General features: G+C 38.6%; 10 protein-coding genes, 1 long non-coding RNA gene, 1 other non-coding gene and 1 pseudogene across 24 annotated transcripts in view; 7 read left to right on the top strand and 6 right to left on the bottom strand.

Annotated features, from left to right (window-relative positions):
• Window positions 1-3520: 3520 nt before the first annotated feature.
• Window positions 3521-4998, bottom strand: LOC126621013 (ornithine decarboxylase-like). Its single transcript, XM_050289371.1, has one exon. It carries the CDS (start codon window positions 4898-4900, stop codon window positions 3623-3625), a length of 1278 nt encoding a protein of 425 aa, XP_050145328.1. The 5' UTR covers window positions 4901-4998; the 3' UTR covers window positions 3521-3622.
• Window positions 4999-8260: 3262 nt separating this feature from the next.
• Window positions 8261-8881, bottom strand: LOC126621012 (uncharacterized). The gene is made up of 2 exons (XR_007622767.1): window positions 8836-8881; window positions 8261-8629 (listed from the first exon to the last, which is right to left on the bottom strand). It is a non-coding gene; the product is annotated as an uncharacterized LOC126621012 (long non-coding RNA).
• Window positions 8882-15425: 6544 nt separating this feature from the next.
• LOC126621011 (uncharacterized) lies at window positions 15426-17392 on the bottom strand. Of its 5 annotated transcripts, none has more exons than XR_007622764.1 (4): window positions 17164-17392; window positions 16624-17028; window positions 16458-16539; window positions 15426-15634 (listed from the first exon to the last, which is right to left on the bottom strand). XR_007622764.1 is itself a non-coding variant. In XM_050289370.1 (4 exons), the coding sequence occupies exons 1-4, from the start codon at window positions 17337-17339 to the stop codon at window positions 15516-15518; spliced, it is 483 nt and encodes a 160-aa protein (XP_050145327.1). In that variant the 5' UTR covers window positions 17340-17392; the 3' UTR covers window positions 15426-15515. The 5 variants fall into 5 exon arrangements, 1 of the variants encoding a protein (XP_050145327.1); XR_007622763.1 differs by having other exon boundaries at window positions 16458-16524; XR_007622765.1 differs by having other exon boundaries at window positions 16458-16524; window positions 16633-17028.
• Window positions 17393-17644: 252 nt separating this feature from the next.
• LOC126621010 (probable S-adenosylmethionine carrier 2, chloroplastic) lies at window positions 17645-23586 on the top strand. 2 transcript variants are annotated; one of them, XM_050289368.1, is made up of 12 exons: window positions 17645-17779; window positions 18182-18280; window positions 18733-18815; window positions 19383-19459; window positions 20374-20464; window positions 20576-20629; window positions 20710-20805; window positions 21057-21146; window positions 21574-21625; window positions 22219-22280; window positions 22369-22449; window positions 23071-23586. In XM_050289368.1, the coding sequence occupies exons 1-12, from the start codon at window positions 17746-17748 to the stop codon at window positions 23182-23184; spliced, it is 933 nt and encodes a 310-aa protein (XP_050145325.1). In that variant the 5' UTR covers window positions 17645-17745; the 3' UTR covers window positions 23185-23586. The 2 variants fall into 2 exon arrangements, with proteins under 2 accessions (XP_050145325.1, XP_050145326.1); XM_050289369.1 differs by lacking the exon at window positions 23071-23586 and adding an exon at window positions 22577-22926.
• Window positions 23587-24519: 933 nt separating this feature from the next.
• LOC126621009 (tryptophan aminotransferase-related protein 3-like) lies at window positions 24520-27525 on the top strand. The gene is made up of 5 exons (XM_050289366.1): window positions 24520-24945; window positions 25090-25384; window positions 25853-26142; window positions 26532-26812; window positions 27031-27525. The coding sequence occupies exons 1-5, from the start codon at window positions 24656-24658 to the stop codon at window positions 27303-27305; spliced, it is 1431 nt and encodes a 476-aa protein (XP_050145323.1). The 5' UTR covers window positions 24520-24655; the 3' UTR covers window positions 27306-27525.
• A 13321-nt stretch (window positions 27526-40846) lies between these two features.
• LOC126621008 (carboxypeptidase SOL1) lies at window positions 40847-49517 on the bottom strand. Its single transcript, XM_050289365.1, has 15 exons — window positions 49242-49517; window positions 48864-48930; window positions 48666-48761; window positions 48421-48451; window positions 48246-48302; window positions 47040-47135; window positions 46081-46203; window positions 45542-45646; window positions 44870-44916; window positions 44173-44298; window positions 43989-44091; window positions 42812-42874; window positions 42538-42621; window positions 42061-42124; window positions 40847-41466 (listed from the first exon to the last, which is right to left on the bottom strand). Exons 1-15 carry the CDS (start codon window positions 49339-49341, stop codon window positions 41171-41173), a joined length of 1458 nt encoding a protein of 485 aa, XP_050145322.1. The 5' UTR covers window positions 49342-49517; the 3' UTR covers window positions 40847-41170.
• A 9019-nt stretch (window positions 49518-58536) lies between these two features.
• Window positions 58537-70505, top strand: LOC126621006 (protein GIGANTEA-like). Its single transcript, XM_050289359.1, has 16 exons — window positions 58537-58756; window positions 59115-59209; window positions 59338-59528; window positions 61400-61471; window positions 61552-61606; window positions 61713-61855; window positions 62013-62284; window positions 63797-63852; window positions 64125-64365; window positions 64481-64631; window positions 66277-66486; window positions 66641-68182; window positions 68391-68459; window positions 68782-69000; window positions 69784-69876; window positions 69998-70505. The coding sequence occupies exons 3-16, from the start codon at window positions 59442-59444 to the stop codon at window positions 70295-70297; spliced, it is 3510 nt and encodes a 1169-aa protein (XP_050145316.1). The 5' UTR covers window positions 58537-58756; window positions 59115-59209; window positions 59338-59441; the 3' UTR covers window positions 70298-70505.
• A 589-nt stretch (window positions 70506-71094) lies between these two features.
• Window positions 71095-75331, bottom strand: LOC126621007 (UDP-rhamnose/UDP-galactose transporter 6-like). 5 transcript variants are annotated; one of them, XM_050289362.1, is made up of 7 exons: window positions 74909-75126; window positions 74669-74770; window positions 74119-74365; window positions 72964-73148; window positions 72675-72875; window positions 72418-72579; window positions 71095-71657 (listed from the first exon to the last, which is right to left on the bottom strand). In XM_050289362.1, the coding sequence occupies exons 3-7, from the start codon at window positions 74243-74245 to the stop codon at window positions 71328-71330; spliced, it is 1005 nt and encodes a 334-aa protein (XP_050145319.1). In that variant the 5' UTR covers window positions 74246-74365; window positions 74669-74770; window positions 74909-75126; the 3' UTR covers window positions 71095-71327. The 5 variants fall into 5 exon arrangements, with proteins under 5 accessions (XP_050145319.1, XP_050145320.1, XP_050145321.1 ...); XM_050289363.1 differs by lacking the exons at window positions 74669-74770; window positions 74909-75126 and adding an exon at window positions 75163-75331 and having other exon boundaries at window positions 74119-74344; XM_050289364.1 differs by lacking the exons at window positions 74669-74770; window positions 74909-75126 and adding an exon at window positions 75163-75331 and having other exon boundaries at window positions 74119-74314.
• A 1487-nt stretch (window positions 75332-76818) lies between these two features.
• LOC126622499 (cytochrome b-c1 complex subunit Rieske-4, mitochondrial-like) lies at window positions 76819-77710 on the top strand (annotated as a pseudogene).
• Window positions 77711-93079: 15369 nt separating this feature from the next.
• Window positions 93080-96665, top strand: LOC126621005 (uncharacterized). Its single transcript, XM_050289357.1, has 3 exons — window positions 93080-93482; window positions 94586-94666; window positions 95959-96665. The coding sequence occupies exons 1-3, from the start codon at window positions 93324-93326 to the stop codon at window positions 96364-96366; spliced, it is 648 nt and encodes a 215-aa protein (XP_050145314.1). The 5' UTR covers window positions 93080-93323; the 3' UTR covers window positions 96367-96665.
• A 4290-nt stretch (window positions 96666-100955) lies between these two features.
• LOC126621003 (uncharacterized) lies at window positions 100956-105550 on the top strand. 4 transcript variants are annotated; one of them, XM_050289354.1, is made up of 3 exons: window positions 100956-101141; window positions 102619-103241; window positions 105150-105550. In XM_050289354.1, exons 2-3 carry the CDS (start codon window positions 102691-102693, stop codon window positions 105217-105219), a joined length of 621 nt encoding a protein of 206 aa, XP_050145311.1. In that variant the 5' UTR covers window positions 100956-101141; window positions 102619-102690; the 3' UTR covers window positions 105220-105550. The 4 variants fall into 4 exon arrangements, with proteins under 4 accessions (XP_050145311.1, XP_050145312.1, XP_050145313.1 ...); XM_050289355.1 differs by having other exon boundaries at window positions 102602-103241; XM_050289356.1 differs by having other exon boundaries at window positions 100957-101141; window positions 102704-103241.
• Window positions 105551-109831: 4281 nt separating this feature from the next.
• The window catches only part of LOC126620996 (light-harvesting complex-like protein OHP2, chloroplastic), a 1485-nt gene continuing 722 nt past the window's right edge, over window positions 109832-110594 (top strand). Inside the window, exon 1 of the mRNA XM_050289350.1 lies at window positions 109832-110375. Within this exon, the coding sequence (XP_050145307.1) occupies window positions 109918-110375 (458 nt within the window). The 5' untranslated portion in view covers window positions 109832-109917. The remainder of the gene's footprint in view (window positions 110376-110594) is intronic.
• Window positions 110396-110495, bottom strand: LOC126624858 (U6 spliceosomal RNA). Its single transcript, XR_007624244.1, has one exon. It is a non-coding gene; the product is annotated as a U6 spliceosomal RNA (small nuclear RNA).

Below are 110594 nucleotides of genomic sequence, written 5' to 3'. Positions count from 1 at the left end.
TCGAGCTTTTCTCTCTTTGGCGTTGTCTTCCTGTTTCTAGAAGGCTTCTTAGTTTCTTCAAGTCTGTCCAAAGCCGACCGTTGCGGAGGAGATCTAGCTGTGCCGCTTTGTTTCTTGGGTTTTGATAACCTTTCAAAAACGGATCTTTGCGGTGTTGGCGTCTCAAGCCTTTTGAAGACGGAAGTTTGGTATCGACCACTGATGCGATCAAGTGCCGAAATTCTAGGTTTTGAATAATTCAGCCTTTCGAAGACTGAAGTTCGAGGGGCGGGTTTAGGCTTCTCTTTTGGCCTTGTGGCTTGTGGTCTTGGCTTTCTCGTTTTTTTGTAGGTCGCCGATGTCCACCCTTTCTTATCACCAGTAGATGCATCTTAGTTGCTTGCCCCCGGTGATGGTTGTGTAAGAGGTGTCATGTGACTTGAACATTGACGGGAATGGTCATGCATACTTCGGAGATGCACAGGATTGAGTGATCCAAACACGATAGTAGTAGTGTGTGCCGCAACCGTGTCTTCAAGGTCAAGCTCGATTTTCCCTTGTTGTGCTAGCTTAAGGATAAGATCTTTCAGTACGAAGCACTTTTCAGTTGGATGACTGATGAAACGATGGAATTTACAGTATCTTGGACTGTCGGTACGATTCATCTCTTCCGGCCATCTGCACTCAAGCAAACCGATCACCTTCTTTTCCAGCAAGTCTTCTAACATGGCAACCACATCAGAGTCAGGGAATGGATAAGTCTTCTCTTCAAGCTCCTTCAAAGTACGTCTACGCATCTCTTGATAACGAAAAGCTTTGGTTTGAATCGCCTTGCCTCGTGTAGGGATTTTGACGAGAGCTGTGTTGACCGTCATTGCTTCCTTGGTAGGTTTCCACGCAGTCTTCTCCAACTTTGGCCCAAGAACTTTGTCGTTCTTGTAGTCAGCGATCGGTTCTTTCTCCATAATGGGCGATGCTCAACTCCATGTCATAGGCGCGAGTGGCCAATTCCTCGAAGGTCCGTGGTTTAATACCTTGAAGGATGTATTGCAAACCCCATTGCATGCCTTGGATGCACATCTCGATTGAAGAGGTTTCCGAGAGCTTGTCTTTACAGTCGAGGCTTAGAGTGCCCCATCTGTTGATGTAGTCAATGACTGGCTCGTCCTTCCACTGCTTTGTGCTTGTTGGCTCTAGCATGCTCACAGTGTCGCGGGTGCTATAGAAGCGGTTGAGGAATTCCCGCTCTAATTGCTCCCAGCTGTTGATGGACTCAGGCTCTAGGTTCGTGTACCACTCAAAGGTGTTTCCTTTCAGCTAGCGCACAAACTACTTGGCAAGGTAGTCCCCTTCGGTCCCTGCGTTGTTGCAAGTTTCAACAAAGTGGGCAACGTGCTGTTTCGGGTTTCCTTTTCCATCAAACTGCATGAACTTTGGTGGTTGATAACCCCATGGAATCTTCAGGGCATCAATCTTATTGGAGTAGGGATTCGAGTAGAACAAGGAGGTATGTGAGCTCCCTTCGTACTGTGCCTTGATGGTGTTGGTGATCATCTCATGTAGCTGCTGGATAAAAAGATATCCCATGAATGCCGCTGCTTGGTCTGGCTCTGGCTTCACATCGTTTTTCTCCACCTAAGGCTTCTCTTCTTCGTCATCTCCTCTCTTTAGTGGATCATTCTCTGGGTCGGGGTTCTCGTCGTCCTGTGGCTCCAGTCAGCTGACGAGTGCAGCGATTTGCAAGTCTTTTTCTTCAACAATCTGTGTTAGCCTTGCGATCGCTTCATTCATTTAAGCCAGTTGTTCTACGATTGAGGTAACGCCGATGGTCATGACTTGTGCAACCAATAGACGTGACTTTCCTTTAGACATCCAGGATGCTGACGAAGAACGTCGTTGGCTGTTTTGGAATGTCATCTTGTGTGCCTCAGCAGCATGCTTCGATGCCCCCAACGAGGTCAGGTTGATGACAGACTCACACCTTTGATGCTCCCCTTGCTCTTTTAGCGGCACCAACTTTGAAGTGGCATGTTGAGGAGCGGTTGTGGCGCCAATGGATTGTCCGTTTGCGGGAAAAGTGCTTAGCATCCTTCCCTCAGTGGTTGCGAGAATGACTTGTCCCTTGCTTGATGCCATTGACTTTGAGGTGTGTTTGGATTCCTTGAACGGAGAAAGAGATGAGAGGTAGAGATTGTCCCACTGGGCGTGCCAATTTGTGAACACGGAATATTCCTGAAACGAAAGAGACAAGAACAACGTGCACAAACAAATATTTTGTATTTGATGATTTTGGGTTACAATCTCTCTCTATTTTGATCATCTGATTCGATCTCCGTACGGTGTTGATTTGTGGATGTTTCGTTGATCCAAGGGCCGTGTGCTTGATCTTTGAAGGTGGATTTGAGCAGATCTTCAAGGAGCCGTTTAGGGCTTGATCTTGAGAATGAGTGTTTCTTCAAGGGCCGTTAAGGCTTGATCTTGAATAACGGTGATGAATGGATCTTCAAGGGCTTTTGGGCTTGATCTTGAAGAACGGTGATGAACAGATCTTCAAGGGCTTTTGGGCTTGATCTTGAAGAACGGTTGGATGTGTGGATTTGTCGACGTTATTGATCCAAAGGGTCGTTGGGGCTTGATCTTAAGATGAACGGATGATGAACGATGGTGCTTTCTTCAAGGGTTGTCGGGGCTTGATCTTGATTTGGTGGATTGTTGATCCAAGGGCCGTCGGGGCTTGATCTTGGAAGAACGATGAACGAAGAACGAAGAACGCTTTCTTCAAGGGCCGTCGGGGCTTGATCTTGAATTGATGGATGATTGTTGATCCAAAGGGCCGATTGGGCTTGATCTTAGGATGAACGATGAACGAAGAACGAAGAACGAAGAGAGCTTTCTTGATTCTTCGGGAACCTGGATGATTGAAAGCTTCGGAGTTTCAGAGCTTCAGAGCTTCAAGAATTTTGCCTAATGATTTTGGTTCCTCAAATGAATGAAATTGGCTTCTATTTATAGAATTCCAAAACTTGATTTTTGGGATTAAATAATCAGATGAAATAAATCATTTCTGCCGGGCGTTGACACGCGTCCTGTTTGATGACTTTTCCAACTTATTTCGATTTTTTTGTTTAGACACACGCTACGTGTAAAATTTATGTAATACATGAGCGTTGAAACTTTGATTTATCGGTCAACATTTATTTACCGAAATTTCGATGTCTACGATATATACTACATATCTTAATATAAAGACAAACGACTCTATAATCCACTTCGATTATAACACATAGTATATCACCTTGTGTTCTGAGTAGACAAAAATTTCTCACAATAGAAATAGCTATACTATTGTATGTGAAACCCCTAAATTAGACATTGTCCCAGTTGTATATGTCCAAATACTATGGCTCTTTTAATATTTCGTTCCCGTTTGTATATGTTGCTGAACCATCGTATCCCACCGTTCCAACGAAGGCCAATATTCCAAGGAACGGGAATATCACCTGTTTATATTGCAAATTAATGAAATTTAAAGAAGATTCGGTCATGAAAGCCACTCTCAAGGTACATATATATAACAATAGACAAGAAGGGAAGATCGATCACATACTTTCGTATTTTTTTTGTTTTCGTTTTTCATTCCCTATTAATTATTAGCACTTGTAAATGTTAAGTACGTGGGAATAGCAGAAATGCAGAAGCCATTAAAGTTGGTTCCAACCGAATTTGTGTAAGCCCCCATGTTATGAAACACGAGATAATCATTTAACTTCAGTTCCGGCAGTTTGCAGTCAGCCACCACCGTGTCCAGCGAATCACAGGTTGGTCCGAACACCGTCGACGAATATATGGCTACTGAATGATGATCATGATCAGGAGTGTGAAGGAGGAGGGGTGAAACTGTCAAACAAGATTTATCAAATGCCGGAAGATTAAACGACCCATATATCCCATCGGTAATCCAATACTCTCTTTTCTCTCCTCTCACTCGCTTCCCCATCACATTTGCAACCATTGTGAAAGCCATTTCGGCAAAGAACCTTCCTGGCTCAGCCATCACCACCAGATCAGACTCCGATTGATGATCACCAAAGTGTTCTTTAATAGCGTCGTTTAGGGTTTCGGCTATTTCATCAAATAACGGGTTTGCCTTGAACCCACCACCAATATCAAGCACATGCATTTTGGGCAGTTGGAGCTCATCTGCCACGTCGAATGCAGCCTTAGCAGCTGCTATTGCTCCACGGTACACTTGAGATTCCGAAGCTTTCGAACCCACGTGAAATGAAACTCCCACCACTCTCAACCCTAGTTTGTGTGCATGTCTAAGGAGAGGCGCCACCTCCTCGGACAACGCACCGAATTTGGTCCCAAATGAACGCCAGGAGCTCGTGTCATTTGGGACTGCAATTCGGAGCAACAAGGAACATTTGGGATGGCATCTTTTTATCTTGTTAAGTTCGTCCATGGAGTCGAAGGTTGCAAGATTGACCCCGACTCCAGCTGCGTGCCTTAAATGGTTCTCACCCTTGCATGGATTGGCGTAGACTATCCTTGAGGGGCTTACACCATGAGAAAGGATGGCCTCGATCTCCACCTTGCTAGCGCAGTCAAAGCTCGCACCGAGCGTTGCCAATGCTGCAATGAATGCAGGCTCAGGGTTACACTTGACAGCAAAGAAGGGCTGAACGTTGGGAAGGCAACGGTTCCATTTTTGCATAAGGCTGACAAGAACTCCCAAATCGAGAACGTAAAAGGGTTGTGGTTCGTCTTGTTTGTTGATGATGGATCTGATGAGAGTGGTGAGTTGGTGTCTTGGTATGTCAGTTGGAACATGCTCACCCTTCACTTGGCTTGCTGCCAATTTGACTTGGAGGCTGCTAAAAGTAGTAAGGCTTGGAATACTTGGAAGGATGAATGCCATGGAAAAAAAATTAAATTAATGGGTTTATGTGAAAGCTAGCAAGGATAGTGTAGAGAAATTTCGTAACAAATTAAGTGGCTGATCTCTCTAAAATTTACTTTGTGGAGGGTTTGCGTAATGTATATCTTTAAATAGAGAATTTAAACGGTCCCCATCAGAATGGGCTTCACCAATCACGTCTCTCATAATGGTAAAAACCACCCAATTATTTCTCCAATAATCATATATAGCATCTCCATGCCATGCTATAAAATCATGTCATATGTATTGAAATTAAATATTTGCTAATACATGCAAAAGATAGGCATGGTCAAGTTGACTAGAGCATATGTGCTCCCAAGTTTGAATCTCTTTCTGCAGTTTTTATATATATATATATATATATATATATATATATATAGCGATAGCGTTAGTAAGTTAGAAGTAGAACATCACTTGAACCAAAAATTGAGGAAACAAGAATTCAAACTGGATGCATAGAAGAGCACATATCCTCTAGCCAATTTATCCACATCCAAGTTTTCGAATGATCTTTAATTTAACTTTTTCAACAACATTTTTTATTTTAGTGAAATTAAAAGGAGTTAATTGGATCCACTTATTTTAATTTTATCTTCCTCGTTTCAAATAACATGAGAAAGAATGGTAGAGAAACATGCATTGAGAAAGTTAATTTTAGATTAGGAAGTTTGAAGTTCCAAGTTGCTTTTGGTTTCTTGGGACGGTAGGTGAGGATTGCAAAATGGTCATGCAAGATAGATGATAGATGGAGGAGTGAGGATTTGCCAACCGCCAAGGGGACGTTCTTGCTTTCCCTACATAGAGGCATTTAACATCCTAAACAAAAGAACTGCACTCTTTTTCTTCACGACAAAATTGGGTTGATTGCCTTTTTCTTCTAGAATAATTCAAGAAGCAATTCACGTCCACGTTTGGTAAGGGATCATTTATTTTCTGCCTGATTAGTGGCATATATTGATTGTCATGTAATTATAATTATTACTAATTTTGTGCGATTTCATGATATGGATTAACATCATGTAATTGCCACTTAGTACTATGGTCTAGTAGTATTCCTTTTCACTTGTAATTGAGAGGTATTAAGTTCAATTCTCGCCAAAGGCGAATTTGGACCACATAATTGCTAGCCCATTGTGAGACTTATCCCACCCCTTTTCTTTTTTTGCACTCATGCCATTTTACATTTAGGAAATGCCTTATGCACACTCCTTTTCTTTTTTGCACTCATGTTTATTTATATCTTTATTTTCTATTGATTAATCATTCTAAAAGCCATAAATAAGCCGAGGTGTGTAAGGAGAAAATGATGAATACATAAATTATGAAATGTGAAGGTAAAAAGGTCTCACATCGGTGAAAGGAGAAACCGTGCAAGGGCTTAAGAGGTTAGACAATTCCCCATATTGCCAATTAGTTTTATAGTGGAATCTCAACTTTCTCACCATGTGTGCTCCACTTCACCAAATTCGTGTTGTCTTTGTGTTTAACTTGAAAATTCACCACATGTGAGGAAGCGTGTGAGTATGTGAAAATAAAAAAGTCCTAGATTGGTAAGAGAAGAAATCTTGCAATGGCTCATAAGAGGTTGAGTTACTCCCCATATTGCCTATTGGCTTTATGGTGAAACCCAAACTTATTTCATAATATTATAGTAGGTTTGTCCACTTGTTAAGTCCAACAACCACGCGTGATTCTCATCACCCAATTCTTGTTGTCAACATGTTTGGCTTGAAAATTCACTACATGTTAAAAGATGATATCTTCATGATCTCTTGAGATTGTTTCCTATTTCATCATGATTTCCAAATTTCCCTGTATTAATAAAATATTCCCTTATGTATTATTTGTATATTAATTATACTTGTAAATCAAATCATTGTACACTATTTAAATCAATGATAATGCACCCTCCAAGGTATCGAAGGATTGAGCCAAATTACCTTATATTACCTTTAATGTCTTTTCTGCAATTCCTGCTTTGGATTATCTTTTATGGTATCTCAGAGCCAATGACTAACGTCTTTTTTTTAATGATCCTCCCTACACTTTTCCATGGCTGCCCCAACCAATCTGACCACTCCTTCCCCTGATGTCTTCCCCTCCGTTTCTCATGCGATCAACATCAAGCTTGACTTTTCCAATTATTCTCGTTGGTTGGCTTAGTTGCTTTCTGTTCTTCGCAATCGTCAATTGATGGCTTTTGTTAATGGTTTTTCCACTTACCCTTTGGCGTTCCTTTCTGACACTACTGATAAAGTCTCTACCAAACCCAACCATGCGTATGCTGAATGGGTTCAAAAGGACCAACTTGTGCTTTCCTAGATCAATGGCTCTCTTGGTCATTAGGCCCTCACAGCGACTGCTCGTCATTCCACTGCCTGTGACATTTGGATTGCTCTCCAGCAGTGTTTTGCCTCTACGAACTAGAGTCACATCTTTCAACTTCGTACCGCTTTCTTCCAGACCAAGCAAGGTGATTCTTCAATTTTTGATTTTCTTGATAAGATCAATGGTATTACAAATCAATTGGCTCTTACTGGAGCACCTATTTCAACAGATAACATGGTGCCGGTTGTCATGTCTAATGTCGACCCCAAATTTGAGAATAATGTTACCGCTGCTCAAGCCCGTGACAAACCCATCTTCTTTCCTGATCTTAAGGCTCTTTTTCTCACTGCTAAACTCTATCTTGCTGATCCTTTTGCTCTGCCGAATTCTTGCATCTCAATCATAGTTGTTTCCCGTGACTCCTATGCCTTTCATGGCTGCTCCTGTTCTGATCGCGGCGGTGATCGTGGCTCTGGCCATTTCTCCCATGAGGGTGATCGTGGTGGTGGTCGATGGTTTTCACAATAATGGCGGTGATGGCTACCGTGGCTATTGATGTGCTGGCGGTTTTCGCAAACGTAATTTTCGCGATCGTGGGGATCGTCCTTCTAGATTCCACGACTCTAACAATGTCTCTAGGCTTCTTGGCACAGCCCCATCTCAAGGCTCCTCCAATCATCGTTGCCATATTTGCAACACTTTTGGCCATGGCGCCCTTGATTGTGCTTAACGCCTTAATTTGGCTTATGAAGGTCGCCCTCCTTCTTCCTATCTCATTGCCTTGACGGCTCAACACTCGTAGCCTTGGCTCATTGATTCCAGGGCCAACTCACATATCACCAATGACCTCAATACCTTGTTTCAATCCCATGACTATCGTGATAGTGATTCCGTCGGTGGTGTTGTTGGCGGTACAGGTTTGCCTATTAACCATATTGGCTCATCAACTCTATCTCATAATAATGTTTCGTTCAAGCTTAATATTGTTCATCATTGTCCAGATGCTTCTACTTTTGTGTTGTCTGCTAATCGCTTTATATTGGATAACAATTGTTATATTACATTGTTTCCCACTTGTTTCTATATTCAGAAAATGGAGACGGGGTAAATTCTTTTTTCAGGCAAGAGTAGCAATGGTTTTTATCCATTTTCATCCTCATCACCGTTTGCTCATGGTCGTGCTGCTTTCCTTGGTGTTCGTGTTGGTCGTGATGTCTGGCACTCTCGTTTAGGCCATCCATCTTCTTCCATTTTGAATTTACTTTTCTCTAGACATCCAAATAAACTACTTGTTTCTGGCAACCGAACTCTAAATAATTTTAGATGAGATTATTAAGGACTTGCCCAACATGCGGTCTGCTTAATGACTTCCTTGCCTCGCTGCATCACAAATTCACAATTGGCATTAATTTAGGTCTGATACCACAAATTCACGTTACCTAGTTGATGACAACAAAATACTATTCTAGTGTAATTCCATACCTTGCTATCTTCTGGTAAATAACAAGTAAAGGGGGCATGCCATGCACAATCGAGTCTTAACAAATGCAATGCAATTGTAGTTCTAATCAAATCCAAGTATATACCTGATTAACAAATGTTCGTTGGAAATGACTTTTATCAGCATTTAACTGCAACAACATAAAAGAGAGGAAAAGAAATATGACAATCAGTAGATACCAAAATTAGAAAAAAAGGACTGTATTGCATATTCATTTGAAGAACTTATATGTATGTGCAGAGACTAGAAAATAAATAACTAATAATTTCAATGGTATCATAACATTGCTTATATCCAATACACAATCCAGGTGCTTCACCAATAAATAGTAAAAACAAAGCTACAAAACAAAAAAAACAAGCATTAAAACCCATTCGTTCAACAACATTTTCAGTCTTCCATGTCACCCCAGGATAATCAGGATGCAGTTTGAGCCTTTTAGGACCAAGGTTAAAGACTCTAGGTAAAAATACAGAATTTTCTACGAAATTTTGAATCATTCACGACATTAACTAGTACCTCCCTACAATATGCAAATATCATATATGCTTTCAATTGACATTCTAATGTTCTTGAACAAAGAAAAATCAAAGACTAACCAACGAAAAACCAAATCCCCTTTTGATTCAAAACCCAACCCTAAACCTAACCCTAAAATTAATCTCAAATATATAAGTAAATTTAACTAAAACAAGTTATAAATCATAGTTCTTACCATATTAGCACTCTGAAATTTAGAAGCTAGGAGATGGAAAGCCTGGAATGAAGAGGAAATGAGGCCGAAGGGAGAGACAGCGTTTGGAACTGGAAGAAGAGTGCAGGAGACTGGAGACAGATGAATAAACTTGAGAAAGAGAGCACAAAGTCTTAGTCCACCAGGAGACTGGAAACAGATGAATAAACTTGAGAAAGAGATCACAAAGTCTTAGTCCATGAACTACGGGACTAGAAGAAAGAAAATAAAAAGTTATGTTATGTGGCCATGTTAAGATGTGGTTGAGTCCATACTAAATGTATGGACTCAATGAAAATAACCAATTAAAATTTAACATTTAATAAAGGTATGCGGTTTCGGTTTCGGTTCGATTTCGGTTTCGGAGGGCCGAAACCGAAACCAAATCGTTTTTCCCCTATTCGGTTCGGTTTCAAACCGAAACCGTTTTGAAACTGCAAAACCAAACTGTTCGGTTTGGTTTGATTTGGTTAGTGTTTCGGTTGCGGTTTTTGGTTTCAAGTGTCCACCCCTAATGAACAAGCAAAAACTTGGGCCAAAGAAAAACAAACAAAAACATAACTCAAGCAACAATTTGAGCCCATAACAAAATATATAAAAAAATAAAAATAAAAAATAAAAAATAAACAGTCCAAGAAATCGACTACAGCCACCGCTGCAACATTCCAACACGATCCGTCCAATTTCACTCCTCCAACCTAACGTCAGCTCGCCGATCGTAACATCCAACTCCAAGCACCGCCAGGTACGCATCCTCATTCATCCTTACTCCTATCTACAGTTATACGTGTACTTTTAAAAGATTCCAAACTTTAAAAAATTGTATACCAAACGCATAAGACAAAAAAATTATCCTGTATATACGTACATAAAAAATCTCTTAAACATTACAATACAAAACAACTAAAGTAATATTTCTTTTCAAGCACATAGCGCTCCGTGAATAAAAATAAATTTGTGCATGAGAGGTTAGTACAACATCATTTAACTTTTTTGTTGTACAAATGTTGTAACGTTTCATTACTCAATTTCCCTTTCCCAAAAAGTTAATGCTAATGAACCAAATTTTATAAATCAAATGATGAGTACATATACTCCAGTGATCAAAACTTGAGACTTTTTGTTCCGTCTAATTTGTATTTGGATCATTATGTTTCATCTAACTTTTGATCTAGTAATATTTCTCTTTCGAAACGTGGAAATCCCACTTACAATTTAGAATAACGAAAGTGGGACGTCGAGACTTTCTGTGTCTTGCGTCGTCGACATAGAGTTGAATGCGCACCTAATTTGAGTCTTACGTTGCTTGGCCACCATGTGTGTATTTGATATAAAGGAAATGGAAAAGGAATGTGAAAGTACATGTACATGTGGAAGTTCTTTGCAAAATTCAAACGATTGAAATTTATCAGATTCATGTTCAGAATCTCAATATCTGTAATAATCTCGACTTTTGAAACAAAAAATTAAGTTGAGAAATCGTTCACATTCTATAGCTACTTTAGAATGTTTATTTTGTTAATTTATTGAAATTAATTAATTAATTAATTACTTGATATGTAAAGTGAAAGATGAGTGTGTATTGCCAACCGTCTGGTGTTGACTACTCAAGTAGTAGGCATCAGTAGAGATTAAAGTATAAGATTGATTAATAGATTTTGACACTAATCGTCTTCAGATTTTACCAATTAATTAAAAAGAATTCATCTCATACACCAATCTCATAAAGTCTTCTTTATATATATATAAGACGGATCCGTGACACTACTTTTTTACACATTTTTTTGTGGGACACACTTCGTAATGTATTTCAACAATATGCACTGTCTTTTTTTAGGTATTCCCTCAAAGATCATGCATGTATACCAAAAATCACCTAAATCTAAAACCATATGACCGTTTGATTAAGGGTTTAGGGTATTTTGTGTAGAACATTATTTGTTTGTTTTCTTCACTACAAGTCTACAAATTAATGTTATAATGGTTTTGGATTTGTTTAATTTTTTGTAGGGGTGATCTACGAATGCTACTCTAAAAGATAGACTGTTCGAATTGTTAAAATACATTACAAAATAGACCCCACAAAAACGTATTTCTCTCCAACTTTTTTATATTTACAATTTTCGGCGAGGATTGTCATTTGTATCTAAACTTGCTCATTTATTCATCAACTATTAAACAAAAATAGAATCATTCAGTGATTATACGTGTACTTTTAAAGATTCCAAGCTTTAAAAAATGAAAATTTTAACGAAAATGACATTTTTACTCTAAAAAGTCACTTCTGTTACTATTCACTTACAACATTTTTTTTGTCATTTTGATTAAAACTCAAAGTTTCAAGTTATTTTCATTAGTTTTCCTTTAAAAAAATTATACACCAAACGCATAAGACAAAAAAGTTCTCATGTATACAACAACAACAAAGCCTTTTCCCACTAAGTGGGGTTGGCTATATGAATCCTAGAACGCTATTGCACTCGGTTTTGTGTCATGTCCTCCGTTAGATTCAAGTACTATAAGTCTTTTCTTAGAGTCGCTTCCAAAGTTTTCCTAGGTCTTCCTCCACCCCTTCGGCTCTGGACCTTTGCTTCGTGGTCGCATCTTCTAACCGAAACATCAATAGGCCTTCTTTACACATGTCTAAACCACCGTAACGGATTTTCTCTCATCTTTCCTTCAAGTTCGGCTACTCCTAGTTTATCTCGGATATCCTCATTCCTAATCTTATCTTTTCTCATGTGCCCACACATCCAACGAAGCATCCTCATCTCTACTACACCTATTTTATGTACGTGATGATGCTTCACCGCCCAACATTCTGTGTCATACAACATCACCGACTTTATTGTCGTCCTATAAAAAATTTCCTTGAGCTTCAGTGGCATATGGCAGTCACACAACACGTCGAATGCACTCTTCCACTTCATCCATCCAACTTGTATCATATGGTTGAGATCTTCATCTAATTCTCCGTTCTTTTGCAAGATAGATCCTAGGTAGCCAAAGCGGTCGCTCTTTGATACTTCCTGATCTTCGATCCTCACCCCTAACTCATTTGGGCCTCCATTTGCACTAAACTTGCACTCCATATAGTCTGTCTTTGATTAGCTTAAGCGAAAACCTTTAGATTCCAACATTTCTCTCCAAATGTTAAGCTTCGCATTTACCCCATCCTGATTTCATCTGTCAACACTATATCATCTGTGAAAAGTATACACCAAGGAATATCATCTTGAATATGTCCCGTTAACTCATCCATTACCAATGCAAAAAGGTAAGGACTTAAGGATGAGTCTTGATGTAACCCTATAGTTATAAGGAAGCTTTCAGTTTGTCCTTCATGAGTTCATAAAACAGTCTTTGGTCCATCATACATATCCTTTATAGCTTGGATATATGTTACTCGTACTCCTCTAAAATCCTCCAAAGAATGTCTCTTGGGACCCTATCATACGCTTTTTCCAAATCTATAAAGACCATGTGTAAATCTTTTTTCCTATCTCTATATCTTTCCACCAATCTTCGTAAGAGATAGATTGACTCCATGAACCCGAATTGGTTGTTCGAAACCCGTGTCTCTTGCCTCAATCTATGTTCAATGACTCTTTCCCAGAGCTTCATTGTATGACTCATTAGCTTAATACCCTTATAGTTCATGCAATTTTATATGTCGCCCTTATTCTTGTAGATAGGCACCAAAGTGCTCTTTCACCACTCATTTGGCATCTTCTTCATTTCAAAATCCTATTGAAAAAGTCTGTTAGTCATGCTATACCTGTCTCTCCCAAGTCTTTCCACACTTCGATCGGTATATCATCTGGGCCCACTGTTTTTCTATACTTCATCTTTTTCAAAGCTACAACCACTTCTTCCTTCCTAGTTTGGCGGTAAAATGAGTAGTTTTTACACTCTTCTGAATTACTCAACTCCCCCAAAGAAGTACTCCTTTCATGTCCTTTATTGAAATGATTATGAAAAAAACCTCTCCATCTGTCTTTGACCATGTTCTCTATAGCAAGAACATTTCCATCCGCATCCTTGATGCACCTCACTTGGTTAAGTCCATTGTCTTTTTTTCCCTTGCTCTAGCTAGTTTTTAGTTATCCAACTCTCCTTCTTTGGTATCTAGTCGCTTATAGATATTGTCATAAGCATCTAGCTTAGCTTCTCTCACAGCTTTCTTCGCCTCCTGCTTCGTTATTATATACCTTTCACCATTTTCATCGGTCATATCCTTGTATAAGACTTTACAACATTCCTTCTTAGCCTTCACCATTGTTTGTACCTCCTCATTCCACCACCAAGATCCTTTTAGAGTGGAGCAAATCCCTTGGACTCTCCTAATACTTCTTTTGCTACCTTTCGGATACAACTAGCCATGGAATCCCACATTTGGCTAGCTTCCCCCTCTCTATCCCACATGCATTGGGTAATTACTTTCTCTTTGAAAATGACTTGTTTTTCTCTTGTTAGATTCCACCATCTAGTCCTTGGGCACTTCCAGGTCTTGTTCTTTTTTCCCTCTCTTTTGATATGCACATCTATCACCAACAAGCGATGTTGATTAGCCAAGCTCTCTTCCGGTATACCTTTGCAATCCTTACAAGTTATACGATCCCCTTTCCTCATTAGAAGAAAATTTATTTGTGTTTTTGACAACTCACTCTTGTAGGTGATCATATGTTCTTCTCTCTTCTTAAAGAAGGTATTGGCTAAGAAGAGATCATATGCTATTACAAAATCCAAGATGGCTTCCCCATCCTCATTTCTCTCCCTAAAACCATGGCCACCTGAAAACCTCCATAATTGCATGTCTCCTTACCCACGTGTCCATTTAAATCTTCTCATATAAATACCTTCTTCGTCTAAGCAATTCCTTGCACAAATTCTCCAAGATCTTCTCAAAATTTCTCCTTCAAACTCATACCCAACCCTACTTGAAGTGTGTACGCACTAATCATATTGATGAGTTATTGTTCTATTACAATCTTGATTGCCATAATTCTATCTCCTCCTCTCTTGACATCTACAACATCTTGTGTCAAGGTTTTGTCCACGATGATGCCAACATCGTTTCTCGTTCTATTTGTGCCCAAATACCAAAGTTTAAAACCTGAGTTTTCTAGATCCTTTGTCTTAAGACCAACCCACTTAGTTTCTTGTAAGCACATAATACTTATCCTTCTCCTCACCATAACTTCCACTACTTCCATGGATTTTCCCATTAAGGTTCCTATATTCCACGTTCCTAAACGCATTCTACTCTCTTGAACTCTACCCTTATGTCCTAACTTCTTCACCTTTCATCGTCTAATAAGATCAAAGTACTTCTTTTGTGTGTCCTGTGTAAAGTTGATAGGATAATATGCTTCCAAACAACTTTGAGTGGAGTTGTTCAAAAAGAAGTTTCTATGACCCCTTTGCTCATTTAACACTGCATCCGGATGCCGATGGAGATGATCCTTACTCACTTATCACTGTGCTTGGGCCATATAGCGCGCCACTTACAGGTGACGCCCTAGCTTTAGCGTGATTTCGTTTTGGATTCATTTTCATAAGGATTCGACGTAACCTAGGAGTGCCGACTGTCAACTACCTGACGCCCTCCCCCTCTTCCTTTATCGGGGCTTGGGACCGGCGATGTAAGATAAACTTATTAAACATTACAATACAAAACAACTAAAGTAATGTATCTTTTGAAACACATAGCGCCTTGTGAATTAAAAATAAATCAGCGTGTGAGAGATTAGTTTAACATCATTTAACTTTTTTGTTGTACAAATGTTGTAACATTTCATTACTCAATTTCCCTTTTCCAAAAGGATAATGCTAATGAAACTAAGTTGACACACCCCGATCCGGAGGATCCAGGTGTGCTGGCCGTCACGTGGTCGTGACGTAACCATAGGCGCGACACGGAAGCAAAATAACAACATAAATCAGCAGAAATTCAAACCAAACTCAACATAACCACCTACGAACATAACCTGACGAGTTATAAAGTAAACACATAAGTTCAGAGCATAGGTTTAAGTGCAGTCAAGTAGGACTAAATTAAAATACATCACCCTCAGGTGAGTCCTACATGTCGAAAGTCTGTTAGAAGGCCGAAAAAGACCTCGAGAGCCACCAACCGCTAAATTAGAACCTGGAGGGGCGCAAAACAACATGAGTGGGTCAGTAAAACCAAAGATTTTTCCAAAACATTTCATTTAAAACATTTCTAACCCCTCACCGTAAAACCTGTATACTTTCCCAGAAAAATATATATATATAAATACAACTATATGAAATCTCAAAACTTGAATCCCAAATCTTCAACATTGTTCAAGAAAAACATGCCATGCCATAAATCAAATATAAATCAGGTGAAATAAGGAATCAATCGGAGACCCTGCAGTTGGTCCTATACGATTAATTCAACAGCTCAATATCCCACTAAGCCGGAGTCACCACCGTGACCTGTACGACCCTACTCTGCACATCACTCGGAATTACGTAAGGTAGTCTATACGATGAAAGGTGTAAAAATACGTTCTAGTGCTTCTCTCATCATATCATCAGCGCGCATAACTAAGGTCACCCACTAGTCGGAATCACGCCTAGTGATCTGTACGACTAGCATGTCGGAACCCTCACATGGTCTGTACGACATCCACCTACTTGGATCCAAGACGAGCGTGCGGTGTGGTGAATAATATAAGCACTAACACCTAGGGTGCAGGTTATGAGCTCAAAACATCTCAACAACAACCAATTAAATGAATAAATGAACTCACCTGACTTACTTGTGCCTCCACTGTACCATGCAACATGTATGCATCATATATCAATCATATAACTCATATGAAGTTCACATTTTTCAAATAATTCTATGCATGGCATTTTCTAAAACATATTTTCACATAAAATCATTTTTTGGGAAAAATCGATAGTATAAAGGTAATACGAAAATAAAACTGCCCACTCACTGGTAAGTCGACGGGTCGTAACCCCCGTGGCGTCCTTGAATGCGGTCGTCCTCGGGATACGTCTCACCTATATGCGAAACAACTATAAAAACGTTAATTTTAAACACATCACCAATATTTCGAAATAACTTCTCATACGATGCTCAATTTAGGTATATGAATATACCACATCGACCTACTCGACGTCACGAGCGTCGGGAAATTTTTAGAAAAAAATTTGGAGGGCTCACGCGCCGCACGTGGCACGGGCCTACGCGCCCCCCACGCGCCCTTCTTCTTCCTTGGGTCGCCGGACTGGTTTTTCCGGCGACCGGATTCCGGCCAATTTTAAAACTTCTTGTTCTCCTTCGTTTTTCACCCATTTTCTTCGTATTTTATATCAAATTGAAGCCCCAAACATGTAGAATCACATTGGACTAGTTTTAGGGTCTAAAAATCAAGAAATCTCACTGAGCAAAATCCAAAGATTCGGCCAACTTCGAAACCCACGATCCCGAAGTCCAAATCCTTCAAACGAACGTCCCCGAGCTTCCTTAGGACCTCACTAAGCTTGCTATAAGCTTGAATTTCCCTGAAACACAACATTTTACGTTCGCATGAACAGTACCCAAAAATGGAGGTTTCGGATCCCACGTGAAATCGAAGGTTTCACTTCCTAAAACTAGCACCAATGAACTCAGGACGTCAAAAGGATGAAGATACATACCTTATTTGCCTCGATCCGTCAAGTTTTGAAGGGTTTTGGTTGTGGTCCGTACATATTTGGGTGTGTGTGTGTGCGAGGTCGAGAGGTAGAGAGACAAAGAGTGCTACGGGAGGGAGAGGGAGAGAGAGGTCCCTTTTCTGTGTGGTCCACCTTAATCCACACCAACCATAAATCATCCTAACCAATTTAACAAGAAAAATCAATCTTTTAAACCAACTTAATTATATAATTATCCCTTCCAAACTTAACCAATATTGAACCATAATAACGCCACGTACATACATACCTTAGTACTCATCAAGGGTAATATAGTCATTCCACATTCCCGTCAAAAGCACCTCCGGGACGGACTGTGACAAAGTTTTAAAACCAAATTTTATAAACCAAATAATGTATATATTGATGATTAAATTATTATTTAAGTATTAATTAACGGATTTATTTTTTAATAATAATATATCATTCAGTTTGTAAAATTAATTTAAAAGTTTAGCCACTAAAATTACCCTTTCCAAAATTTCTCTGCTCAGTCGGATTACAAACTGGAAGCCCCGCACAGCGAAAAATCTTCGAACGGCGACGATGCAAACCAAAACTTCTCAATCACATTCACCTGGTACTTCTCTTTTGATTTTCTTCTCTCTTGATCTCATTTTCTTTCCATCTCTTTTTCCCAGGTTCCCTGTTTGATCGCAGGCCCTTGAGAATGCTGTACCAAAATATACATTGATGATCTCTTTCCTTTCCTTTTTTTCCCAACTCTATTTTCTCGGCAGCCAAACAGGGGTTAACTTAGTTTTGTACTTCTGTTTAATTACCCAAAGCTATTGATAGTCTTGTTAAACATCGTAAATTAACTTTGTAATTTCACTTATGAGTGAGAAAAACTTTATGTTTTGGATTCTAATTTTCTAGGGCTTCTTTTAGCGGTAATATGCTTTCCAACCTTCTTCCAGTGTAATGTATGTCATATTAGTATGTATTTATTGCTTGTAATTGTACTTTTCAAATGTGGTAGCCATCAGCATGGGTAGCTCTGAGAAGGTGCCAAATGGCTGCTTGACAACAGCTAGTGATAGAGATGATACACCTTTCGATCTTTTACGCGATTTTTATGGTAAGCAATACGATTTATTGATTGCTCTTGTGCTAATTAGATGCGTGTAGTGAATTTTTTTTTTCAAACTTTCAGTCATATGTGTGAAATGTGGTTCCAATTATTAGCTAGTGGTCCTGAGAAGCGTTATATCAATCCATCATTTTCGAAAACAAGTGCCAAGTGGAATGAACTTTTATGAAATGCGAAAGTAGATGCCTTGCAATGTTGAACCTTGTAAAAAAAGCAACCTCCCTGAAGCTATTGATCAAGTGAAAATGGAAAAGGCGAGCATAAACTGTGGTCTCCTTCAATTTCATCTCATAGTGTTTCTTTATATATTTTTTAACTAATGCTGCACTGGAAAATGATTATTTCTTCCAATTGTGTACCATACTATTGTGAACAAGCATTCGTATGAATATTTACAAGGAGAGAAGTTGGTTTCTTTGGTTTTTTTATGAGCATTGCAGATGGTGTCATAGCTGGCGGTGCTGCTGGTGTTTTTGTAGAAGCAGCTTTATACCCTATTGACACAATAAAAACTCGATTACAGGCATGTAACCTATGCTGAATATCTTTCTTAATTATCTTCTGGGTTCTGTTTGGAATATCTCGTAGGCGAAAGGAAATATTCATTCATATGATAATGGAAGAATCATCGCCTTCATTTATATATTAATAGGGAGTCACTGTTAGGTGCTACCATGCTCATTTTGGCTAAATCGTCTGACATGTGAGTGACTAATTCCCACTACATGATGCCTTCATTTATATATTTATAGGGAGTCACTTCTAGGTGCTACTATGCTGATTTTTATTCGCTAAGTTATCTAACACGGGAGTGACTAATTCCCAACATATGTGGTTACAAAGTCTTGGTCCATGATCAATGACCTTCACGAGTATTACTTTGTATATGTTCTTAATTAACTGGTTCAGTATTTGTAGAATGAATAGTGATTTTCTAGAATTGCGTAGTTCATTATCAAAAAGTGAACTATTGTGGCTTTTCATTAATGTAACTATCTGTGTATTTTTGGTTATAGAATGGTCTTCATTCCTACATAATACTTGCCTATTCTCTAAATTGTTATTTTTCTTTCCTCGCATTCACTTTTAGGTTGCCCATGCTGGAGGGCAAATTATGTTGAAGGGTCTGTATTCAGGATTGGCTGGAAACCTTGCTGGTGTCTTGCCGTAAGTATATATTTTTCTTAAAAACAAGAAAAAAACTTGGGTAGGAAGTACAGTTCAATATCAGATAGATAGGCATTTGCTGAAAATTTACATGCTGATTGCTTACTTTGGTGTTTTTCCTGTTCCATATGCCTTTGTGATCATTTATGTCAAACCTGACTTTTGGGCCTAAGCTATCTGAAACGTTAACCAAGATATATTACGAAACCTTACATGCATTAGTATAGTGCATCCAATTTTCCCCATTTGAGGATGCATTTGAATTTGGAGACCTGCTGTTTTCGTTTTCTTTTGATACATAATTTATCTGACTTTAAAACCTATTGAAAAGTGTTTTTTTTTTTAACAAACGATATTATCACCTATGGAAAAGTGTTAAAACCATTCTTTCCTAACTTTAGTGAACTGTTGTGATATTGTTTCCCTCTTTGCAGGATACGTACTTCGCTTTTTTTATTTTTTTATTTTTTTTATTTTTTTTATTTTTTTTTTTATTTCTCATTTTCAAGCATTTCCCTTTGATAACTGTCTGTGTCCAGCAAATAGGTAATAAAGGTTTAGTCTAGTATACATGTTTATGTAGTCCTATACTATAGCATTGCGTTTGGAACACAACTTCTGTCAAGTTTTTCTCAATCGGCACTACATAGGAATAGCATTGTAAATGGAAAACTTCTGTCAAGATACATGATAATCATTCTCGTAGTTTGAACTAGATCTCGTAGTTTTATCTGCAAACAAACAAGTATATTCTCCTTATGGGGAAAAGTGCATATGATGAAAGTAAAAATATATAGCTGTCTCTTGTTCCTTTGGAGTAACATGCAGATATGGTCAATCTGTGATACGTTCTTAGTCTTCTCAGATTTGTTGAATTGCTTCAAATTTCTTACTAAGTGTGTGAATCTTCACAGGGCTTCTGCCATATTTGTTGGTGTTTATGAACCTACAAAGCAGAAACTTCTGAACGTATTGCCAGAAAACCTTAGTGCTTTAGCTCATTTGGTATGTTACCCAATTTTGAATGCACGTTAACTAACAATCCTTAATGCTAGGAAACATAAATTGCTTCACAAAGGCCATTGTTATTTAAATAGGTATTAAGACTTCAATCAGACTGCAGGTGCCATTGCAGGTGCTGCTTCTTCTGTTGTACGAGTTCCAACAGAGGTAGTTAAGTTCATTTGTTTCTGATTTCCATCAATTAGTTATTTGTTTCTTCCCCTTGTTACCATTTTAACTACTCCTAGGTTGTCAAGCAACGGATGCAAACCGCACAGTTTTCCTCAGCCCCAGATGCTGTCCGTCTTATTCTTGCTAAGGAGGGTTTCAAAGGTCTTTATGCGGTATGTCACCCATAGTGTTCTCCACTCTAAATTTCTCCGAGCCAAGTTTGAGTCTGAGGTTTCTCTTAGTTTAAACTCTAACCTATAACAAATGTCCCGTCTTAGTTAACAAAAAATCACTTATCTTGAAACAAAGGTCGTAAGTTGTGTATACAACTTTTACAATCAGTGGATTCGCTCGTTATAGTATTTGCTTTTAGCTTGTGAAAAGGCTTTGGTGCTTATGCCTTGATGTCTTTTTGTGATTGCAGGGGTATGGATCATTCCTACTGCGAGATTTACCATTTGATGCTGTTCAGTTTTGCATCTACGAGCAGCTTCGAATAGGATTTAAACTAGCGGTAGGATAAGAGTATATTTATAATTGTTAATGGAGATGTTCAAGGAATTCTTGAACCCAGTTCAAATATGCTATTAGTTAAAAGCTAAACTCATTTTCCATACAAAAAATAGTAAGCTTTAGCTATGTTAACTCACCACTAGAAATTATTTGATTGCTGCCCATAAAGTTTTTTGCAGCTTCATTTTTTTCCCTCAAACATTTTGGTAGCTGATCTGCATTGCAATACATGGGTTGTGCCTATGAGTGTGTGATCGAAAAACATGATTCAAGTCTAATTGCATTGTTTGGCCATGTAGTTCGATTCCATTCTCGTCCCTAAAGTTTCAGTCTTTGCCATTTTATTTATTTCTTCTGCATTGGAATATACATGGATCTGTCAGTGTGCGTCCTGGAAAAATGATTATATTCTGGTAGCTTCCCTGTAGGCACGAAGAGATCTGAAAGACCCTGAGGTTGCTTTAATTGGTGCTTTTGCTGGTAACGTAACATCTTACATTTTCTGACTTTAGATTGGGTTCTTTGGACTTTCTGCCCGCTATCTCTACTCTTGTCCATGTAATTCCTATGGGATTTATACTTCTGTGTGTATGCATGAATGTTTGTATGCATTACTTTATTCACATATCTATAAAGTAGCCCGCACTCACCTTATCTGTTTTCTAGGAAGTCAATTTTCACTACCAAACTGGCTACAAAATCAATATGGCTAGCTGTAGAGTCGACCTTCAACTTACATGACTATCTCACACAAACGCCTTCCCTGAATGCCATTGTAATGATATATTCTTCCTCTTATATTCTGATATATCATTTAATAAATGTAGTAATATAAACAAGCTTTTGAAAATAGAAAGAACAAGAAAATTCTTAGTTAAGATGATATTTTGCATGCCAACTTGGTACTTTGTAATAAGTGCACCATAACCAGTCCACTCATGCTTATTGGTACTTAAGTAACTTGCATGTGTTTTAACAAAAAGAAAAGGTAACTTGCATGTGCTAGGTTAATCATCCCATAATAATGCAGCGTTCAATGAAAAGCCTTTCAGTTTGCTCTCTCTAACTTGCAGGTGCAATAACTGGAGCTATAACTACTCCTCTTGACGTGATAAAAACGAGATTAATGGTTCAGGTATTAATGTGCATTTCTGTTTTTAGATTGAATTAACTCTGTTTTAACTTTCCTTTCCACCGTGCTCTTTGCTACTTAATTTTTGCAGGGATCAGGAAACCAGTACCAAGGAATTTGTGATTGTGTTGGGACCATAATGAGAGAAGAAGGAAGTCATGCTTTTTGGAAGGTATAACAACCGACCGTTCCTTGCTACTGAAATTTAACTTGATAATTGTCTTATGTTTCACTTTATTTTAAGGAGGACCTTCTCCAATTGAGATGTCAAAGTGAAATGTCTAGTTTTTGTTTTAAAGGCTTCCGTGGCAAATTGACATAGATGCCAAATCAAGCTAGGAATTGGTGTCATTGCTGGAATGCAAGAAACATCTTTTGTGTCCGTTGGGACTCTCTGCTGTAGAATTGGCTCCTCGGATTGAGAGGCTCTAAGAAATCTGATTTTCTAAGGGCTTTATATTGAAGACTTTTAACCAATGTCTCTCTTTTCAGTTCAGCATCCCCATAGACTTCCTATCTTTAATTCTAGGGTTATATTTGGAGTTTACTCTCCCTTCCCTCTTCTCATTATGCTTTCATTGCTTGTCGGATACATTATGTTTGTTTATTCGTTTCATAATAATTAGAAGACTAAGTGATTCCGGACTTAGTGATATTTTCTATGATCTTTGCGTGTTGAAAAGTAGACGGTTGGGATCATTGAACTGCGTTGATTGTTGGGCCCGCATGCAATTCCTTTCGATGAGAAACAAAAGGAACCCGTATTAAGCTTCTCTTGTGGTATTTGATGCAGGGTGTTGGACCACGAGTTTTGTGGATAGGTATTGGGGGTTCAATATTTTTCGGTGTTCTTGAAAGGACAAAGCAAATACTTGAGGAAAGGCGCCCCAGGCATCACAAGTCTTAACTCTTCCGAGCGGAACTGACTGTAGCAGATTCCATACGGAGTAGAGACTGAGTTGAAAAGTAAGTCGCAGTTTGATGCCAATATTGGTGCTTGATGAGGGTCCTCATATCAACCATTCCACCACTATCAACCATTCAACCACCACTATCAAGCGTATCTACCCTATCAACCATTCCACCACCACCATCACAGCTTTTTTATCTTCATTCATTTTTTATTGTTGTGTTAAGCCCTTTTTTTTTCAAGGATAGTTTGGTATTGTTGCGCTCTTTAAAAAAAAATGAACAACTGTAAAATAAAGTTGTTGAATGTTTGGTTAACTTCTTCTTGTAAAAGTGCATTTAACAAACAAAAATAATGTCTGAGTGTTTGGTAAATTATTATAAAAAATCATTATGAATATGCCAAATGGCTAAAAATAATATGATATTGAATGTGATATAATAATGGCCAAAGAAAATAATGCAAAGGCAAAGATTTGACTTTTGTAATATATGCGGGGTATATTTGTCATTTGAAAATTTCATTAAATGTGCACTATTCACTATGCTTTGAAAAAAACACTTTTTGGAGAAGCATGGTAGACTTTGCTTCTGCTTTTTACTATTATCAGCTGCAGTTTTAAAAAAAAAAACTTTTTTTACCAAACACATTTGATGTTCCAAAACTTTTTAGTAGCTGTTTTTTTTTAAAGCACATCCCCAAACTAACCCTCCATGATTACACTAAAGGCCGTTGGGTGAAAAAATTATTATCAATCTCACCATCTACGATATTTGAATGTGAAATTTTTTATTTATATATGAAGATAAATACTACTAAATTGTAATACTAAGTGACAAGAATAGTGGGTTAAATATAGAAGAAATGTACAAAAAAGATGCATAAAAAGAAAACAAAAAACTATTTTATGTTGTAGAAATACTTTTTTCATATCTCAAGCATAAAATATATAAAAATTAAAAATTAAAAACTGAAAACAAAGCCATAATTATTAGCAAAGAGGCTCAAAAAGTCTGATCAGGGAATTGAATCCTCGAACGAAGCTAAGAGCACGACTGATGGTTAAGAGTTTAGAATTTGACCCGGAAAATACGAGCTTCGGAGGTAGGTGTATAATTTGATGTGAGAATTAAGATTTGATTACAATATTTAATTGTCATTTGTCAGCAAGAGGGAAATACTTTATTCAACCAGATGCCATGGATGTTATTTTATTCTTGTTTTTATTATTTTCCGTGTCTGATTTAACAACTAAATGCGATGAATATTTGCGAAGACTTTTCTACTTGTAACTTTCGCTTAAGAAAAGTAGTTTGCGTATAAACAGAGGCATCAAAATTTTCTTGGTTCAAGTCAATTACCAGCACGTATCAGACTTTCCAAAATAGTAAAAATACTCAAACCTCAAACCAGTATACGTACGGTTGGTGCTATCCATATCATTAGAGAGCGAGGAGAGTAAGCATACATGGGTAAGGCACAATGCTCCTACGTTGTTATCCTAGCATGTTCTTTACTTGTTAATCTGTTGGTAGTTTTTAAATTACTCTATACGGATGGAGAGTGGGCGCTGAGTTGGACCAAAAGAGCAGCAGAACAAGCTGAGCAGGTGGCAGCCATCTCTTGCTCAGGCCATGGAAGAGCCTACTTGGACGGCCTGGTTCTTGATGGAAAGGAGCCTGTTTGTGAGTGCAATTCCTGCTACGGAGGCCCTGACTGCTCTGAGTTTACAACTGATTGTGCAGCAAATGCTGACAGGTTCTCTCTCTCTCTCTCTCTCTCTCTCCAAAAAATATGGAGCATGAACTTGAGCTCTGCAATTGTTTTTGTATAAAACATATATTTTCGGGTGTGGCTTTTCTGATTTACTATTATGTTTGATACGTAATGTTGTTTTTGCAGTGGGAATCCATATTTCTTGGAGCCATTTTGGATGCAGCATGCAGCTAAAAGTGCAATTCTAGTAGCTGGGTGGCATAGAATGGGGTATACCTATCCTGATGACTCTTTCATATCAACACAGCTCGAGGCGAGCATCCATAAATTACATGCCGTTGTTGGAAATGCGGTCACTGAAGGAAAATATTTTGTTTTCGGAGCTGGCTCCACCCAACTTCTCAACGCTGCAGTTTATGCACTCGCTCCTGAGAATTCCTCCTCGCCTGCAAGTGTTGTTGCTTCAATTCCTTACTACAAGGTTCGATCTTAATTGCTTCTGAATTTCATGCGAGTCTTTTAAATTTTTCATTTCTATGGTACAGATAGAGGAGAAATATATATATATATATATATATATATAAGAGAAATGAAGAAAACAGAATAGTGGGGAGGAAACATATCCTTTTATTAACGACAAGTTGGACTCGTAGTTTGATCTCGCTTTCGATCTGGTCGCTATAGCTTTAGTGGTTTCGATCAAACTCTCCTAGTTTCACGTTGGTTAAAACTTTTAAACTTCAGTTATGTTTAGTAACGGTGTAGTCATTGAAAATCATATGTACAGTATTACCGTCAAGAAAATTGAACGAACGGGTTGTAACTTTGAACTGAATTGAAGCTAATTGTAAACTACAAGACCGAACTGAAAGTCAAGGTAAGAGTACAAGAGGATGAAGTTATTGCTAATTTACTTGTATTGTGACAAGTTTGAATTTGATGCGTACAGCTTTACGAGACACAAACAGAACTTTTCAGATCACTGGACTATCGGTTTGAAGGAGATGTATCATCATTGAAGAACATTTCAGATGCCGATCACGTTATTGAGTTTGTAACCTCACCAAACAATCCTGATGGGAAGCTGAATAAGGCAGTTCTTCATGGCCCCAATTTCTCTGCAATCTATGATCGTGTCTATTACTGGCCGCATTTTACAGCGATTCCAACTTCAGCAGATTATGATCTTATGATATTTTCACTTTCCAAGCTCACTGGCCATGCTGGTTCTCGATTTGGGTACATACCTAAATTCATATGACATCGTAATATTACTAACAATTTTATTGACAACTAGGAAAAGGAATATAAAGCCAAATTATATGGAGACAAACTCAATGCTACGAGTGTTTTAAAAATTGCAAGAAGTTTGGGGACAAAGTGATACATTTTAAAACACAATCATCTTATCATTATATTTTTTTCTAGTAACACTATTTTCTCAAGGCTGAGAAATTTTCGTATTTCCTGTTTTTCGCTGATCGGAATTTTGACTTTGAAGCCAGATCCACACCAAAGAACCCGTTATTCAAATTTCAGGCTTAGTTAAAAGTTGATGAACCAATTAATTAAAGAAGCTCATTTCAGTAACGACATATTGCTTGGCATGTTTGCACTTGCGCATGCAGATGGGCGGTGATAAAGAATGAGTCTGTGTATCAAAGAATGGCGGAGTATATGAGTACAAGCAGCATGGGTGTTTCTCGGGATGCTCAGCTAAGAGCTCTGAAGCTTATCGATGTAGTTCTTGAAACTGGTGGCAGGGAAATCTTTGAATTCGGATACAACACCATGAAGGACCGCTGGGAAAAATTGACCAACACCCTGTCTGTTTCCAACCGATTTTCTCTACAGAAAATTGCACCCCAATATTGCACTTATTTTCAGAAAATTAGAGGACCCTCACCAGGTAACATCTTCACTATTTATACAGTTTTGTACATGATTTAATCACAAAGAGTAGAAACTGTCAAGAACTAATGACGCCGGGCAGAAATCTGCAAGCACTATAGAATTTTTGTTAGATATATATGTGATATGTTCTGTACAAATGGTGACAATAAGAGCACCCTAACAAATTGAAAAGGTAGGTTCAAAACTTATACGATTTTCATATTACATTGGCAGCTTATGCGTGGGTGAAGTGCGAGAGGGAAGAAGATGAAGATTGCTACAAAGTCATGGAAGAAGCAAAAGTTAATGGGCGTAGCGGTAGCGATTTTGCAGCTGAAACCCGCTATGTCCGTCTCAGCCTAATAAGGAGCCAAGATGACTTTGATGTATTAATTCAGCGACTAAGCGAGTTGGTCTTGGAAGAAAGACAACAACCGAGCTATGCAAACAACGTGTTAGACCTCAATAAGCCATTGGTGAACACCTTAAGGAGGGGTCTTCTCTATTGATCACCTTACATTCCTTCACATTCTCTATTGATCACTTTTACGCCTCACATTTCACTACTAATGACACTTAGGTCATTTATTTAAGACACTGATATTATTCGAACTTAACCACATATATACTCCAACATGTGTTAAATTTTAGGGTTAATCTCTGTTTACTACCCTAAAGTTTCGTGGTTTTCAACATTTGGTACATGAAGTTTTTTTTATCCCAGAGTCATACCTCAAGTCTTAAATTTGGGACAATTTCATACCTCTGTTAGTCAAACTGTTAAGTTTGCCATTAACTGATGACATGACGCCCATGTGGACAATGACTAAGCGTCACGTGTCATCCATGTGGAAATTAAAAATAAATTATTTATAAAATAAAATTAATTAATTATAAAAAATAAATAAATAAATAAACCCTTCTTCCCTAAATCCCACTCGTGCCCCTCTCACCCACCCCTTCGTCTTCCCCAAATCCCACCTGTGCCCACCCTTCCACCCTCCCATCACCCACCCCTTCTCCCACCCCCCCCCAACACTCTTTCTCTCGCACCACTCCTACCTTAACCCCCGATCCCCTCCATCCCTCCCTTTCTCTCCTCTGCACAACCACTCCACACACCCACCTTCAATTCCCTCTCCCTGTACATTCCACCAAAACCTTCAACACCTCCAGCCTATGATGCTTCACACACAAGTGCAACCCACCCTCGCCTCCCTAAGTCAAAATCCGAGTTGCCGCCGGTATGACTCAACCACAACCGCCGCTCGCTCCTTGATCACACCCAAATGCAAGGGAGTGAACCCATCGCGATCCAACACCAAACCCAGATCTGGGTTGACCTGCACCAGATTTTTCACCATCGGTTTTCAATTTTTGAATTTGATGATGTTGAATTTCGTGGGTTTCTAATTTTTGATGGTTTGGGATGTGGTTTTTTTTATAGTTTTGTGATGGTGAGAAGAGAGTGGAAGTGCAGGAGTCGAAGAGGGAGGGGAAGCACTAGGTGCGGATGAGGGAGGAGGAAAGGGGTGGATGTGCAAAGTCGAAGAGGGAGGGGGAGCACTGGGTGCGGAGGAAGAGAGACGATATTATTCGAACTTAACCACATATATACTCCAACATGTGTTAAATTTTAGGGTTAATCTCTGTTTACTACCCTAAAGTTTCGTGGTTTTCAACATTTGGTACATGAAATTTTTTTTATCCTAGAGTCATATCTCAAGTCTTAAATTTGGGACAATTTCATACCTCTGTTAGTCAAACTGTTAAGTCTGCCATTAACTGATGATATGGCGCTCATGTGGACAATGACTAAGCGTCACGTGTCAACCATGTGGAAATTAAAAATAAATTATTTATAAAATAAAATTAATTAATTAATTTAAAAATTAAAAAAAAAAAAAAAACCCTTCTTCCCTAAATCCTACTCGTGCCCCTCCCACCCACCCCTTCGTCTTCCCCAAATCCCACCTATGCCCACCCTTCCACCCTCCCATCACCCACCCCTTCTCCTACCCCCCAACACTCTTTCTCTCGCACCACTCCTACCTTAACCCCCGATCCCCTCCCTCCCTTTCTCTCATCTACACAACCACTCCACACACCCACCTTCAATTCCCTCTCCCTGTACATTCCACAAAAACCTTCAACACCTCCAGCCTATGATGCTTTACACACAAGTGCAACCCACCCTCACCTCCCTAAGTCAAAATCCTAGTCGCTGCCGGTATGACTCAACCACAACCGTAGCTCGCTCCTTGATCACACCCAAATGCAAGGGAGTGAACCCATTGCGATCCAACACCAAACCTAGATCTAGGTTGACCCGCACCAGATTTTTCACCATCAGTTTTCAATTTTTGAATTTGATGATGTTGAATTTCGTGGGTTTCTAATTTTTGATGGTTTGGGGTGTAGTGTTTTTTATAGTTTTGTGATGGTGAGAAGAGAGTGGAAGTGCAGGAGTCGAAGAGGGAGGGGAAGCACTGGATGCAGATGAGGGAGGAGGAAAAGGGTGGATGTGCAAAGTCGAAGAGGGAGGGGGAGCACTGGGTGCGGAGGAAGAGAGACGATGTGTAGGCTCTCTTCTCAACTGATCCACAAGCGCAACAGGGCGGCGCCGCGGAGTCGGTGTTGTGGCGGATAATGGGTCGTTGTTATTCATAATGTATTAAATCGAACTGTTGTGATTGAATATGAGTATATTTGATGGTAAAAAACAAAACAAAAAATTGATGACCTGAATTTAAATCTAAGGGCTAGAACAATTAAAAAATATTTAACTCAAATTTCACTTCAAAAACTCTATAATATCTATGTATTTATTTTCAAACATCCACACAAAATCTAACGGCTAAATGATCATGTTAGAGGACCCAATTGGTCAAGTGATGATAATATTGTTTTGTGTTTGGCATGAATTTTTATTAGCGAAGCATGCATCTTTTTGAAATTTAAATATTCTTAGATTAAAATGTTCATAAAATTAAATTATGATAGGTCAATTTTCTTTCATAATCCTTATGGTTAGATCTCACTTTTAATGTCTCACACAAATCATGCAGAAGATCTCCAGTACGATCGAGTAACAAAAAACACAAACCAAGATAAATTAGAAGAAGAAAGACAATCATGTTAATGGGATTTCAGTTATTCAATAACCGTGTCTACTGCATTGGGGCTGATGTATCCAACGTGGTAATCGGACATAGCCATGGCGGAATCGCCATTAAAACTAGAGTTTACAGCTTGAGAAGGTTTTGAAAACCCTAGCAATAATCAGTGACTTGAAATAAGTTTATTTTTCTTGAATACCCGACCATTCGTTATGCTTCTACAAGCAGAGGCCTATTCGTATAATTAGTTTGTGGTTTCTCATTCTCAATGTTGATAAATAAGCTTTGTTGCAGTCAAAGATTGAAGAATCAATTTATGGGTTCTCAGTTTCAAGTGTTCTTAAATTTTTGGGTTTGTTCTTAGTTGTAATGGATAACTCCGCCTATGTAATTTTACATGGCCGGTCCCAAGCCCGGATAAAGGAGGAGGGGGAGGGCGTCAGGTAGTCGACAGCCGGCACTCCAAGATCACGTCGAATCCTTATGAAAATGAATCCAGAACAAAATCGCGCTAAAGCTAGGGCGTCACCCGTAAGTGGCGCGCTGTGTGGCCCGAGCACAGTGATAAGTGAGCAAGGGTCGCTGTATCTCCATCGGCACCCGGATGCAGTGTTAAATGAGCAAGGGGGCCGTAGAAACTTCTTTTCGAACGACTCCACTCAAAGTTGTTTAGGAGCATATGCTCCTATCAACTTTACACGGGACACACAAAAGAAGTACTTTGATCCTATTAGACGGGGGAGGGTGAAGAAGCTAGGACAGAAGGGTAGAGTTCAAGAGAGCAAAATGCGTTTAGGAACGTGGAATATAGGAACCTTAACGGGAAAATCTATGGAAGTAGTGGAAGTTATGGTGAGGAGAAGGATAAATATTATGTGCCTACAAGAAACTAAGTGGGTTGGTAGTAAGGCAAAGGATCTAGAAAACTCAGGGTTTAAACTTTGGTATTTGGGCACAAATAGAACGAGAAACGGTGTTGGCATCATCGTGGACAAGACCTTGACATAAGATGTTGTAGATGTCAAGAGGGTAGGAGATAGAATCATGGCAATCAAGATTGTAATAGGACAAGAACTTATCAATGTGATTAGTGCGTACGCACCTCAAGTAGGGTTGGATACGAGTTCGAAGGAGAAATTTTGGGAAGACCTTGGAGACTTGGTGCAAGGAATTGCTCAGACAGAGAAGTTATTTATAGGAGGAGATTTAAATGGACACGTGGGCAGGGAGACAGGCAACTATGGAGGTTTTCATGGTGGCCATGGTTTTGGGGAGAGAAACGAGGATGGGGAAGCTATCTTGGATTTTGCAATGGCATATGATCTCTTCTTAGCCAACACCTTCTTTAAGAAGAGAGAAGAACATGTGATCACCTACAAGAGTGGGTCGTCAAAAACACAAATAGATTTTCTTCTAATGAGGAAAGGGGATCGTATAACTTGTAAGGATTGCAAAGTTATACCAGGAGAGAGCGTGGCTAATCAACATCGCTTGTTGGTGATGGATGTACATATCAAAAGAGTGAGACAAAAGAACAAGACTTGGAAGTGCCCAAGGACTAGATGGTGGAATCTAAAAGAAGAAAAACAAGCCATTTTCAAAGAGAAGGTAATCACCCAATGTGTGTGGGATAGAGAGGGGGAAGCTAGCCAAATGTGGGATTCCATGGCTAGTTGTATCCGAAAAGTAGCAAAAGAGGTATTAGGAGAGTCCAAGGGCTTTGCCCCACACCAAAAGGAATCTTGGTGGTGGAATGAGGAGGTACAAACAAAGGTGAAGGCTAAGAAGGAATGTTGTAAAGCCTTATACAAGGAGAGGACCGATGAAAATGGTGAAAGGTATAGAAAAGCGAAGCAAGAGGCGAAGAAAGCTGTCAGAGAAGCTAAGTTAGCGGCTTACGACGATATGTATAAACGACTAGATACCAAAGAAGGAGAGTTGGATATCTATAAACTAGCTAGAGCAAGGGAAAAGAAGACAAGGGACCTAAACCAAGTGAGGTGCATCAAGGATGAGGATGGAAAGGTTCTTGCTACAGAGAACGCGGTTAATGACAGATGGAGAGGTTATTTTCATAATCTTTTCAATGAAGGACCTGAAATGAGTGCTTCTTTAGGGGAGTTGAGTAACTCAGAAGAGTGTAGAAACTACTCTTTTTATCGTCGAATCCGGAAGGAAGAAGTGGTTGTAGCTTTGAAGAAGATGAAGCATAGAAAAGTAATAGGCCCAGACGATATACCAATCGAAGTGTGGAAAGTTTTGGGAGAGACAGGTATAACATGGCTCACTGACCTTTTCAATAGGATTTTGAAAACGAAGAAGATGCCAAATGAGTGGCGAACAAGCACTTTGGTGCCTATCTACAAGAATAAGGGCGACGTACAAAATTGCATGAACTATAGGGGTATTAAGTTAATGAGTCATACAATGAAGCTCTGGGAGAGAGTCATTGAGCATAGATTGAGGCAAGAGACACGGGTTTCGGACAACCAATTCGGGTTCATGCCAGGGCGCTCAACCATGGAGGCAATCTATCTCTTACGAAGATTGATGGAAAGATATAGAGATGGGAAAAAGGATTTACACATGGTCTTTATAGATTTGGAAAAAGCGTATGATAGGGTCCCAAGAGACATTCTTTGGAGGATTTTAGAGAAGAAAGGAGTACGAGTAGCATATATCCAAGCTATAAAGGATATGTATGAAGGAGCAAAGACTGCCGTAAGAACTCATGAAGGACAAACCGAAAGCTTTCCCATAACTGTAGGATTACATCAAGGCTCATCCTTAAGTCCTTACCTTTTTGCGTTGGTAATGGATGAGTTAACAGGACATATTCAAGATGATATTCCTTGGTGTATGCTTTTCGCAGACGATATAGTGTTGATAGATGAAACTCAGGAAGGGGTAAATGCAAAGCTTAACCTTTGGAGAGAAGTGTTGGAATCTAAAGGTCTTCGCCTAAGCCGATCAAAGACAGAATATATGGAGTGCAAGTTCAGTGCAAATGGAGGCCAAAACGAGGTAGGGGTGAGAATCGGAGATCAAGAAATACCAAAGAGCGACCGTTTTCGTTACCTAGGATCTATCTTGCAAAAGAACGGAAAATTAGATGGAGATCTCAACCATAGAATACAAGCTGGATGGATGAAGTGGAAGAGTGCATCTGGTGTGTTGTGTGACCGCCGTATGCCACTGAAGCTCAAGGGAAAATTTTATAGGACGGCAATAAGGCCGGCGATGCTGTATGGCACAGAATGTTGGGCGGTGAAGCATCAACACGTACACAAAATGGGTGTAGCGGAGATGAGGATGCTTCGTTGGATGTGTGGGCACACGAGAAAGGATAAGATTAGGAATGAGGATATCCGGGGTAAAGTAGGAGTAGCCGAAATTGAAGGAAAGATGAGAGAAAATCGGTTACGGTGGTTTGGACATGTGCAAAGAAGGCCTACTGACGCTCCGATTAGAAGATGCGACTATGGGACAGAGGTTCAGGGCCGAAGGGGTAGAGGAAGACCTAGGAAAACTTTGGAAGAGACTCTAAGAAAAGACTTAGAGTACTTGGATCTAACGAAAGACATGACACATGACCGAGCACAATGGCGTTCTAAGATTCATATAGCCGATCCTACTCAGTGACTTGGATTTTCCAAGTCTCCAACCGAGAAGTTTTCCTCACTCGGAAAATTAAGGGAACACTACCCCAACCTACATGCTCCACTCAGAAAGCTTCAACATACAAGCTTCAACAAAAAAAAAAATTCAAAGAACTTAGCGAAGAAGGCTTTGGTGTATTTAACACAATACGTTGAAATGAAGGAAAACTTATTTATTGATATCCCCGATAAGCTACAAATATGTACATATACATGAGTCAAAATAAACAAACAAGATGGAGCCTTCACAAAGGTTGCTTAGGAGAAGTCTCAGCAGTCGGTAGAGCCCCAGAAAGAGAAGGCATCGAAGGGGGATCATTCGGAGCCTCAGTATTGGACAGAACCCTAGAAGGAGGAGGCATCAGAGGTTGATCATTTGGAGCTTCATTACGCGGTACAGCCCCAGAAGACGAAGGCAATAAATGCCTTTGGAACAAACCCACAAATCTCTGATGATCAAGTAAAACCTGACCATCAGTTTCCTTCATCTGGTCAAGCTTCCTCTTCATGTTTGTAGCATAGTCATGTGCGAGTCGGTGCAACTGTTTATTCTCATGCTTGAGCCCTCTAATCTCCTGTTTGAGACTCATCACTTCGGCCGCCAATGATTCAACTTGGCGGGTTCGAGCAAATAGGCGTTGGGCCATATTAGACACAGAACCTGCACACTGAACACTGAGAGCCAGCGAATCCTTAACAGCTAACTCATCAGACCGTTTGGAAAGTAGTCTGTTATCTTTGGGAGTGAGAAGGTTCCTGGCCACCACCGCAGCGGTTATATCATTCTTCATCACGGAATCCCCAACGGTAAGAGGACCAGTAGAGGAGACGAAGGATGGGCGCCATATGTTGTCTGGAGAAGGCGGGGCTGCCTCTTCAACAAGGTTCAAGTCAAAACGACGGTCGGAGGGGCCAGACATTTTCAAAGGTGTTGAAGAGAGAAGAAGTCGGACAAATCAAGATCTTAGAAGTGCAAGAATGGAGCTTCTACTGGTGGAGATTCAAGTGTGCTTTGGAACTTAATGCTAGCCCCTATAAAAAGCTGCACTCGACGGAGCTTCAGACATCGAAGAGGCGCCTGCTCAGAAATCGAAGAGGCGTTTGCTTTCTCAAAAGCTGGGCTGCTTAGAGACCACGAGGGTGATCTCATAAATCGAATAGGTGTTTGCTTTCTCAAAAGTTGGGCTGCTCAAAGACCATGAAAGCCGATCTCAGAAATCGAAGAGGCGCTCACTTTCTCAAAAGCTGGGCTTCTCAGAGACCACGAGGGCCGATCTAAGAAATCGAAGAGGCACCTACTTTTCCAGCCTTGTCAGCACCTGTCACACGCACACTCAGCTTTGCGGAAATTATGGGTATTCTGTCGAAGACTTCTGGGGAAGTAGAAAACACATGAATCTTACTGTCCAATCACCCACTTCCCACACGCAACAATAGCTCATGGGTACCACAGATAACTTTGCCAAAGTTCTCTGCCAAAGTTGAGCACGTGAAGCTTGCAGCTCCCACTACATCGCTTTGACCAAGAAGGGTAAAATAATAGCAAAGAAACAGCACTAACAAAGTTTAGACCCATAAATTTTGAAGGTCTAGCTACCATATTATTACCCACAAGGGTAAAGGAACAGTACCACTGCTGGATAATTGGAAAGTCCCTGTGTGTCAACCTCTGTGCCTTGTGGCAAGGTAGACTAGCAAACATGCCCAACCTTTACTCACATTTTCGAGAAAACACTCCCAATAAGATTGCTTGCTCCAAAATCGAAGAGGCACCGTCCTCCGAATCTCGAGAGCCAGACTCCCAACATGACTACTTTCTCAAAAATCGAAGAGAGGGTAAATGAACAGTACCATTGCTGGATAATTGGAAAGTCCCTGTATGTCAACCTCTGTGCTTCGTGGCAAGGTAGACTAGCAAACATGCCTAACCTTTACTCACATTCGAGAAAACACTTCCAACAAGATTGCTTGCTCCAAAATCGAAGAGGCACTGCCCTCCGAATCTCGAGAGCCAGACTCCCAACATGATTACTTTCTCAAAAATCGAAGAGACACTGCTCCCCGAATCTCGAGAGTCAGACCCCCAGCATGATTGCTTTCTCAAAAATCGAAGAGGCATCGTTCTCCGAATCAATCGAAGAGGCGCTCGCTTTCTCAAAAGCTGGGCTGCTCAGAGATCACGAGGGCCGATCTCAGAAATCGAAGAGGCACCTACTTTTCTAGCCTTGTCAGCACCTGTCACACGCACACTCAGCTTTGCGGAAATTATGGGCATTCTGTCGAAGACTTCTGGTGAAGTCGAAAACACATGAATCTTACTGTTCAATCACCCACTTCCCACACGCAACAATAGCTCATGGGTACCACAGATAACTTTGCCAAAGTCTCTGCCAAAGTTGAGCACGTGAAGCTTGCAGCTCCCACTATATCGCTCTGACCAAGAAAGGTAAAAGAATAGCAAAGAAACAGCACTAACAAAGTTTAGACACATAAATTTTAAAGGTCTAGCTACCATATTATTACCCACAAGGGTAAAGGAACAGTACCACTGCTGGATAATTGGAAAGTCCCTGTGTGTCAACCTCCGTGCTTCGTGGCAAGGTAGACTAGCAAACATGCCGAACCTTTACTCACATCCGAGAAAACACTCCCAACAAGATTGCTTACTCCAAAATCGAAGAGGCACCGCCCTCCGAATCTCGAGAGCCAGACTCCCAACATGATTACTTTCTCAAAAATCGAAGAGACACTGCTCCCCGAATCTCGAGAGCCAGACCCCTAGCATGATTGCTTTCTCAAAAATCGAAGAAGCATCGTTCTCCGAATCTCGAGAGCCAGATACCACATGCCACTTTTTCAAAGTGCTCTGACAGAGTTAAAACATGTGAAGCTGGCAGCTCCCACTACCGTGCTATGACCAAGCAGGGTAAAGGAATAGCATTACTACTTGTTGTTAGGGAGACTCCTATATATGTCGACCTCCATCCCCAACGAACAGGCAGACCTGCAAAAATGCTTAACCCTTCCTCATATCTGAGAGGGCACTCCCAACGAAGCCTTTCGAAATATTCAGCTTTCTTTCCCCCTGATAATACCTCTGCAAACAAGCTATACTAGAGCAAGAATATCTCATATCATCAGGGTTAAAAGCAAGAGTATCCCATATCATGCTTTTTCCCTGTCTTTTCCTTTGGCCTTGTTTTTACCTGCAAGACAAGGAGAAAGAGAGCAATCAGTCAGCACTTGAAATCAAGCTCCCAATCAGGAACTGACTGCCTGGAACCCCTTACCTGATTACTTACCTGGCATTGCTCTCGAGTACTCATCTTCAACATCTTATGTTTCCAGGGAAGATACCGCATCTGCTTGAGGAACAGATAGGGCAAGTGCGAAGGATACAAGGAAGCATGTGGAGACAAGCGTAACAGCACACGTGCCTATACATCCATTACTCTGTCAAAAGCAAAAGTATCCCATATCAGCAGGGTCGAACGTACTCTAGATTTGATGGACTTGTTTTGACCCTCAAATTCTTCAGTCGGCCTTATACTCTGGAGGAAACCAGAAAACCCTCCAGCTCAGTTCAAGAATAAGCCTGTGGAAAGCTACTTCTTCAAAAGCAAAAGTATCTCATATCATCTCTTCTCATTTTTCTTCTCTTTATCCTTCATGCTGCTGCAAGATGGGGAGAAGGTGAACAATCAGCCGGAGCTCTGATTGCTTACCTTGTCTGTCACCTCTTTCAGCAGATCCCCTAGCTCGGCGACTTGGGGGACTCCTACTACATGGTTTGTATTGCGCTTGACCAAGCCTGAAACTACAAGTAAGCTTCAAGTGAAATTGATACATTACCTTGTGCATCTCCACCAATTAAAGATACCACCCCTGGATGGAGGAAGAGTACTTCCAGAGAAGCTGCCACATCTACCTATGAGACAGATAAGGCAAGTCAAGATGATACCACACTCCGATACTTAGAAGTTTCATGATTACGAGATCATTCTCCCACAATATTTCCTAATGTCATTTGTACTCTAATGTCATTTGTACTAAATCATTCACTTGTACTCACTAAAGGAGAGCTTAAACCTATGTACTTGTGTAAACCCTTCACAATTAATGAGAACTCTTCTATTCCGTGGACGTAGCCAATCTGGGTGAACCACGTACATCTTGTGTTTGCTTTCCTATCTCTATCCATTTATATACTTATCCACACTAATGACCGGAGCAATCTAGCGAAGATCACAAAAAGCGACCGTTTTCGTTACCTAGGATCTATCTTGCAAGAGAACGGAGAATTAGATGGATATCTCAACTATAGAATACGAGCTGGATGGATGAAGTGTAAGAGTGCATCCGGCGTGTTGTGTGACCGTCGTAGGCCACTGAAGCTCAAGGGAAAATTTTATAGGACGGCAATAAGGCCAGCGATGTTGTATGGCACAGAATGTTGGGCGGTGAAACATCAACACGTACACAAAATGGGTGTAGCGGAGATGAGGATGCTTCGTGGGATGTGTGGGCACACGAGAAAGGATAAGATTGAGAATGAGGATATCCGAGGTAAAGTAGGAGTAGCCGAAATTGAAGGAAAGATGAGAGAAAATCGGTTCCGGTGATTTGGACATGTGCAAAGAAGGCCGACTGACGCTCCGGTTCGAAGATGTGACTACGGGACAGAGGTTCAGGGCCGAAGGGGTAGAGGAAGACCTAGGAAAACTTTGGAAGAGACTCTAAGAAAAGGCTTAGAGTACTTGGATCTAACGGAGGACATGACACAAAACCGAGCGCAATGGCGTTCTAGGATTCATATAGCCGACCCCACTTAGTGGGAAAAGGCTTTGTTGTTGTTGTTGTTGTTGTTGTTCTTAGTTGTAATGGATGACGAAGATTAAAATATCTAGAGGGTGTATATTGCCTTATCTGTCAAATTATGATGATGTTCACACGCCGAAAGTGTGAAGGTAGCAACGGCTATATTCCTTCATGTTGGCAGTGTTCCTCATTGTTCACTGCAACTTCAGCTCACCGAGCTAATCAATGTCTTATTGATTTCATCTCAATCTCACTAAAATCATATACAAAGACTAACATGGCCTCAGAGCTTGGTTAGATTTGGATCAAGGGGTATGAATCTATGATTTCATTTTTTGGGTTTCAACGAAAAACTCAGTCGAGTTGAAGGAAAAAATGGATGGATATGAGCTGAGTTTCGAGCTCCAGTCTTTAATGGAGTCAACTATGATTTCTGGTGCATCAGGATGAAGACAATATTTTTTTAATCCCACAATTTGTGGAAAGTTGAGGAAGGCTGTGAACTTCCCTTATATTTAGACAATGAACTCTCTGAGAAGCAGCAAATAATTGCTCAAGATCTGATTGCTCGTGATGTTAAAGCTCTGGGATTGACTCAAGAGACTACTAAAGCTGCTAGAATGAGAAATAGTAAAGCATTGTCGGATTATTTGACTAAGTTGTTTGGATTCATTAATCAAATGAAAATGTATTGTGAAGATCTGTCTAACAAAAAGATTGTAGAGAAGTTATTAATCAATCTTACACCAGAGTTTGAGAATATTGTGTATGTGATAGAAGGAATCAAGAAGATTAGTGAAATTGATGCTATTGAGGTTGTTGTCACACTCAAGGGATTTGAATAAAGGCTAATTAGGCACTCAGAAGATAGTGATGTGAATAAGAGAGCTTTTAGTAACCTCAGTGTACAAGGGAGAAATAATTCTCAGGCTAGTGGCTATAAAGGCAAGAAGCCTTGGAAGAACAAGGAGAAGTAGCCCTTTGTGAGACCAAATGAGAAGACCAAAGTAGTTGTGAAGAACAATGGCAATAAGAAAAGTTGTTGAACCTATGAAAACTTGCATTTTGGTGAGTGTTGGTTCAAAGGGAGACCAAAATGTTGTAATTAAGCGTAACAAGTTAGGACATATTGCTAAAGAATGTAGAAGCAAAATTGTTCAATATGTTCACCATGCAAAGGAAGTTGGTGAAGAAACCTCTATGTTCTTTGCTTGTAATTATGCATCAGTGATTAAGGATGAACATGTTTGGTTCATAAACAGTGGTTGCAATAACCACATGACTTCTTATGAGTCATTACTTAGTAATGTTTACAGGAATGTGACTACTAGAATCAAAATGAAAAATTGGACATATTGTGCAAGCTGTTGCAAAGGTACATTGGTAACTAAGACTACGAGTGTTACTAGGCACATTAAAAAGGTGATGCTAGTGCCAGGACTAGATAAGCATTTAGTAAGTGTAGGACAAATAATGCAGCATAGTTATTTCCTACTATTCGGTGATGATGAGGTGGCTATCTTTGAGGACAAAAAGTTGGAGAATCATGTTAGTACAAATGACAGGAGATAGGTGTTTTCATTTGATAATGGAAGACATGAATTTGGGATTTGGATCCTCGCCGAATCCCCTTCCTGGGGATCCTAGGGATCAACGAACACAGACCGTTGATCAAAAACCGTGCGATCCCAATTAAATGCTTTTTATATTTTTAAAAGTAAAACGGCATCATTTTGCATGAAAAATATAAAAACAGAAAAAATTATGACCGCACGATTTTTTATCAACAGTCTGTGTTCATTGATCCCTAGGATCCCTAAGGAGGGGATCCGGCAAGGATCCAAATCCATGAATTTGAATGCACTAACAGCTGCAGTGGAAGACATTGCTTAGGAGTTGGGAGTGGCACAGAAAACTTGGTCACTCGAACTTCCGGAGTCTACAAATATTAGTGGACAAAGAAATGGTAATTGGATTACCAAAGCTGAAACAAGCACATAGAGTATGTGAAGGATGCGCGGTTGAAAACCATCACAGAAAAGCCTTCAGTAGAGAGATGATTCGGAAAGCAAGCCATCCATTGGAGTTGATACACTCAAATGTGTGGTCCTATGCAGGTCACAACACTAAGTGGAAATAGGCACTTCTTGACGTTATAAATGATTGTACAAGAATGTGTTAGTTGCATTTCTTGAAGCATAAGTCAGAGGTGTTTGCTGTCTTCAAAAGGTTTAAAGCAATAGTTGAGCTTCGGAGAGGGTACCGGATTAACAAGTTAAGTAGTGACAGAGTTATAGCCGGTGACCACAACGGCACTTTCTTGGGCGGTGCTTCCCAGTACTCACCCACCTTTGATGAGAAGCACAGCCGGTGCGAATGTGCCTGAAATTTGCTCGAGCCAAGAGCACTTCAACTGGACAATAAAAAACAAATTGAAGGGAAAAGATGCACAAATTTGAGAAATGAGATTAGTGAAGGTATCTAGTCTTTTTGCTACACGAGGAAATGGAAAATACATCCAAACAATACAAAGTTATCATCCACATATATCAGTTGATCTTGACCTTGATGTTGCTCGAGTGCTGTGCACAAGAGGTTTTCTGGAGCTGCCGTTTAACTCGGCAAATTTTCCGCATTTTGTTTCGCAGTACACGTATTCTTTTCCGTCTTCACTGTTGCATTGTTCGTTATCATCCCCGTTCCTTTCTTCGTAGGGAATGAGTCTTAATTTTGACTCTCACAGAAAGAAAAACTCCGTATGATTAGTTAAGTCGATCCTTACGCCACAATTGGCCTTTTTGGTCCTACTAACTGCCTTTGTTTTAATCGGCTAAATGTCCTCCTCTTGTATAAAAACAAAAGGAACCCTACAATAACAATCAAAAGCAGGTAGACTTCGAAAGGGGTTCCCCAAATGATGCTCATACTGCCCCAGCTGCAATCACAGGCACTTCGAACTTGAATTCCTCTGGTATTGACTTCAGGATCGAGAACAAAATCTACATTCGTCGCGCCTGCTTCTTCCAACCAGATACATGTCGTCTTTGATTTATACCCAGGCGCAGTAGCTGTGACTGCACGTAACCAGTAAATCCAACAAAATATTCAGGCATCAAAAGCAATCTAAAGATGAGAAATCGGTACCACAATAGAATTAGAACTATGAGCATACATCCATAAAGCATTCGTTTCCAAAATTCTTCAACAGATTTATTGTCAAGGACTCAAGATACAAATTGTATCTCATGTTCCCCCTTCATAAGAAACTAAGTTCAATTACCATAAAATCCGGTAGCTGCAATTACACCAGGAATAAGAAGAGCAGAAAAAGAGGACCTTCGCGTCACATTCTCTCATTTCATGCCCTCACTAAACAATCCACTACTCTCTAGATCTAGGCCAAGTTTGTTGGAAAGACAAAGTATTTCACGTTCAATGCCATGAATAGATATAACGATTTCCATATGACCAACAAAGTATTTCACGTTCAATGCCATGAATAGATATAACGATTTCCATATGACATACATGAAAAAGCGTACAACTATGGAAATGTGGTTTATATTCTATAAAATGATACCAGTAGTTTTAATTCTCAAATTGCTTCATAATTTCTCTTTTTAATTTTTAAAGCATCCAGCTCGGTATGAAAGGGGATGTAAGATTACCTTCATATCTTCCAGCGGGGGAAAGCAAGCGATGGTAATCCGCAATTGCTCTGCTAGCTTGAACCTGTCAGTCAAAATAGATGAGCCATTGGCTTACATGTAGTCCTCTTCAGCTTATCAAGTGATGTACAAAAGCTAACTGACCAAAAAAGTAAAACAAACTATGACGTAAACCAAAAGGTGTAGCAAAAATAAGCAACATTCCAATGCTTATCCAATTTCCTTTTATTTTGAAATGTACTGATCAAACAGATCGTTTGTCATTTATTTCTATCATTTACTCTACTAATCTTACGGCTAGAAAATATCCCAACAACACTTTAGGCTACTCAACAGCTGTTTTGATCTACTACTCAATTCGATTCTAAAACTTCAGTCCAATCTCACATCTCAAATTGAAGCCATATTGTACAATCATAATATGCAAAACAAAGTATCCCTCAATTTGAAGAATAAAATGAAAGTTCATCAATATACCGTGGAATTTATCCCTTTGATTGCAATAAATCCAGGCAACGGCCTCCCACCATCTGATGAAAAGATCCTTCCACGTACTCCTATCTAAAGAGTACAAGAGTGTAGTTAACGATATCACACCCATCTAAAATTAAAATTTTGAAAAATCTGAAATGGCTTCATGGGAGAATTTTCGCTCTTATTCTCAAATGTTCCGCATAGAGAAAAGCACCACGGATTCAAACAACAGACCACAAGCTAAAATAAGAAAAATTCTGTTCCTGTTGTAACATACCTTGACTACGGTTGCAATGAGATTAAGCATGCTCATTTTGTTGTATTCCCAAAGAGTGAGAAGCTGCATGTTTATATGCATAAAAGACAACACGTCAAATGGTTAAATGATAGTAAGTTAAAACGAAAGGGAAATAATTTTCCTAGGTGAATAAAAGTCACTTGTGCCAATTAATCATTAAAAAATGAACCCATCATAGGACAGGCTGGCAACAACATCCGTGAATCTTCCTAACTAAATAGATATAAACTACCAAAATTCCGATATAACAAATCAACTAAAACATGTAAACAAGCAAGAAGGCAACAAAACCTACTGTGGACAAGCTTATGTTAATAGGAAACAAGAAACGGATAAAGAATATAATGATTAACTGACATTGTGCCTCGTGCATATGTCAGGAACAAAGAACATAACATGATATTAGAATAGTATCAAAACTTGAAGCAAGGACAAAATCAAGATAATCAGCCATGTTAGGATACTGAGTAACCCAACGTTCTTAACCAAAAGAAAAAAGGGCACAACAATCAATTTGGAGATTAGCATGCTTGCAGTAGAGTATTTTTCCTAGGATATTCACAAAGGAGACACTGACACAGTTGATGAAGCTTCTCTTTAAACAGACATCAAAATATATCCCCTGCCTAAAACCCTTCAATGAGGTGAAATTTAGATTGTGAATAGACGCTCTCCTGTTTTGAAGGGAGTGATGTGAGGCTATTAACTCTGAAAATGTAAACCCACACTGATAAGATTGCAAGATCCCCTCCAATGATATTTTAAGTCACTTTGAAGTGTCCAGTTCATCAGATATCATGCCTAAGACAAATAAACCAAAAATAAAGGCTCCTGCTCAAGTAATCTGAGCTATGTTTGAGGACGAGCGTTTCTGTTAATGTATGCTTAATAGATTTGCATTCTATTTTTAATGGAGCATGAACAAGGTTAAAGCCTTTGTTCTTACTTATCTTCGACCTCTTGCCCCATGGAAACTTATCTTTTCAGTTCTTAACAAGAACAGCCAGTGCCATGCAAAGTTCCATCCCCGCTGCCCTAAGGTCCAATAAACCTATGGCTACACCAAGGGTGTAACCATATCCCCATACATGATAAACTTGGCTAAAATGGTATTTTATATCAAGGTTGCAAACACACACCCTAACTGATGACTGACCTCATTAGCAGTAGGCCATTTGTTATCACTAATCTCCAACGTTAATTCGAAACAGCCACCATTTATGTAGTTCCAGTCTTGCATGCCTCCATATATAGGGTACCTACAACACGTGGAAGAAACAATTGATGAATATCAAACAAAAAGAAAATACATAAAATTGTAATGTTTCAAGCCATCATACCAGAATGCTCCATTTGTAATCCCTCCCTCGAATTCCTTGCTCAATGACATATTGTAGTGAGAGCGACTATATACACTTGCTAAGAACCGGAATGTCTCGTCGTCCGGACATGCAAAATAATCTTTCCTGTAATTTAATTTAGATCAAAAGACAAGGGCATGTGCAAAATAAAAAGTTAAGGCGCTTTAGCATAAATTCTGGGAGAATGCTATTTTAAGTTGGACATATTGTTAGGCATCATTTGAAAATTCATAAATTATATTAGTAGTCGGCAATGTTCATAACATTATAGTAACACCTTAAGACCTAATATTCACATCACCATGCTTGTTTCACACTATAAAAGAAACTTTTAAAACACCTAATACATTTGGCATCATACGTAAAATTGAATAATAATCAAAACCTACACTCTAACAGCCAGAAGAAGCTTAATGGAAAGGAATACTTGAAGACATATGTTCGTGGGCAAATGTCCAACAAACAAATCATTTGCATTTTCCCTTGCTGTCAAAGATGTTCCAAGAGAGCTAAAGGTTGACAGGTTTTCCCATTAAGAGGACAAGATTTCAAGCTTTTAAAAGACAAAAGGAAAACAAAGAACAGGAAATACACAACTGCATATCAAGAAAGCAAGACCGTAGTATCAAGATAACAATCAGCAAATGCAGAACTTTTATGGTAGTAAAATGATCACCTTTTATCCTGAGTGCCATCCCATGGATAATTTGCAACAAGGGCACCCTGTGAACAACAAAAGAATTGGTAATGACTAATTGCTCCAAATCTGGATCAAAGAATCCATTAGCTAAGATAGAGAACCACCTGTTGGAATTAAACCCTATGAACATTATGTATTTTTTGAATTAACCGATTTGGATGAGCGAAAAAAAATGAATGTGGATGAAGGCTAAGGAGCTATATTAGATCTGTTATACAAATTTTGGATGGATCAATTTACAAATTCCTTTCTTCCTATAAGTCTTCAAATAACCAAATTTAAAACAAACACTTCATAGGTAGCATGCTCCAAAGTACAAGCTGACAAGCACTAATGCAGTGGCTTTGTGTTTGGTAAATACTATATGTCATATTGATTAAGCTAATGTCTTCCTTGTCTCAGAAGAGAGAAGTAGTTCAGGCATTCTCTGTATCCTTAAATATTCTCCATAAGTTTGACACCAAAGGTATTTACCAGCATGCAGGTCTCAATTATGGCAAAGAGTTATAACTGATTATTTTTGCAAGCTACTGACAGTAAGCAGGAAATTCTGGTTGGCTGCTCAAACAACCTCATGATAAGGGCACAGCTATACTTATGGAATAAACTAAAAGAATGGATCATAACAGGAAAAACACAATGTATTACCCCATGCAAGCTGGCAGATGCAGTAAATTGTATCTCTCTCAACCACTTCATTATTGCTCTTGTTTCAGGTTGTCTCCAATCCTCATCATTATTGACCGGAAAGAACTGTCATTCATGTCAATGTCTCTTATTGTTGAAAATTGGCCAATGACTTTACTGATCATTGTTAAGGCCATAATATAAACAAATACTAAACAAAAGATGTTTCAGACATCCCACTATATAGAGGTTGTAATTTGGAATCTACAGTGAATATCAATCGCGAGGTTTAAATCCTATTCAACTAACACGAAGTGGAATCTCATAATAATAATGATAGTACAGCCCATTTGCAAGTATGTATTCAACAAAGATATCCATCAAATTCATATGGCATAAAATTATACCCAAATTAATTATTTCTATTGGCATTTAAGATTTTAACCTTAGGTCTCTCTAACAATATTTTACTTCCATTGCATCTTATTTCTTTCCTTGGCCACAAGTCATTGACTCTTCCTATTGATGATGGAAACTAAATCTTGTCACTCGGAAAGTACCTGGTCTGGAAAATCTCGATTTAGGTCAACATTATTTGCATTACCCCGCCTCCTTAATGAAAACCCATCGGGATTCATAGACGGCAGTAAATGAAGATGCACATTGTCCACAATCGATGTTGCCTGTAGTGACCAATGGATGTTTGAGAGTACGTTAAATGTTGTACAACTACAACCATGCAGAACTAATATTTGTGACATGAATAACAAATAACTACTTTAAAATAGGTTTATATGATATTATGATGCGAAAACTGAGTTAACGCCAATCACTTTAGTTTTATGCTCAAATGAAACTTGGAGAATCAAAAGGGTTCAATAACAAGGACTAGGAAAATATGGAAAGAAAACAAACGGCATATATATGTTCAGCAGCATAAAAGATGCAACGTTAATCCAGATGATCAGAGGAAGAGATGGGTGCACATGTCTCGCAAAAAGGATTTCTTTCTTCCACCCGATTAAGATTTACTCTAATTTGGCATAATATCAATTATTTTTTCATAAGATACTTAGTTAAATGATGGTTCTTCTAAGGGGTTCAACAGATAAAAGTTTAAAACCCCAATGTTGTAAAGTCTAAAGCACAAAAGTGAAGGCAACGTTCATATTTCCATTTTCTACAGTCCACTAAAAAACACACATCACAATTGAAGTGTAAAAAATTCACAAATGCCTAGCAAATAGAGGAATATAGAAACTTCCAGAAGTTGTCTGAAAATATTTTTTTCTTTTTTTCTGTTAGCAAGTCTGAAAATACTTTATTCGCGAAGCAGATATGTCAAAACAGGAACATATAGATGAAAATAAGAGCAATGTGGGAAAACACTCAACACAGGAAAAGACAAAATGAAAGAATGAAGTAATTTGCCATAAATTACAGACATGCAGGGTATAACATGAAAGAGTTACAGAACAATAATTAGACAAACACTTGCAATAAAAGGAAAGAAAAGTACCAAGGGATCTTTCAAATAGTTGTCACATATCCAATTTGCAAGTAGAATTAGAAGCTCCCGGCCTACAGGTTCATCTCCATGCACATTTCCAATGTACTGCAGCACCCAGCATATTTATCATAAAAGTTCAAAAAGCACTTGAAATTGCATACATGAGTAACAAGCAATTTACATTAAAGAACAAACGAAAGCTTTCAAGTAGCACACCAAATACAAAAATACTACACAGTCACTGTACGAAAACACTCAAAAAACTGAAAACTGGGTAGTGAGTAAAACTTTTTCTACAAAAATTGAATTCAAGATTTCAGTTTTCAACAGTAAACGCATAATGTGGCAGGTGGAAAATGAAAGGGTAACAACAAAAAAATATTAACAATGTATTATTAGTTGCGGCAGAATTCAGAAACATTGAACTTTAAGGAAGAGAGGAGGGAAAACAAATTATCCAATTGCATGTGATCTTTTGGCATGTACTTATAAATTATAATCTTTGTCCTATTACCGCTTCTCAGATTCATTATAAGTTTCTTGTGGTCGTAAGTGGCTCATAACAGTTTCCTTCATTTGTTTCCATGCAAGATCAGAGAAAAAGTAACAAAAAGTGTGACTAAAACTGCCCTCAAAACACATTCAATTGACAGTCTCTCCTTCCTCGGGGACAAGTAACATAATTCAACGAGTGGAATGAATTTATAAAGAGCTCAGATGGATACCAGAATCAACTCAATTCGGTGGTAAACAGGTACCTAAACCTTCTGGATTCAAAGATGCAATACCAGAGAGGCAGAGACATAAATATATCGCACTATTTTAACTTCCACCGCTAAGCAATCAATTTAAACTTCCTATTACTGAAGTTTCTGACCCTTATTCAGCATTATTGTTGCAAAAAGATTTCAGGTACTGGTGTCTGCATCCTTATTACACAGCCTTATGGTTAAATTCAGTTCCAAACAGCTGCAAGGACTAATTTTTGCTAATCTTGACAGCATCACAACAAGTTCCTGTTCTTTTGAATGGTAACTTTTTCTGGATTATGGATAAACACAATATCAACATGCCATGTTCCAAAAAAAAAAATTGATTGTATTTAGGAAAGATTAAAACTTCAGGATTCAAAAGTTTTTACCAAATAGCACAGCTTGGATAATTTGGATAAATTAATATTCAAAAATAAAAAATTGAATGTAACAGAACATTCACCTTAAATGCGGGCTCAGGCTCTTCCTCCCCAGGCTTATCAGAAATTTCTATTACCCACTACAAGCAATAATAAATCAAACATTACAAACTTCATAAGATGTGAGTCAAGATGTTATTCTAATAAATAAAACTAAAGCGATCGAAAGCAAAGAGGAAACTTCAGTGAAACGATTACCAGAGGAACCCCATTCACACTCTTCCCAATACTGATAATCCATTCGAAAAATCCCTCAACAGGAGAATAGAAAGATAAATCAGCATAATCATCGTGAGCTGCCTAAACAAAAATTCTACAATAAAATCTAGCATTTATCCAACTAAAACTACTACTAACAAATATCATTGTTTTATTCATATACCAAGAAGTGGTAAAATTATAATCTGGTACATGTTAAAAAATGCACAAGTCCAAGTAATCACCTGTAAACCCTAGAAATGTTACTGCATCTTCGGCCGAACACCTTAATGGCCCGTTCCAGGTCAGAGTTAGTCATGTACCCTTGAGCTACGTCAACACTGTCGCAAATTTTTTCACATTTTCAATAAACACATACGTATATCAAATTAGATTACATAATTCATGTCAAGCTACTAAACTTCAACTTTAGAGATAAATACCGCTTCTGAGACTTCTTATCTTCAAACAATTGCCTTCCAGAACCACCGCGAGGATCAAATTCGATACCTATCAACATTTAACTTACAATTAGCTAAATTCTTAATGCTAAGCTAGTTTCCTTTTTTAGTAACGACAATCCACCAAAACAGAAGAAACAAAATGTATAAAAGCAATAGGCATGATAATCTGTCTTACATAATTAACTACCGTTTGGTTCCTGGGAAATCAAAGGAAAATTTTCCAATTTACTTCTTGTTCTTGTAATCTCAGTTTTTCAACTTCCAAAAAATTGAATGTACACAGATGCATATACACACACATAGACATGAAAATGCATACAAATATATATATAACACATATGAGGAGATGGGCGGGACCTGGAGGGTAGGAACTGTGCAGGCCGCCTCTAGCAGTGGCAGTACGAAGAAAAGAGGAGAAGCTGAGAGAGAGGAAGAGGATGGAAAGAGCAAGCTTCATTATGTGATCTTTGGGGTTGACGATGGTGGCGAAGGAGCTCCAGCATCGGATTCAGGAAGCGGTTGTTGGAACTCGGAAGGAGTTGAAGAAGAAGAAGAAGAAAATCGTAACGACGAAGATCGGAGATGCTGGATCTCGCGGGAAAATGGGCTACAAATTCCAATGGAAGCAAAGTAAGGGGAGACTTCTAGATATGGGTTGCAAATGGATCTCGGCCCATTTGTCAAACAACTTGTCTTTGGGCCTAAATTAGCCATACAAACCTAACCAGATGAATGGTTTAAACCAACCGAATCAAACCAAATTTAATAGTTTAATCTTGTTGATGTAGTCTGAGTTAAAATGTAGAGAAATGTCACTAAATTATATTACAAAATTACAAAGTTGATATTGGAAATAGTTGTCTATTACCTTGGGAATTTACTAGTTGTCGAATGTAATATCTAAATTTTCTCATATGTTCACTAAGACATAAGAAATCAGAAAAAGTGTTAGTTTTTTTCTTAAAATTTGTTCTCAAATACCTAAAAAACAAGAAGTATATCAATTAGGGGCTAGTTGATCCGATTTTCTTTCTTTATTTTCCATATTACTATGTTCTCTTAGTCCTTCATTTTTCTCATTCTTAATTCAAGTAAACATGAATTAAGAGTTATATGGATCCAATGTTACATATATGTTTGTGAATGAACCCTGGTAGGCGTCACCAGAGACAGATGTACATTGGAACCAAGGTGGTCCTAGGATCACCCAGTCCGAAACATATACATGTGAAGTACTTCCAATGACTCTTTGAATGCTTGGAATCCTAAATCCACCATTGAGAGTCGCAATCTAATCTTTAGCATAATCGACATGTGGATACTTTGCGATTTGAAAATCTTTAGGTTCAATTTCAACAATTGTAAAAGTTTTGACAAATGTTAAAGTGAATCTAAAGAGTCGATGTGATGAAATATTCAGACAATGAAACATTGTAGTCCTCCCGCAACCCCCCTTTTACCCCCAAGCAATTTATGTATCCATCAAATTTAGTTATTCAAACAATTGGCGTTGGTGGTATTGGTAAGGAATAAAGTTAATTCGTCAGCAACTGCATCATGCACCTACTTATCTTCAACCGTCCAAGCTTTTTAAAATCGCCTCGGATTGGCCGAGCTTGAGGTCATCAATATCATGGTCTCAACGCGGACCCCCAAGATGGCCGACCAAGAAATGTCAAAACTTTGGACACGTGTACGACTGTTGTATCAACACCTAATGCATTGCATATAATATCCATGATCTCGATCGATCACAACGGTTAATTATTTATTTAATTAATTCTTTTATTGCATTGTTAATCAAAGAATAATTAAACAAAATAATATTAAATTGTTAGTGATAAGGGGACATATTATATGTCGTAATTAATATATTCCTTACATTAATGGAGCCTCTTTCGTCTTTGTCCTATTGTTCTAAAGTGTTCTTACGAGTAAAGTTAATTTCTTTGTGATTTAGGATGTGTCTGTTGCACCTGATTATCTCTAATTTATTTAATTTTATTAACTAAATTAGATTAGCTTAACTTGAACTAAGCTAGATAAGCATTAAACGAAATAATTATCAAAATAGTTTTCCAATAAAATCAATAGTAATTATTTTGATAAAAGATATCTATCACGTATGAAAAATTATGTAAACATAGAAATATAGTAAGTTGGTACTATCGTGTGACATTTACATTGAACTATCATACTACCAATTACGACTTCCTTTTTTTTCTTTTTAGTTGAGAGAAAGGGGGTCATAGAAACTTCTTTTTGAACGACTCCACTCAAAGTTGTTTGGGAGCATATGCTCCTATCAACTTTATACAGGACACATAAAAGAAGTACTTTGATCCTATTAGACGGGGGAGGGTGAATAAGTTAGAACAAAATGGTAGAGTTCAAGAGAGTAGAATGCGTTTAGGTACGTGAAATATAGGAACTTTAACAGGAAAATCTATAGAAGTAGTGGAAGTTATGGTGAGGAGAAGGATAAATATTATGTGCCTACAAGAAACTAAGTGGGTTGGTCTCAAGGCAAATGATCTAGAAAACTCAGGTTTTAAACTTTAGTATTCGGGCACAAATAGAACGAGAAACGGTGTTGGCATCATCGTGGACAAGACCTTAACACAAGATGTTGTAGATGTCAAGAGGGTAGGAGATAGAATCATGGCAATCAAGATTGTAATAGAACAAGAACTCATCAATTTGCATTGGTAATGGATGAGTTAACATGACATATTCAAGATTATATTCCTTGGTGTATGTTTTTTGCAAACGATATAGTGTTGATAGATGAAACTCAGGAATGGGTAAATGCGAAGCTTAACCTTTGGAGATAAGTGTTGGAATCTAAAGGTCTTCGCCTAAGTCGATCATAGACAGAATATATGGAGTGCAAGTTCAGTGCAAATGGAGGCCAAAATGAGTTAGAGGTGAGGATCGGAGATCAGGAAATACAAAGAGCGACTGTTTTCGCTACCTAAGATCTATCTTGCAAAAGAACATAGAATTAGATGGATATCTTAACCATAGAATGCAAGCTGGATGGATGAAGTGGAAGAGTGCATCGGGCGTGTTGTGTGATCGCAGTATGCCACTGAAGCTAAAGGGAAAATTTTATAGAACAGCAATAATGCCGACGATGCTATATGGCACAGAATGTTGGGCGGTGAAGTATCAACACATACATAAAATGGGTGTAGCGAAGATGAGGATGCTTCGTTGGATGTGTGGGCACACAAGAAATGATAAAATTAGGAATGAGAATATCCGAGGTAAAGTAGGAGTAGTCGAAATTGAAGGAAATATGAGAGAAAATTGGTTACGGTGGTTTGGACATGTGCAAATAAGGCCTACTGACGTTCCGGTTAGAAGATGCGACTACGGGACAGAGGTTCAGGGCTGAAAGAGTAGAGGAAAACCAATGAAAACTTTAGAAGAGAGTCTAAGAAAAAACTTAGAGTACTTGAATCTAACAGAGGACATGACACAAGATTGAGCGCAATGACGTTCTAGGATTCATATAGCCGACCCCATTAAATAAGAAAAGACCTTGTTGTTGTTGTTGTTGTTGTTGTTGTTGTTGTAGTTGAGAGAATATTCATTAAGCCCCATATCTTGAACACGAATGACAAAAAAGCCCGTTTCTTGAAGTAAATATGGACAAAAGAAAATTGGGTAGAGACAAGTAGACCTCGTCATTTATTTATTGGAGGGCATTGGAAATGAATTGAGAGTTTCTGGAACGATGGTTTCTTCAATGGAAACGTTTTTAATAATTATCCTTTTTTTTTTGTACGCATGTATATTCATGAAGAAATGGATAATAAATTTCATATTTTGTACAATTAGAAGGATTTTTTTTGTCAAATGGTAACTTTTATTAAATTCTAAAAGAGACGTTTACATTTTTAGCAAGAATATTAAATAAAAATTCCGGACCGAGAGCATCTCAACGGAAAGCATATATTCAAGAAGAAAATATATTCATGCTAATCCCCACACAAACAATAGGATTAAAGACTATTTTTCTTCATGAATAACTTTTAACTTCTACATAAGGAAGTTATCATCCGTTTATTCATTCAAAATGCTTTCGATATAGTAAATAGTAATACTCAAGTCAATACTCTTTAACAAACGAGATCATAGCGAGTGTAGATATAATTACAATATCTCAGTGAATAAAATGTTGAGTTTCCATCCATGTGTCCCGGTTCGAAACTCTCAATTTCCTAAATTATTGTAATGTTTCGAATTCCTCCCTCTCTTTTTAATAATAATAATAATAAAATTTGAAAATCCAATTACAATATAATCATATTATTATTCATAAGAGAAATTTCCATGAAATGGGCATGCACCTAGGCCTGGAGTAAATGATATGCAGATGGAATTGGTGGCCTTGCCCTCACTACAAATTATAAACTTGGGTTATACATACTGCATTAACGTAACCAAAGTTAAAATACTATTTTTCTGGTTTATGTTATGGACACATAAAAAATACAGGTTTAGTCTGACAAGATATATCCGTTGTCGGTTACTCATTTGGGCATATTTATCACTGAAAAAACACAAAGGTAGTCTCTCATAAATGAAATTCTGTATAAATTCTCTGTTATTTTACATTTTAACGTTAATTATTATATTAATATCATAAAATATTGTGTCAATAATATATAGGAAAAGATATCCTCTTTGGATTCCTTCCACTAAAAGGGTGTATTCAATTGAGAATTTGAGAGATTTGAATGGATTTATAAATTCATGGATTTTTATGGAGTTTAATTGATTTATAGAGATTCCATGCAAAATTTTGATTCAATTCTCTCGAAATCTCATGAAGAGAGGTGAGATTTGTGAATGCTTAAAATATACTACGAAATCTCTAAAATTCCCTCTAATTCCTCAACTTTCTCAAATTCTTTAAAATTAATTTCTAATTGAATATACCTGGAATGTTATAAACTTCTTTAAAATCCTAATTTAATACACTTGGATTTATAAGGGTTTTAATAAAATATCTTAAAATTCTAATTGAATATACCTTGAATTTCAAAGAATCACTTAAAATCCTGATTGAATGCCCCTAGATTCATTAAAAGAATTAAAATCCTTCAAAATCTCAATTGAATACACTCCTAAATCCACTAAATCAATCAATTCAGACCTTTAAAATTTGATCAAACGGCTACAAACATGGAACTCTTTAAAAATTATAATAAATTGAATCGTTAGATCAAATTTCAAGTATCAAAATTAAGTGATTGGGTTGATTTGATGGAAAGAATCCGGACAGAATCCCTTTCCAATACATAGAGCAAATAATTCGTTGGGGGTCCCGTTTTAAGAGAGTCAGCATTTCTCTTGTCCAAACGGGAATTTCGGTCAACGTAGACGTCCACACGGCTCCTTTTAACACTGCCAATAGAAGGCCACCACGTATGATGGTACGATGGGATAGCATGCATCATCTACATTCACCATTATCATATGATTCATTCTTCGATCAGCAGCCCAAAGGAGTAAGGACAAATGGGCCCGGCGGTTGCAACCAATAGCAAGAGGCCGTGCATAAATTACATGTCAGATGGGACCCACACGGATCACGAGCCAAGTTGGGGGGAAGATGGATGGGCAGATCTCACCAGTCGAAGAAGGAAGATATATTGCTGGCACACCATTACGCCACGTCGCTTAAACACAATATTCGAGATCCTTGTACTATTAACTTATGTATAGTATCTAGGGCTGGTCGCTGATTGGCTGGCGGCACAAGAAAATATCTTAGAGCATGTCTAACGGCAAGAACATGATCTAAGGACAAAATATAGCCTTCCAAACTAACATCATTCATGAAATTTCATTTTTCTTTTTCAAATGATAAGAGAGGCTAAAGGTTAAAAAGCGTTAGACAACTTTATCTCATTGACTACCGGCATTGTTCTAAGTTGCTCTCATAAAAGTTCTTGGGCAAGGCCTAAGGCTAATTTGGGCTCACAAGGAGCCTTTAGCTCTAACCAGCTTTAGACTGATTAGGTACGTTAGAAAGCTTTTGTTTGCAATTTGGGACTAAATCTTCTTCTAGTCTGGGCTAAAAACCATTCGTCAGATATGCTCTTAGCGCGATGCTCAGCCACACCCACGACCATAAGGTATTTGTGTGCCTGATAGACCGTCATACCCCGCTGCCCGCTCGCTCCCACCCACAATCATCCCTGCATAAGGACTTGATTTTCTCGGCCACAACTCAGTTGCCGAGTTTTCTCATGAAATTAAATATTTTTAACTTCAATCAAACTATTTGAACTACATAAATTCTAACATGTTACTTAGTACTAAAATTTAGTGGTATAACTTTTTATTGTAAATCAGAAGTTTTAGGTTCGAATCTCATAAATAGTGAGTTGAATATTAATTTATTCTCTTCACCCCTAATATAAATATTTTGTTGTATTAAAAAACTATTTATTAAAAAAAAACTCTTGCATAATAATTATTTTTTCATTTAGTTATTAATATTTATTTAAGCCCCATGAAACACTTGGTGTCACATCCCTGCCCGGACCCCTCACCACATCCTGAGCTTGACTCCGCTCTAGCACAATATTGTTCGCTTTGGGCCTCGACCACGCCCTCACAGTTTTGTTTCTGGGAACTCACAGAAGAACTTCCTAGTGGGTCACCCATCATGGGATTGCTCTTTCGCGAACTTGCTTAACTTCAGAGTTCTGATGGAACTCGAAGCCAGTGAGCTCCCAAAAGGCCTCGTGCTAGGTAGAAATGAGAATATACATATAAGGCTTACATGATCTACTCCCCTGGGCAATGTGGGATGTTTAGGGGTTTGACGTCCTCGTCGGCACACTTCTGGCCAAGGATTGGCTCTGATACCAAATTGTCACATCCCGGCCCGGGCCCCTACCAGATTATGGGTTCAACTCCGCCGTAGCACGATATTGTCCGCTTTAGGCCCTGACCACACCCTCACGGTTTTGTTTCTGGAAACTCATACGAGAACTTCCCAATGATCACCTATCATGGGATTGCTCTCGCGCAAACTTACTTAACTTTGGAGTTATGATGGAACTCAAAGTTAGTAAGCTCCCAAAAGGCCTAGTGCTAGGTAGAGATGAGAATATACATATAAGGTTTATAGGATCCACTCCCCTGGACGATGTGAGATGTTATACTTGGTGAGCCAAATCTACGTAACAACATCATCAGTTAACAAAACACTTGTCAATTAATTAACAGAAGTATAAAAGTGACAGAAAAATAAAAATTTATAAGTTAAAAATAAAAAAATAAAAATTAGAAGTTAAAAATAAAATGGTTATCAAATCAACTTATAAAATTAAAACATACACACAAAAAAGGTAGAATTAATTGATTACTCTCTATTCTAGTCTTTTTTTAGGATTTACCAATTGCTTGCTTTAGTCACTTGAGATGCAAATTGCAAAGTCGTTTTCTCCTGTTTATGCTATTTAAATGACAGTTGCATGAGTAAAGGCTAAAAGGCAAACAACGAGCACCATTTGGGGAGCATTTTTGGTGTGTTGGGAACACAATCAGTACACGAAATGTAATAAAACAATTGATTAGAAACTTAAAAAAAATCCAACCAATTGTATTATGACACTTAGTAAGCAAAGCCCGATTATCAACACGCTGAAAAATCTCTCTACCATTTGATGAGGCATTACCATATAAATATGTAATGAATCGGGTATTGGTCCTATAGGAATGTAGGAACCAAAAAAATGTTGAAGTTGCGCACTAATTTGATAACTGGTTTGCACTTTTCATAAGTCAATCCAAATACTTAGAATCTTAAATGTTCTCTCTCACCCCACTACCAAATTTTATGCATTAATATTGACCAAAATTTTCTTTTATGCATACCTAATCAACTAAATAGTCATTTGATTTTATTTTACTAACACTCTCTAATCTTCATTGAGTAAAGTTGAAAGCATGCAACTTTAAATATGGTCAACCAAATATTTGTTAAAGGTAATAACAGTGTGAGAAAGAACAAATGAAAACAAGGTAATTAACATGAAACCATTATTTATTTTCTTGATAAACAAGTTGAACATGAAGTCATTCAATATTTCTTCCCACTACTATACTAGGGTATTCGACTATGCTAGGGTAATCGAAAGACTTGACCCTCTTTAGCGTTTTTTAGAATCTTGCTTTTTGGTGAATGACTCTTCATTGTATTCAGATTCTTAGGTTTCATAATATTTGGATGAATGATTTAGTTTTTTAGCAAGTGAGATTGGGAATGTTTGAGTTACTTTTTTTAGCACCAATATCATTTAAATGTGAACTCGTTTAAATGTCTTTGGAAATTTTCATTAGTAATAAGTGTCAAGCTAATCAACCTTTTTAAGTCACTTCCTAACCATTACTAAATATTTCCATCGCTAACTTGTTAAAAACTAAGGATCCACATATTTGTCCAGTGAAATAATTTAGAGATCTAATTTTTAGGCACATTACTCTATACTAAATGCACATAAAAATTTCTTGTAGCGTTTTGTATTGATACCAATTTCCTACTTCGTCTTGTCCCTTGTATTCGGGCCAACAAAAAATATTCTCCATGTTCATTCAAATAGCAGTAATTCTAATTCAAAAGGGTTGGTCTAGTGGAAAGCGAGCAAATGTTTGAAACCCTAAACCTGAGTACGAACTTCCATAGATACTCTTTAGGGCCACTGGCCAAGAGCAAAGTTAGAAATAATGTTTAGGGGGGGGGGGGAAGGGGCACAACTAAGTAATGATGGATACAGGTCCTTATGAATTCCCAAAAATAGTATGTGCATTGCCAAAATTTTATTCAATTTTAAGTGACCAATGTCTTCAAGGACTTGGCCAACCCATACCCATTTGTGCTTAGCTAACATCCACACCCTTTGTGCCATTTCGATTATATCTCTAGTGAATATTGTTTTCATGAACAAATGGATAATTATACGTGCATAGGACTAGAAGGTCAAATTTATTAGACGTACTGGAGGAGGGATCCTTCTTACAACTAAACTTTATGTTATGTCAATCCGTCTCATTGTGATTTGGATGAGGAGGGAGTGATAGAGTTAGTGGTGATGGTGAGTTGATTATTATTTGTCGTAGTCCGATTCAACATCCTATTGAGCAACTAAAGGTGGCTACAATTTAAGCGAGATCCTGATTCATGCTTAGGCCACTATTTTTTCAAGGCCAAAAACTTGAGGGGGCACGTGCCCCCTCTGACCATTCGTGAGAATTGTCCCTTCCAATGATCTCTATTGACTCACCATTTGATTTGGACATGAAAAATATATTATAGCCTCATGCAGTATCGAGACAATTATTTGTAGGTGAAATTTCTCGTATATTTAAAAAAATATTTCTATATTATTAACTTTGGAAGTATATTTCTATATTTATATTGACAATAAAGTAAAGTTGGCAAGCCTCAGTGCGTGTCCTAGTTTGAAGTTTCTCATATTACTTCTCTTTCCTCGTCATTTGACATATCTTTAATATGTATGTGTGTATATGTCATGTGTGCATGATGGGCATCCATGCATGTGACATGACGTGCCATTCGGCCCTAGGCGAGAGATAAATATCATTGCCACGTATGCACAAATCTCTGAGAACAAGCCTAAGGCCTTGTAAAGATCTCCTCTCTCTCTCTCCTCTCTCTCTCTCTCTCTAGCGCTCTACCAAAACTACATCCCCTTAAAATTATTCCAACTACAAAGAAAGATAAAAGGAAACTAAATAACGAAGCTGATTTTACAGTGAATATTTTCCAGCATAAAGATCCGAAGCCGAAACCTTTCAAGAGAATAGCTCTCAGAGAAACCCAGGTATTTATTTTATTTCAGTTTTTTTATGGGAAATTTCGGATTTTTGCAGTTATGGCATGTAATTAGTTTGATTTTCTGTATTTTAATTGGAAAAAGATATGATTTTGAAGCTAACCCAATTTCTAGAATTTGGTATTTTTCATTCATGTGCCAGATTTTGAGAAGGGAAATTAGTTCAGTTGAATTTTTAGGAGCTAGTTCATAACTACCCACATGGGTTTGTTTATTGATTTCCATTAATTTTTCTTTTTTTATATTTGATGTTCATGTGAATGATTGGACGGTTGGCAATCTTTTGGAATTTGTGTTTTTTTTCCTATAAGTTTCTGAATTTATATGCTGTATCCTGCTTTCACAGCAATCAGATTGCAGTAATGTGGCATTAAGTTACCAAGATTTGAAAGTTTTGAAGATTTTGTGAGAGGCAGAGACTTGGATTGTGAAGAACAGAGGGTTGGATTACCCACTTTTTCAGATTAATTATTTGGGTAGCACCAGCTTTATTGTTTAATTGTGGGAGATTGGTGAAGTAATTTTATGCTGGGATGTTAAACTACAAAATTTTGATTCTTGATTGGTAGCGGGTGGAAGGGAAAGCTTTGTGGGCTTTCTTGTGTGTTGTTTGTTTTCGTTGCAAAGTTGGCGTTGACGCTGGATTAAGGGTTATCTGGGAGATTAAGCTTCTATGGCTGCTACATCTGAAAGATGGTTTGATCGGCTCCAGTTCTCCTCATTGTTTGGGCCGCCCCCGCCGGACAACCTACGACGGAAGGTGAATGCAAATTTTATTCCTAATCTTTTGCATAATTATATTATATCTGTCAGTGTCTATATTTGTATTGCTAGCTTGACATGTCTCTTGAAATTTAAGGGTCATCCACTATGGTACTGGTTCCTAGAGGTCTTGGGTTTGAAACCTCTCATGCTCTGTTGCTATGCGAGTGTCCATGTTGACTACTACTCTGAATTGTCTTCTTAATATATATCCAGTTTGGTGGCTTTACTTTTGGAGCTAAGGAGGGATACGAAATGCACACATGAGCATTACAAAAGGCATGTGAGAGGGATTGCAAATGACTACTCTGAAGGAGTCTTTACAAATTCCTTTCACACCTTTGAAATGCTCACGTGGTGCATTTTCTGATTCCTCCTATGTCCTGTCTAACTTTTTGTGATCCATTTCTTCTTCATTTTGCCTAAATTCCCTCTCGAATTTGGAAGTCCATCACTCAAATGTACCCTAAAAGAATTTCAAGTTTAGTGTGATTTCATAGGTAACCTCTGATGTACTTATGATATATATTGCTCAGAACAGTTCTCAAATAGGGGTGAATATTTGAGCTAGGTGTTTTAGTTGAAGCCAGAGTTAGGACTACTAGTTTTTGAAGGCTCATATTTCAGTTGATTTAGATAGGAGACCTAGAATCTAAGACTACAAGCGAACCTTTATAATCAGCATCTATTGATTGTACTGCACCCAAAGAGACAATCTGTTTTCTCCCCCTGAAATAATGTTGCTAAGAGTTTAGTTTAGTAATTCATATACCATTGTCATGATGTATTATCTGGAGGGTATTGAGAATATCGCGTTTAAGAATGGGAAAAATAGAACAAACTCTGGAAATCGAAAAACAAATAACCAAGATAAATAACACCAAGAATTTACGTGGTTCGGCAATATGTGCCTATGTCCACGGGACAGCAACAACAATCTTTCATTATATCAATAATGAGTACAACCAATAATCTTGCCAAATCTCTAGAACTAGGACTTGACAAAAAACCTGAAAGAACAAGAACAAGAAATACACACTCTCTTTTCTTTTCTCTCGCACACACTTTACAATATTCTCTCACTCTAATCCCTTGAGTGGTTTGCTCCCTTAAATTTAGAACTAGTACAATAGCTCCTTTATATAGACATAATAAAGGTCTTCTTCAATAAGGATTATTAATCCTAATTGGAATCTAGTTATGGATCCTACTCCAATTGAAAAACTAACTCCAATTGGGTAAACAACTCCAATTGGGAAAACAATTTAATCCTCTAAGACTATAATTCCTTATAGACTTAGGAAAACTTATCATGGGAGGGTCTTAGCAATCCAACTCCATTATTTCTTTGATTTATTCTCTAGTAAAAGGTGAAAATATTGGGGATCCGACCCAAACTTGTCATGTGACCTCCTTTTCATGTTGATTCCTGTTGTCATGAGGTCAATACCACACAATTTGTGTAAAAAAAATACATTAGGAATGACAATTTATTTTTTTTTTAACGAAAATTTAAAGATAAGTGATGGTTGCCAAAATTTGTACTGTCTCATCCTTTGGGTGATGAACTTTCTGATGAGGTATTTATGTGGGGGAGGCATAATGCCACCAAGTTTGTTAAAGGATGACTTTGCCTCATAATTATGCGTAATCCCTTGGAGATGTTCTAACAGATATAGTCTATAACTTGCTACACAATATAAAAGTAATAAAGTCGGCCCTAGGTATAGACTATAGACTCATGACAACTAATCAGTGATTGGAAGATCAATTTCTTTCTTTTTCCGGAGATTTTTTTTTGCTATATTCTGCCTCTAAACCTCCGACAAGAACTGAAAAAATGCTTTCCTCGCTTCTTCCTTCCTGTAGGCAGAAATTACTGCATATGTGGACTACTTTGGTCAGTTTACATCAGAACAGTTTCCTGAGGATGTTGCCGAAGTAAGCTCTTTGTGTTTATGTCATGGTCATTGTCTTTGTGCAGTCTGCCTTGTATGTGCTAATATATTGTCTGCTGACAGCTGATCCGCAACCGTTATCCATCAGAGGTGAAGCGTCTCTTTGATGATGTTCTAGGTATTCATACTCTACCCTGTTAATTATTACATGATTGATTAGAACTTGCAGCTTATGCCATTTTGTGGTTGCATAATGACTGCTTTACTACTTGGACATATTCCAGCTATGTTTGTTCTTCATCACCCTGAGCATGGGCATGCTGTTATCCTTCCAATTATTTCATGCATCATTGATGGTACCCTGGCCTATAAGAGCAGTGGCCCTCCATTTGCTTCGTTCATATCATTGGTCTGCCCAAGCAGTGAGGTGATAACATATCAGATTAAGAGTTTTCATTTTTCAGTTCAATCGAATACCGTGACTTTCTTTCTTGATGGAACAGGAATGTTTTCTATGTAGCAGAAAATTCAGAAGTATTGTTAATTTAATTATTTCCTTATTTGTATCTTCCCATTTTTCACAGGAGTATTCTGAGCAGTGGGCTTTGGCATGTGGGGAGATTTTGCGAATTTTAACTCATTACAATCGCCCTATATACAAGGCGGAACAACAGAATAATGAAACAGAAAGAAGCAGCAGTGGAAGCCATGCCACAACAAGTGACAATGTTGATGGTGAATCCAGCCATTTACCTTTGGTACAACAAGAGAAGAAACCCATTAGGCCATTGTCTCCTTGGATTACTGATATATTGCTTGCTGCACCTCTAGGCATCAGAAGTGATTACTTCCGCTGGTGAGTGCGTAGTTTGATTGAGTATCTGTTATTTTTGTTGAAAGTCGTAATTTTGTGGTGTTGATTTCAAGTCATGTGTATATGCGCAAAGCAGAACCCACTCCAATCAAAGTAAAACAGTAAGCAGCAGAGGTTTGCTTGTACATATTGCCTATTAAGCAGCACTTCATCTAAAAATGTTTTTTATTGTTCAAATGGTACATTGACCAATGAGATAGTAAACACGTGAACTATTCAAAATCATTTTCTTGCCCCATGGGTTTGGTGGGTGTTTGTAGCAATTTTCATGGTAACAGGTTGTTCTCATCCCTCCAGGAATTTCTTAAATAGATAACTCCACTAAAGAAAAGCTAGGATTTTTAAGCTTCCAAAGTCTGTTAATTTAATTTTCTAACTTGGGTAGACAACACTTATGACGGCCTGACAGTTAGCAATCTTTTTTGTCAACAAAATGAAATAATATCTTGTAGCTTAAATTTGAATGTTTTAGGTTTAGTTGGAGGACTTTAATCTTCACACTGGTCTCATAAAGCTTTTTAGACGAGTGCATTTACAGAAAGGAAATGGGTTATTAGGGTTCGGTGCAATTATGAGATTTAATGTTTGTATTCAGTAAGTTCATCATGTGAACCTCTGTTATTATTGTCTTAGCATTGCATCTACTTTTTAACCCTGAACCATGCGCTTTTGTCACATTCACTATGGGTATATTTGGGTGAGGGACTTTTAAATTCCTAAGGGATTTAGGCAAAGTAAGGAAGACATGGATCACAAGAAGTTAGATGGGAGGGATTAGAAATGCACAACATGAGCATTACGAAGGTATGTAAGTAGGATTTCCAAATGACTATGTCCAAGTAGTCATCATTTGAAAATCCCTCTCACATGCTTTGGTAATAATACTCATGCACCACTCGTTTTAAATAATTAAGAGCAATAGTGTAGCAATGATGTCATAAGATAATGGTTAACTATTGGGCAACCATGCTTTTGCTACTATTGGTAAGCACGGCCAACTGTTGGTACTTTCTGCACTACTATATGTGATGAAAGGTAATTGTAACTGATGAACACGAACAAAATCATGTGATTCCAAAAATTTTGGTATAAAACAAATATCTCAAGTGATGAGTACATCCGAATTGATTTTTAAAATGAAGGGAAAAATATGAGAACAGGAAAGGAAAGTCTGTTTTGATACCCTATATTTCTGTATTCCATTCTTAATTATTGTATTTCTTAATTCTATGTCCGTGCATGTAAATGATAGAAGGGTAGACCTGTAGAAGATTAAGCTCTGAAGGAGGTTGGAACATTCCTTGTGGTCCACTATTTATGTTTTTATGTTAGAGATAAGTTCTTCATTAGTTCAATAGCAGTTTCGTGCTACTCATTGTTCGCAATTTCAAAAGAAAGTTTAAAAGCTATCAAATGTTAAGCAAATCATTTCATCTTGCTGCTACTTTTCTTATTCAATTTCATGTAATTTAAAAACCTATGTGTGCTTTACAGGTGCAGTGGGGTTATGGGAAAATATGCTGCTGGAGAACTCAAGCCACCATCAACTGGTTAGTTAAATCTTCCTTCACTAGTATAGAATGCAATGTTGCTGCTATATTTATTAGATTGTTTTTGAGCGCCATACATTAAATGAATTTTTTTCTGCAAGAATCAGTTAACATGTAACATAGAGTCTGACTGCATGCAGTGTATGCATAACATTCAGGTGGAATGTAAAGCAAAATAGCATTGAGATATCCTAAAAATCCTATATATTTTTATTATATAGTCCACTACGAATGACTTTCATTTTCTTTTTCTATTTTCTCCTCTTTCTTAGCTTCTTCTCGTGGATCTGGAAAACATCCACAGCTCATGCCATCAACTCCAAGGTGGGCTGTTGCAAACGGTGCTGGAGTTATATTAAGTGTTTGTGACGAGGAAGTTGCTCGCTACGAGACTGCTACTTTGACAGCAGTCGCTGTCCCTGCACTTCTTCTTCCTCCTCCAACTACAGCTTTGGATGAACACCTAGTGGCAGGGCTACCAGCTCTTGAGCCTTATGCACGTTTATTTCATAGGTAAATCTTCAAACTTCCATCTCTCGAGCCACTACAAAAGGAAAAGAATCTGAGTTGCTCTGTGTACCTGACCGAGTTTTGCTAATATTTATTCATTTCTTACACCATGCAATAGGTATTATGCCATTGCTACTCCAAGTGCCACCCAAAGACTTCTTCTTGGACTTCTAGAAGCACCACCATCCTGGGCTCCTGATGCACTTGATGCGGCTGTACAGCTTGTGGAACTACTTCGTGCTGCTGAGGATTATGCATCTGGCATAAGGGTAAGCTGTACACTAGTGATTGCAAATATTTAAATATTATCTGATGCTATGCTGGTGATCAATATCAAGCTTGATTTGAAGAGATACTATCATCATTTTTTCAGCAACAATTTTTTTGGCATCTCATGTATGGCATACTTTATGATGGACAAATTTCTCTCGATCGGAAATAGCAATCAATTAGTAAATGTGAAATTGTCATTGTTCTGCAAGAATATCTTTTAAAATGGTTTTCTCCTCTCAGTTATAACTAACTTCCGCTAGCATTAGCTGGTGAGGAACAGAATTATTGATACTTCTGTTATTTGAAAGATCTTTCACTGGTCTCTTCTTGAGTACATGCGATCAAGTAATCCCCATTCCAGTATACATATACAATAGTCTTGTTTCTTACCTGATTCTGAAAATTGGTGATTATTTAAACAGCCCACTTACAATTTATCCCTGATTTATCATAGTTTGGTTCAAAATCTAAAATCAATTGATGTGTCATTTTTACAATCATGTAAAAAGGATACATTTTTTAAGCTCTGATAAAGAAACAATCATTCAACCTTATTGACATTTAATATACCCAGAACATCACCTTCAGAAACATTATGTGAAGTCACGATGTGAAAGGCATCCTTCCTGTTAACTGGTAGGTGCTGCAGAAGCAGATCTAGTGAGTTCCCTCTGAGGTTTTTTGTTGACTGTTAAAAACCTAATTAAGTGGGAGTATATTATTTTGATTGACACCACATGCATAATGACAAAAAATAGGGGGAAGCCATTTACTACATTGTCTGATAGGACTCTTATCAATTTTCATATCGGTTTTGTAGTGTCATGGGCTTTGCTTCTTTCACTCTTTTTATCTGCTTCCTAGCTGGCATGGAAGTTTCAGAAACATATATTCTTTGCAAGTTTGTGGGGTGGCAACTTTGTGCTTGTTTTGGAGTATCTATTTGGAGTGGGCGAGTGGTCTTTTTACTGGTTTTAATCCATCCTTGAAATTGTCATAGTTATGCGTTCATTACATATGTTAAAGGCTGAAAGCTTCGTTTTTAAGTTTGGGTGGTGATTTTCACACACCCCATGATTCTTTACTAATGGCGGGACATGGCCATCACACTTGCAAGGGTGACATTGATCCTATGATTCACTTTCTTTCTGCTCTATTGCCCAGTTAGACAACTTTAGGATCTTATGCTTCCCTCATATAGGGTAATTAATGCACTCTGATGGAATTAGTGGTGAGATAGGGGCTTTTACTGCTTTGGTGATAACAGATGCATGACAAGGAAAAGTGCACCTTTGCATATCATTAGCCACTTCTAAACAGCTTAAGATTCTGGGACATGCCGTTTTCCAAATCTTGCACTTTCACATACTTCAAGAGATAGGTTGATGTACTTGTGTAACATGTACAGTTGAATAAAATAGAGTAATCAATTTTTAATCTTTTAATGCATGCCTTGTTGCGTAGATAAATGTAAATATATCCAAGCTTTTAGATCAGCAGTCCACTAATAAGCTGAAAATTCCATAAGCTGTCCCCCTCTCTCGTCCTCTTTTAGTGGAAAGTATTTGATTTGTAGCAGCTCTGAAAACTGATGGATGCAGCACTTTTGGCTAATTGCATTTTTTTCTTTTATTCATGCAGCTTCCTAGGAACTGGATGCATTTACATTTCTTGCGGGCAATTGGGACTGCAATGTCCATGCGAGCAGGTATAGCAGCTGATGCTGCAGCAGCTTTACTTTTCCGAATACTCTCACAGCCTGCATTGCTTTTCCCTCCACTAAGACAAGTTGATGGAGTTGAAGTTCAGCATGAACCTTTGGGTGGTTACATCTCAAGCTACAAGAAACAGGTACCAGTTAATAACTTTTTGTATTCAGGTTTTTATACTTCAGCTGCTAAAATGCACTTTGATCTAGTTTCTTTTTTGTTGGCGCTTTTATTTTTTGTTCAACGAATAAGTACTAATTGAACCTAAATACTACCTCAAAAATACTATTGATCAGATCGAACTTCCTGCTGCGGAAGCAACAATTGAAGCTACTGCCCAAGGGATTGCTTCTATGCTCTGTGCCCATGGGCCTGAGGTTGAATGGAGAATTTGTACCATATGGGAAGCTGCCTACGGCCTCATTCCTTTAAGTTCCTCTGCAGTTGACCTTCCTGAGATTATTGTTGCCACTCCATTACAACCTCCGATTTTATCATGGAATCTGTATATACCGCTCCTCAAGGTCTTGGAGTATCTTCCTCGTGGAAGTCCTTCTGAGGCATGTCTTATGAAGATATTTGTTGCCACTGTTGAAGCGATTCTTCAGAGAACATTTCCGTCCGAGTCCTCTAGAGAGCAAAACCGGAAAACAAGGTACCTTTTTGGTATGGGGCCAGCCTCAAAAAACCTGGCTGTTGCAGAGCTGCGTACAATGGTTCATTCACTATTCTTAGAATCATGTGCCTCAGTAGAGCTTGCTTCACGTCTACTTTTTGTTGTGTTAACTGTATGCGTCAGTCATGAAGCCCAGTCCAATGGTAGCAAGAAAGCAAGAGTTGATGAAAGCTTCCCACCAGATGAGAGCATTGAAGAATCAGAAAAGATGTCTGGTATGCAGAGAGACAGAACTAAAATGACCAAAAAACAAGGGCCAGTAGCAGCATTTGATTCTTATGTTCTGGCTGCTGTTTGTGCTCTTGCATGTGAGCTTCAGTTGTTCCCTTTGATTTCAAAGGGGATTAATCATAGTCACTCTAAAAATGCAAAAAATGTAGCGAAGCCTGCCAAAGTAAATGTATGCACTACTGAGTTTCGAAGTAGTGTAGACTCGGCAGTTTGTCACACACGCAGAATATTATCAATCTTGGAAGCACTTTTTTTGCTGAAGCCATCTACAATTGGCACTTCGTGGAGTTACAGTTCAAATGAGATAGTTGCAGCAGCTATGGTTGCTGCTCATGTTTCTGAGTTATTTAGATGGTCGAAAGCTTGCATGCATGCGCTGTCTGTCTTAATGCGCTGTAAGTGGGACACTGAAATTTGCTCCAGGGCATCATCACTGTACAACCTTATTGATTTCCACAGCAAGGCTGTTGCATCTATTGTTAACAAGGCTGAACCGTTGGAAGCACGCTTAATGCAAGTTCCAATTTGGAGGGATTCCCTTGTGTGTTTTGAAGGCAGAAAACTCACTCAAGGTGGAAACAGTAGATGCACTATTGTCGGGCAGCCATCTGCCTTGCATTGTGAGGATTTGTCACATTCAGAATCTAAACAGAAATCTGTTGGTGTGTCACGTTCAAATGAGGGGTCTGGAAATACCTTTGGTAAAGGTGTTGCAAGTTTCCCATTAGATGCTTCGGATTTGGCCAACTTTCTTACCATGGACAGGCATATAGGATTTAATTGCAGTGCACAGGTTCTTCTTAGATCAGTACTCGCAGAGAAACAAGAGCTCTGTTTCTCGGTTGTCTCACTGTTGTGGTACAAGTTAATTGCAGCTCCTGAAACTCAACCTTCTGCAGAAAGCACTTCTGCTCAACAAGGATGGCGGCAGGTAATATTATATTTCTTGTGTCACTTTGCATTACCATCATGATAATCTTCTCCAATATTATTAGCAGGTTCCGTGTTTCTATATTCTGCTCTGAATCAGTAATTTCATTAGATGCATTTGTACTACACTTTATTTGATATATTGTTGCCATTTTTCCGTTACATATAATGTTTGACATGTAATTTTTATTTCATTTTCCTAACTTTAGGTCGTTGATGCATTATGCAATGTTGTGTCAGCAACACCAAAAAAAGCAGCCACAGCAATCGTTCTTCAGGTCTGAACTTTGTCTCACTTGAACACTACATGATTTTCTATTTATTTTTTCAGGTGAGACCATGTACGAGTTCATTGATATATACTGAAAACTAGATCCTTTATTGCAAAGTAACGAAGCCCAAAAACATTGTTTTCTTGTTAATTTGTTTTCAATACCTGATTTTGGAAGAGTTGTTCTTGGCTGGTGTCAAAACAGTGGCTTTCTTATTTGGCATTATTTTCCTGGTATAGTCGTAATCAGTTGGATTACCATTCTCCATTATTAGTTCTGTGGTGGCTTCATTGGTTTAGTTGGTTTCATGACCTTGTACTCTTTTCAGGCGGAGAGGGAACTGCAGCCTTGGATTGCCAAAGATGATGATCAAGGTCAGAAGATGTGGCGAATCAACCAGCGGATTGTGAAATTGATTGTGGAGTTGATGAGAATTCATGATAGCCCAGAGTCATTGGTAATTTTGTCAAGTGCCTCAGATCTACTTTTGCGTGCCACCGATGGGATGCTTGTTGATGGAGAAGCTTGCACCTTACCTCAACTGGAGGTAAACACGCGACTACATTGATGTTTGTGGCCTATGACTTGTGTTAACTAATCTAAGACATGAATTTTAGTATCTTTTTATCTTTTCTTTTTGGAAACTGTATGAACACTGCACATCCGAACTGAAGGTGGATTTCAGCACCAGGCAGTCACGTGATCTCCCATCCTTACATTTCAAAACTTAAACCATCCTCAACTAGTGTCCTTATCTCATATAAGCTTTTTTGAGTTGTATATTCGTTATAAGTACACATAAGATTGCCGAAGGCTCAAAACATTAAAAGAGAAACAAATTGATAATCTGAACTTGGTGAAGCTAGACCCAAGATTCCAAAGAAATTGGGTTTGGCAAGTGAATTTCTTTCACCATTTTCTCCCATATAACCTCATTTTCTTCTTTGATAATCATATCTTCTGTCAGTTTCAACTCTGGGCTGCCCTCAAGTTTTTGGGCTTCGTAAACTTAGAATCAAATCTCTTTCTTGTAGCATGAAAAGCTGACATATTACTGGGTCATCTTGTGCAACGCTTCTACATTTTAGCTTCACTTGGGATAATTTGACTCTAGGTGTTCTCTAATACCAGTATCTTCATTGGTTATCCCCTAATATTGTTACTCATCCATTTTGGATCCTCATTTACAACTATATGTGTCTGATACTATCTTCATAGTTATCTCGTGCTCTTTACCTGTTTTCCACATAGCCTAGAGTGAGTCCATGTAAATTTTCAATTTCGTTAACCTTCAATGTCTTGATGCATCAATCTGTTTATAAATGGGCAGCTACTGGAAGCAACAGCTAGAGCAATTCAGCCTATGCTAGAGTGGGGAGAATCTGGGCTGGCGGTCTCTGATGGCCTTTCAAACCTGTTAAAGGTAAGTACCCACCCCTAGTCATACAATCACTGTTATGTTCCTAGGACATTTGAGAATTATTTCATTCTAATGTTTAAGAGAAACAATTAGTTATGTGATCCATCTGTTTCGATAAATGCAGTGTCGTCTGCCAGCTACCATCCGCTGCCTTTCTCATCCTAGTGCACATGTTCGTGCTCTGAGCACATCAGTTCTCCGCGATATCTTGCAAGCCAGTTCAATAAGACCCAACCCTAATCCGGTGGAGATAAATGGTATCCATGGTCCGTCGTATAAGTATTTTAACTTAGATGTCATTGACTGGCAAGCTGATATTGAAAAGTGCTTGACATGGGAAGCACATAGCAGACTCGCGACTGGAATGCATATTAAATTTCTGGATACTGCCGCAAAAGAACTGGGTTGTAGTATTTCCATATGATAACGATTAGCTTCTTCCAGTGTATAATTTTTTTCATGTGAGACATATACACAACAGATACTTGCATCTTTGTTCCTTTTAAAAAGATACGAGTTTGCAGGTAAGTAGATGTTCATTTTGTTCTTGTGGATATGAAGGTGTCTATATTGTCAAAATTTTCTTTTCCGACGAGACGTTACAGCCCCTAATGGAAAGGGATTTGTGTAAATGAGAGTTCAGACAAGCTGACTGAGCCCTATCTTGTGTTTAAACTGTTATCCAAGTCTTCATCTTAGAGCTTTTAACACGGAACCTCGGGTGCAAAGGCGAATGTTTTAACTTGAGTCTGAAAAAGCCTTTCGCTCGACACAACCATTTTCGTTGAGGGGTGTAGGGTAGGGGCAACTAAATTGAGGCAAAATACCATGTAAGTGCGTATTTCAATGTTAGTGTCCCTGAGATCATTGAAAAGAGCTTACTGGAAGTTGCTTTCCAATGGCCGTTAAGCTGCGACAGGGATTGCGGTGTGGAAGGTCGATGCTCATTTACTAGTTTAGGGTGTCTTAACAGCAGTTTTCAAAAGCAGCTGACAGGCTTGCTTTGCTGCTACGAGAAGCAGCCGGTGCTCAGCCCTTGACTATAGGCTACTTCCGGTAAGCTCTTAAGCATGTCCGCGAGGTCTCAACTCAAGGGAACCGCTGATAATCCGAAAAGTTACAGTTACAGTATCTTATACACGCTTACTGACATGGTTAAGAATGAACAATAATCCGATAAGCACTCAGGGTACCTTATGATTCAAAAGAAAGCTGAAAATATAGAGCCAGAAAAATAATTACTATGATTATGATGATGTAAACAAAAAAAATTGAAGTTTGGCAGAGTTTTCCCCCATCTTGATGTATCCATTCCATTCCCCCAATGGGGCTGAATAGGAGGGCAAGAAATAGAAATTACGAGGATAAATAATCAGAAGAAGTTTTGGTTTCTAGCCTCAAATCATTTAAGAATTTCCTGAAATCTTCCATTTCTACTTTTAAACAGAATGAATTTAAACTTTTCCATCATGTTCAGTAGATTCAGGAAAACCACCGTGTTTTTGTTGCCTGCTCGTAGGGAGAGAGTGGCTCCAACGCTCCTTTCCACCGGGCTTAGACGAGGCATTTCCATACCAAATCATCCCAACCACAGCTATGATCATTCCCAAAACAACATGCAGATTCAGACCCTCCTTCCCAAAGAAAAAGAACCCCATGATCAAAACAAGAATTGTCTTCATATGGCCCAGTACTTGGAAGGACACAGCGGTAAATCTTCCAATGCAGATGAACTGGCTGAGATTGGTGCCTACTGCGATTGTGCATGAGAGAATTATAAACATCTGCGGACACAATGATTCAGAAAAAACTGTGAACGACCTTTCTGTAAAATCGAAACATCTTAAAACTCAAAGACAAATGAATAAGTTAATCACTTTGAAATTGTACAGATTAAAGTAAGCAAAGCTCTATATTAACAATATCATATGCTAAAAGTTTTTCAAGCTTATGTTACTAATTCAAATATTCCCATCATGACTGAGGTGCAGAAGAAAACATGGAAATGCTACCAATGCCTGTGTAGCTCGATGCTGGATTTCAGCTGTAAAATGCATATTAATGCACTATCAATTATCAAATAATAAAAATCATTAACAAAAGAAGAGTTGAATCATTAGCATGGCGATGACAACCTCTCCTGTTCATACTGGTGCATATGATGTTCTTCTATAAGTAGGAATTAAGTTACAGGTGTTAACCAAAAACAAAAGAAATAATATTAGCGGTGTTTATACTGGTTAATCACAACATTAACATTGTAAGTGCATATGATGTTCTTCTATAAGTAGGAATTAAGTTACAGGTGTTAACCAAAAACAAAAGAAATAATATTAGCGGTGTTTATACTGGTTAATCACAACATTAACATTATTACAATGTAGATTTGTAATGATGCTTGTAATGCTAAGGTTAGCCGACCCCACTTAGTGGGAAAAGGTTTTGTTGTCGTTGTTGCTTGTAATGCTAAGGTTGAGTCTGGGTACAGTCAGCTTAAGATGATTATGGTAATCACAAAACAATAATAAATTGGATTACACTTACCAGAGATCCAAAGTTATAGTCATAGGCATCAACCCTCTTGTTTGTCAGCCAATAGTCAAGGAAGGGGCCAAGTAACAGAAGAGATCCAGCCTGGGCCGGAGCAGTATGTCCCAACAGACTGAAAGAACCGAGTGAATATTTCCGTTGAAGAAAGTGCACATACTGCAATTAAAAATTCATATAACTTTTAGATAAGCAAATATGAAAATTTAAGAGCTTGAAAAATTGCAGCTTGTGCCGAGGAATGGAGAACTTACATACTGTTGGAGCGAAGTGCTCCATACAGCTATGAAGGCAGCAATGAAGCCTTTGGCATTGACACTCACATCAGTGACGGTGCAAACACCAACTCCCAAGAGAACAATTCCTATGCTCAACTTTGTATCTCTTGAGTAACGGATCTTGTCGAGAACAACTTCCAGTAAACATGACACGGGGATCATACTCAGCTTTGCTATCTGTCAATTATATTAGAGAAATGTAACTCCCAAATATATTGCATTATTTAGTAGCTAAACCCAAAGTGCATCAAAACCCTAGCTATACCTGATAAAATCCCACTGAGTTCCACATTAGACTCACGTTCATTCCAACAATAGAGAAGTTAGCAAAGACCATAAATTTTAGAAGCTCAGAGACAGGTAGATGCGAGGGTTGAATGTATCCCAGCCACCTTAGAACAAGCGTCATCAAAGTTGTTGTAGCAAAATGCAAACCAGTTAATGTTGTAGCTGCAAATTGTTTCAATTTAGATTCATATAAATACAAGTTATAAATAGCATGCTTATGGCTATACAAGTTTTCTAGATTCATATCTCCTATAAACAAGTAAACAGAAAAACAACCAATTGATAAAGAAAGTTTAAGGTTATAGAAGATTTCTAAATGCGTATCAATGAAATAAAAAATGAATATATTAATGAATTCAAGGGTCAAAAATGCAAAAATGCCATTACTCCCTACTTTTCCCCACAACCATTACTGTCTCAAGGTTAGCTGAAAATTAAATCTAGCTACAACTTTTCTCCAGGTAAAATATTGGATATTGTGAGTGATACTTAGTATTCACTACACCTTATGTCATAACAGAACTGATCGGCTACTAACAAAAGACAATCAAATAGTAGGGTCATTATCTGCCTTGCACATGATATTTCCTATGCTCCCCTTGCCCTTTCTAGTCCTACCACTCAACCCGTAACGCTCCCCAATATTCTATCTACTTCCAACGCTCTGTTATCATGAGTGTTAACTGTTGACTTACAACTTCGGTCTCAAGAGATTAACTCATAATTAGTATGAAATCTTAAACAAAAAAAATATGAAAGCATTTATGACATGACACTCAGAAAACATACATCACAAGACTTTTGTACATGCAGTCAAATTTCCTGGAAATCTTGATGCACAAAATTACTTTGTAATCTGGCCACTTATTTGTGCAACAAGAAAAGCCATGGTAACATGTTTGTCACTTGGCTCTATAACCATCATAGTTTGAAGTCCAATAGGGAACAATGCCGGGTTCATTTTCTTACTAATTTTAATAAAGTTTGCAGAAGAAATGCAACAAAGGTTTTACTTTAACCTAAGCTATAGTTTTCAAACGATATAGCTGTCCAAAACCTGAACTCATATCAGAAACAACCCAAACCCGACTCAAATCAAATCAATCATTAAAAAGCAAGAAGAATAATTTACCAAAACTGAAGCCATATGTAGCCATCAGAGCTTTATTGACAATTATAATCCCAACAGAAGTTACAACATTGAACATCCATGCAGCTACATCTCCTGCCTTCTTATCAGCTTTGCTAGTGGGAGCCATTTGTTTATATACTCCGTTCAACCAGCCACTGTAGAGTCTTTACCCCTCAGCCTCCAAAAAGGCATCCATCTACATCCATATGAAGCCAGACGGTTTCACCTGCTTTAGGAACAAAATACTCTAAAAAGAAAAAACTGAAACAAATAAGAAAACTGAAATTCTGCAATAAATTAAAACTGTTTAATTTCAAGTATGATTCAACACATTGATGCCAAAAATAATAAATACTCATTTCCATTATACATATGTTTATAATATAAAACAACTCAACTTAAAAATCACAATCATGCTTGTATAAAAGCTCCAAACAAACTGATATAATAACATTGTCTGCCTTACAAAAAGACTAAACATCCGATCACAAAGATAAGGAGTCTGTAATTCAATCACATATCGCTTGCCTCTCCTCGAGTTCAAACTTACTGAGCAGTTAAGTCATTCAATGGAAACACAGAGATGGGTCCTGCTGCTTTTCGTGCCAGGATTCGAAAATACAATCAAATCATCTAGTGCATTCCCATTTCTCTATTCAGTGAGATAGAAACTGAAAACCATCAGGACTCACAATTCACTGAACTATGGAACTACCAAAACAGCAATGTATCAATTCTTTTGGGTAAAGCCCATTTTTTCAAAAACATAAATATACAAAAAAGTAGTCACCTTGATTCAAATCCACAACAAAATTGCAAATCAACTACATACAGACCCACAGACATTCCAGATCAACCACACAAAAAGCAATCAAATTCCAAGATAGATCTAATCTAACCCACAATCAGATCCCAGAATACCCAAGAAAAAAAAAAGGAGCCCAATTCAGCGGATCTGGTCGCAAGAGCCATCGATCACAGAGATGCAGTAGCAGAAAAAAGCAATGGAAAAGTAAGCGAGCGGTTCAGAAACAAGAAACGTACCGTGTGGAATTGCAATGGGATTGGTTTCTTTCTGTTTTAGTAAACCCAATGGAGCCCCTCAGATTTGGAGAGAGAGAGATAGTCTGTTAGGCAATGAAGAGCTCGTGGAGGCAATGTTGCCGCCAGCTAACCGGAACACGAATTTACGTTTATGCTTTTGCTTTTGCATTTGCAATTACTAATTCTGTGTTTATACACCAAATTTTATACATCAATTTCATTTTTTTGGCACTTTAAAAAGTACTCTTCACTTTTATGTGAGAAGTGTTAGGTTTAATTCTCACTAAATGTGAATTTGAACACATTATTGTTAGTTCATTGTGAGACTAAACTCATTTTCTTCCCTTAGTGTAGATGTTATCGTTTGTTAAGGAAAAAAATAATATATATATATATATATATATATATATTGTTGTAAGCTTTTCTAGTTTAAGTGTGATTGTGTAAATCCTAGATTATATTTTATTCTAGTTATCCTTCCCTATTACAACTTGTATTCCTTGGGATGAAGGAATTTCTTCTCTCATTTTACTACTATAAATAAAGGCACTATGTAGGAGGGATAACACACACATTCCCCTACAATGATACACACATCTCTCTCACTCTCTCTTCTCCTTGCCGCTGGCCCCTCACCTTTGTCAGATAAAATAGGCTACAACATATTATCAGCACGCTCCAACCGTTGCGCTTAGGAATCAGACGTTGAAGTTTTTTTTTGCATCAAACCAGTTCATCCATATCATCACGCAATCAGGTTCTTTCAAAACAACTGTTTTTATCTCGATATTTTTGCAACCCTGATAACATGAACATTCACCATAATGTATGACCTAACTTTACGTTTTTCGAATTTTAGATTCTACATAAATTGTGTATGCATTATATTCATAATTGTTGAATTATGTGTGTTTATACCATACTTAGGACCTCCGTATTTAGACCTCGTATAAATACTTGGGGGACTAAAATGTAATTATGTAATAAAAGAAGAGGCAAATATGTAATAAGTAAGGAGCCCTTATTCTATAAAATGAATCCTCACTCTCTTCATTGGGAGAGGGCAATTCTTAGGCCTGAGATCTCCAAACTCCCTCACATTCAGAGAGCCTGATTCTCACATTACAGAGGCTCTCTCCCTCATAATCTTCTTAGAGAAATACAATAATCAGTGTGGACGTAGCCCAAATATTGGGGTGAACCACGATACATCTTTTGTTATTTACTTTCTTGCAGATTCACAGTTGGATTTATGTTGTTCCAAGACCCCTCCGGTTTTGTGCATCAACATTTGGCGCCGTCTGTGGGAATCGACATGAAAAGCTATGTCGGTTCTCTTTCATTTTTTCATCTCACCACCGTGAATCTGCACAACCTAAAAACCTAAAAATCATGGGCTGCGTTTACTAATCCAAATCAAATGCACAGGGTGAATCCCCATTGTCCGATTCTCTACCAGATCCATCCTTATCCCGAAACATTTCATTCAGTCGCTTCAACGCCCAGGCCGCTGAGTTCGTCCCCAACCGCACCCCACTGCACCAGCATCTGCACTGGCAGCGCCTCCTGCGGCTGTAGGTAAAAGCCTCGGCTCCTCATCCTTGCGGGGCACTGTGATGTCGTGTTTGCTGGTGTTGAAGGAGGAAAAGAGCATTTGATTTGTTGATGGCTTCGAGACTGGAGAAGTTGAGGCCATTGCTACCTAGCGATTACAGAAGAAGAGGAAAATGCTGAGAGTCGCGGGAAGAAGGTTGTCATCTTTTGCTGCGGTGTGGCGGTCGTCGTTGTATACCACCCCCGCTTTCGTCTCCGGAGGATCTCATCCGCTTTTCATTACCAACAACAGTGACGACGACTATTCCTCCGATTTCGCTTCCAAATCCCCCGCTCACTTTTTCCTGAATTCCAAAATTCCATCTCTCGTCAGAGGATTTTCCTCTGAAGCCCTCGCTCCCGGAAATGATATTGGTATTTTCTCAGACATCCCACCTACTGTGGCAGCTGTGAAGAATCCTTCTTAAAAAATTATGTATGATGAGTATAACCATGAAAGGTATCCACCCGGTGACCCCAGCAAGCGTGCATTTGCTTATTTCGTCTTGACATGAGGTAGATTCATGTATGCCTCCTTGATCCGACTTCTCATCTTCACGTTTGTACTAAGCATGTCTGCTAGTAAAGATGTTCTTGCCCTTGCTTTCCTTGAGGTTGACCTGTCCAGCATTGAGCCTGATACTACTGTTACTGTGAAATGGAGAGGGAAACCTGTTTTCATTAAGCGTAGAACTGAAGATGACATCAAGTTGGCTAATAGTGTAGACGTTCAGTCCATTCGTGATCCCCAACAGGATGCAGATAGGGTTACAAATCCATAATGGCTTATAGTTGTCGGAGTCTGCACTCACTTAGGGTACATCCTCTTGTCGAATGCTGGTGATTTGGTGGTTGGTTCTGCCCATGCCATGGTTCGCACTACGACATTTCTGGCAGGATCCGCAAGGGGCATGCACCATTCAATCTAGAGTTTTTGTTCACCGTGTGGACTTGATTGATCAGACAATTTTAGGCCATCAATTTATTCTGAAAGAATTTGGTTAGGTTTCTTGAATCGGCTGGCAGATTGACCTTTTTGGTCACTCGGCTGTTCAAGCTTACCTGCTTGATGCTGAGTTAGGATTCTGTTCTGTGCATCAACTTTTGGGTCGGAGATAATTGCAGAAAGCAAAAAGATAAAAAGCAGAAAGCATGGCTACCCACTAATGCACAGCAGCCCAAGCTCCAAGTTGATTAAGGGAATCAACTTAGCACGATGACAGCGCAAAAGATGCCCATCAACTTTCATCATGCATGTTCCCACTCTTCACAGATGACACCATGATGTTAAAGAAAAAGAAAAAGGAGGAGGAAAAGAATAGAAAAAGAAAAAGACATAATTGTGGTGAGGATGGCATGCAAAAGAGGGAATTATAGGCGTGACCCATTGAACAGAGGATCAGATTTATTTTTGAATGATGTAATTTATTTTTCTTATCTTTCGGAGACATCTATGTAACCCCATCAGAGGGTAATAAAAAAAACGGCAAAACCCAAAATAAATGGGCTGGAATGTTGTGTGGAGGGCGAAGGCCCATAAGCCCAAAATAACACCAACCAGGTGACCAAAAGTACGCCCAGTATTACAAAAAAAATTATTTGGCACCCCGCCGCTATTATCACCAATTAGGTGATCAAAAGTACGCCCAGTACTCTAAAAATTTATTCGGCACCCTGCCGCTATTATCACCAACCAGGTGATCAAAAGTACGCCCAGTACTCCACAATTATTCGGCACCCTGCCGCTATTATCACCAACTAGGTGATCAAAAGTACGTCCAGTACTCCAAAATTATACATGAGCATCACTCATGTCAATCATATATAAACATTCATAAGCATCACTCATGTCAAATCATACATAAACATTCATGAGCATCATTCATGTCAACATTCATGAGCATCACTCATGTCAATTAACATAAACATTCATGAGCATCACTTATGTCAATCAGCTTCAAAAGCTTCATTTACAAAGCTCTAGCTTCAAAAACTTCATTTACAAAAGCTCTAGCTTCAAAAGCTTCATTTACAGAGCTCTAGCTTCAAAAGCTTCATTTACAAAAGCTCCAGCTTCGAAAGCTTCATTTACAGAGCTCTAGCTTCAAAGCTTCACTTGCAAAGCTTCACCTACAAAGCTTCAGTGCAGGGTATACAAATACCACATCCGAACAACCGCCACTTCGGCCCATACATGGATTCATTTTGAAGTCTCCAGCCAACAGACTCTATTGACTAAAGACTTGGGGGACTATACTATGTACCATATATTGGGCCTCATAAAAAAATACTTGGGGGACTTAGCCCATTATTTATGTATTAAGGAGTGAACCCTTATTCTATAAAATGGACTCTTTCACTTTCATTAGAGAGCACCCATTATTCATGTACTGAGTAATGAGCCCTTATTTTATAAAAGGGACTCCCTCACCTTCATTAGAGAGCATTGCCGCCAGCTGAGCAACCGCCTCGCCGCGAGCATCACTCTTAGCCCATCACTTATGTATTGAGGAGCAAGCCCTTATTCTATAAAAGGGACTCCCTCACCTTCAAACGCCACAAGCCGAGCCAACCAAGGCAATATAAGCCACAAGCAGAGTGGCCTCGCAACATGTGCTACTTCTAGTTGAGCATCACTTCAGATTGATCACCGCCTCATATCGAGCATCAGTTCAAGACAACATCTAATTATTTCGACCCACACATGGACTGAATTTCAAGTCTCTAGCCAAAAGACTCTCTTGACTGAAGACTTGGGGGATTACTATTTATACCATACTTAGGGCCTCCGTATTTAGACCTCGTATAAATACTCGAGGGACTAAAATGTAATTATTTAATAAAGGAATGGGCAAATATGTAATAAGTGAGGAGCCCTTATTCTATAAAAGGACTCTTCACTCTCTTCATTGGGAGAGGCAAATTCTTAGGCCTGAGATCCCCAAACTCCTTCACATTCAGAGAGCCTGATTCTCACATTACAGAGGCTCTCTCCCTCACAATACAATAATCAGTGTAGACGTAGCCCAAACATTGGGGTGAACCACGATACATCTTGTGTTATTTACTTTCTTGCAGATTCACGGTCGGATTTATGTTGTTCCAAGACCCCTCCGGCTTTGTACATCAACAATGTGAATTTGATATTTGTCATGAATTGCATCAAATATATGTACATGCATTAAAATATTGAATTGCATATGCATCAAATTGAATTATATATGAATTGAATTGAAAAAAAAAAAAATCAAAATCGCCACTTGGGTTCTTCGAACTCGTGACCCCGAGCAAGCATATGGAGCATCAAAGCTCATTTGAAACCCGACGCCCATAGCGTCCAAACCCAGAAAATCCACATCGCCTGAAGCGAGACCACGACTTTGCCGTGCAATTTTCTGACCAAATCTAACATGGTATTGTAATTTTGATTCGATAGCATTGAAACTCCTGAAGAAATTTCATCGAATTTGGGTGAAATTCCAATTTGAATTTCTTAGGTTTTTTTCCCCGATGTTGAGGTACTCTCTCCATTCCCCAGAACTTGCTCGACGTCGAACCTATGACCTTGCACTGAGAAAATTTTCCCAAAACATGGCCGCTTGTAGCGACGACATTGACCTTCGTCCTCAGTGATTGCACCCAGCTCCTGTTGGGGTGTTATTTATTTATTTATGGTTGAAACCCTAAGCCTCAAATCTTTGGGCTGACATTCTCGACCCACATAATTTTTTTTTTAAGAACAGGGTTCGCATGATGCGGCCTAATCCTTGGCTCGACCCAACACCGGCTCAAGGGGCCATGGTGTCCCGGTGTTTTGTGCTGCACCAAATCCCAACTCCGTTGGCGCATCTGTGTTCCCCCATATCGCATCACACATGATTCGACCCTCGTTTGGGGCCACCCTTTTGGGCCCAGCTCCTTTTATGCAGCCGGTCTACAATATTGGGCCTACAACCTACTATTAATATTAGGGCTTGATTAGCCCGTGAAAAAAAAAACAACACAAAATTCTAGGGCCCGCCTGCAGCGGGCCGTGTGGATTTTTTTGGGGGCTTGCCTGTTGCGGCCCGTTTAGTCCCTCTCATTCCCATAGGCTTGAAGCCTGCACTCGAGAAACCCTAACCTAATTTTTGGGCCTAGGCCACATGGACCAAAATTTGCTCAGCCCACCTGTGGGCTTTGGCCTATATTTTTGGGCCTTGAGCTTCGATTGTTTAATATTTTAAAACAATTTGGGTTTTATATTTTTTTCACCCACACTTTAAATTTGGCCCAAGTCCAAATAATTAATTCAATTACAATCGTAGACCTAAAGTTCTATTTGCATATTTTTGTGTATATATTAGTTGAATATCAGAGTGTGCAACTAATAAATGAACAAAGTAACTATAAACCAATATGATTTTATTAACTTAAAGAAAGATTGTCATGAGAGCTTTGTTAAAATTGAATAATGGGGCCGAATTCCACCTAGTGGCCGAACACCCCCTCCTTTGTTTTTTTTTTGGTTGATTTTTGAACAATTTTCCTTTATGTTTGGATTATTTGTTGGTGATTTGTTTTTGGATATTAAGTTGTCATTAATTACCATCCTTGAATAAATGAAATTATTTTGAATTGATATTTGTTTTAGAAATTTTATGCATGTGACCGATTCAAATTAATTTTTCATTCTATGTATGACTAGTGGAGAAGTTAGTTGTCTGGCAAACAGTGTAACCACGCACACTGTTTTGCGTGAACGCATCTATTTCACTAACTTCATACATAAGAATGCACCTCTGACAACCCTTTCAGGCTATCCAACCTGATAGAAAGATACGGTAAGACACGTATAATGTTGTTCAATGGTACAATCTTGACCATTGCTGAGGCACTCTATTCTCCACCTTATGGAAGAACGTTGTTAATATTCAAGGACATTAGAGATAACAATTACCACGCTGAAACCCACGTGAAAAATAAAGTTGAATTTCTGTGCATAACTTCCTACGAATATGGTCAGAAGCGTATTCTAGAGAAGATGAAGCGTATCTCTAGTGGTTTGTATACTACGACCATACACCCCATAGAATACCACTATGTGGCCAACCCTACTACTAGGACTGCGCATGAAATTACATTTTGGCATGATCGTTTGGGACATCCTGGACGAATAGTGATGCGTCGAATCCTTAAATCATCACACGGGCAACCACTAACCCAAAGTTTAGGTTTGATCCAAGGAATCGCATGTCAAACATGTTCCATGGGAAAGCTTATTACTAAGCCTTCTTATGACAAGATTCATTCGAATCCTCCCATTTTTCTACAACGGATTCAGGGGCACATTTGTGGATCGATTCACCCTCCCTGCGCACCATTTAGATGCTTTATGGTTTTGGTTGACGCTTCCACACGTTGGCCATACGTGTGCTTGTTGTCCACAATGAACGCTGCATTCTCCAAACTGTTAGATCAGGTTATCAAGCTCAAGGCTCACCACCCTAATTATCTGATCAAATCTATTCGATTGGATAATGCTGGAGAATTCACATCTAAAACTTTTGACGACTATTGCATGTTGGTTGGGGTTGAAGTTGAACATTATGTACCCTATGTTCACACCCAAAATGGCCTAGCAGAGGCTTTCATTAAGTGCTTACAAATGATTGCTCGATCGTTGGTTATACGTACCAAGCTCCCGATCGCTACTTGGGGCTATGCAATATTACACACATCAAAGTTGGTCCACTTGAGGCCTGTTGTGACACAACCATTTACTGCCCTTCAATTGGTTATAGGATACGAACCCGACATATCGCATTTACGCGTTTTTGGTTGTTCGGTATATGTGCCGATCTCGCTGCCTTTACGTACAAAAATGGGGCCTCAGCAAAGGATGAGAATCTATGCCGAGTATGATTCTTCTTCGATTATTCGTTACTTAGAACCTTTGACAGACGATCTGTTTACTGCTCGTTTCGCGGATTGTCACTTCTATGAGATAGTTTTCCTATCTTTAGGAGGAGATAAGAACGTCAATGTTCCTGAAGAACGACGCGAATTATCGTGGATGACCCCCACTTTGTCTGATTTAGATCCCCGCACCGCTCAATCCGAAACTAAAATGTAGCACATATTAGATCTCCAGAGCATAGTTCAGAGCATGCCAGATGCTTTCACCAATATAGCACGTGTGACAATATCATATATTCCAGCTGCGAATACGCCTGTAAAGATGGATGTACCAAATGTAAAATGAACTTCCCTCCTGGAGGCCCGGGACGCCAATCTTGGTGATCCACGTACATTAGCAACTTGCCAATCATTTGCCCCTACACAAAAGTGTGGCAGACCCCTTGGTTCAAAGGATTTACACCATTGGAAGAGGAAATCCACAGCACAAGGTCCCGAAGAGTCTACCGTGAATCCGACTATCTCTTACTCATTTTATCCAACTTATGAGGAAATTCTAGATTATGGAAGCATTCTTGAAGAGACGAATCCTGTTCCCGAGAATTGTGAAATTTCATTATATTATGTTAGCTTAGATGATGTGTGGTGTATAAATGAGATGATTGTCGACGATGCATTAGCATTTGTAGTAGCTACTGAGATCATGTTGAGCGATGACATTGAACCGCGTTCTGTTGATGAATGTCATCGTAGAACTGATTGGTCAAACTAGAAACAAGTAATCCAAGTCAAACTCGATTCGCTTGTGAAACGTAAAGTGTTTGGACCTGTAGCTCCTACTCCTCCACATATGAAGCCCGTTGGCTACAAATAGGTTTTCATTTGGAAACATAATGAGAAAAACAAAATTTTGCGTTACAAAGCTCGTCTTGTTACACAAGGCTTCTCATAACGCTTTGGGATTGACTATGACAAAACTTATCACCCGTTAAGGATGTGATTACTTTTTGCAACCTTATCAGTTTGGTAGTTTCAGCAAAACTAAGTATGCAGCACCTCTATGGGGATCTTGATACAAAAATTTACATGAAAGTTTCCGAAAGACTTACATTGACTGGTTCAAATATTTCCAAACCCCAGAACATGCTCTTAATTCGACTGAGGCGTTCACTCTACGGTTTGAAACAATCCGGAAGAATGTGGTATGTTGATGCATAAAACCGGAGGGGTCTTGGACAATGTAAATCCGACCGTGAATCTGCAAGAAAGTAAATAACACAAGAAGTATCGTGGTTCACCCCAAGGTTTGGGCTACGTCTACACTGATTATTGTATTTCTCTAAGATGTTGAAGAGGGAGAGAGAGAGTTTCTCTGTGAGGATGAGAGCTCTGAGAGGGTGAGGGTATGGCCTAAGAATTGGCCACTCCTAATGAGGAGAGTGAGAAGTCATTTTATAGAATAAGGGCTCATCATTTATTACATATTTGCCCCTTCCTTTATTACATAATTACATTTGAGTCCCCCGAGTATTTATACGAGATCTAAATACAGAGGTCTTAAGTATGGTACAAACAGTAGTCCCCCAAGTCTTCAATCAAGAGAGTCTTTTAGCTGGAGACTTGAAATTCAGTCCATGTGTGGGCTGGAGTAACTAGATGTCGTTTAGAATTGATGCTCGATATAAGGCGGTGCCCAATCTGAAATGATGCTCAACTAGAAGTAGCACATGTTGCGAGGTTGCTCTGCTTGTGTTGCCTTGGTTGGCTGGGCTTGTGGCGTTGAAGGTGAGGGAGTCATTTTTATAGAATAAGGGCTCGCTCCTCATTACAAAAATGATGGGTTGGAGTTAGTGCTCATGGCGAGGCGGTTGCTCAGCTGGCGGCGATGCTCTCTAATGAAGGTGAGGGAGTCCCTTTTATAAAATAAGGGCTCGCTCCTCAATACATAAATGATGGGTTAGAGTTGGTGCTCTATAATGATGATGAGGGAGTCTTTTTTATAGAATAAGGGCTCGCTCCTAGTACATAAATAATGGGCTAAGTCCCCCAAGTATTTTTCATGAGGCCCAATATATGGTACATAATGTAGTCCCCCAAGTCTTTAGTCAATAGAGTATGTTGGTTGGAGACTTCAAATTGAATCCATGTATGGGCTGAAGTGGCAGTTGTTCGGAGGCGGTATTTGTATACCCTGCACTGAAGCTTTGTAAGTGAAACTTTGCAAGTGAAGTTTTGAAGCTAAAGCTCTGTAAATGAAACTTTCGAAGCTGGAGCTTTTGTAAATGAAGCTTTTGAAGTTAGAGCTCTGTAAATGAAGTTTTTGAAGTTAGAGCTCTGTAAATGAAGCTTTTGAAGCTGATTGACATGAGTGATGCTTATGGATGTTGACATGAGTGATGCTCATGAATGTTTATGTATGATTGATATGAGTGATGCTCATGAATGTTTATGTATGATTGACATGAGTGATGCTCATGTATAATTTTGGAGTACTGGGCATACTTTTGATCACCTGGTTGTTGATAATAGCGGCAGGGTGCCGAATAATTTTTAGAGTACTGAGCATACTTTTGATCACCTGGTTGGTGATAATAGTGGCAGGGTGCCGAATAATTTTTTAGAGTACTGGGCGTACTTTTGATCACCTGGTTGGTGATAAGGGCGGCAGGTTGCCAGATAATTTTCGCGCCATAGGGCCTGGCTCTTTTGGGCATATGGGCCTTGGCCCTCCATATAACATTCCAGCCCATTATTTTAGGCTTGATGTTTTTTTTTAACCCTCTGATGGGGTTTGTATAGATGTCTCCGAAAGATAAGAAAAATAAATCACATCATTCAAAAACAAGAAAAGTAAATCACATCATTTTGGTAGGGTGTTTATTCCTTTCTTTTGCTTTTCTCTTTTCCACCGCACCTTTCTTTTGTGTTTTCTCTGCAACTTTGAAGCTTGCCTCGCTTGAAACGATGAATAAGGGTGACAGCTTGCACCTCCCTCTTTTGCTTTTGTCGTTCTCTTTTCACTTTCTCAAAAAATAATTTCACATGGCATTATCCTTTTGCTTTCTCACATCCATGAAACCGCGAGCACAACTTTCTCCTTTTGCTTTCTTTAATTTTTCAATTAACCATTTTTCCCTCACACAGTCCATTTCCAGATCTTTACTTTCATCATTGGTTTTTTTTTATTGATGTTCCTCTACAGATTTTGAGCTTGAGATCCACCGAGCACATGGAGGGCCATCACACGGTTACCAAGCTGACCCACCTTGACCAGAGCCCACGTCAGTAGCAGCGTGCGGGTCGGCGAGCGAGAGTGAGAAAAGCAAATCTGATTGCTCTCATAGAATGTACCGATCCTTTAGATTTGAGGTTTCATCTGCATCTAAGATGGAGGAAGTCAAGCTAGCAACTTTGTAGCAATTGCACAACCCTGTTGATGCTTCACTGCTGTTGTTGCTTTTGGCAACAGCCATACCAGTATCCCGCTCACCCAGAACACTAATCACAATTTCGGCCCACAAATCTCAATTTTCAAGCTTTTTGTGCAGAATATTTCAAAATACTTTTCCAACAAATGAGAAACCTATTGAGCTGACAGTGGCAGAGGTTGGAGAGGGAGGTGAAGCTGCATGGTTGGCTGCTAAATGTGCATGTAAGCTTGTGTAAAAGTGGAAGGGCTGGAATTGTAGTCTAGCAGGGTTTGCAGCGACGGCGGCTATGACTGGTAATTGTTGTGGTGGTGGTGATTGTAGTATTGTTGGTATTGTTGGTATTGTTGTTGTTGGTCTTGTCGGACTTTTGATGCAGTGTCGGGGAATGGCTTCCAAATTCCTCCCTTACCCTCCTCAAAACCCTAGACTCCGTAGCCATAAGCTTATCTGGCTTGGCAACGCAGGCCCGCCCGATCAAGTGATCAAGCTACTCTTCGTCATCTTCCACTCGGCTGATGCCATCGACAAGCATTGCCCGCGCCTTGAGAGTCACAGCGTAGAGAAGACTTTGGCGTCGGAGAATCGTAGCCGGATAACGGCTCGGTAGGCCGAGAGCTCGACTTTGGAGCCGTCAAAAAAGAGATTCTCTTGGCGGTGTGTGGCGACGAGGAATGACGCTAGGAGGGTGGTGACTTGGCGGTGAACGGCAGTGTCGAAGAGCAAGCTGCAGTACATGACGCGCTCAAAAGGTGTCTGGATCATCATGACGTAGTGCACGAAGAAGAGAAACTGGTGCATACCCTTCACAAAGTTCAGGCCGAACATGCTAGTGAGCGTTAAAAGCTCCATGGGTGATATCCCCAAAAAGCTCCAGCTGACAGAGAACCCTTAGGATCAATGGGTTTCTTATTGTAAAGCTTTTTCAATGTTTTTTTTAAGAATTCAAAGCAGAGAAGAGAAGATAGAAGCATTGAGGTGGTGTGTGGTTGAGACTCACCCATTATTATTATTATTTTCTCTCCTGGTCCTGACAGAAATCAGAAAATGAAAGCTGATGTAGATTCACGACGAAGGTGAAAAATGAAAGAGAACCGACACAGCTTTTTGTGTTGTTTCCTACAGACGACGCCAAATGTTGATGCACAAAACTGGAAGGGTCTTGGAACAACGTAAATCCGACCGTGAATTTGCAAGAAAGTAAATAACACAAGATGTATCGTGGTTCACCCCAAGGTTTGGGCTACGTTCACACTGATTATTGTATTTGTCTGAGATGTTGAAAAGGGAAAGAGAGAGAGCTTCTCTGTGAGAATGAGAGCTCTGAGAGGGTGAGGGTATGGCCTAAGAATTGGCCTCTCCCAATGAGGAGAGTGAGGAGTCCTTTTATAGAATAAGAGCTCATCACTTATTACATATTTGCCCATTCCTTTATTACATAACTACATTTGAGTCCCCCGAGTATTTATATGAGATCTAAATACGGAGGTCCTAAGTATGGTACAAACATGGTATAACCGTCAGAGTGAGTATTTGACTAGTTAGAGATATGTGAACAACGAACTATGCCTTTGTGTGTTCATTAAGAAGTCACATTCTGGATTTACGATTGTTGCAGTATATGTCAATGACATGAACCTCATCGGAACTCTTGAAGAGCTCGCAAGAACTGCCATGCACCTGAAGTCGAAATTTGTGATGAAAGATCTAGGTAAGACTCAATAATGTCTCGATTTCGAGATAAACCATTGTTCAGATGGAATCTTAGTACATCAATCGAACTACACCCAAAAGGTGTTGCACCACTTTAATGAGGATAAAGCGAAGCCTTCGAGTACTCCTATGGTCGTTCGATTGCTAGATGCAAAACGAGATTCATTCCGTCCGAATAAGGATGATAAAGAGATTTTGGAGCCTGAAGTTCCTTATCTAAGTGCGATAGGCGCTTTATTGTACTTAGCTCAATGCACTAGACCCGACATCTCATTCGTTATTAATCTTTTGGCAAGATACAGTAATGTACCTATATGCAAACATTGGACTAGCGTGAAAGACATCTTTCGTTACCTTAAGGGTACTACGGATTTGGGCTTGTTTTATCCCTATGGATCCACGAGTGATGCCGCACTCCTTGATTCTCGAATCGATTCTCACCTTGTTGGTTATGCCGATGTAGGATACTTATCTGATCCACACAAGGCGTGTTCTCAAACAGGTTATGTCTTTACCGTTGGAGGCACCGCAATCTCTTGGAGGTCAACTAAACAGACCCTAGTTGCCACTTCATCTAACCATGCTGAAATTCTAGCCTTACATGGAGCAACTTGGGAATGCTTTTGGTTGAGAGCATCAATGTTCTAAAAATCGGCTTAGGCACTCGGCGGTGTAGTCCCAATTCGATTTGGGCTAAATCGTTCAGGTAAGACGGGAAGGATTTAGGCGGCTGCCTAGGCATCTCTAGGCGCTCAAGGCGGCCTAGACAATGCTAGGCGACAGTCTAGGTTGCGGTCGATGCCTTGTAAATGTCCCCTCTCATCTACACGATCCACCACCCACAACCCAAATCTTCAAACCTGCGCTCTTACACCCAACATCAATTGATGAACCCAAGTAGATTGAGAATATACAGGGATGAGCAATACACATAATTCGTCCGTTGGGTTTTACTGCAGAAAGAGAATGGGATATATTGAAGAGATCCGTCCATTTTGTTGAAAAGAAAAGAAAGAGAGAGAGAGAGAGTCGAAAGAAAAACTAAAAATGGGAGGAAAAGAAAGGCATAACTAAAGAGAGAGAAGGGGTCTCTCTGCAGAGAGAAAGAATAGGAGATTTGTTGATAATAAATGCAAGCCTAGAGCCACTAAACAAGTGATGGTTGATTGGGACTAGCATTGGAGAAACCGAGAAAGGTTGTAGAAAAGATGTCGGTTTAATTGAAAAAAAGGGATTTTCTTTCAAGTTGGGTTCATTTTGTGGCCCACTATTTTGTTCAAAGAAAAAAACAAACTAGGCCCAATATTCTTTGTATAAAATTAGAAAAAAAGTCCTAAAATTATACACATATACTCATATTTTATAATATATAGTGTAAATTTATGTAAACCTGCCTAGGCCGCCTAGGCACTAGGCGCTAGTCCACCGTCCGACTAGCGCCTAGCATTTTTTAGAACCTTGGAGAGCAGTAATGGGCCATATTCAAAGCTCCTGTAATCTTTATCTCACCGTTGATGTCTCGACGACGATCTTTGAAGACAACGCAGTATACATCGAACAACTCAAAAGGGGTTACACCAAAGGAGACAACACCAAGCACATTGTGTCAGATTTCTTTTTTTTCACATCAACAACAAGAGCATCATAAGATTGAAGTCACGCAAATCCGTTCACAAGACAATCTGACCGACCTTTTCACCAAATCACTACCGAAGACGACGTTTCAGAAGCTTGTTCATGTAATTGGTATGCGTAAACTTTCTGAGTTGTAACATTACTATTTCTCTTTGGAATTATGTCTAACTTATGGGGAGTATCCTGAAGAACACTTGCTTGATCTTAGTGTATTCTTTTTCCCTACGATTAGGAGCATTTTCCCACTGGTTTTTGCTACCTAACTAGGTTTTAACGAGGCACCCACCTTGGGTTGGTTATATCCCTGATGACGTCCTGTAGACGTTCTTTTGACCTTGCATTTCTCACACATTTATCCTTAGACTATGGATTTTGTCCCTCCTCGGGTTTTTGCCATAGCCTTAGGGTTTTTAGTGAGACTCATTTACTTATGCAAGTTCTTACCTTATTGAGAATAAGCGTTGTTCCTTAAAATCATCCCGATGAGTCGACTTCCTCAACTTTTGCATGATGCTAAATCTACCTTGAGTATTTACACACTCAAGGGGGAGTGTTGTAAACTTTCCTAGTTTAAGTGTGATTGTGTAAACCTTAGATTATGTTTGATTATAGTTATCATTTCCTATTACAACTTGTATTCCTTGGGGATAAAGGAATTTCTTCTATCCTTTTACTACTATAAATAAAGGCACTATGTAGGAGGGATAACACATAAATTCCTCTATAATTCTACAAACAAATCTCTCTCACTCTCTCTTCTCCTTGCCGTCGGCCCCCTCACATTTGTCAAATAAAATAGGCTACAACATATATATATATATATATATATATATATATATATATTTAAGAGCATCACACATGACTTATTTTTGGGTGTTTCTGCAAAAAAGAATTAAATCCTATTTTGGTAAGGCTTATCATTCCTATATAATTTAGTTTGTTTGATTCAAATTTCATTATTTTCCTTAAAGATGTAACACTTCTCTGTGTTAGTTGTTGCATAATTAAGTGAGTGAATGAGGTTGTGTAAAGCTTGACAAAAAAAAAAAAAAAAAAAGAGGTGTGTAAAGAGTTGGGAGAATAGGGTCGAGGTTATGTTGCAGGTTTTAAAGCTATATAAAATAGAATAGTCCAAAGGTATGGTAATATTTACATAAATAAGGAACAAAATAGGTATTAAAGGGTGGGGTTATTGTCTAAAGCATATCTTTAGAGTATTCTTCTTCTTGTTGAATGTAATGATCACACTTGTCGCACACGCACATGCCTTTATGAATAAGTCCAAGACTCCAACAATGTGTGCAACAAACCATAGGATTATGATGCATCATTAAATGATAAAAAAAATGTATCCATAAGACAAATATGGTGCCTTAGGTCTAAGGACAATTGCATTATTATAACCTTAAAGTTTCTTATTTGTCTTGTAAGTAAAAATTTCCATATAAGCACTGGCGAAGCCAAGAACAAGGTTATAGTATAGGGAGAGAGTTTTGGTTATTTAAGCTTTAAAATATTAATCTTTTGAGTTTTTTTTTTTGAATAAATAATATTATCTACACTAAGGGCAAAGGTGTCACAGCCCGTCCCGAAATAAATTATCAATGACGTGAGTTGACTATTTTACCCTTGTATGTGAGTGTTGTGGTGTGTATTATGCATGTTAGTGGTGGTCTAAACTTATATTTTTTCCTTAATTTTTGGACCAAATTAGAACTTAGTTTTTGTAGTTTTGGTTGGTGACCCACGTGGACCACTCACACACACACACAAACTCTTCCTCTCTCTTTCTCTCTTTCCCGTGCATTCTCTTTCTCCTTCCTCTCGGATTTTTTAGAAAATCCATACAAAACGTACGGACGAACTTAAAAACCAACCTTTCACGCGCAGATCGAGGGTTCAGAGGACATCATGGTGTTCCTAAGGTTCACACGAGTTGAATGATACCATTTTTAGGTAAGAACTTCTTCGAAAACTCGTGAAAACCCTAACCCGATTTATGTCACTATTCATGCAATCGTAAAATCGTGTGTTTTTGGGGATTTCAAGCTTATAGGTAGCTTAAGGAGGTCCTCACGAGGCTAGGAGTGGTTCATTGGAAGATTTTGGATGTCGAACTATCGAGAACGACGAGTTTTAAGAATTGCCGGAATATCGAGGCTTTTTCCGGTGGGTTTCCGATGGTTTCAGGGCTCGACTCAGGTATGGTTTTGTTTGTCTTGGTGAGATCTTCAAAATGGTCCAAGTTTCATGAAGTTTGGTGTTACGTCGAGAGAGATATAAGGTTTTGAAATAAAACCCAGAAACCGGTGAAGTCACCGACGTCCGGCGACTCGTCAGAGAAGATGAGGGCATATTCCGTCAATTTTGACGGAATATGCTAACGGCGTTAGATGACGCCGTTAATAATTAACGGTATATACTTGTTTCTGTCACCCTCACATGACGGCCAGCATGCCTCGATCTTGGTCAGGGTGTGTCAAAAGGGATGAGCTTAGTCTCATAATGGGCTAGTTCAAATTCACATTTTGCAAGAATCGAACATAAGACCTCTCACTTATAATTGAAGAGGAATTCCACTAGACGTATTCCACTTAGTAAATGAAAATTTTGAATCTTAAAGGTGTTTTTGAGGAAAATAAGAGCTAATAAATATTAAATAGACTCATCACCTTAACCAATATTATAATTTATTATTAACAAATTAAAACTCCTATAGTACAAATATCTTGCTTCAAGTTATTACTTTAGTAATAATTTTAGCTTAGCCCACCCACCGATTAATTTATGACTACGCAATTGCATATAAGAACTCTCATTTGGTCGTGTTTAATGAATTCACCTGACATATTTGTGTTGGTCTCCTTCACACCAACGACTCAAAGACCAATCATTCTATCAAGCAAGAAAATATAATAGGCATTGATCTTCGATGATTGTCAATGCCTAGCTAGTTGAAAATCAGAGGACACGATGAACAAACAAAACATAAAACTTTATTAATTTAAACGAAAGAGAAGACTAATCCTAATAAGTAAGGAAACAAAAACCTAATTCTAATGGGTTGGGTCTAAAACCCAAACAATAAAATTAAACAACTAATATTCCAACATAGCTAGTATTGTGATCACGATTATGAACGTTTAGAATATCTGTATGAGAGAGAAAAAAAACTTGAGATTCTAACTTCTTGGGACTAGATTTTTTCTATTATATATTTCTTGGACTTATTATTCGAGGACATTACAAACTGACTAGTTCTTTGTGTAATATCAACAATGAGAAAAGATATCCTTACAATTCAGCTAAACCTTAGGAAACCTCTTATAAATCATTGATTTAGAAGAAGAAACAAGAGTCTAGTGTGAGACTCTTTTTTTTCTTTTTCTTTTTTTTTTTTTCAAAAAAAAAAAAATCTAGTGTGAAAGTTAGTCCACCCTCTCTTTCTAAGTATAAATAATATCGTTTGTTCAAAGAAAATAAATAAGAGTCATCAGAAACAAAATAAGATTAGAGTAACTGTTGGGATATGGAAGCAATGTTCACGTGGGGCGAATTGCCACGATAGTGAGCATGTGTCCTTCCCTCTTCTGAGACGGTGAAACCCCCCTCATGTCGACGTGATAATTGTTGCAAAAGGAAACCAAAAAAAAAACAAAGGCCCAAACCAAAAGACACCCACGCCCATTCGGATTTCCATCCAAGTCCCCCAAATCCCCAAAAATCCCAAATTTCCATATAAAATCGATTCACTCTTCTTGTTCCTCTCTCAATCGATCAATTTCGATTTCAGAGGACCAGTTTGGCCTCACACGCAAAACCCACAACCTGGTTTCTTCTGATAATATCATATCAGAAGAAGAAGGCGATTGTTGGGGACAGAAACTGCCTGCCATGGGGAAGAAGAGAAAGTCGGTGGCCACCAGCCTCGACGAGGTTGATCGAAGCATGTATACCTCCTTCTGCAGCGCCGCTAATTCCCTCTCTCAGCTCTACACTCAGGCCATGAACCACCAAAAACTCTCCTTTCAAGCCGGTGAACGCCACGCCCTTGTATGTCTCTTTCTCTCTCTACCTCCTTCATTTGTTGATTCTTATCTAATCGCTGATTCCCTCATTGGGTTTTTGGTTCTTCATCAGGATCAAATCAAAGTCACAATTTTTTTGTCTCCAATTATTGATAGAAATTGGGGTTTCATAGTTAATTGGTGTATTTCGTTTGGTTGTGAATTGGGTGAACGGTAGTTTTGAGTGAGCATGTCATGTCATTGCCAATAAGGTTGGATGAGAAAGACAGCAACTTTTTCTGTATCTGTAGGAATTGTAATGAATATTAATGTTAAACTTGTCGAAAGCGCTCAGATAATTGGTGGGGATTTCCAATTGGATATTATATTTACATCTTAACAAACCCTAAACACTAGATAACATGAATGATTTTTATCCCTGTGTTGACAAAATGATATTTCCTTTACTCTCCAAACACGGTAGTCGGACTTAAAGTAAGTAAATTTGCATGATTCTTGCTGCTGTTCTGATGTTGTTTGGCATAAAACTTCGAGTGGGATATGTTTTTGAAAAGTTGGTTTTGCCAAGGGTTTTGTATTCAACGTTCATTACACAAACATATGTACTATTTCCTTTCTCCAACTGATTGATTTGCCGTTCTCTTGCAAATGATGGTGCAAGTCTCTACTCTCTGATGAGTTGGGCTCCACTAGTTTTTGGAGTAAGAGGTTTTTGTGTTCCTTCTTCCTTATTCCTGTAGCCATCTTTTTTTGTACATTGTTTTGGCTTTTCACATTTTCTTCCTGAGATATACAGAGTTCTTGTGAACTGGCTAAACCAGCAGGATGGTGTGGGACTTTTTTATGAATTTAAAATTTTGTTAAATATATTGTTTCCTTTTAGTTGATTGAAGGGCGAGGTCTCAAATGCTGCTTTATGCTTCCATGTTCAAAATTCCATGCAATTTTTGTTGCTGGTAGCCAATAGTGCAATTGGTCTACAATGTTTCTTAATATATGTGCATATTCATTCTTGTATAAATTTTTTACACACATAATGCCCTATTAATGTGTAAAATTGCTTTAAAGATGGGCTGCATATCTGTTTTCTACATTTCATTGATGAAACTGTGCTGGCTGTTTTTTCAGGATAAAATTTATCAGTGGATCTGTAGACAACAAGAAGGAGGCTCACGAGTTACAACAGTCGATATAGTAAATTATCTTCAGGTTTGTTTACTATTGTCTATGTTTGTTTTCGTAAAGGATCTATTGTGCCATCTTGTTTGTCTCATAGTGTGATAACCTATCCAGAGGGCAAAAAACATATGGATGTTCGCATAGACATACACACGAAGTTGCTTCTTTGACATTCAAAATTTGTGTAAATCAAAACAGTTCTATCAAACTTAAGTGTGTCTTTCTTTCAGGGATGTTATACATTAGTGATGGGGCTAATTTTTTTAGCAGAGTCCATTAAGCACACACCCTTTGTATCAACTAACTTTTGACGGGTTTATTATATATTTTAAAAAATATTTGCAGTTTATTTGACTGATGCCACTTCCTCTCTTCTGTACATTCTATCCATCCCTCATGTAACATGTTACTAATGCATTTCTTGAATCTCATGTTGATTACTTGACATTTTCTCTTTCTAGACTTGATGTACATGCTAAGCATATATCTTGTATATGTTTATATTTGCCTTCTAGAGAGCATAGGGTTATGTGTTGCTAGATTAAGACCTTTTATAAGTGCAACATTGTGACCTATGGTTTCATTTCAGATTACCATTGATGTGGTTCAGCTGAACTTTTGTGAGGGTTTATTTCCATATTTTTCCCAGTTGAAGAATTCCAACCTTCTTTTTTTGCCCAACAGAAGGAATTAATTTCATGGTTGGCATATTCTGTGGAATTGGGCCTGAATCCAGAATTTAACTTTTAAACCTGTTTGAAGCTTTAAACATTGTGCAGCTTAATGATTCTCCTTTTTTCGAGGGAATACTTTTATTTTGTTAACTAGAAACTAAGGGCCTGTTTGGTAACCATTTTATTTTTAGTTTTTACATTTTGTGCTTGAGATATGGGGAAAGTATAAGGAGGAAGGAGGGGTGATGAAGGGTGGAGGAATGATGGTGGGATAGACGTAGAGAAATGTATAAGAAACAAAAGTATACATTCCTCTACTCTTCTTCATGTCTTCTTTCTTCTGTATACTTCCCTCATATCTCAAGCACATAAAATAAAAATTAAAATAAAAAACCAAAATTGTTATGAAATGGGCCCTGAGAGTGTGGTTTTCTTAGGTGGTTCTTACCAATCAACATCCATGGAGGAATGTTTCTAAACCTTGGTTTTATACTGATAAGTTTATTTCTTGTGTGTATAGATAATGCCTGTTCTTTAATAAAGAAATTCATGATATGTAACAACGGACGTGCTGTTACAATATGTAAAAATTTAATAATCTAAACCTCATTTGTACAGCTTACAAATATCTTTCTTATCTCCATGCAGAATGAGTTGGACTATTGTGGAGAGGAGCCATCAATGTCCCCTAGGTTGCCACTCCAACATCAGCATCTGCAGCCCACTGCGCATTTCTCAAACTCAGGTTTGCCAGTTACTTCTGGTTCATCTGGTCCAACAAATACTGGGCAGGGAATTCGTTCTGAGCAGTGCGATCATCAATCTAAGAATTCGGTCTTCTCAAATGCTTTGTCGAGCCCTGTTCGCCAGAGTCTTCAGCACTATCACATTTCTCAAGATGGATATTATCCAGGAGCAGTTCTGCCATCTGGAAATGGAGCCCGAAACAATGAACCTAGCTTTCTCCACCCAAACCGGGATGCTAATCCTCCAAGTTCCAATGATACCTCGATGGACATGCATGCAGATAGTCCTGGTCATGACTCTACCTACTGAAAGCGTTCAGTTGGTTCATCCAAGTATTTCCCATGGGACGGTGTCAAAAGTCTTTGGAAGAACCACGACAATACAAAGCTGCTCTCTGGTGCAATTCCATAAGGGAAGACGGCACAACATGGAAGCGGTAAATGCAATCAATTTAATTTACTTTTGCTGTCTTGTTTGAGAATAGCTTGGTCTTCTCCATCTTCTGTAAGCATCTTTTTTGTATTGCTTTTTGTTTCGTTTTGTTTTACCAAAAACCGTTGTGTTTCTATTAGGCATTGCTTTTAATGTTGAAATATTATCCCTGTAAATGTATTGATTCTGCTTTACATTACAATTGAAGATTTCAGTCATTAATTTATAAATTAAGAACACGAACGCATGAAAAATCCTTGTATTCGAACCCGATTCTTCGCTTGCCTCTGTCGAGTGTTCTGCAGTTGATCCCACCAAACAGCGACAATTGCTTTGTGATGGAAGGCAATCATCGTCAACATTTTTGTCTCGGGAACTTCCATGACGGCCAATAATCTATCTTCTTCCACCGGCCAATCTCAGAAAACTGACTTTCTGCTTTTATTCAGTACCCTTTGCAGAAACTCTATCGTTGTCGGCGAATAGTGAATAAGAGACATGTCTCTTATTGTAAAATGAACGGCATTCGAGAAGCTCTCACTCAAACAAGGACTTTGTCTGCTCAACCAATTATGGAATTCACCAGTATGATAGAAATCCCAAAAGGTTGTTGATTAAAGTTTGAACCACGGCATTGTTCCTTTTCCGAAAAGATATCATGGGTACAAATCGGAGCTCGAATGTCAAATTTGCAAATTCGCTGCATCCCTTTATCTTCTGCCGGTCTATTTTTTCTTCTATCCACTAAGCTATTTGTTCTACATAATGCCCGCTTTGAACACAGAAACCACATCCTTTGAGGCAACAATTAGAAAGTGCTTTTAAATTACTAAAATCGCTTTTAGAGAAAATGTTTTTAAAATCAATCTTTAGACCAATTCCAACCCTTGGAGTAAGTCCTGAATTTTCCCATTTACAATTCTTCCAATCTCTATCATGTGTTACATATTCTTCCATAGTGTTTCTTGAGTTTCATGTGTCGATTTAGTGATTTTTCAATATTTATCGGAATTTAAATATTTTTAGGTCAAAATGTTCATAAAATTAATTTAGGATAGTCTACATAATTTTTTTTAAAGTTAAGTTAAAAATATTATCCTAAATTCATTCTTTAATAATCTGGAGCTAAAATTTTAGGCCAGAAGGGTTGGAGCAGAAAAACTGTTTCTGGGATAAAACCTAAATTTTCTAGGCTAAAAATTTTAGGTTTTACTCCAAGGGTTGGAGATGGTCTTAGTAAAAATGCTAGTTTATCCTAAAAAAGAACTTCAATTGTTTCTTACTAGAAGCACATAACTGGTGTTTCTTTCCCGGATGGACTTCTTTGAATCCTCGTTTCCTTGAATAAAGTGGAGTGAGTCATAGTGAACTTGTTGGAGTGAGTCATAGTGAACTTGTGACGTGGATTTGTTTGCTCAATCTTTTCCTTGAATGGTGACCTACTCATGTTCGTCATGTCCATTTGGAGTGCTTTATTTGTGGGTACCATGCGCTGGAAATGCACAGTTGCTTAGTTAAGAGCCTTTATACTTCTTCCTGGATTTTCCTTTGGTGGGGGCAGTGGTGCCCCCTGCTGCCTCAGACGGTGATCTACAGGTCTACGCTACTCTTCTTGGAGGTCTGCTCATCTGTGTCGTGGTTGCAGTACACGTTGTTCGTCTCTAGCTGGCGAGCATGCTACTCGTGTTTGCACTTATCATTGCATGCCAGTTGGACTTGAGCTTGAGTATCCTTGAGTTTCTTCTTGTTCCATGTGTTGCCTGTTCTAGTGTGAGATAGTAGGATCTCCATGCGAGCTAAGTTGTGAGTGGACATTGCACTTGGGTTTAGGTCTTGAGTGTTCCTCGTCAAAGTGTGGACCCAACCATGAGTGTACACTAGCTCGCTGGCAAATCAAAGAATGCACACTTCTCTGCATGCTAAGGAGGGAGAAAATGTTTCCGTGGGGGCTAAGGTGGAAGTGTACACTGCCTGAACACTCGATTAGTGACAGGTTGAGTGACTATTTGTCGGGACACATTAAGAAAGAAATATTGTCATTAACTCTCATCCTGCTTCGGGATACCTCGTCAGGAGCGTGCTGCATCTCAATGTTCTCGAGGAGTTAACTCACCAAGGTGGTCTGTTGCGCGAGTGCGTTTGTTAAGTCTACAACCTGTCAGGATAGTTTTGGATTGCCATTTGGAGTAGAGGAGCTCGATTGACGTTTCAATGAGTGGTGGAAGTGGAGTGGATGTGGGACACGAAAGTTGAGTTGAGACGGGTTAATTCTGCGCGAAAATGGGGTGAAAAAATTTGTGGTTTAGTTGCCAGTTCGTGGGTCAAGTCGGCTGGTCCGGTTTTTGTTGGGGAACCAACAACCAGTTTGGTTGAACTAGTCTGAAGTTGCGACCAGGTTATGCGCACGGGCTTGGTTTTGGCGTTGGGCTTGTGTCTGGACTTGCTACGGCTCAGGCTTGGACCTATTAGAATGCAACAGCAGTTATACATCTGCTTCGCAGGCTAGCTGCGCTGCGTATTGGGCTTGTAAGACATATACTTAACACAGACCATAGATCATAGATATGCTATTAAATCACAAAACACAAGAACAATATTGCAGTGCAAGGACAAGAAGAAAATATACCTACATAATTCGATGTAGAAGAAGAAGCCATTATGGCTTTGGAACTATCAACCTTCTCATTTTTAGCAAAACACAATTGCTCTCCAAATAATAGGTCTTTGGAACGAGATGAGCAAAGATATTGCAAGAGCAGTGGCTAATGTTCACACACACACACACACACACACACACATATATATATATATATATATATATATATATATATATATATATATATATCGAATGTCCCCAACTGATTCTCCTATTAGAATCAGTATAGGAGACAATCTACCAAACGATATTAGCATAAGAAAGAACTACAAAATCTGAATTACCCTATGATAATCCTACAAGGAATACAAGACCAAATCCTTGTATGAGTTATATTCTTAAGCTTATCAACATAGAGTTTCAATCCAAACCAAAGTCGAATTAACTCTCATAAGCATATTAAGACTTCTTTATAGCAATATGAGACAACAAGGATTATTACCAAACCGTATGAATTACACTCATACTTTAATAGGGCTCGCATGAATAAGGTTGGTCTGAGGCTGCTATTATAGTTGTTGTCCTCCATGGCTTGAATAGTAGTTATGGCTGTTGTTGTAGCGGATGCAGCTAAGCCTGTGGGACGAGGTAGCCGTCTACACTTCGAGGTCCGCTGTGCAGAGCAGCCAACTGGGTCATAACCAGGGCCTCCCTATTGTCTCCATTCTCCAGTCTATATTCAGGCACGTAAGGAGTGTCATTAGTCGTGGTTTTGGAATTTCCAACCATATTTTTCTTCCTTTAGGGCCAAATCAAGGAATTAAAAATTTAGAGATTGTGTGTGTTGGAGAAATTCGGAAAGAATTGCAATTTCTTTGAGAATTAAATCAAGCTATCAATCAAAACACCAATTTGTGGTAGCACAAATCCGTAGTTTTCAGTCTTGATGAAATTATACATTCAAAACGATTAAACACCTTTGATCAAAGACCAAAGCCATGTGCCCAAAGACTTGGGAGGAGTTTTGACCAATAGATCTAAAGAGATAGAGTTTCGGATGGCTTAATAAAAGTTCACCAGAAAATTGGTATAGAATGGAGTATTTATAGAGAATAGAGTTGACCACGGGATGATGGATCTTGCGCCATGCATCGACTCCCAATTGGCCAAGGTTTGTCATCCGTTGGATGTAGTCGGAAAGTATAATTAAGATGTTGAGATATCTTAAAGATGTTTGAGAATAATCCTTAATGATATATTAAATTAATAATAATATCTAAGACTTATCTTTGGAGAGTTTTTGGTTGGATCTTAATTGTACGTCTTTGAATAAATGAATATCTTTGATGTGGAAAGCTTAAAAGTAGGAATGATTATTAATTCGATCGTTAATTCTCTTGTCTTATCTCCTTGTCATAGGCAGAGGAACTTAGAGAAAGTGTCGTTAGTAGCTTAAGTCTTCTGGCGTAAAACGGACTTGGGCTTTGCCAATATAGTAAAAGAGAATTCTCGTCAATTGTAAATAAAGATTTACTAGTTAGCTTTAGAATTTTTAAAATTTAACTCCTCGTAATTTGACATACCCTTAAGGTAATTTTTAGTTCAAGCTGTCTGAAAATATTTTATTCTATATTTAACATTATTCAGTAAGATACTTTCAAATTTCGAGATCAAAATAGCAACGTGCCGACGGATCATAATTCATATACTTTACCAAAAGACAAAAGTGAGTGAAGCAAAATAGTAGGAAAAAAAAAAGAAAAAAGAAAAAAAAGAGAAACAAAGTAATGAGGGCCCGTCGCCATCATAGTGGGAGTCACTATCCCTATCCACCTTTAAATAATACCAACCATAAATAAACCCACGCCTTTTCCTTTTTCCTTTTTCCTTTTTTTTTCTTTTCTTTTTTATTCCTCTCTCTCTCTCTCTCTCTCTCTCTCCGATTGATCACCGATTTTTTAGCAACCAGCCGCGATCGAAGAAGTCAGAGCCGCCGATTCGCCGGCCGCCGAACATCTGGAAATCTCTGTGCTCCTTGGATTTCCAACGTCCTCAGGTATTGCTGCTGACTCTCCTCTCCCTTTCTCTTTGATCTGATTTTCTGTTTGTTTCCCGAGAAAATTATGGAACTGAAAGGAAATAAAGTTGTACTCCCTCTGGATTCTTGAAAGAAAAGGTTAAATTTCACTTCAATTGCGCCAGTACGTTGCATTCTACTCAGTTGCATGGGAAAATTCGGATTCAGAATTTAAATTTCGTTTGAGGAAATTATACGAAATTTTAATTCCGAATCAAATTGTTGCTTTTTTTTTCTTTTCAAATTTTCAAAAATAGGAACTATAAAATCATCTGACTTTTTATAAATATGATACTATTTTAGATAAGAGTATTAGTTACTGTTGGTTTAATTTTATGATCGACAGTTAGTAGAGAAAAAAAATGAAATGAAATGCTGTGATGGGTATCAGTAATTATGTACTTTACTAGGAACTGCACTGTATGTATGCGATTCTGGGTATCAGTAATTCTCGACTTTTGGGTCAAATGAACATGTTACGGAAGCCTTGTTAACCTTGGTTTATCGAAATTTGGTTTATATTAAGGTTCTATATATGTTGTGAATCTGAAAATTGGCAAAGCTTTGACATTATATGATCTCGAGCAATTGATTGTTACTTGGTACTTAATCATACTAATTTACATCTTTCTAAGATTTTTGAATGCCTTACAAGCCTTTAGTTTTGATGAGTTTTGTGCTCACAAACATGCATATGTGCATATATCTAGCTATGATCTCTTTCCGGATATTGGTATCTTATACTATCAAGTTGTTAATCAAGAACATGCATTCAAACATGATTCCATGTCATCAACAGTTCGAATTCATAATCTCTGTGTGTGCGTCTGTGTATTTTGTTGGATCATATTATCAGATTGTCAATTAGAATGGCATTTAGATATGAGTGTTTTTGATAGATGGTCTTGATCTTTAGTGTGGCAAGAAAACATGTCAGTATACTTACATGACAACATTACCACGCATATGGTCTCTCTTTAATAAGGATGTCCTCATTTTTAGAGAAGTGAGGAGCGTCCATAGCAATGTTCTCTATTGATTCTAAATTTTGAACCATATAATCATTTAGCCGTTTGATTACCATCATGATTACTTCAGTATTTATCTAGAAGATACTGTTCTTCTATTTGTTTGGCCATAGTTGGATAACTCAATGGTTTCCGAAATGACCTGAAAAATGAGTGGAACAGATCGTTAAACCACATTGCAAGTCAGGCCCACATGACATCCACATAAATGGGAATCCTTTCTTTGGAAAGGCATAATATATGTGTGCGCGTGCTTGTTGAACACGATCAAGTGCGGAATTCCACCCCTGATCTAGCCTGATATATGCACTTTTTATTAAAAAAAAATTGGGAACTGGATTATTTCTGTTGGTAAATTGGTAGAATTACAATGATGCAAATACTGATTATGTTTTACTATTCTTACATGAGTTATTGGTGGATGGAAGTCAGGATTTGGTTCTTCTGAGTAGAGCCACCTGTATAGGAAACACATCTTGGTGACCAAATGAGCAGAACTGATGTTATTTGCAGTAGAAGGAGGAGGGTTCTTCTCATCTTCAGCTGCTGGGTATAGCAAGGGCCTAGCCGTTCTTCTCTTGGGTCAGAAGAAAGAAGATAAACCCATGAGAGTTTCGCCGTGGAATCAGTACCGGTTGGTGGATCAAGAATCTGATACTGACCTCCAGCTGGCTTCCGCAAAGAACCGACTTTCCCGCGGCTGCGCTTCCTTTGTCTGCTTTGGTCGCGCTTCCGCCGGGCTTGACACTCCATCTCCTCTTAAAGTGGGCCCTGCCCAACAGCAGGATATCTTGCCTGGATCTCTTGTTTCTGACGAAGGCAAGGATCATACTGCTGATGCTGATGATGACCATATTGCAAGAAAGGTTGTTGTTAAAAGTAGCCTGAAGAATCCATCCAAAAGAAATCCAGCTTCTGTTGAGAGTGCTAATGAACGTGAAGCATCGAGTGAACCGGGTAGTGATATTCCTGGTCATGCGGAAACGAGGAAAGTGCAGTGGACAGATGTTTGCGGGAGTGAGCTTGTTGAAATCAGGGAATTTGAGCCCAGGTATTTTAAATTTTATATCACGTATTATGAATCACAATATTACTAAACACATATTTATCTAGCCCATTAGGTGAACTTAGAGTAAACTAGCTGCAGGCTCTCCAGAAACTAAGCCTCATTTCTGGGGTTTTAATTTGGTGTTTTCTCCCTAGTACTGGAATATAAGAGTAGAATCATTCTTCATGGACTTTTACATGTCTATTGTTCATTGACATTTCACCTGTATTAAAGTGAGGATACACATATATGAGATGGTGAAATTTAAGGTAGGTTTCCAATTAGTGAGGAGGAGAAATATAGATGGTTGCATTATCAGAAGGATGGACGGAATGTGTTTGATTGTGGTAGGGATGTACCTCTAGGGTGTTTGGGTGGGGGACTTCCAAATTCCAAGGCATTTAGCCAAAACAAAGAAGAAATGGCTCTGAAAAAGTTGGATAAAAGGAATTAGAAAATGCACTTCATGAGTGTTGCAAGGGCATGTGACAGAGAATTGTAAATGACTCCTCCAAGTAGTAATTTTCAAATCCCTCGATGATAGTTTTGTAATGCTCATGCGGTACATTTCTAGTCCCTCCTTTCCAACTTTTTGTCATCCAATTTTTGATCACTATGCCTAACGCCCTTGTAAATTGGAAATTCCTCATCCAAACAGATCCCTAGTGTTGGATAGGTTTTCAATTATAGTTTTGTTGTATAGTTCGGAAGTCTAGGTCAATTTATGACTCTGGTTGTTGGGTTGTTAATGCTTGGACTTAGGCTACAGCTATTTATTTATTTATTTATTTTTTATCACCATGAACGTTCAACTTGGCAAGTTAGGGCTTACCAACCCCCTAACCCATAAATTTGGATACAAACCTGTATAGGAATTCAACAAAGGTGTTTAAATTGAGATTTTGTTCAGCTCTTTTCCCATTTACTTTTTATGGTAGGCCGAAGGGTGAACTTAGAGCTTAGCTTTAATTTGGAACCTTAGCGCACCTATTCAAGTGAAGACTTTTGCATGGTTGGTGCCCCATAGGAAACTTAGCACTTCCGATTTGCTCCAAAGGAAAAAGTTGTATGGTTGTTATCTCCCCATTTGTGCACTATGCTCAAAGGCGAGTTGAGTGTATTGATCAAATCCTTTTGCCATTGCCCCTTTACTTTACAAGTTTGCCAAGAGATTTCGGTTCCTTAATGTTGGTGACTTGGGCTTAGGTTTATATGAGAAGGCAGTTACGCTTAGGAGAATTGTGGTTTAACAACTTGACCTTTAGAGTTGGCTTGATAAGGTCCTTCTTTAACAACTTGACCTTTAGAGTTATAGTGGTTGCCTAATATGGTATCAGAGCCTGTAATCCTTCGTCCCCATTGTTATGTCAATTTGCAAGGTACAGGGTGGTGGTCTTTACGTATATGTTGATAATCATTTCGGTTTTAGTTTTCAGATTTCACTATTTGTGCTTGAGATATGAGAGGGATGAGGGAGAGAGGGGCCAAAGGAAAGAAGAATGAATGAAAATAAAGTCATTCTATTCTCGAGCTGATTTTTAGCATCTCTGTATTTTAGGGCCGTTCAGTTCTGCTAGTCCGGTCTAAAAGCAAAATTAAAAAAACCCAGCACTCAAACTGCTGGGAAGAAATGACAAAGAAAACAAGAAGCAAGGATTGACTGTCATCAATATGTTCTGGATTATACTTGTTGAATACTTCTATATTAGTTTGCGTCGGATATTTGAGGGTTAAATTTTACATTATGTCATATGTTCTTCTGCAAGATGTTTTTCTTGCATTCCGTGCAATCCGGGAAATATATATTTTTCCGTTTCCTTTTTGTTTCACCTTATTTCGAGTTGTTTCATTTCTCTTTTTTTCGTACTACATTTAAATTTTGCTGAGATGGAAACGGTGTCATATTGGCAGTGAAATGGACGGATCAGATGATGAGTTCGACAATGGGAATGAAAGAAGTTGTGCATGTGTGGTTATGTAGTTTGGCTTTTACCTGACGATGATTTGGGCTTCTCCTCTCTCTAGATGCAAACATTTCATCAGGAAACTTACCGCTAACAGAGCTTGTTTGGTTGATATTTATTTCCGGAAGAAGAAAACGGTTTTTGAGTCCATGCAAAACACCACCATAGCAAGGAGTATTATTTGTCACTATGTCCGTCGGAATGAACATTCATGTGTATATCAGGTTGCTGTGGGTTTCAATTTTGTCCCTTTGGGTTTGGGGACATCGTTTCGTTTGTTATTCTTCCTCCTGTGTGACTGCACTGTTCATTATTTTGTCGTAATTAATGTATTATTTTTTGTCCTCCTGATTTGGTTTAATGAATTTTCAGTATTTTCCTCTTCTCCAAAAACTAAAACCTTTTAAGAATGACTGATGTTATGCTCTATGGTCCAAGGCACTGTTGGATTTTAACCGAGCATTTGTCCCCGTTGCGTATGTTGAGCTAGGAGCATAATTGAAAGAGATTTAAGGGCTGGTTTGGTATTGCTGTGCTTTGAAAAAAAACTGCTTTTGTTGTGCTGTGAGAATAAACAGCTGTGAAATAAAGCAGCAGAGTGTTTGGTAAATGTTTTTGTAAAAGTGCATTTGAAAAAAAAGCAGAATTATAGTGTTTGATAAACTTTTATGTAAAACAGATGTGAAAAAAAAAGCTGATTTTTCAAAGTTGGGTTTTGCAGCTTTGTATTTTTGGTTTTTTTTTTCACCCAAAACTGTGAAAAAAAGTTGAAGCTAAATGTTTACTAAACATAAAAAAGCTCTCAACTTTTTTTGATAGCCACTTTTTTCAGAATCATCTCATTACCAAACCAGAACTTATTGAACTTATTGATACTCGAGACTGCTGGGTGTCTCGCAAAGTGACCCTCAACGAGGACTGTTTTTTTTTTTTTTTGGGCTTAATCCATCTTTACCAAAGATCATGGAGTACACTTCTGAAAAACCTAGGAAAAATAACTTCAAATTACGACTCGTGTGTTTGTGTGCTTGTGTGACAAGAACAAATCAGAGTGACGTAGAGGATTCATTTGCGGGTTCAGTTGTGGTGGCTTAGCTTGTGAAGAAAATCATGTAGGCTTGTGGGCGTGCGTGTGTTGTTCACGGGTGACAAGATACGATTCAAAATGTTTTCATATTAATAACAAAAAAATGTTAGGTGACAATCGTTCATTCGCGCTGATTATTGAATTCTTATAGCATTGTCGGGTTTTGGTACTCCAAACTCAAAATGCATTGTAAGTCTCATATGCATTTAGACTGGAGTGTGGCCCCCATCGTTTAATTGTATGTGCGAAGGGGTTATTATTGATGGAACGGGAAGGAGTGGCTAGAGAGGCCAAGTGTGCTCTGGATTGCTGCCGGCGTGATCTTGAAGCTAATGTTTTTGATCTTCAGTTGAGGGAGCAAGAGAAACTTCTATTTAAATCATACTCTGATGCGATTCTTGCTGAAGAAAGTTTCTTTAGACAGAAAGCTCGTGTGCAATGGCTTAAATCTGGGGATAGAAACTTGTCCTACTTCTTCAAGGTCATGACTAAGAGGAGGAACATAAACAAGATTGATTCTAATTCAAGAAGTGACGGTACCATTGCTACTAGTGACAGCGACATCAAAAATGAAGCAACCACCTTTTTTTTAATCCTTGTTGGGTTAGTCCATTGAGGGTAATCACCATTGGTTAGAGGTTTAGAATAATCTTATCAAGGATCCGCTTTCTTGTGAAATGACGAATCCCTTATGCTGTGAGGTTACTAGAGATGAAATAAAAGATGTGTGCTTCTCTATGAATCCCAACAAGGCTCCTGGTCCTAATGGTTTTAATGGAATGTTTTTTTAGAAAAGCATGGCTGTTTAGTGGAGACATTATACGTGCTGTTGAAGAATTTTTTTTTCTTCCGGAAAGCTTCTCAAGGAGTTCAACACAACCATCATCACTTTAGTTCCCAAAGTTCCCAACCCATCTACCATGAGTGATTTCAGGCCTATTTCTTGTTGCAATACTATGTACAAGATCATATCCATGATTCTTGCTAATCGGCTCAAATCTATTCTTCCTCATATTATTAGCAAGTCCCAAACAACTTTTGTTCATGTTAGGAGGATCGGAGACAATATTCTTTTTGTTCAAGAGTTACTTAGAAACCATCACAGGGATAAGGGGTCTCCTAGGTGTGCTCTCAAAGTTGATCTTATGAAAGCTTATGATATGGTTGAATGGGACTTCATCCTTAGCTCCTTGGCAGCGTTCAACTTCCATCCTGTCATGATCAATTGGATCCTTTGCTGCATCTCGTCCCCCAAATTCTCCATTTATGTGAATGGTGAATTGACAAGATTCTCTGCTAGTAACAGAGGCTTGAGACAAGGGGATCCTTTGTCCCCTTACCTTTTCGTTATTGCTATGAAGGTGCTCTCTTTATTAATTATCTCTAATATAAATGCTAGCCCTTCTTTTAAATACCACTGGCGCTTTGAGGCAGTCTAGTTTGCTCATATTTGTTTTGTTGATGACCTCATTATGTTTTGTGGAGGGGATTATCATTCAGCTAAGATCTTGAAGGACTCTTTATGCAGCTTTAATTCTTTGTCTGGTATTAAGGCCAACCTAACTAAAAGCTCAATTTGCAAGATTGCTCCATTCTTATCGAGCGCGTTGAGGCTAGAATTGAAAAGAAGCATAATTTGCAAGATTGCTCATCTTGCAAATTAAGCTTTGTTGAGCAACCTTGCAAGATTGCTCCATTCTTATCGAGCGCGTTGAGGCTAGAATTAGAGCTTGGGAGAACAATGTCCTCTATTTTGCTGGTCATTTTACAACTTGTTCAATCTGTTCTCTGTAGTATGCAAGTTTTTTGGGCCTCACACCTCATGCCCCCTAAGAAAATTCTCCGTGATATTGAGCAAAGGGTTCAAAAATTCTTATGGTTTGGTAAGCTTTCTGGTCATTGTGTTGCTAAAGTTGCTTGGGATGATGTGTGTCTTACTAAATCTGATGGAGGTCTTGGGATTAAAAAATTGATTGACTGGAATAGAGCGCTTATGGTTAGAAACATCTGGAACTTGCTCATCGATGAAGACAATGTTTGGTATGTCTGGGCTAGAATCTATCTTTTGAGAAATATGAACTTTTGGCAGATTAAGATCCCCCAAAACTGCTCGTGGAATTGGAGGAAGCTTCTCCGATTGAGAGATTTTGTTCGGCTTTCCTTTTTCCACAAAATTGGAGATGGTAGGGGAACATCTATTTGGTATGATAATTGGCATCCTTTAGGTCCTCTTGTTGTGAATTGGGGTTGCCATATCATTGTTGATTCCAGGCTTTCAAAAATTGCTTTGGTTTGCAATATTTGGAATGGTTCTAATTGGTGTTGGCCTAATAATTCTTCTCATGAGTTGTTGGAAATTCAAATTTCTATGTCTAATATTGTGCCAAATCGTAGCTTGGGTGATATGATTCGATGGACACCTTCATCGTCTGGCATACTCTGCTGCTTCTGCTTGGGATAAGTTTCGGCAATCCAAGCCTACGGTAGGTTGGTCTAAGCTTGTTTGGTATAATCTAAATATTCCCAAGATGAGCTTCATTCTTTGGTTGGCTATTAAATGCAAGCTTTGTACTATGGGTAGAATTTTGACTTTTGCTTCATCGGTTCCTGTCACTTGCGTACTCTGCTCTATTGCTATGGAGTCCCATTGCCACCTCTTTTTTGAGTGTCTTTTTACCAATAGTATTTGGTCTTCGGTGATATTCAAGTGTGGTGTCCCTTGGCTAAGGCTCCCTTGGCCTCTTTTTGTCATGTGGGCTATTAGCCGTTGCAAGGGAAAATCTCTATTGTCGATAGTTTTGAAGTTAAGTCTTGTTGCTACAGTGTATTATGTTTGGAGGGAGCAAAACAATTGTAAATTCAAGAACTTATGTCAACCCGCTGCAGTGGTTCTCAACTCAATTAAGTCCACCATTAGACTTCGATCGAGTTCTTTGAAAATCGCCCATTCCGCTGCTAATGACTCTACTTTACGGGAATGGAATATAACTATGAATAGTTAATGCTTATTTTTGCTGCTTTGATGCAGCGTTGTTAGCTTTGCTGTCTGTTTTTCTTAGAGCTGCAACTGTTTGTATTTTCAGCTATTCTTTTCTGCTTGTATTCTCTTTTTTCTCATCAATATATTTTATTTATATAAAAAAAAAAATTCATGTTTACTTATTTATCCATAAAATAGAGAAATAATAATCGCTCACCTCTTTCCTCTGCCTATACACTTGTTTAATTCTATATGTTGTTTTCGCTCGATTTATTTGTACAGGTCACCATAGATGAGTTTGTACTAAGCGAAAAATGGTATATGATAATCATTTCCTCGAAAAATAACAGGACGAATAACTGGCACGTGTCTCTCGCGATTGTATAAACCGTTAGGCGCCAAACTCAAGCCAGCCAACAAACCTGACTAGTGAGTTTCCGAAAAAAAAGAAAACCTAACTAGTCTTGCATCACAAGAGTCCAAGACCACGTGACTTTAGAATTAGAATTCGAAGGACGCCAGGCATCTCCTTTTTCACAAACTTGGCCGCACCTTATCCACAAAAAGCACTTCCAACTCCATCTGCTTCAATGGATAACACAAACAAATCCCACCCCCAAATTCCTCAGAAAGCAAAAGAACACAAAAATGTCAGTGGCATCTTCCTTCCCCTGCATCAAAACCCCACCTGCATCACCATCTTCCTGCTCACATTCTTCTTCTTGTTCCTCAAACCATTCTTTTATGCTTTCTTCTTCCTCTTCAACAAAGCCTTACTATGTCAAATTCAGCATAAGGAGCTCTCAAACCGAAGGCCCTATCAGAAGACCTGGTGCTCCTTCTCTCCGGGAACCCTCCCGCCCGTCTTCCCCTCTCACACCAACGCCTCCTTCTCCTCCGTCTCCTTCGCCGCCGCCTCAGCAGCCCTTGAAGCCGGAACAGGTTTCCGGGCAGACTATGGTGGAGGACAAGAACGTGGTGACCTTGGAGTTCCAGAGGCAAAAGGCTAAGGAGATTCAGGAGTACTTCAAGCAGAAGAAGCTTGAGGAAGCTAACCAGGGTCCTTTCTTTGGCTTTGTTGGCAAGAATGAGATCAGCAATGGCAGGTAAAAGCTTTGCAATTGGTTTATCTATCGGACCTTTCTTGATTTATGCGTGTCATCCTTGCGCAGGGTTCGTTCATGCTAATCTTCTATGTATCGTTCCAATATGTCCTCTAAGGGGCAGTAGTTAATAGTTATGTGTGAAACCAACAAAATGATTAGTGTGCTTGGAATATGTTAAACGCAAGCATTGAGTTGGATTCTATCCTACTTCTTTGAGCT

This window comes from Malus sylvestris, chromosome 5 (genome assembly GCF_916048215.2).
Source record: "Malus sylvestris chromosome 5, drMalSylv7.2, whole genome shotgun sequence".
NCBI classification, from domain to species: Eukaryota; Viridiplantae; Streptophyta; class Magnoliopsida; order Rosales; family Rosaceae; genus Malus; species Malus sylvestris.
This window is presented reverse-complemented; position numbering and strand designations above follow the sequence as displayed.

What these genes read in the sequence shown, in the direction of transcription:
- LOC126621013 (XM_050289371.1), bottom strand. Translation starts at nt 4,900, where the DNA reads ATGGCATTCATCCTTCCAAGTATTCCAAGCCTTACTACTTTTAGCAGC.
- LOC126621011 (XM_050289370.1), bottom strand. Translation starts at nt 17,339, where the DNA reads ATGATTTATGGTTGGTGTGGATTAAGGTGGACCACACAGAAAAGGGAC. An exon ending in GAATCTTTGGATTTTGCTCA is followed by an intron (nt 16,525 to 16,907) that starts GTGAGATTTCTT and finishes TTTCGCATATAG; the next exon opens with GTGAGACGTATCCCGAGGAC. An exon ending in TACGACCCGTCGACTTACCA is followed by an intron (nt 15,635 to 16,457) that starts GTGAGTGGGCAG and finishes GCGCCCCTCCAG; the next exon opens with GTTCTAATTTAGCGGTTGGT.
- LOC126621010 (XM_050289368.1), top strand. Translation starts at nt 17,746, where the DNA reads ATGCAAACCAAAACTTCTCAATCACATTCACCTG. An exon ending in AACCTTGCTGGTGTCTTGCC is followed by an intron (nt 19,460 to 20,373) that starts GTAAGTATATAT and finishes GAATCTTCACAG; the next exon opens with GGCTTCTGCCATATTTGTTG. An exon ending in AAACGAGATTAATGGTTCAG is followed by an intron (nt 22,281 to 22,368) that starts GTATTAATGTGC and finishes TAATTTTTGCAG; the next exon opens with GGATCAGGAAACCAGTACCA.
- LOC126621009 (XM_050289366.1), top strand. Translation starts at nt 24,656, where the DNA reads ATGGGTAAGGCACAATGCTCCTACGTTGTTATCCTAGCATGTTCTTTA. An exon ending in TGTGCAGCAAATGCTGACAG is followed by an intron (nt 24,946 to 25,089) that starts GTTCTCTCTCTC and finishes TTGTTTTTGCAG; the next exon opens with TGGGAATCCATATTTCTTGG. An exon ending in CTTCAATTCCTTACTACAAG is followed by an intron (nt 25,385 to 25,852) that starts GTTCGATCTTAA and finishes TGATGCGTACAG; the next exon opens with CTTTACGAGACACAAACAGA.
- LOC126621008 (XM_050289365.1), bottom strand. Translation starts at nt 49,341, where the DNA reads ATGAAGCTTGCTCTTTCCATCCTCTTCCTCTCTCTCAGCTTCTCCTCT. An exon ending in GTGTGAATGGGGTTCCTCTG is followed by an intron (nt 48,303 to 48,420) that starts GTAATCGTTTCA and finishes TATTGCTTGTAG; the next exon opens with TGGGTAATAGAAATTTCTGA. An exon ending in TCAAAGGGATAAATTCCACG is followed by an intron (nt 42,125 to 42,537) that starts GTATATTGATGA and finishes TTTGACTGACAG; the next exon opens with GTTCAAGCTAGCAGAGCAAT.
- LOC126621006 (XM_050289359.1), top strand. Translation starts at nt 59,442, where the DNA reads ATGGCTGCTACATCTGAAAGATGGTTTGATCGGCTCCAGTTCTCCTCA. An exon ending in TGGTCTGCCCAAGCAGTGAG is followed by an intron (nt 61,856 to 62,012) that starts GTGATAACATAT and finishes CATTTTTCACAG; the next exon opens with GAGTATTCTGAGCAGTGGGC. An exon ending in GCCTTTCAAACCTGTTAAAG is followed by an intron (nt 69,877 to 69,997) that starts GTAAGTACCCAC and finishes CGATAAATGCAG; the next exon opens with TGTCGTCTGCCAGCTACCAT.
- LOC126621007 (XM_050289363.1), bottom strand. Translation starts at nt 74,245, where the DNA reads ATGGCTCCCACTAGCAAAGCTGATAAGAAGGCAGGAGATGTAGCTGCA. An exon ending in TACATATGGCTTCAGTTTTG is followed by an intron (nt 73,149 to 74,118) that starts GTAAATTATTCT and finishes AACAATTTGCAG; the next exon opens with CTACAACATTAACTGGTTTG. An exon ending in GCACTTCGCTCCAACAGTAT is followed by an intron (nt 72,580 to 72,674) that starts GTAAGTTCTCCA and finishes TTTTAATTGCAG; the next exon opens with TATGTGCACTTTCTTCAACG.
- LOC126621005 (XM_050289357.1), top strand. Translation starts at nt 93,324, where the DNA reads ATGGGGAAGAAGAGAAAGTCGGTGGCCACCAGCCTCGACGAGGTTGAT. An exon ending in CCGGTGAACGCCACGCCCTT is followed by an intron (nt 93,483 to 94,585) that starts GTATGTCTCTTT and finishes CTGTTTTTTCAG; the next exon opens with GATAAAATTTATCAGTGGAT. An exon ending in ATATAGTAAATTATCTTCAG is followed by an intron (nt 94,667 to 95,958) that starts GTTTGTTTACTA and finishes ATCTCCATGCAG; the next exon opens with AATGAGTTGGACTATTGTGG.
- LOC126621003 (XM_050289354.1), top strand. Translation starts at nt 102,691, where the DNA reads ATGTTATTTGCAGTAGAAGGAGGAGGGTTCTTCTCATCTTCAGCTGCT. An exon ending in ATCAGGGAATTTGAGCCCAG is followed by an intron (nt 103,242 to 105,149) that starts GTATTTTAAATT and finishes TCATATTGGCAG; the next exon opens with TGAAATGGACGGATCAGATG.